The sequence below is a fragment of the Salvia splendens genome, chromosome 7 (genome assembly GCF_004379255.2).
Source record: "Salvia splendens isolate huo1 chromosome 7, SspV2, whole genome shotgun sequence".
NCBI lineage: Eukaryota > Viridiplantae > Streptophyta > Magnoliopsida > Lamiales > Lamiaceae > Salvia > Salvia splendens.
In genome coordinates, this window is record NC_056038.1 from 3,814,902 (window position 1) to 3,942,401 (window position 127,500).

The following is a 127,500-nucleotide window of genomic DNA, read 5'->3' on the forward strand; positions in this document are numbered from 1 at the left end:
TCTAGAGCATGCGTGACGGATTCTCTAGCTTGGATTCTAGTGTGGTTTGCATCATGAATTAAAGAGTAGACAATTCATTTCGAAAAAGAAAATCTTTTATCTTATCCACTTCATTTATTAATTATATTTTCCAAAATAAAAAGCTATTAACATGTAGTAGTAAGTAATAAATATATTTAAAATAATTTCAAGATAAAAGACTTGTCTATACTACTATTCCTATCATTTATCTCTTCTCTTACTCAATACTTCCATTGCATTTCTTCAATATTGTTATTTTACATATTTCATGCAAAATAATTTTCATTTGTTTTATACTAAGTTTGTATAAAGCATACAAAAAATTCCATCCGTGTTCCAATTTAAAACATTTCATTATATATGTGTGAACATCGTTAACTCTTTACCTACGTGATATACAAAACATGAAACAATGATGAATTTTATTTTGTACAATGAAACTAGCTTGTGAAATGAGATGTGACTTCAATATGTAATTTAATTGCTAGTGAAAGTTGTAGATATTTGGCATTTCATTCGAGTATAGTGAGAGAGTAGAGAGAGTCTTCATCATTATCTTCTCTTATAGTCTTATATCAAACATTTGTTTTGCAATTAACAACCTAAACCTCTTCCAAATAGTTGAGCTGATGGCCGAAGTGCTAAACTGCATCTACACCTGTGTACAGATCCAGAAATAAATCAAGATTTGTCCATGCCTTCAAACCTAAGATAAAAACATAATGAGTAACATAATTTACAGACAAAACACTACCTTTATGTTTCTTAGGTGACATTACCAAATTCAATACTACAAGCCAAGGTTCGTGTGTATTACCTGCTGAGGGTTTATGATGCTACGAGACCATGTCTATTTTAGGACTGTCGGCTACGGAATCAACGTGGTTATTTTCTGGTGGCTTTTGGGGCTTTTGGAACCATAGAAACAAGAGCCACAAGGTCCTCAAAATTGCTCCGTTTGCCATGTGAGGAATGAATATACGGCCCCAATATGGGTAATAAGGACCAGGAAACTTGAGCAGTGCAAAGGATGTTAGAAGAGCAATCAGATGCCATGGGACTTCTGCGTACTGCAGTCACAATAAAGAAGCGATACAAACATTTAGAAACACAAATGCATCATAAACACTTACTACATACTGCAATAGAATTTAGGCCAAAAGCAAAAGAAAGTGTTTTGTGTTCAGAGAGTGGTATCTCTGAGTAGAACACTGTAATAGTTCATTTTTAACCGTTGAGTTGTTCGCATAATACTATGGCATTTGATGTTTCTAGCTCCAGTCATAACCCATAAGTAATGAAGTACTTAATAGATGATTGTGCAAATGAATTGTATTGCTCACATTGTAAACATAAGCAAAATCAAAAGACGAGCAACTTTTCAACTTCCGAGGCCATGATATCACTATTTGGAGCGAATAAAGAGTTCTATTATTCTCTATAGAGCACGTTCCCTTTTGGCGTAGAAGGTACTATGCATTTCATAGGTAAACAATGGTGGAAATTCACCTTCTTAGGTCACAGTCCCATCAATATGTATCTGGTTTTCCTCACTCTCATACAAGCATTTTACAATGTAAAGCAATTACTACATAAGATGGGGGTAAAAGAATAACCTTGAGATACGAAGACGACTCCAAAGCAGCATTGTGTAGCACCCCAGCTACAGCGACACCAACTAGAAACGGAAGTGGGATAAGGTACAGCTTCCTTTCATGTGCACAATAAGACATTTCAGTGATTGATGTTGTACAAAACACAGGAATGGCTAGGAATCTGATAACTGCTAACACAAGGTCGACAACGAGTTGGATGAAGTGATTTAACGTCTTGTTCCAGGGAAAGGTCTTGAGCGGCCGAGGAGTAGTATTCCACAGACTTGTTGCCGTGTCCACAATATGACTGATACTCAATTTCTTAGGATCACATGGCTGGTTAGCAGCCATATCCATACTGCACGAAATTCTTCAAGCATTCGGATACAATCGATTAGGTTTGAAACTCCATAAGCAGCTCTGAGTTCTGTGGCGTAACTGAAGGCTCTGTATACACATTTGACACAGTAATGTAAAACTACTACTAATATAATGCTAACCAGCAAAAGAGAAGCTTGTTTCTACATTGATTCAAATGGTTTGCAGATTAGCACAAGAACAAGAGCACATAATTTATCAAAAAAACTAAAAACAGGCTATTGTCTAAGCAAGATAGATGAAACATTAATCACCCAATTATAACTGATGAAAAATTTGAAACCCTCGAAAATGAAATTAGCTCGCACAAACACCCAATCGCTCCAATACAAATTTTGACGAAATTCTGATTAAACAATGAAGCAATTCAAGAAGAATAAGAACCTGCAGTGAGTACACAGCCGAAGCATTGAGCTTCAGCGCCATGCCTTCTGGGGTGGATTGGATAGTTAGCTAAAAATCTCATATAACATTTTCAACAAAATTTAAGATGAAAATTCTTTTCGTTGCACAGTTTTTAATTTGCATTTCATTTCCGATTCAATTATATACGAAATACTTATATATTTTTTTAGTGTTGTTACGTGACTTAATAAAAAAAATAAAAAGAATAAGTAAGAGAAAAAATAAAAATAATATTTTAAGAGATATTATTTTGTGTGTTAAGTGATAAGAGAAAATATAATTTTATAATTGATGTGAAAGGAAATTTTTTCTAAAAGAAGAAATGTGACATCTTTTATGAGACAAATAAAAAAGGAAAGTGTGACATCTACCTTGGGACGGAAGAAGTAGAATGTCATTTTGATGGGACTATTGAGAAAAAAATTGTTTCAATTTTAGTAATATAAAAGGGAATACTATTGTCTTATCCTCATTTCTTTACTCATATATATGAAACAAAAAGTTTCATTATTGTCTCATCTTGATAAAGAATATTTAGTACAAAAAAAATTCAAATTTGATTGTTTAGTTTATTAATTTGTGATGGAGGGCCATTTAAAAAAGAAGAAGAAGAAGAAGGCCTTTCTCTTTCTTTAATTAATAATTGTGATTGCAAGGAACATATTATTTCCATTAATCAAAACAACATGAGACGCAGAAAACACCAATCCTTTGCAAGACAAGAGAGTCATATCTAATTCTGGAAGTCTAAGAAACCGGCGGATCAGCACATACACCCAGCTACATTACACCTTCACGATCTTCCCGTCTCGATATCAAATGCAAGCCACCTACAGAAACAGCTAATATTAGATTGTCAAACAAATTTGATCTTTGTTTGAGCTTCCGAGCCATTCTATGGAAACAGAGGTGGCGAAAGGAGTCCCGTATCCTCTGCAATTCCCATCATTAAGTTCAGATTCTGTAGAGCCTGCCCTGATGCTCCTTTGACAAGGTTATCAATCTGCATTGCATCACAGAGTTACACCAAAGTAAGCATATGTTACGTTCATCGTAATCTGCGAGAAAGAATTGATTTCAAACTTACAACAGAGATGATTATTGCTCTTCCTGGGATTCGGTCTGCAAATGCATTCATCAAGCAGTAGTTGGATCCTCTAACATGTCGAGTGTGAGGAACCTGGCCGTCTTCCAACAACACAACAAATTCTTCGTTCTGCAAATGTAGAGAGATGTATTACTTGTACGTAACAGATCAGCAGCTCAGTTCCTCTCCCACTTGTGCATTCATAATAAAAACATACCTAGCAAATTGGTTTTCTTTTCAAATCTAATGCGTCACTTTTGGCACCTTATTATTAAGCCGGCAGTCGAAATATAAAGTATAAACGTGAAACTAATAAAAACCTATGGTATCCGACCACCCAGAGGTTTATTAATGCAGTGCCAAAAACAAGCCATTTTACCTCATAAACATGTCGTAAATGTTGGCGTAAATCTTCAATAGATGCTCCAGAGGCCATTTCCACATAAATAGTTGATTGCATACCACGGCTCTGGGGAGATAATTGTGGATATAAATAATTTTCTATATGGTCAAATTCAATTATATTAATCCTAGAGCAGTCATACCATCGGCATCAAGTGTGGGGTGAAGCTGACAGTAACTTTCGATTTTGCAGCTTCAGATAGTCCTTGTTCAATTTCTGGAACTGGAGTGGAAGTCACCAAATGCAAACAAATTAATCCTCATAGCACATAAATGATCGTTGGAAAAAGGTTTTAGTTGAAGATACAAAATTTGGCATGAACCCTGATCAGTTCTTTCTATAACACACCAGCAAGAGAAGGCAGGTCGACCTCCCACAAAAAATATCACAACGAAAGTAAATTTCATTTCCCATTGTAATAAACATGCCACGAGATTTACCACAGGGCATACAAAAATTAGTCACTGACCATGACGGTGCCTGGTTACACCATAAGAATGCATTCCTTCTGCTATTTCTGTGTACAGATTGGCCTCCTTAGCTCCACGGCCTGTATTATAGGAGGTGCCAATTAATCTCACACTATTAGGCTGAAATAAATTCACTTTTACAGAAAAGAGATGTGCACAGTGGCTTAACCTGCTCCACTAACACCAGATTTGGCATCAATAATAATGTTTTCAACTCGAATGAGATTAGCCTGTGAACACATAAAGGTTATAGAAAAATCAGTAACTCAGTTGTGTAACTTGCCTGTCTTGGACTAGATAATACAAGCTCTCCCTACCATAAAAGGAACATGATCAAGGCATCTAGCTTAATCTCCTATGCTTTGAATTAACTTGTTAGCGTAGAAAAAATAAAGCACGGGCAAGGTATTAGTTTTTTATGATAATGACTCGGGCCAGTGAATTTCACACTTCTATCCCAGATAGTGAAAGTCCTTCTTGGGCTATTGCATTGCACCACAGAATATTTACATCCTTAATAAAACAGAAATTGAATATGCAAATGATCAATCATAGACCCAAGTATGTAAACCAACCTTTATCAATGGGACAAGTGGAAGCTGAATAGAAGTTGGATAGCAGCCAGGATTCGCAACTAGGCGTGCGCTTTCGATCTCAGGTCTAGATATCTCAGTCAGGCCATATACAGCTTCTTTCTGCATTTTCCAGCACAGGAAACTTATGAGGCACATAAAATTAATTAAGTAGTGTATGCCCTTTTCTTTTCTTTTTTAATTTATTTTTTCTCTTTTTCGTTTTTTGTTAATGTTTGAAAGGAGGTCACAGACAGGAAACAACCTCCTCTTGAGTTAAATGATGGAAGCATGCTTAAAACAGAACCCCGTGAACATTGAATATTTAGTCATTAATCAAGACACAAAAGAGAGATATTGACCTGCAGTTCCAGTGCCTTATGCGGCTGACCGTACCATTCCTCATATTCATTGGCATCACGAAGGCGAAAGTCCTGCATAACCATTAATATGACTGTATAATGACTACACGTGTAAGCCAAATTCCCCAAAATAAATTACATATGGTCATGGTGTGTAGTCTTACATACTAGTAGTATTCAAGAATATCACTGATAGATAGGATGAGAAAGACAGATCATATATCAAGAATCAGGAAGTACCGCAGAGAGATCGACTATCTTCAAGCTACTTGGTAGACTTTTGATGATTTCCTGAACAAAAAAGGTTGTATTACTTTTGTTGATGCATTACGATGACCATGAGGCAACAGCCCAAATGTATGAAACGTGTAACAAGAAAGCAAATGCAAACCAGAAATGAAAGCTGAATGTATCAATTTTGTCTGTAAAATTAGTAGGGCATAAGAAGATCAAAAGGAACCTGAGTTGTGCCATGAGGTAAACAACAGAACACAGCATCCACATTTGAAAAATCGGCATCCTTAACAGCAACCATATCTGGTAAATCCTATAGAATCACATTCTTTTCAGAATCTCATACTACTACATGACATCAGTAACATATAGTAGGAAAGTTAAGGTGCTTGTAAAGATGCAGCAATAGTAATGCTCAAATGACACGTTTAGGAGCATTATATACAAATTACAAAAGGAGGGTGAAAAGTTGATTAAGAAACTCAAGTCAGTAAACGTACTTGCTTGACCAAATGAGGAAACACCGATCCGATGGACTGGCCAGCTTTCCTATCAGCTGTCATCAACGTTATTTGATAGTTCGGATGATTTGCCAACAGCCTGATTATCTGCACCGAGAAGAAGAACCTTATATACTCTAGCCCTTCTCAATACATCAAACAACGCACACAAACATATCAAACTTTCCATCTCAAAGCAAGCACATACAATTGCACATCCTTTATAAGTACTATACTACTAACAACAGATTCTAATGAATAAGTAAAATATTTAGAAAGAAGGAAAAAAAAAGTAGGCAAACGGAAATGCCATACCTCAGAACCAGTGTAGCCACTCGCCCCAAGCACACCAATTCGGAACTTTTCCAATTTATTGCCTTTATTTTCTTCAACCTGTAAGTTGTGTGGCACTGAAGTAGCAACAGACGCTCTAACACAAAGCTTCTTAACTGCTGAATTCTTGACTTCATCCTAAAAAAACATTAACATATCATTACCCATTTTCAGAAAAAGAAAACCCAGAATCCAGAATGCTTAAAGATGCAAACTTGAACCGATTCCCTAAAATTAAAATGAATAAGCTGCAGAAAATGAGTATATACCTTGTATTTAATGAAGCAGCCGTGAGGGCTACTGATTGAATGCAGAAACGCCAGTGAACCCATCTAATTGCGATCCTCTTTTCTTCAAACTAACAAACGTGATAGATATAGGAAAAATGAAAGGTTTCAACTTGAGGAACTGCGGAAAGTGAAGCTAAACATTTCCGTTAAAATTTATACTCCGCTTCTTCGAGTTCAATCAATTAGTCGTGCTTTCAGCTATTAAAACTCGCATGACTGATTTCCCATTTTCAATTTATAGAAACGTTGTTGAATAAGTTGAAATGGGGTAGAATTGTAGGGAACGCACCGAAGGGATCTTTTCTGAAAAATTAAATACGTGGTGCGGGAGTGGTGTGGGAGTGATCAATTGCTAACTAATTAACAATTACATAAGACCAAATCTTAATCATTAGAGATTTAGTGGTTAAAATAAGATCACATGAATTATATTTTAAATTAAAAAATTATTAAATAAACTTAAAATGTATTAATGTCAATTTTCTCTTATCAAAATCATCTCACAACTTTAAATTTAAGTAACTCTCTCGATTTAAATTATTTTTTCGCAAAAAATATATCAAACTAAAGATCATTTTATAAGGATTACAACGAGATCTTAATTGCATATGTTCCAACGATGTTCTGGTGTTGAAATTTGATAAATTATATTTCAATTTTCGTATATGTTGATAAGCAGATTTTTATCAAAAATGAAAAAAAAAATCTCAATATAGTGTATGCAAAATCTCAATATAGTTTAGGTAAAATATCAATAAAACTGTGTTGATATTTTCTTGTATTTGTGTTGATATTCTCATATCATATTGTTAATATTTGTAATACACTATATTGATATAAAAAACACCCACGAAAATTATCATATTATAACATAATGACAATATTACTCTTTTGTTGATATTTTGTCTATTATTTATTGAAATTTGTGAGCTTTAATCTCATCCATTCATTCAAAATATAAGAAGGTAGATTTATTTTTAGTTTTGGATTATGATGTTATAAGTATTAGAAGAGGACCCCGTGCTCTACATCTGAAATCTGTAACCTTTATGTGTTTTCTCTTTTGTATATTCTCTTTTCCAATTATAATATTAAGGCCCAATATTAATGAATTTAGATAGCCCACAATTCATTTTCAATTAATTTTTTGAAACTAATTTTTATACTATATTTTTGTTCAATACTAATGCACATTTATCAATATTATCGTTATATAATGAAATTATGTTCTTCTCAACGTTGGGACAAAATAAGAAAATTAGTAATAAATAAACAAACAAAAGGAATTAAGAAAATTACTAGAAAATTACAACGTTGGCTCAAAAAGAGAGACAAAATAATCCAAATTGAGAACTATTCATATGAAGACACGTGCATATTTGATCTTCTCCACTTTCACAAGTGGTTCAGAGAGCTCTTTCTTCTTTTGTGCTAAGAAGTTAATGGAATTCCAAAATAATGAAGGAGAATAGATTCATTCTAATTGAGGGAGTGACGCATAATGTTTGTGCGTCGTTCAATATCGACGCACAATCCTTATGCGTCGTTAATTAATGACGCACAAGGATTATGCGTCGCTTAACAACGCATAAGGATTGTGCGTCGATATTGAACGACGCACAAGGGTTATGCGTCGCTATTGAACGACGCACAAACATTATGCGTCGTTAAATCGGCTTTTAACCCCCTCCAGGCACACGCAGATCACAGGACGAACATACACACACTTTCATTTCCTCTCTCGGCGATTTCCGGCGTTTTCAGGCGATTTCCGGCGATTTTTCCATAAGATCCGGTAATTTGTTAATCAATTTAGCTACATTCGACATTATTCATGTTTATTGTGCTTTCATTTGTTAGTTTGACCCAATTTATACAAATTAGGGCTTGTAGGAAAAATGTCCTTAATTGTCGTTGTGTTAAATGTCTTTGATGCAGAAATCATGCAAGTATTTGTGAGTTTGTATTGGGGTGGTAGAGTAGTTCAACTACCACATATGGGTATTGGTTATGAACCACCTCGTCCGAGGAGCTCCATCATATTAAATTCAGGTGTTTCCTATTCTGAATTGGTAGCAATGATCTGTGATGCGATGGGAATAGATATGAACCAACACACAATTGAATTATTATGGAGACAATGTATAGTCGTTGCTTCCGGTATGAGTTATACATGTTCTCTGATTTGCAATGATGACAGTGTGCCTCGACAAATGACCAGCACACCAAATATGTGTCGCACAAGTAGGATGCGGTCGGATCAATGCAGTAATCGGGCAGGATACAATCTGTATATGGTGTCCACAGAAACTACAAAAACATAATATCATTCACACAATTAATTTCATACTAGATTAATTCATTAGCTAAGCTAACAAAAATAAATTTCACCTGGCCCGGACGAATCAATGATAACTGATCACGATAATGAGCTACTGAATGTTGGGGCGCATTTCCAATTTCAGTAACTCCGTGCCACCTACACGGAATATTAATATCAAAAGTTACCCAAAAAAATACATAATTAAGTAAGTTACTTAAAAAAAATATTACTTGACTCCACACGGGGTATACGGCGTGTGCGTAGGCGATATCAAGAAGGCTGGCCTCAATGTAGGCATTCTTTCCCACGCCCACAGCTGCAAGAGAACCATAGGGCCACCCACATCTTCTCTGTCTGCCTACAGAAGCTTCACACAAATAATGATACATGTATGCTAAAGCAGCACTACCCCAACTGATATTAGCCACGTCTTCCGGATCGTCAAAGGCATTTAACCACATAAAGGGGACCTTGCACCCGGTAGTGTCCGGTAAAATAAGCCCCCCTAACAAGATTAGAGCATGTATACGTGCTCTTTGGACGTATGCATACTCATGCAGCCCATCACCCAACGGCATAGTCGCTTGGTTGATCAGAGACGTCATCAACAACCCACCGTGCTTCGTTTCTGTTTTTGCGTCAGGTATCCATCCCAACACATCTCTACACTTGCTGGGCCAATCTTCATATCCAATAGGGTAGTCACAGCCAGTGAAAACACGACCGTCTGCTCTCAAACCCCACAGGTTTTGCACATCCTGTAAGGTTACGGTTACCTCACCAACTGGAAGGTGGAAACAGTGGGTCTCAGGCCTCCATCGCTCGATCAATGCAGTTATTAGGTCATTGTCCATCCTTCTTGGCCTTCCACATTCAATCACACCTCTGAACCCCCAAACATCAAGCCAATGCATCACATCTTCATGTATTGGCAATGCCCAAACCTTACTCTCCGTCCTACGAACTCTGAACACATTTGTTGTGCCATTCGCCAACAATGAGGCTGAAATATGTTCGTTTTGATGAAACAGTACGGATGGATCCTCAGGTCCATAACATAACTGTTGTTCAGAACTTGCAGATATCATCTACTTCAAAACATTCACCCAACATATAATAGCATAAGATAACTAAAATTTTCACATTTTTGCACAAGAATATATATATTTTCTGCACTTTGGGTATATAATTTCAATTGAACCACTTACTTCTACAATTGACCCTAAATTCATGTGAAACACACAAATACGCAACAAAACAACACAAATAAGCAACACACTAACAGTAATCGTCCGTAAATTGAGCAATTTCATATAAACCCTAACTTTACTAAATTAGGGAAAACCTCCATAACTTCAGCAATTATTGATTTATGTAGCCAAATGGATGAATAATTACCGAAATATGTTTGGTATTTGGTTGAAATCTGTCGGAAAACGCCTCAAATCGCCGGAAATCGTCGCTGAAATCGCCCCTCCTTCGCTGCTCGCTGCGTCGTCTGTCAATTACGAGCATTCTGCCCTCTTAATCCCGATTTAACGACGCACAAATAATATACGTCTTTAACAAATGACGCATATATGTTATGCGTCATTAAATAACGACGCATAACATATATGCGTCGTTTATCGACGCATAATCTATATGCGTGTTTATTAAAGACGCATATTATTTGTGCGTCTTTCAGTAAAGACGCATAACATTTGTGCGTTTCATTAATAGCGACGCACAAATGTCATGCGTCACTCACTATGCGGGAATTAATCTATTGCTCTTCATTAAATTGGAAGTAAGTTGACATGCTTTCACAAAAGAAGAATTAGTCTGTGGTTCAGAGCACTTTCAAAATGATGGTCATACTTCCTAATTTAATTTCCCAATATTTTAAACACTCACTCACTTTGTGCATGATTAAAAGTCTAATAGTCAGTCGATTCAAATTTTGAAAAATTATTTGATTTTTTGAAGAAAAGTAGATAGTTAACTTTAATGTATCGTGGTTCCTACTTTTATATATTACTTTTATAATAAAAGTGTGAGTGTAATGAATTAAGGAAATGAATGTAAGGTCCATTTATCAAAAATAGTAAAACTGAAATAAAATATTTATTGGCCGACGAAAAAAAAGAAAAATGAGACATTTAAAAACATGGATTATTTTCTTTGTCCTATATGAGTGACCTCACAATTGTCTTCATGTCTTGTAATCCATCATACTATAAAATTTAGTAATTATATTCATATGAATGTTCTCAATCTAATTTATTACCGCTATAAGAGCATCCACATCCCTACTCTTGCCAACAAACATAGATGTAGGTCCGGACCCATTTTTACTCCCTACTCTTAGGCAAGAGCACAACACTCACATTCGTGCTCTTCCGCAAGGACATGCTCAAGGGTCCCACCATTCTATTATTCAATTTAAATAAAAACATTTCCACAATATTAAAATGCATTAAAAATAATCGAAATAATATTAAAAATTATAAAAAAAATAAAAATTACATAATTAAAATCCTAAACATTAAAATTTTCTTCATTAAAGTCTTAAAAATTAAAAATTACATAATTTAAATCATAAAAATTAAAAATTACATAATTAAATTCATAAAATTAAAAAAAACCCACTACTCGTGGCCGAATTTCGCCCAAATGGATGATGAATGTGTGTATTTATAGATGATTTTGGGATTAAATTTTTTTAAAAATATTTCAAAAAAAAATTCAAAAAAATGGTAATAAAATCTGTATATTTTTGGGAATCCAATATATATATATATATATATATATATTTAATTTTTGTATTATTTTCGATTTTTTTTAAAAAAAGAAAAAAAATGTCAACTGCCAATACAAACACGCCACGTCGCCCTGCTCGCTGGCACGAACGTGCTCTTAGCTAAGAGCAGCGTCGTGCCAGCTGCAAGAGCGCAGCGGCGGACAGCGGTACCGTGCCGCTGGCACGGACGGACGGACAACGGTGTGCTCTAAATCTAATTGGGCTAGGTTCGTTTTTAGCCTATCAAGAAAATTTCAATAGCTTTTACTACATCTTAATGGGCTCAAGGTACCTTGCCCACTTTGATCATGCAAACTACAAACTCAGAAACAATATTGTATTAATAGGGGATTCAATTTCTTCATACTTTCTCTCTCTGTTTATTGAAAAGAAAAAATCTTCTTTATTTTAGTTCGTTTCCTAAAAATAATAACTTTTCATTTTAAAAAATAAACTCCACAATCTACTAACATTAATTCAACTATTTTTCCCTTCATCTTTCTTACTTTAACCATTTTACATTAAAAATTTATGTCGTTTCTGAAGTTTTTATTTTTAGAAAACAGAGTGAGTATTATATTATCTAAACTAATCATTTAAAATTATTTTCTTGTGTTACGTTTTTACGAACTTGCTTTGATTTCTTTCTCGAGCTTGTCTCTCATGTGGACATGCGATGGTGTAGTGATCCAAATTAGGTTTTTAATCAAAATCTTAATGAAGACTCCTTAATCATCAATTTATTCATTAAAAATTAATCTTGATATTCTGTAACCGGCTTTAATGTTAATATCTAAAGTAATAAGAATAAACTCTTCTTAGATCCCCTTTTAAGTTTTAACAATGATACAGTACGTGACAACAATAGCTATAATAATTTGGTAAACGAAAAAAAAATGTCCGTACCATATATTTAAGAAAATTATCAAATAGTACTAGTGTGTAATTCAACTTTGAAATATGATGATTGGTTGCTTGTAATCATCCCTAACACCAAAGCATCGCTTACACGTATGTCAATGCAAAAGAAATAATTTCTTAAAACCTAACACTTGGAATATGAAGCCCCATTAGAAAATATAATAATCTGATAAAATCTTCTTGATTCTTGACCAATGAGGAATGTAGAATTAATAAACACCCATTTTGAAAATATAATAAGTAACAAATCTTTTATATTCCACCAATGAGATGGTACCAATTCGTATTTATTTGTTATAACCATACATGATTGGAATTAAATTTTATCATTTGAATAACATACACAATCAAGGCAAGATACATGGTAAAATGTGACACACAGAGAAATGCAGACCAAATTATAAAAAAACAGATGAGGCACTTGATTATTATAGACCCCATCTCAAGAGCAATGTCCCCATCATATTTGAAAATGTCTACAACATTTTCCAGTTAAAATAATTTCCACATGTCTGAATCTTATCCATCCCCAACGTTCATGGTTGTCATACCAACCCTCAATTATTGTGATGCTAGAAAATATCATCGGCCAATTCTTCGTGAATCATGTGGCAACTCGAAAGATGAGTTTAGCTTGAAAATTTTATGATTAGTGCCTCCTAAACAACTATTTTTGTAAATGTTTTTTTTAATAATTAGAGGCAAATTCAAAGTAAATTGTGCTCAAGGTGTATGTCTTGCAAAAGTATTAGTATGACCATACTACTTATATAAATATTCATATTTAAATCCAAGTCATAATTTTGAATTTGCCATTTAAATTATACCCCGATCCTAGTGTATCTTTTGATATTGGAATATAAAATCATAAATTTTCATTTTTTTGCAATTGTCTAATGATAGTCAAAATCGAAACTTATATGATACTCCTAGTATACCCTGATCCTTGTAATTGTCTAATGACAATAAAACCATGTAGTTTTAGATTTAAATGTAATGATATTGCTTTGCAGTCGTAATGATTTTGCCATAGTGGTTTCAGTAATATTTCAAAAGTTATGAAGCTGTTCATAAGTTAATGAAAAATCATGATTTAGATAACAATTATTCCCATAATTTTCAATGAATAATCAATTCAAATACGTGTCGGCTTGTGAATGGGAGGAGTTGAAAGAAGATTTATGATATGCATGTCACATGGGGGTCCCAAAATGCTCTCCCAAGGTAAAAATTATGATCCTCATATTGGTCCAATTTAGGGTACATGAATTTTGAGTCTAGAAAAATTGAAGAAGATTTTTCATAGTATATAAATGTGACAAATAATAATTTCGTTATCCTAAAATTATAAAACGCCTTTGTCTATTATCAATCTGGCTCTTGGGAGTTCAAAAGGTCAGATTTAGCTTCTTCCTATCGGAATTCATATGCATGTAATTGTTAGTATAAATACATATAAAATCTCCATTTATTCTCCAACCACAGACGCGGAAAATAGAAGAAAATTTTCCAATCAACAATAGGAAAAATTAAAGTATATAAAGATATAGAAATTTGAAGGAATGCAGAAGCTGGAAATGTGCATAGAAGCGTTGAAGCTCGCCATCGAGTTCTTGATCGTCTTCTTCGAAGCAGTCGGCTCGGTTATTCATCAAACAAGATCTGCAGATCATTCCAGTACTGCTCCTGTTCCAGCTTTCTATGCAGGCATTCTTCCTTAGTTTTCTTTTTTTTTTTCATTTTCATGGAGATAACATTCCATTATTATATATTTCATTATTCTATTTTGTCGCTTTGAATTCGATTATCGCGATGGCATAGTGATGATATATATACAATCCTTAATCGAATTAATCATGTTAACTGACTAGTAGCGATAAATGCAAGAATATGTACTTATATAATTTCATCAATCTTTTGCAAAAGTTTTTTACTTTGCAGTAACTCGAGATTTAATCACGTAGAGATGATAAATGCGTCGTGTGTAAATTCAATGAATGAATTACCTCTCGATGATCTTGAACCGGATCACTATCATGAATAACAATATCTGATCTATCAAATCAACCCGCCGTCAAGACTTGAATAGTAGTACAACACATGTATTTTTATTTTCGCATCCTCCTTTTTGTTTATTCGAGAAATTCAAAATAGCGAAATCAAATCTTGAGCTTTTTTTTTTGTTTTCAATTCTCTTTTTCATCGACAAGATCAAGAAGCTTGGTTGGTGGAGCAAGGACCATTCATGTTTGTTCACGTGATTCTCGTGTTGTATATTCACTTAATATTTTGAGTTATTTCTAATTAGAAATAGAATATTTTCATTAGATTATTGGGTAATTTTATATATATATATACCACGGCAAGCAATGTGTTTCTTTGCCAATGGGAACATAAAAGATTGTGGATAGAGGATCATTTACTCATTTCGAGGTTGATAGAGTACAAAAATTTGAAATACTCAAGATCATGAATTCATTGAATAAGGTAAAATATCCATCGTAAATGATTTCTAATTTATAGTCTAGTTCATAGAATAATATTATATGTATCAGTATAATACTCCCCCTATTTCGAACAACCCTGCACTCTTTCATTTTTAGTTAGTCCCACAAAATTATTCACTTTCTAATTTTGAAAAAAAAATTATCTAATGAGATAAGACTTATTCTCCACTGACAATAACTCAATTAGTTTTCCTTCTATCTCTCTTGTTTTACTTATATTGTCTTAAAACTTGTGACTAACCAAGAAGGAATTCACTGTCCATTAACAATGCCTCAGTTACTTTTTTCTTCTATCTCTCTTTTGCAATACTTTATAAATTATGCCTTAAAACTCGTGCCCTACCAAGAATATATAGTACTTTTATGGGACGAATGAAGTATATAAAGAAAAATATCTGAGCTATAGTATAATTAAGGAGTGATTAACAAATGGAAAAAATCGGGAATCATTATCTCATAGTAGTACTAGTATAATATTTTGACTGATTCGTATCATTGTATTATAATTTTATAGGTTGTTTCAGCGATATTTCCATGTTTATTTAATGTACTTATTTAATTGCATTGCCATGATCATTTCATTTGATTTATTACAGGAAATGAATCTAGAATAAATATGTACGGCAGATAAGGAGTATGACAAATTGTTTTTTTTTATAAATATGATAAATTGTATAAGTTGTGGATTTTTTTTTGTACTCACCTCAAATATAGGATTAGTATTAAATCAACGGACCCCTTGATTATTAATATTTCAAGAACGCATATAATCTTGGAATATTCCGTAAATCATTGAGCAAAATCCCTTTTATTCTATTCTATTCTATTCTATTCTATTCTATTCTATTCTATTCTATTCTATTCTATTCTATTCTATTCATAATCTTTTCCAACAATCTTTGAACAAGCACGACTAAGATGTAGCGCCAAACAAATCGATAAAAAAATATTAGAATTCCCAATCCAGTAACTTGTGGCCCTGTTGCATACGAAACACTTATAACCAATTCGCATATAAAGATAACACATACTTAATCATTTTACGATGAAGCTTCATTTATTCTATATGAATTTAAGACTCTTATAATTATTGCATATAACATCAATTTGATATTGTAACATCATATGTTTCACCAAAAGATTATATAAAATATATGTAAGTCTCAACGATGAACTCGGTATCAAAATATGGATACGCTGATGAATATACACAGTAAGCATTAACATTATTCATCAGTAAGCATTAACATTCTGTAAACGGCAAGCCAGTCCCGGCGTCATTCCCGGGCAGGGATGGCATCCCCAAATCGCGCCTTATATCATCGATGGCATCCTTCAGCATCAACTTATATAAGGGGTCAGTCGCTGCATGCCACTTTTCCATGGTGTCTAGTAGGCTCTGCTGCTGCTGCTGCATACGGGCGAGATGGTTGAGCTCGGGAGTGACCTGGGAAGGAGCTGCCGATTGGACATCGTGGACCGCGGGCGCTTCCCCTAGTCATCCGCATCGCGGTCTTTTGCCCAACCGGGCGACGGCGGCGGGAAGACGATTGAGGGGTCGGGAACTCTGCCTCGGCGTCAGGGAGGTCGTGGGAACCGGCACTGCTGTTGTACTCGCTGGAGGCGTTGATCTTCGTCTGCTTCAGCCAGCCAGCTTCAACACTCGCACTAAACTTGGCGGAAGTCTGAACCACAAGATAGACCTCCCAATATTTGAATTCGCCGAACTTCAAAGAACTGTCGGGGAACTGCTGCATGGACAGAACCTTCACATCCTCGGCAGACATGCCGCTGGTTGCCGTGTGGAGGTTGTTTGGGTAGATGTCGGCAAATCGGCTGAGTCGCCTCCTCTGCCGCTCCCACTGTTTCCGGCATTGTTCTCCATCGTGAGGCTTTCCACCTGGCGGTTTGAATTGGAGGTAGCTTTGGCTAATGCGCCACCATATTCTGTCGATATGCTGGTTAGCCCCGATGTAGGGATCCTCGACTACACCGACCCAGGCCTTCGCCAGCGTGACGCACTCCGGTATGCTCCAGATGGTCCTCTTTCTCTCGTCGGCCTCCTCCCCCCTCGGCCCCTGCCCCCTAGCCCTCGCACTCGAGGATGAGGTAGTGCCTTTGCCCTTCCCCTTTCCTTTGCCCTTCTTCTTCGACCTCCCTACCGCCGGTGGCATCTCAGTGGGAGACTCCCTGACCGGAGATAGCCCCAACTCCTCAAAAGAAAAAGTCTCAATGCCGATGAACTGAGTCTCCAGAGGGGTACCCTGGGGGGAATCGCTAGACAATAAATCCATATAGGGGCGATAGACATTGTCCCCAGGTGATTGGGCCCCCCAGCCTGCTACCCCCCGCAGCGGCAGGCGTGCCCTGCATCATACCGGGCATCATTCCCCCCATCCCCGCTACCATTCCGGGCATCATTCCCCCCGTCATCCCGGGCACCACGGACGTCATCCCTCCACTCACCCCAGGCATTTGGGGCATCATCCCACCCATCCCAGCACACCAAGGGGGTACATATTGTAGTACCCGGGAATCATCCCCGCCATTTGGGGTTGGGGCATCATCGGCGCCATTCCGGGCATCATCCCGGATATCCCTGCAGTTCCGCCGGCGTTTCCCCCACCTCTAATGGGAAACGTCAGCGTTTGTGACTCGCTCGTGGCGGGAGAATCACTATCGTGCTCCATTTATCTTCAAAAGAAATGAAAGTAGAGAGAGAGAAACTCGTTAAAACAAGTGGTGCGAATGAAATGAACTTCAACGAGCCGTATATATAGAGTTTTTTTTTAAAAATAAAATATAAAAAATCGGAACTTCCGTCGTGGCACCGCAATGGCGGACGTCACGACCGACGTCACCGAAAAGCCGCGGATCTGCAGCGTCCGCAGCAGACGTCCGCATCCGTCCCTCCCACGCCTAATGGCGGACGTCCCATGCGGACATCCAGCACGCCGGTCGGACGTCCGCCGAGAAAACCGCCATTGCAGATGCTCTTACTCTTTTGTTACATAAATTGGATGATATAAGCTATCATCACTAATTATTTTTATGATATTTCTTTCAAATATTTAATCATTAACAAAGTAATTGTATAATTTCCCAACCTCAATTTCACTAGATTTTTAGTTAACTACTCCAATTAGGTATGGTATTTTCAATAGAAGTATCCTTGGTAGAAACACATTTATAGAACTGGAAAAAATGTTTACATATGTATGTAGTTGTATCTCCATATACAGCAATAATCGAAACTGCAGTGCACCCAGCTTCAAGTCAAAAATCACAATAGAAAGATGGACATAGCAAAACTAAGTAAATCGTGCTATTTGAGTATTCTGGCCCTTCTACTTCATTGCAATGCATTATATGCAATTGAATCAGTTACCCTAAAATATGACTCTTTTAATAGCCTGGAATTAGTGGTGGCGGCGGAGATTGGTAGCTAGCACCAATTAAACTAGGGATTTTGGTAGGAGGCGGTTTGGCATGAGGTGGTGCTTGAACTGGTTCAGATGGCGGGGATGAGGCAGTTTTTGGTGGTGATTGAACAGGAGGCGGCGACGAGTGGACAGGTGGTGGTGATGAAACTTGTTTTTCTGGGGGAGGTGAGGAAGCTGGTGGTGGTTTTGTGCTTGCAGGTGGAGGAGATGAGTCTGATTTAGTTGGCGGAACAGAGTTCGTTGTCTTCTCAGGAGCAGGTGGTAGCTTTTGAGGCGGTGTCTCCTTTTTAGGTGGTGGAGCACCCGTGGTTGGCGTAGTATCTGATTTAGGAGGCGTTGGCTCAGACTTTGGAGAGGGGGTGGAGACCGTTGTTTCCTTTTTAGGAGGAGGAGGAGGAGATGTGTGTCTCTGTGTCGTCGACTTCTGAGGTGTTGGTTCAGCCTTTGGCGGAGGTGTGGGTTTATATGTCGTGGTGGTTTTAGGTGAGGGGGCAGAGGCTGGAGGAGGTGTGGATTTCTGTGCCGGTGACTTCTTCTCTGATTTAGGAGGTGTTGGCTCAGATTTTGGCGAAGGTGTGAGTTTCTGTGTCGGCGGTGATGATAGTGGTGAGGTTTTGGGTGAAGGGGCGGGGACCAAAGTCTCCTTTTTAGGAGGAGGTGCGAGTTTCTCTGATTTAGAAGGTGTTGGCTTAGATTTTGGCGAAGGTGTGAGTTTCTGTGTCGGCGGTAATGAAACTGGTGCGGTTTTGGGTGAAGGGGCAGAGACCGATGTCTCCTTTTTAGGAGGAGGTGTGAGTTTCTCTGATTTAGGAGGTGTTGGCTCAGATTTTGGCGAAGGTGTGAGTTTCTGTGTCGGCGGTGATGATAGTGGTGTGGTTTTGGATGAAGGGGCGGGGACCGGAGTCTCCTTTTTAGGAGGAGATGTGAGTTTCCCTGATTTAGGAGGTGTTGGCTCAGACTTTGGCGACGGTGTTGGTTTATGTGTTGGGGTTGACGACTTCGGGGTGGTTTTGGGTGAGGAGGCGGGGACCGGTGTCTTCTTTTTAGGAGGAGGTGTGAGTTTCTCTGATTTAGGAGGTGTTGGCTCAGACTTTGGCGAAGGTGTGGGTTTATGTGTTGGGGTTGACGACGTCGGTGTGGTTTTGGGTGAGGAGGTGGGGATCGGCGTCTCCTTTTTAGGAGAAGATGTGAGTTTCTTTGATTTAGGAGGTGTTGGCTCAGACTTTGGCGAAGGTGTGGGTTTATGTGTTGGGGTTGACGACGTCGGGGTGGTTTTGGGTGAGGAGGCGGGGACCGACGTCTCCTTTTTAGGAGGAGGTGTGAGTTTCTCTGATTTAGGAGGTGTTGGCTCAGACTTTGGCGAAGGTGTGGGTTTATGTGTCGAGGTGGATTTGGGTGGGGGAGCAGAGACCGATGTCTCCTTTTCAGGAGTCTCCTCTTCAGGAGTCTCATCTTCTTCATCATCTTCAGGAGTCTCCTTTCCAGGAGGAGGTGTTGGCTCAGATTTTGGCGAAGGTGTGAGTTTATGTGACGGCGGTGATGATAGTGGTGTGGTTTTGGGTGAAGGGGCAGGGACCGGAGTCTCCTTTTTAGGAGGAGGTGCGAATTTCTCTGATTTAGGAGATTTTGGCGAAGGTGTAAGTTTCTGTGTCGACGGTGATGAAACTGGTGTGGTTTTGGGTGAAGGGGCAGAGACCGGCGTCTCCTTTTTAGGAGGAGATGTGAGTTTCTCTGATTTAGGTGGTGTTGGCTCAGACTTTGGCGAAAGTGTAGGTTTATGTGTTGGGGTTGACAACGTCGGGGTGGTTTTGGGTGAGGAGGCGGGGACCGGCGTCTCCTTTTTAGGAGGAGGAGTGAGTTTCTCTGATTTAGGAGATGTTGGCTCAGATTTTGGCGAAGGTGTGGATTTATGTGTCGAGGTGGATTTGGGTGGGGGAGCAGAGACCGATGTCTCATTTTCAGGAGTCTCATCTTCTTCATCATCTTCTTCATCATCTTCAGGAGTCTCCTTTTCAGGAGGAGGTGTTGGCTCAGATTTTGGCGAAGGTGTGAGTTTCTGTGTCGGCGGTGATGGTAGTGATGTGGTTTTGGGTGAAGGGGCGGGGACCGGAGTCTCCTTTTTAGGAGGAGGTGCGAATATCTCTGATTTAGGAGATATTGACTCAGATTTTGGCGAAGGTGTAAGTTTCTGTGTCGGCGGTGATGAAACTGGTGTGGTTTTGGGTGAAGGGGCAGAGACCGGCGTCTCCTGTTTAGGAGGAGATGTGAGTGTCTCTGATTTAGGAGGTGTTGGCTCAGACTTTGGCGAAGGTGTGGGTTTATGTGCTGGGGTTGACGACGTCGGGGTGGTTTTGGGTGAGGAGGCGGGGACCGGCATCTCCTTTTTAGGATGAGGTGTGAGTTTCTCTGATTTAGGAGATGTTGGCTCAGATTTTGGCGAAGGTGTGGATTTATGTGTCGAGGTGGATTTGGGTGGGGGAGCAGAGACCGATGTCCCTTTTTCAGGAGTCTCCTCTTCTTCATCATCTTCAGGAGTCTCCTCTTCAGGAGTCTCCTTTTCAGGAGGAGGTGTTGGCTCAGATTTTGGCGAAGGTGTGAGTTTCTGTGTCGGCGGTGATGATAGTGGTGTGGTTTTGGGTGAAGGGGCGGGGACCGGAGTCTCCTTTTTAGGAGGAGGTGCGAATTTCTCTGATTTAGGAGATATTGACTCAGATTTTGGCGAAGGTGTAAGTTTCTGTGTCGGCGGTGATGAAACTGGTGTGGTTTTGTGTGAAGGGGCAGAGACCGGCGTCTCCGTTTTAGGAGGAGATGTGAGTTTCTCTGATTTAGGAGGTGTTGGCTCAGACTTTGGCGAAGGTGTGGGTTTATGTGTTGGGGTTGATGACGTCGGGGTGGTTTTGGGTGAGGAGGCGGGGACCGGCGTCTCCTTTTTAGGAGGAGGAGTGAGTTTCTCTGATTTAGGAGATGTTGGCTCAGATTTTGGCGAAGGTGTGGATTTATGTGTCGAGGTGGATTTGGGTGGGGGAGCAGAGACCGATGTCCCCTTTTCAGGAGTCTCCTCTTCTTCATCATCTTCAGGAGTCTCCTTTTCAGGAGGAGGTGTTGGCTCAGATTTTGGCGAAGGTGTGAGTTTCTGTATCGGCGGTGATGATAGTGGTGTGGTTTTGGGTGAAGGGGCGGGGACCGGAGTCTCCTTTTTAGGAGGAGGTGTGAATTTCTCTGATTTAGGAGATATTGACTCAGATCTTGGCGAAGGTGTAAGTTTCTGTGTCGGCGGTGATGAAACTGGTGTGGTTTTGGGTGAAGGGGCAGAGACCGGCGTCTCCTTTTTAGGAGGAGATGTGAGTTTCTCTGATTTAGGAGGTGTTGGCTCAGACTTTGGTGAAGGTGTGGGTTTATGTGTTGGGGTTGACGACGTCGGGGTGGTTTTGGGTGAGGAGGCGGGGACCGACGTCTCCTTTTTAGGAGGAGGTGTGAGTTTCTCTGATTTAGTAGATGTTGGCTCAGATTTTGGCGAAGGTGTGGATTTATGTGTCGAGGTGGATTTGGGTGGTGGAGCAGAGACCGATGTCCCCTTTTCAGAAGTCTCCTCTTCAGGAGTCTCCTCTTCTTCATCATCTTCAGGAGTCTCCTCTTCAGGAGTCTCATTTTCAGGAGGAGGTGTGGATTTCTGTTCTGGTGGCTCAGACTTTGACGAAGGGGTGGGTTTATGTGTTGGGGTTCGTGACAGTGGCGTTGATTTAGGTGAGGGTGCGGGGCCTGACGTTTCCTTTTTAGGACGAGATGTGTGTCTCTCTGATTTAGGTGCTGGACTGCTTATGGTCGATGACTTCTCTGGCTTAGGAGGTAGGGCGCTTGTAGTTGGCGGCTTCTCTTTGTTTGGAGGTGTAGACTCAGGCTCAGGCTCTGGTGGAGGTGTGTATTTATTTGTCGAGGTAGATTTGGGCGAGGGAGCGCTTGTGGTCGATGACTTTTCTGGTGAAGGTGATGCTGGTTGTGGTGGTGTAGGTTTATGTGTCGGGGTTGACGGCGTCTGCGTAGATTTGGGTGAAGGGGCGGATACTAGTGGCGGCGTAGGTGGTCGTTCTCTTATGATCGGTGCCACCTTTTGTTCATGAGGTTTTGTCTCAGACTTATGTGTCGGGGTTGATGGTGTCAAAGTAGGGTTGGGTAATGGTGCAGAAAATGACGTCTCCTCTTCCTCTTCAGAAGGTGTTGGCTCACGCACTGGAGACGCTGTGGTTGTTGACTTATATGTCTCTTGAGATGTTGGTCCAAGATCATCATTTGGCTCAAGATCTGGCTCCGGCTGTGGCGAAGGTGTAAGTTCACGTGTTGGGGTTGATGGCACCGGCATGGGTTTGGGTAAGGGGGTGGAGGATGGCGTCTCCTTTTTAGAAGGAGGTGTTAGCTGTAGTGGAACACTTGTGGTTGGTGGTTTACCTGTATTCGGAGTTGTTTGCTCAGACTCGTAATCTGGCTCAAACTCTGGTTCAAGCTCAGGCTCAGGCGAAAGTGTGAGTTTATGTGTCGGGGTTGATGGCGTCGACAGGGGTTCAGGTGAAAGGGCACTCTTGGTCGGAAACTTTGGTGTGGGAGGTGTTGGCTCAGACATTGGTGAAGGTGTGGATTTTTGTGTTGGGGTTGATGGCACCGACATGGGTATGGGTGTTTGTTTAGGAGCCGGAGCTGAAGGCGGATATCCTAAAGTTGAGGAACCACAACCAGCTTTGCAGTCAACCTTCTTGCTCAATGCTATGCGACACTCTTTCTCCGGCCTCTGATTGGGCTCCCGTGGCAAGCAATTTGTCTTGCTGTCGACGACAACCACAGACACACACTCAGGATCTTGGGCGTCAAAGAAGTTGTAAGAGCAAGTGAGGTTCTTGAGTTTTGGCAACGTGCAAACGGTTTTCGATATCTTGCTCCTCAACTTATTGTTCCCAATGCTGAGCACCTCTATACTCTGCATATGCTCCACCCCCTGCGGTAGGTCGCCCATAAACTTGTTGTATGAGATGTCAAATACCTTGGTTGTCTTCAACATCGTGATCTCCTCTGGCAGGCACCCCGACAGCTCGTTGCGCGAAACCACAAACTCGTCCAATTTTCCCGCCATCTTGCCTATGCTTGTCGGGATACACCCGTAGAGGCGGTTGTTGGCCATCACAATGACAGAGGCGGTGGAGTTCCCCAAATTCTCTGGGATGATTGAGTGGAACCTGTTGTTGTTCAAGAAAATTGCATCTAGGGCCTTGTCGAAGAGCCCTGCTGGTAGCTCCCCTTCGAACTCATTATATCGGAGGTCGAGGTATTTAAGTTGCGGCAGCTCTAGCACCACCTCAGGGAACGCTCCACAAAAGCGATTGTTGCTGAAATCCAACTCGTAGAGAAGCTTGAGGTTCTTGATCCCACGCGGAATGATCCCGCAGAACCTGTTGGAGTTGAGATGGAAGAGACTAATGTCAGTCAGGTACTCGATCTCCGGGGGGAGGTGGCCCGCGATATCAGCGTGGTTGAGGTCGACACCAGCCACCACTTGGACGCTAGCGTCGTCCAGTGCCTTGGCGCAAAAGATGCCTTTGTAGCTGCACACATCTGGGCCCTCCCAATTCTTTGTCCACCCATTTGGATCAGAAAAAATGGCACTCTTCAATGCTTGTAGGGCTTTGTAGGCCCCTTCTAGCCTCGGACTGGCGAGCTTGGGGATTGAACCGACCTTGACAGGTTCGCAAGTGTAGGCCGGCACTTTCACTATATTAGTCGATGTTGTCCCAGCGCCTGATTCTTGATTATCGTACGATTCAGGTGCCAGAGCCGTTGTTATCTCAGCATCCGATCCTTCATCACCGGCCTTTGCTTCTTCTTGATCGTTGGATTCGGGTGTCGTGGTTTGCTCTTTCCCGGTGTCCGATTCTTCATCGCCTTCTTGTTTGTTGTTGGGTTCGGGTGTAGCCGGTGTTTTTCCGGCGTCTGATCCTTCTTGATCGGCGTCCAGTCCTTCATGATCGTTGGCTATGACACCCATGGTCGGGTCACTATCCTCATCGTGTGTTTCGGAGACTTGGCCAAATTGACTATTAGCACCAACTCCACCTCCAACTCCAACTCCAACTCCAACTCCAGCTCCAACTCCAGCTCCAGCTCCAGCTCCAGCTCCAAATGATAGGTGAGAGAAAGAAGGGGTGGTGAGAAGGGCGAAGAAGAGGAGGACAAGAGAGCAACCCAAGGTTTTGATTTCCATGGCAATGACTTCCTTGGGAAAAATTGATCAATCCATTGTAGCATTATACCGTATATATGCGCAATAATATGAGCAACTTTCCCATGCATTCGTTTCCATTAAACTCAAGCCCAACCATCCATTTTTGAAGGTCAATGTTGCTTCTTGCGCTAAAATATAGAAGACGCGCACCTTGTATTTCGTATTTGCATTCCTTAAAATCTGCTAAATATGGCATATTATATTTTCTCTTACTGCATTCATTTGTGAGTGTATGCCCATCTTTAACTAAAATATTTAATTTAAATGTCATAGAGTAATTGTATAATACGTAAATTAATTTACGTTTTCTGTTCCTTTTTAATTGTCATTGATATTGTAAAACGATCAAGTTCACATGGGTTATTTTATTTAGCGCTAAGATCTCTTTTCTATTGCCAATTCATTCTTGATGATTGAGGTGATTGGAATTAGAGGTGCTATTAAAAGTAAAACTGTTCCTCAGAATGAAAATATAAATTAAATTAGCAAGATAACCTTGATTCATCTCGAGGGATCGTGTGATAGAGAAGATTAGATAAAAAAATACATTACAAATGAATAACATTACATATATATCTGTTGAAATACAAATGCGTTGACATTGACCTATGCTATTAACATAGTTAGCAATTAATAAATATTAGCAACTAAACATGTCAAACTTGAGACTTATATCTTGGTTGCAGCGTATATATAAAGTTTGGTCAAATTCGATTAATTTCATAACATTTGAAATTGAAACATTAAACTACAAAGTATCAATTTTTTTTCATTTATTCCCTTCGTTAATAAATTGACATTTTTTCGGTAATATTATTGTTTCAATAGATAAAGAAAAAAATAAGAACATAAAAGAAACTAAAAGAACAATATTTATTTTATTGAAATATGTAAGTTTGAATATCATCAAAATATGAAATCGTTGAGAAAAATTGAAAGTAAATGATTTAATATTTCAGTTTGACTAGAATTTATCCAAATTTCATGATTTAACCTATTTTTCATCCAAAAATAAAATTTCATAGCATAAAATTTTGTGAAAAAAGTCACGTATATATTTGTACGTTATAATAGCAGTATAACAGAAATGGAGTCGTGGCGCTTTCATTTCCCTCGTTTTCTCTTTCCCTTCCTCCCAAATAGCACGAAAATGCAGTTATTTCAAATGAAAGGAAAAGAAAGGAGAGGAAATGACTGAAATTTCTGACCTCGGGAAAAATCTGAATCCTTTCTCTTCTCTGGATTATCATAAGTGCGCGGATTTGTTGATTGAAATGTTTTATATTCTCATCGCCGGATCAATTTGACGTTCGATTGCATTTCTCGGTATAATAATTTTGTGTTATAGCGACGAAGAAACAAATCATGAAGACGATGGCGGATGGGATACAGGATCTAATCCGGGAAGCGAAGCTTCGGACGGTGTGGTGGATGCTCTGTATTTTCACTGTGACTTATTTCTTGACGCGTAAGCTATTCATCTTCTCATCTGAAATCATATATTCCTGTTTTTTTTTTTAAATTAAATTTATTAGTAGGTTTTTAGCGTGTATGCCGGTGTTTGTTTGACGGATAAATGCGATGTTCTAAGCTCATTAATTCTAGATTTCAGAAGATTTGCAGGTTCCGCTGATGTGAATTTTGTTTTAATTTCTGACATTTTTTTCGATTAGGTTAGCTTGAAATCAATTCATGATATTACAGTATAGTAAAATTTGTGGAATTTTTTCCTGTTTCGAATTATGGATTAAAGTTTGAACGATTATTTGAGGGAGAACAATATGCTGGTTTGTCAACATGCATGTCATAATAGGCAATAGCCGATTCGATTTTTGCTTGTTAATGCTTTTGTGTGTGTAATATAAGATTTCTGTTGGATAGTTGATTTAGCTGCATTATTTCGATCAGAACAATTCATTCCTTTTGAAAACTTGAACTGAAAGTACCCTATCATTATGTGTATTCATGGTAATTAATGTTTCAGTTGCTAAGCTCCTTGTTGCTGGAATCTAAATGCTCTTAATTTTGGTTATGAATCTAAATGCAGATACGAGTAAATCCATGGTAATGAATGTTCCGGTTGCTATCCTCCTTGTTGCTGGAATGAGGATACTATTTAATGAGGTGGATTTCCAGTGGAAGGTTCGAAATGTCCGAGCAACATCTTACTTGTCACTCTTAGAAAAGAAGCAGCTATCTGCAAATGACTCGCGGCTCTCTACCAAGCCGCCCTCGCCACAAGAGTGGAAGAGAAAGATAGACTCCCCTGTTGTTGAAGCTGCTCTTGAGGAATTCGTAAACAAGGCTCTGACTGAGTTTGTCATAGACTTGTGGTATTCAGATATCACACCTGACAAGGACGCGCCAGAGCTCATACATGCTATAATCATGGAAGTTTTTGGTGATATAGCTGGAAGACTCAAAGAAGTGAACCTTGTAGAGCTGCTAACAAGGTACTACTCTGTGGTATATGGTGTCCGTAAATGAATTCGGGTAAAATGGCAGTTAAAGCAGTTGATTTTGTGAAAGATTGAACATGGTCTCACTTTTTCAACAGGGATATAGTAGACCTGATTGGGGATCATATTGATCTCTTCAGAAGAAATCAGATTGTAATTGGAAGGGATGTCATGAACACATTATCTTCTGAGGAACGGGACGAGAAGTTGAAACGACATCTCATGGCCTCCAAAGAGCTTCACCCTGCTTTGATATCCTCAGAGTGTGAGTACAAGGTGTAGAAGTGTTCTCATTTGAAAGGCATCTTTTGCCCACTTTCAATTTTTTGTCTTTGTCTTGGTTAGTTATTTTGACACCTGATACTTGTTAAAGATAGGTAATTCAGCAGCTCATGGGTGGGCTTTTAGCTGTTGTGTTAAGGCCAACTGAAGCCCGATGCCCATTAATTCCATGTATTGCTCGTGAACTGTTAACTTGCTTGATAATACAACCTCTTGTGAATTTCGCCAATCCCGTGTGAGTTACTATTCTTCTAGCTCCTATATGTGTTTGTCTAATGATCAGCCTGAACATCTTTGTTCATAATTTCATAAGCTCTAGAAAGAAACTTTTCCTGTAGTAGCCTGACCTGGACATACATGCTTTAGATTTAATTTACTGCATACATTAAATAAACTCTAGAAATAAACTTATTACCAAAGTCTCGTGTTCTGATTTGTCTCCCTCCTTCCTATGAGAAACGTTTCAGCTATGCCAAAAGTGCTTCCATCTTCAAATTTTTTGTTTCATTGGGTCCTACAATTTTTTTGTTTCATCAGGTGATTCTACAAATTTTTTATTTATTAGGTCATTGAATCAATGAATCAGTAATAAGTCTAAAGATGATCTTTGAGTCCTAACAGACCACAGTTTGGTGATTTTTGCAGCTTTCAGGTTGTTGGTGATATCCTTGTGCACGTCAAATTTCTAATTCTAAGCATTTAAATGAATCTAAGCAATATGAGTAGTTGAGCTATATAATTAAAGGTGATATCTTGCTTTATTTAACATCAGGGACCTCACACAGAGATTTTCAATAGAAAACTTCTTGCTTAATCTAGCTATATGGAATTCTTAAAATGTTACTACTATATTTTTGTGTCACAATTTGTAGTCTAAGGTTCAATGTTTATTTGAGACTATTTGAACTTTCAAGCTTGCAAAATTTTCCATCTTCTTAGTTAGCAAACCAAATATTTATGTGTTTGTGAAATCTACTCAGGATCATACTTATCTCGTATTTTCTCCAGGTATATCAATGAGTTAATTGAATACATAATTGCACTGTGCACCGAGTGGGTCAAGAATCTTGCCAATGCTCGATCAACAAAAAAGGCAGGTCAGAACTCTGGCCAATCTGCCCCTGGAGAAAACGGTTCCAGCAACCAAGGGACTGGCATGCCTCCATCTCAGCTCAATGATAACAAGGAGCTAGAATTAGGGGCCTCTGGAAATACCCAACCTACAACAACGCAGGATGAGCATATTCATGCACGATCTGCGGAGTGGGCAAAAGTGTTTGAGGCTGCAACTCTGAGAAGAACAGAGGTTCTTGAGCCTGAAAATCTTGATTTCATGTGGACTATAGGAAGAAACTATAAAAAGGACTTTCAGAAAAAGGCTGCATCAGAAGTTCAAGCCCCTGAACTTACTAGTTCAGTCAGCGTCATATTTCCGATAAAAGAGTCGGTGCCTGATATCCAAACAGAAGATGAAGGTCACAAGGACAGTTTCCCAAGTGATCTCAGTTTTGCTGTCTCAAGCAGGCCACAGGATATCGACAAAAATGTGTTTAATCAGCTAGAGAATAATCCTAGTAATAGAAAGTTTAAAAGATCAAACAGCATCTCTCATTTGGAAGTTCGACCAAAACTGCAGCCTATAATTACTAGTAAGGACTGTACATCCATCACTTCTGAATTCTAAAATACAATGTCAATAATCTTATGCTACTCATGAAACCTACATTACAGATGTTAGAGATCTTACTCCAGATGGCCAGAGGGTTTCAGCTAAGGCATCATACAATGAATATGTTCCAAAACTCAGATGTAGGGTAAGACTCCAGTTTTCCTTTTCTATATAGTATTTTCTAAGTTAGCAGGACTTTAAGCCTTTTTTTCTTTACATTTTTCTTTGGTTGATTGTATCACTAGGATGCCTCAACAGGACATATTTGACCTTTTATAACATGCCAAAATCTTGTTTTTTTTGTTGGTCCCTTTGGCATAAAAGCAGTGTGCTAATTTTAAATCATAGAGTTAAAATCTTTACTGTGTCAGATGTGGTTAGAGATTGGAGTTCCATTATAGTCATTAGTCAGAATGTTTTTTCAATTAAGGAATGACTAACCCCTCTGAGCCATTTCTTTTTTCTACTATTTAAATTAAAGTTTTTGCTTCTTATCAAACTAAAAGAACAAAAAAGGTGCACCTAATAACCAAGACATGACAATATTTGTCCATGGAATAGTAGTTTACCAAATTATCTATTTCCTATGTCTAAGTGATGTACCCGTGAAATAATATCTTGGGAAGCTCTTTAGGGCATGAATTGCATTAATTTCTCCCTCCGTTCCTTGTTAATAGAGACATTTCTTTTCGGCACGGAGTTTATGAATAGTGTGTTAAATGGATGATGGAAAAAGGAAGAGAGAGTAAAGTAAGAGAGATGAAGAGAGAGTAAAGTAAGAGAGATGAATTACTTTTTGCTAAAAAAAGAAATGACTCAATTAACTTGGAACTTTTTAAAATAGAAAAATAACTCTATTACATTAGATGAACAGAATATCTACTGGCAAACATTTCTGTAATTGAGGCTTCAGTTAAGATAAACAATGAAAATTTGCTATCACCTTTGTAAGTGCTCTCTGACTATATTCAGCACTTTAACTGATTCGAGGTCCTTGATCTGTAGGTTATTGGAGCATACTTTGAGAAACTTGGATCAACTTCTTTTGCAGTTTACTCGATTGCTGTGACAGGTGCTAACAATATCACTTGGTTTGTGAAAAGAAGGTAATGGATTTTGAAGAGAAGTTAGAATTAAAAGAATTCCACTGTGCTTAAAATAATTTTCATGTTTTTTTGTACTTCTATTCTGTTTGTTTGGGTTTTCCAATATGAGAGTTTTTCAATTTGATCAGGAGATTTCATAATGTTCCAGGTCATTTCAGTTGATATTTACCTTCTGGTATTTTGTTTACAGATATCGAAATTTTGAGAGATTGCATAGGCATCTTAGGGACATTCCTAATTATACATTGCAATTGCCTCCAAAAAGGATATTCTCTTCTAGCACGGAAGATTCGTTTGTTCACCAGCGTTGTATCCAGCTTGACAAGTATCTCCAAGTATGGTTATTCCCACTATCAAGATGGTAGATGCATGTCCATGTTTGGCTTTCTTGATTCTTGAAATGTACATGTACTCTTTATCAGGATCTCTTGTCAATTCCCAATGTTTCAGAGCAACATGAAGTATGGGATTTTCTAAGTTCCTCATCTAAGGTTTGCACTTGTATTGTATACTTGTTGAAATCATATAGCACCCCTGGCTTCTGTGTTAACTTTTGTCTTTTACAATCAATGAAGAAATACTCATTCGGGAAATCGACTTCAGTGATAACAACGCTAGCAGGTATCTGGCTTCTCTTTGAGTGACCTTTTTTCGTTTATATTGAGCTTTCTGATTTTATTTCACTGGCACTTGCATCTCTTCTTGACTGACTGTGAGGTGAAGTATATGGTGGGCTCTACTCCATACCCTTTTAAATGCTCAATATACAGTATAACCAAAGCCTTTATTAAGTTTATTGAAGCAACTCACTATAAAAAATGTCAAAGGTTCCATACACCCGTCTGATCATCTTATCCCACAAGGCTGAGTTCTCCTCATTTCGGCAAAATCTTAGAAACTATACTTGCACTACACTTTAGGAAATGTTGAGATTAAATTGAAGTTTAGTCCTTTACTTTTTACATGCCTAGTTTCCTACCACGTTTCCATGTATTTCACATTAACATTTATCATGTCATAATACATTTGAGCTTTCCCAAAAGAAATATTAATATGCGGAAGTTTTCCTGAGAAATGATATCCCAGTTAACAACTTTAGTTAGTCCCTTTCCTGTGCAAAGAGTTTAACTTACTTTCTTGCTATAACGTCAGCTACTTCTGAACCGCCATCTTCATTTGCAACCAAAACTGTGGCCTGGCATTCTGATGATGTGAATAAGCTTTTTATGAAGCCAAATACTGATTCACATAACAGTTTTTCTGATAATGAGGAAGGTGATAAAGATATAATCCATGGGCAACACGAAGCAGAAAACTCTTCCCATGCGAATGGAGGGCAGTTCGACGGTGAACTGAAAGAGGATCCAACCGGGGTGCCTCCAGAGGTAATTTGGGTGGCTGACCTGTGCTTCTTGTCCCAGGGAGCTATGTTGCCTATTTCTTAACTGTTACATCTACATCAGTTAGGCATTTTCTGTAACTTGTGCATACCCTTAATTATACTAAATCTAGCTGATGTGTTTTTCCTTGCAGTGGACACCACCAAATTTAAGTGTTCCAGTTCTAAATTTAGTTGACAATGTCTTCCAGCTCAAAAGAAGAGGCTGGCTAAGGTGATAGTGTCGTTTTCAATCATTTACATGTTAAAATTTCATTTTGGTGGTACAATTAAATTATGAAATCAGGTGTCCATGAACATTTGCATTCCTTAAATATGCATTTCTCTGAGAGCCTTGGCCTTTAACACATCCACCTTCACACTTATCTGCTTGTCAGTGACAATTTCACATGCTTTCTCACTTTTCCAGACCACTCCGTTCTTCAATTCTTTTGGGTTACTTGGGACAAATTTTGTGTGTGTGAATTAACGATCTGATGCTTAGGAATGCAATTGAGACGATGAGAGTCGTTGATTTTAAAAGCATTTTTCATGTTTATATTTCACCCAAGAAACACACCAGCAAGGTCTGAAAGGTTTTCATCTGAAATAACATATTGAATGGGACAACAAGGGGCTTCACTCCTGCAGACTATTAAATGCAGATTTGATTTTCTTTAATTGTAGGAGGCAGGTTTTTTGGATATCAAAGCAAATATTGCAGTTGATCATGGAAGATGCCATTGATGACTGGCTTTTGAGACAAATCCAATGGCTCCGAAAAGAGGAGGTCATCTCACAAGGGATTCGGTTGCTCCAGGACGTAAGTAAATGATGGAATGCATTGAAAACTTACATAGCTGTGAATTTGCAGAAACATTATATCGTTTACATGTTAACTCATAACACAATCAGCATGTTGAGATGAACAAGTTCCATGAATTTGCGAGGGGGTTGAGAATTTCATCAGCTAAAGGAAGTTGCAAATTTATGTTTTATTCATGTACTCCTTTGTATTCTCTCATCAGCTTCTGTGGCCCGGTGGAAAATTCTTTCTGACGTTCCGCATTCAATCAAAACTTAACAATGACAATAAGGGATCACAAACTACAAGTCAGCAAGGTGGGAGGAATGTCGCTCAGCCTCCAACTTTCGAGCAACAGCTTGAGGCAGCTCGCAGAGCTAGTGATGTGAAGAAGATCATCTTCGGTGAGTAGTTGATCCATTCTCTTATGATTTGTGTAAGCTTATGGATGCTACTTAGTAACATTTCATCTTCATGACATAGATGGTGCTCCAGCTGCCTTGGTCAGCTTGATCGGGCATAAGCAGTACAAACGTTGTGCTCGTGATATATACTATTTCCTTCAGGTACGCGCTAAATATATTTTGAAAACAGCTATAGTTTTATGTAAAAAAATTTTGGTGTGGATTGCAGTCTACAATATGTTTGAAGCAACTTGGGTATGCAATTCTGGAGCTTGTTCTGACAACAATATTTCCAGAAATGTGTGAGCTGGTGAGAGATATCCATGAAAAGATGCATATGCAGCACTCACAGTTTTGAACTTTGTTATATGTCAAGAATTAGTGTAGTACTCGATTTAACTTCATTTTTTTTATAATTATCATTATTATTTATTCTTATTGGAATTTCTCCGTTCAAGTATTCATAGGATATGTAAACACGGCAGAATACGTAGGACTCTTTCTGATTACCACTTCTTATTTTTCTATTTAAAGACAAGAAACATTGTTCCTCACGCAATTTGTGACTTCTTATCTATAAATTGTTAGTGCGAAGTGCATGTGTTTCCATTACCCACACAAAAAGAAGGGCCATGGTGTGTGTGTGTGTGTGTGTGAGAGAGAGAATTAATGGAAACGAATATCAAGGGCTAAGCAACATCATTTGTAATTTGAGCATAAATTCATATGTATATGTATACATACTCCATTTTCCTTCGTATCATAGCCAAATCAGCGAAAATGATCACCTAATACATTTTATTTAGTGATACATCATCTTCTACAACACTGCTAGATGTTGCACTAGCATATAAAAATAAAAATACCACCATCCTAATGGATTGATGACTTGTTTTAGCTAAACATAAAACTCAGAGTTGAATCTGTTTGAGTCCAACAGTGACATGAGGGTCATGTGCGCCTGGACTCGAAAGCGCCTCATAATCAAGCGACTGCCTCCTCTGCGTTACCTTTCTGCCAAAAGCTACGCAGCTCCATGCTATAAATACCAAAATTGAAGAGAGAATCCAGCAGAACTGCAGGTTGGCCAACGCTCTCGCCCTGGACTCAGCCTCCTTCGTCTCACACACAACTGCTCCGTGCATCATGCCATCGCTATGAATCATCGCCTGTGTTGTACATCCTCGCACCACAAAATCAGGAACCCATAGCATGAACCCCATGTTTATGAACCAACATCCTTGGAAGACGACTGATGTCGAAAGAATTAGCGCTGCAGGAAAGCTGGACGGGGAAGCAGTTGCATACAAAGCTGCCAGAAACGAAACACAAACTATGAGCTGCATCAGCCAATGGTAATGGCCTTCAAGCCCAACGTGATCGGTGGAATGGTAATGAAGTAAGAAAAGCTCCTGCCCAAAAATCGAGGCGACTAGGATGCAGGAGACCCCTAACATAGTTTCCGATAAATGACTCAACTCAGCAAAAAGTGTGAAACTTGTGAACATAACTAGCTGGAAGAACATGGTGGCATGCTCAACGTTGTCAAGCTCGAAGAAGAAGTGAGGGTGTTGAATGTCTACTATCTGGATCAGAATTGCAAATAAAGAAAAAAGCAGGATAAGTATGAGCTCGAGGTGCTCTAGCATCCGAAGTGGACATCTCAATGGGTACCAAAGCCTTAACATGAACTGGCCAGAGCCTTTCAGAAAGTAAACCCTCAGGATGTTTGTAATGTGCCACAGACCAAGAGAAGCAAGGGCTAACCCAGGCAATAGATGACCAAGAAAAGTTCCCATTGGTATTTCTTGCGTAAATTCTGATAGAAGGATAGTATCCATAACACTCATATTGCAACTTAAATACTAATACAGATGAGGAAGATGATAAAGTTAGTTGATATCTTATCAGTTGTTGGTGCATGGTGCATGTGTTTCCACCAATAAAAATTACATTATTCGCAGTCGTTGTCTCTTATTACTGACTATGCATGCTTTGTTTACTGCTTAAAGAAAAGAGAGAATCAAACGCAAATACCCCTAGAGAGCTGCATGAGCCACTGACACTGAACTTTATACTAGGTTGTATGAAAAAGGAACAAAAGATGGAAAGAAAGAGACAGGTAGGAAAATGGACCACCCATTACTAAGAAAAAGCAGGTATATGTCCACGCTTGATTGGATTTGAAACCACCTTTTAAAAATAAATATGTTAGGCCAAAAAATGAATCAAGAAGATAAAAGACAAGAATTACAGATCTCCACGTATCAATATCACCAGCATGTAGTGACTAACTTTGACTCTAAAGTCACGTAAGTGTACAGGTCATCAACTACAGAGAAGAAGCATGAAATTTTTAAAAATTTATTAGCAGCATGAACATGAGATCCCAGGAATATTACCTTCCCCAAATGCTGTCATGCAAGTTCATAGTTTGAAGTACTCAACCACTATGACTGGAAATGTGTTTGCCCTGAAAAGAAAATGAAAACTCACTAAATGATTCTCGTAAAAGGTGAACTTGTTGCAATGATAGTCTAACCATACAAAATACTTGGTGTCACAGAAGAAGTGCAGAAAGTAGTTGATTAAGAGCAAGAGGAAATAACTTGGAAACTGTAGAGCCTCTAAACTAAGATACCAAAAGTTGAGATTGCTCAGAGTATGACATACTATGTGAGTACCTTATGTTGAATATCATCACAAAATACAGCATACCAACCGTTTTCCAGTGAATTCTGGAGATATATCCATGGACAGTGATGCTGGGGCAAGGAGTTCAAATTCAACCTCTAAGCTAAAAGGATTCTCAAATCAGGAATATTAGGAAATATCACGTCCTTGATAAAAAAAAACCCTCATGGGTGGCATTTTCTTGGCAAAAAGTTTATATCCTTGCAGTATCTTTGATCAGGAATGTTTTTCCTTCAGAAGCCCTTGTGCACCCTTTAATTAAAGAGATATAAGTACTATCATCAGGATTGATTCCTTTATAAACCATTTCTTTAAGGAATACCTCAGCATGATTTCCTGCTCCTTCCCCATGTTCGCAAAGGCCTTCTAGAACAGCATTGAAAGTGAGCAGGTTAAGGTCCAAACCTAAACTTAGCATCTCATCCCGAATTCTCATAATATCGTTCATATCACCCCTCTTGCTATATCCACAAATTAGAATGTTGTAACTGATGCAATCTGGTTTTATACCTCTTCTACTCATCACATCGAGAAGGCTATAAGCGTCTTCAACCTTACCAACCCTGCAGTAACTCTGCATCATAGTGTCGTAAGTCACTTTATCAGGGGCAATCTTCATTCTCTCCATCTCCTTTAAAAGTGAAACAGCACGTTCAGTGTTTGCATTTTCACAATGACCACCTATTAATGTATTGAACATGCCAAGATCAGGCAATACGCCTTTTGCTAATGCCTTTGCGAGTAAATTGTCTGCCTCTTCCACCCTTTTCCAATCTACCAACAAACGGATGAGTGAACTGTAAGTCGCCCGAGTAGGCTCAATCTGTTTACTTACCATTTCATCGTGCAGTTTGAGAGCTTTCCCCACATTCCCGGCCCTGCAACAACTACTAATCAATATACTATATGTGATTTCATTGGGGCAGATATTCTTGGCTTGCATTTCTTTTATCAAACCGTCAGCCTCTGTATCCCTACCCTTCTCCATCAACACCTGGATCAACATGTTATATGTTGACACTGTTGGAACTATTCCTCTCTTTTCCATCTGGTATCTGTAACTAAGAGCTTTTTCCACATCCCCACAACCACAAAATCCACTGATCAGGTTATTATAAACAACAGCATTTGGAACACACCCATTTACCTCCATTTTCCTGAGAAAGGCAGCCGCCTTACCAATATCCCCATACTTGCACATCCAGTTTATTAAGGAACCACAAGTATACGAGTCCGGATCGATACCTTTCGCCTTCATTCTCAAAAGAACCCTATCAACACCATCAATATCTCCCTTCAGAGCATGCCCATAAATCAGTGTATTGTATGTCACTATATTCGGACTAATCCCTAAACCCTCCATGTACCCAACCACCTCCTCAGCCTTCTTCAAATCCCCTTCCTTACTCAATCCATTGATCAATATATTCAACGTAAATACATTCGAACGGATCCCCAACCTGATCATCTCTCCAAACAAACCCCACACAACACCTACCCCATTCAACCTAATCAACACACTAAACATACAATTCCACGTCTCGACACTCGGCCAAACCCTAATCCCTTTCATCAACCCAAAGCACTCCATAACCCCATCACCCCTTCTCAACTCACAATACGCCCTTATCAACAAATCCAACACAATCGTGCTGGAAATGCTCAGCCTCTCACGGGCCCCCACTAATCCATCAAAAACCTCCCGAGATGACAAGGGGCGAGAGCGGATAAACTCCTTTAAGAGGTGCAATGCGTGTTTCGGGGAAGGGCAGCGAGCCGCAATAGCAACGGCAAGGAAGTAGCACTCGTCGGTGAGAGAATCAGGGTCGATATTTGCTACGAAATCGACGGTGGGTAGAGGGAAACCACGGAGATGGAGGAGGGTGGAGGTTACCAGAGAAGGGGTCAAGTTTGTGGAAAGGTGTTTGATTAAATGCCACTGAGAAGATTTGACTAGAGAAACGAGAATATCAGGTGTTATCGGAGGAAGTGGCGGTGGCACCGGCGGTGGGTGAGCGGGTGATGAAAAATGGTGGTGATGAAGGTGAAATGGAAGAAATTTATGGGTGCGGAATTTATACAGATGAAGAATTTTGTGCCATTTCATGGCGGCTGCAAGGCGGGAGGTTATCAATTGATGGAACCTGAATTTTAAACTTCACAGTGCTCAATAAAAATAAATTAATGAAAAAATGGGTTTATAGATTTGAACTAAATGTTTAAGGGTCCGTTTGTTTGTAATTTAAATTATGTACATTTTTCATTGTTTTCAGTTTTGTTTTTTAAAATTATCTATTTTAAATGTTAAATTGTGAAAAAATGGTAGTAGTACTTTGTATTTTTAGTTGTTTAGTAATTAAATATTGTTTTATATTTTTCATAAATATTCATTTTGATATGTAATATTGGTTTTACATACATATATTAGCTAAAAACAATAATCATGGAGCAATTAAATTTTAAAAATTACAAACTTAAAATTGAAAACGATACAAAGTTGAATTAAAAAATCAGATTTCAAATTCATTAAATTTATTTATATAACTTATTAAACTTGGTTATTGTTAACTCAATTTTTAAATTTAGATTTTAAAATGTAAAAATGAAAGACTCCATAATGGTTGGTAGACGTGTGCTTTTCCCTGCTTTGTTGAATTCTGCAAAAGGATGATCTAATAATGTATAGTACTATGTTATTAAGAAAGAGAAGAAATATGTAGAAATTGTCATGGGGGATGGAAGATGTACTGCATCACATGCAGTATAAGATGTACTGTTGGATTTGATCGACAACAATGAAAGCACAATTTTAAACGAACGAGGATAAAGAAAGCTTCGAGTGCTTCAAACTCCATATAAACTTGAGGCAAAGGGAGATAGAATTGTTGAAACGACAATGGCAAAGAAAGAGACAACGTTACGTTACTCACCTAGTGTACCCTTGCATTTCGATATTTTTTCTTCAAATATGTCATAATGATAATAAAGCCTAGTAGAAATCAAGTTACAAGCTGCCCATTCGATGCAGCCCACAGCTATCGGCCACACGACCAGTGTGCTTATGCACGAAGACGCGTGCTTTGGTTTTCCCCTTCATTAAGCAAGTTATGCTCTAAGCCTATAGTATTAGAAATCATATTAATAGCGTTTTCCATTTTAAAATTGTCTCTCCAACTCTTATGTAAAGAGACGATGAATCTTATGTGAAGGACGAAGCTGTTGAAATCTAGAAGCTTAATTAGAGCATCCACAATGGCGACGAGCGGACCGGCTAGCCGATTCCCGGCGCTGGCCGGTCCGCTGGCTGAACCATTGCAGCCGGCCAGCGCCAAATCGGCGAGCGCACGCCGATTCCCGAGCGCTGGCCGATGCGCTCACCGATCGGCTGGCCACCATTGCAGGCTCCTGATCGGCGAGCGATCGGCCAGCCGATTTTTTATTTTTTTTTATTTAATTTTCGAAACACTATATATACGCGATTTGCACGTCATTTTCATTCGCACCACTTGTTTTAACGAGTTTTATCTCTATCTTAATTTGTGTACAAGTGCAACAACGCGAAATGAGTAGCGCGGGTGGTAGTAGTGGTGGTAGTGGTGAGGAGTACGAACGATGAATGAACGAAGAGTTGGAGGCCTATACGTCCCGTGAGATAAACCGGCTGATACAAAGGGCCTTACAGCCGGCGGTACCTCGACCCGTTGTCCACCGCCGAGCAGTGATTGAGCGGGATCACGTAGCTGCACATCAGCGGTTATATGAAGACTACTTCGCACCGGAGCCGCGGTTCAACGCCAACCTTTTCAGGTGGCGTTTTAGGATGAGCAGGACCCTGTTTATGCGTATTGTTAACGCTTTGGAGCGTCGATATATGTGTTTCCGCTTCAAGCACGATGCGGCTGGCAGACCCGGCCACAAACCTATTCAAAAGTGCACTGCGGCAATCAGGCAGTTGGCCTACGGAAGCGCGGCAGATATGTGGGACGAGTACCTCCACATCGGTGAGACGACTGCCCTTGAATGTATGAAGTATTTTTGTCAGGGCGTGGTTGAAATATTCCGTGATCAGTACCTTCGAAGCCCTACCCCCGAAGACTGCCAGGAGCTGATGTAGATGCACGGGGAGAAGCATGGGTTCCCGGGTATGTTAGGTAGCATAGATTGTATGCATTGGGAGTGGAAGAACTGCCCCGCTGCCTGGAAAGGGTTCTACACGACCGGCTACAAGGGAAAGAATCTCACGATGATCCTCGAGGCCGTAGCCGATTATCGGCTGTGGATTTGACATGCATATTTTGGGGTAGCCGGGTCGAACAACGACCTCAACGTCCTCAACTCGTCGCCCCTTTTCAACGAGCAGTATCACGGCGTCGGTCCGACCATCAGTTTTATCGCCAACGGGAACCAGCATGATATGAGCTACTACTTGGCGGATGGGATATACCCTAGGTGGCCCGTCTTTGTAAAGACGATCTGGTGCGCTTAGGACGTGGAGCGCGCATTTGGTGTGCTCCAGTCGCGATGGGCGGCAATTAGGGGTCCAACGTGTTTGTGGCATGTCGACTGCATTGCTGATATAATGTACGCCTATATTATCATGCACAACATGATTGTCGAAGATGAAGGTGTACAACTAACTAGTAGGGCCAACGACGATAATGAAACCGATCCAAGCCACGGCGTGGCCGCCCCCAACGTATGAAGTGGGGTACCTCACGATGAAGTCGGACGCCTCCAAGCACATGCCGACATGCGCCAAGTGGATATGAGCTACTACTTGGCGGAACGACAGGAGTCGGCGCGCAAGGACGTGAAACGCGCATTTGGTGTGCTCCAGTCGCGATGGGCGGCAATTAGGGGTCCAACGTGTTTGTGGCATGTCGACTGCATTGCTGATATAATATACGCCTATATTATCAGGTGTACAACTAACTAGTAGGGCCAACGACGATAATGAAACCGATCCAAGCCACGGCGTGGCCGCCCCCAACGTATGAAGTGGGGTACCTCACGATGAAGTCGGACGCCTCCAAGCACATGCCGACATGCGCCAAGTGGAAGCTCATATTCGACTCCAAAAGAATTTAATTGAAGAGTTGTGGGCGCAGAGGATTGCACGGCATTAGTTTTTTTTTAATTATGTATTTTTTTAATGTACCTTTTTTTTATTTAAATAAAATTATTGCATTTTCTCGTATCTGTGTCGTAAATTGAATTCCGTATTTTGTGTGATTGTTATTTTTATAATTTTGTTTATTGTGGCTAGCCTATGGCTAGGCTGTTGCTTGTCAAGTTGGTTGTCCTGATGATGTGGCAGAAGAAGTTTTTAGTGCTGATGATGTGGCAGAAGAAGTTTGTGGCTAGGCTATGGCTGGGCTATTGCCATTGTGGATGCTCTTATACAGACAACTCTAAGAGGAAGTTCAGAAACCAAATTGATGGATCAAATTCTATCGACCAAGATGTTCTAAAACCAACACAAGCACATTAATTTTATTGTTCACAAAGAAATAAGAGGAACAATAAATCCATGCCAATACTGCGATTAAGCCAATCGACTACCAAAAACGTAAACAAGGAAGAATCAACCATCTCATATATCAAGGATAAGCAATTACTACTATGTCTCCCCAAAAATGGTACAAATTCAGCAACCAACCACACTTGAACACAATATTACAGAATACCTAATCTAACACGGATTAAATCAAACTCATCCACCATAAGCACATCGCTTACGGACTATGAATATAACCAAAAATTTAATGAGACCTGCGAATATTTCAAGCGACGGCGACGGGCTGCGGCTTGGGAGGCTCGGCTTTTTTGTTGGATTTTTCCTGAAAATCTTCCATGTTGTAGATTACGGTGAGGTAGAGGGAGCAGCTAGGGCAGCGGGCGATCTCCTCGCCGAGTCGGAGGTCTTCTTTGGTGATCTGGAATAGATCGCCGCATGGGCAAGGATAGGTGAAGGCCTGAAGCTCTTGGTTCCACTCCATGTCTTCGATCTCCACGTCGTCGTACGACATCGTTGCGAGGATTTAGGGTTTCCTTTCTTCGCGTTTGAGAAGACGAAGAAGCGTAAGGGGTATTTAATTTGGGGGAATTTGATATCTTAAGAAGGGATTTGGGCTTTTCTGAGTGGATGTTGGACTACAAGCCCAACTCTTCTTCAATTAAGATCGATATTAATCAAAGATCAATTATTGTGAAGATTAAGGTAAGGTGACACATTACTTTTTGTTCTCACAATTACTAATATTCATCTCATTTTTAAAATAAAATTGAAAATAATAAAAGCTTGTTTAATGACAAATTTTGTTTCGTTTATGATTTTAAGTCTATAATCAAGGGATATTGTGAATATAGGAACACATCATTTAGGAATGAAAATGACGAAAATATAATTATACAATAACTTCTGCTTAAATTCGTTAACGTAAATTTTCCGCCAAAAACATTTGTTTGTGGGAAGGGGACTTACTTCAAAATATACAGATAAGACATTGTTTTCGATCATTTAAATTATATGGAAATTAAATTGTAATATCTGCACTAAAATTCATACTTATCCCAAAGAAACATGAAAGTCGCTAATAATTGAATGTGGAGTACTATTAACATTATGTGACCGTTCATCACTACTAATAATGCTGAAAGTGTCCCTTCAAATAATGGTGCTAGAAGTGACAGGATAATAGTAGTAGTAGTAGAGTAGTAATTACTGATCCAACTTTTTGAAATTTTTTTGTTAATTATTAGTTTTAACACGAGCTAAATACGTACTTAACTTAATCATGTCATTCCCAAATCACCTGAGGAAATATATTGATAAATATCTCTTATTATGACTATTTCATATGCCACATATGAATTAATCTAGCTAACAGAGTAGTTATAATTAATAAGAATGGAAAATCTTACTGAAAATCAAGGAGGAATCCCCAATTAAAACGTGTTTTGCATAAGAGTGATGATAAACAACCAAATTTTGTACAACTAAAATAAGATTATATTAATAATTTAATATATTAATTATGTATTAAAATAATAAATATAGCAAGTGGACAAGTTAAAAAGACTTATTAGCCTTTAACCTCATTTTTATATTTTTATATTTGAATTTCCTTTCTATTGTTTTTAAAATTTGAATTAAAGTATGAACTAATTACATTTATGGCTCCAAAAAAGTAAAAAAATTTATTCACAAATCATAAATATATGACCATATTATTATGCACTTTCCATGTACTATATATATGCATCCATATATTTTAATTAAATGCATAAATAAACCTATTTTTTTCCAAATAAACTAGTTTTTGGTTGTACAAAATTTGTTCACACAGATTTGTTGTTACCCTTACCAAAAAATAAATGTGAAATAGTATTTTTTTTTATTACTACTATTTTCATCTCACTTACGATGTTTACTTTTCCTTTTTAGTTTGTCCCACTTTAAATGTCCACTTTCTATATTTGGAAATAAATATATCTCCTCATTAAAATATTCAACTATTTTTTTGTTTCTACTTACTACATCTAACAACTCCTCCTAAAATCGCGTATCACTCAAGAATGTGGACATTTTGAGGGAGACGGGAGTATTAAGTATATATAATCTTAATAAATATCCAATGACGATATTCAACATGTAATTATATACTCCATCTATCTCAACTAACTTGACTCATATTCCTTTTTGGGATATCCCAACTAAGTTGACTCATTTCTTTTTTTGACAAAAAATAAAACATCTAATCACTCTTGCTTTATTCAATCACATATTTTATTCTCTATTTATCTTTCTTACTTTATCAATTTTCAACATAGCCCAAAAGTTTAGGCTTTAACTTAGTTGAGATGGAGGGAGTATTTATAAATAATAATTTTTCTGAATTGGGTAGCTGACTAATTAAATTTTATTTTCAAGCACAAATTATTTGAACAATAATTGTAAATTAGAATTTAATAATTCTCTTAATATAAATAATTACACGATGAATTCCTAATTCAAATGAGTTAAATAGATGGAAAACATATTATAAGTAATATGGGTATAATAATCTGTCGATATTTAATGTTTGACGTTTATGGCTTTGGATCCGGATGCCCTTGATAGAATTAATATAAACAGTTGAAATGTAGTAACAAAATATGCACTATTTATATGAAACTGACTATTTCAATTATTGAAGCACCAGAAAAAATAGATTAAGATGACACGTCAATACAACATCATTACAACTTGGCACAATCCTCCTACTAGTATTATTCATATTCATAATCCATTAGGGGTGATTAAAATTGTTTATCTCAAATTATGATTGTATTAGATGAACAAAATAAGATTCGAAATGTTTTGTTCTCTAAATCTTAAAATTTTAATTTCATTCAAATTTTGATCAAATATAGTATAAGGGTATTCAATCGGTTTGTTCTCTAAGTCTTAAATTTTCTATATCATTCAAATTTTGATCAAATGGATAAGGATATTCAATCGGCGTTTTTATAGGTGAATATGATATTTTTCCATCGAAGTTCATAACGTGAATGCCATATTTTAACAGCATGTTTAAACATTCATTAGATCTTGATTTCAGAGTTAATCTCAATTATTTGATCTATAATGGATAACTTGGACAGTCATTTATGTCATCAATCATTCAATTAGATGATTATTTATCTTTTATTGCTTTTTCATTAATAATTTTCCCCATTTCTCCCTTTTCTTTCCCCACATTGAATTGTTGATGCATTCCAGACATTCAACGTGGATTGTGGTCCCTGCAAACGTACACAATCCAATTCATACAATTATATTATTAATATCCCCCAAAAGTATTTCATTTATGTATTTTCTTAATTTTATTTGGAAAAAAAATTGGCTTGTCAATATCCATGAATATCCCAAGAACCGAAAACGTGTCCATTTCAACCAATGGAGACGTGTTACGTGGGGACTTCTACTCTTTGATTTTTCTTCTTTTTTACACCACAGTTTCATCTCATTAATTCCTATATAAACATCACATTTCCTTTCACTTTGATACCTCATCAACACACAATTTATCAAAGAATTCAACAAGAGAGAGAAATCCAAGAAAAAAAAATGGCAGCTGCAGCAGATTTACGCGTGGGAGAGCTCACAAAGCTAAGAGAAAAAATCACAACAAAAAATCCATTCTTCCTAATTTCCAGAAAAATGGATGCTGAACCAAAACAACAGCCACCGCCGCCGCCGTCGACGGCCAGAAGAGAGGAGACAATGTCGGAAACCACCATGTTCTTGCTCATGGACCGCTTCTCACCGAGCTGAGCCCAAACCAATCTTCTTTTTATTCTGTAAATCTTCACAATTATGTACAAGAATGTCGCTTTCTCTACAACTTCGTGTGTAAATGTAATACTAGTATTCTCTATCATATCACAAATATACAACTCCTAATCTTGATTAATGTCTCCACATTCAAAACTCACAAACCAAATAATCAACTATACATTGAAGCGCTAGGATCCATCGTAATGCTCTCACAAGATGACTCATTCATGCTAACCGGTTGCATCTCATCGTTCCACTTGAGAATCTCCCGCCCGTACCGGAGAGCCCTGTCGACGCTCTCCGCCTCCAGCCCCGTCCCCGAGATAACGAACAGTTTCCGGTCCGTCAGCGAAGCGAACAGCCTCTTGAACTTGACCGCGACGAAATGGAAGGCGCGCTGCGCCAGAGACGGGTTGCCCTTGCTGTTGGCTCGGTGCGGCTGGATGCTGGTCACCGGGTTGAAGTCCTCGAGCCACGGGCATCGCTTTAGCGGGGCGTCTTCAATCTTCTCCTCGAGAAGGTCTAGCTTGTTCAGGATGAGGAGGAAGTTCTTGTCGCAGAGAGTAGGGTGCGTGACGATGCTCTCGAACATGTTCTTGCTCGCCACCATCTTGTTTGTACGGACGCCGTTTATGTCCTCGTGGTACTCGTCGTAGTCGGTTAAGGAGACGCACAGCACGACTAGGTCCACGTCTTCGAACATCTCCAACCACTTGCAGTTCTCTCCGAGGCTGCTTAGATGAACTCTGATGAGTTGATATCTGCATGAACGGGGAAGCGATGATCAGTAGCAATAAAAGCGATCGACCACATTTACCTTACGAGTGATTGATCGTACTGTTAAGAATATTAGTATTATGTCCCACATCCCACATCGATGATGTGACATAGCCTAGCTTAGTGTTTTGTACTATATATATGTGGCCTGTGTTTAGTAATAAGATACACCAAATACACCACTACTTTCTCTACTATGTCTATTTACTTTTCCGCTTATATCTATATTTTACTGTTCTACATGGTATCAGAGCGGATGCGAATCCGTCTCTAGAAAATTAGGGTTTCCAAAACAAAAAAAAAAGAACTAAATTAGGGTTTCTGCCGATGCCCGCTCTACTATCCCCACTCTGCTCTTCCGTCACTACTCTACTCTACCCGAAATTATGTTTTGTTCTGCTCTACTGCGCTATTATGCCCAAACTAGGGTTTGCGGTGTTGCTGCTCTACTCTGCCCAAATTTGGGTTTCTACCATTACTATATTGCACAACTGCTCTTCTCTGCCCAATATAGGGTTTCTGACGTTGCTGCATTCTGCACTATTATGGTTCTGCTATACCACTCTTTCCGAAATTCAGTTCTGCTATGCTCTACTCCGCTACTCTGCCCAAACTAGGGTTTTTACGTTGCTGCATTCTGCGCTATTATTTGCATGCTGTTCTACTCCTGCTCCGTTGCTCTACGCTATTATCTGTCTGCGCTCTTACTTGCTTTTTATCTACCTGCTCTCTTGTCAGCAGTTATTATTCTACTCCTACAGTTATCCTCCTGCTACAGTTGCTACTATGCTACAACTGTCACTACTACGCTGCATCTACTACTTCTGCTCTACAGTTGCTACTTTGCTGCAACTGTCAATGCCTGCATCTGCTACTTCTGCTACAGTTGCAACAACTGCCCTACAACTGCTACAACTATACTACTACCTGCATCTGCTACAGTTGCAACTACTGTCCAACTGCTACTCTGCTACAACTGACACTAACTACCATGCATCGTCTACTCTGCTATAGTTGCTACTACTGCCCTGCATCTGCTACTACTGCCCTATAGCTGCTACTCAGCTACAGCTACTACTACTCGGCCTTGCATTTCTACTTATGCAACAGCTGCAACTACTACTACCCTATAGTTTCGGCTACTACTATTGCTGCGGATGTTTGAGGAAAAACATTTTTGAGAACTTTGTACCAAGCTGGCCAATATAGATGTTCCAGCTTGAGGGGGAGTGTTAAGAATATTAGTATTCTGTCCCACATCGGTGATGTGACATAGCCTAGCTTAGTGTTTTGTACTATAAATATGTGGCATGTGTTGAGTAATAAGATACACCAAATACACTACTAATTTCTCTACTATGTCTATTTACTTTTCCGCTTATATCTATGTTTTACTGTTATACACGTACTAACCTCACTGCCGAATCATTCTGATCCGCTGAGTCCATGTACCAATCAAGAGATGATTTTGGGAAGGAGAACTCCATAGATGCAACCCCGTTGGACGAGGTTATCCCCTCCGCGTACAAGATGTCCATTTGAGTAGGCTCATAGTCGTTTTGTGTGATCTCAACAGCCTTTAAAAACACAAGGATGCTGCTAAATATTCCACCTATGAAACTGGTACTTCATAAGAGAGATAGATAGATAGATTATACAGCAAAACTTACGCGATCTAAGAAGTAGTTAGCAGCTTTTGGCAGCGAATGTAGTTCATTTCTCCGGCTGTAAGTTGCTTGAAAAGCTTTGTCCTTCCACAGCTCCGCAATTAAAGGCGAATACATTTGTGTGGCAGCTGGAAATATGAGCTCCATGTTGCCGGAATCCATGGTTTGAAGTAGCCAATCTGAGAATGACTTCAGCTTTCTGCTAAGTGAATATATATTGCTTTCGTCGACCGACCCAGAGTCTCCTATCACCAATAAAACCATTTCAGCAACAACAGATTGCTATGAAAAAACTATTTTTAACTGAATTTCTCCCAATAAAGCTTTAAGATTTAGTATTATAAAGTTGTAAATACAGGATCCTTGCATACTAAGCATGGTATCACAATATCCCACAACTAGAACGAGGCAGTTTTGTTTGCTTCAGTTTTATAGTACAATATATTAATCACGCTATTAAAAGATGTTGATGTGGAATTCGATATGCATACCTGAACTTGAAGGACCAGGTTCATCCGCTTGTTGTCTCCTCATCTCAACCATATAATCTTCTTCAAAACGAGCACGCCCCTCAAGCAGAAGACCGATATAGCTGTATACATTTCTTTGGATTACGAATTTGATGCTCTGTTTCTCATCTTCTGAGAATGGGACACCATATACAATCTTGGCCTGGAGTGAAAAGTTATTTGAATATGTTTCAATTTTTTAAGAACAAAGAAATTTCTGGTTTTTCATGTTTCAGTTTGATCAATTTGCCACATTCTAACTAGACTACATCTTAACATGCAAGTCCAAATAACAATTAGTAAGAACCAGAAATGTGGTCCAGAGCTCTACATGCAAAATCAAAGAAACAGGGGAACCATCAAAGAGCCTAACACATAACTTCGTAATCAAAATCCAACAAATAGAGTCGCAAATTATATGCAGCATACATTGTATATTGGCTGGTTATCACCTAATGAAATGATGCATTTTTGTGAAGCATACCGAGCTTTAAACAAAATTGTAACGGATAGAGCTTGCAAAGTGAAAAACAATGATTTCACAGAAACTTCAGCATATTGCACACTGAAAAGCAAGCAAAATGTTGTTCCAACAAAATTAGAAGAGTAGTTCTACTAGTAATGCTATACCTGTTTAAATATGGTGCTCGTACCAGACTGGTCACAACCAACTAGGAGAATTTTGTTCATCATTTTCTGATCCCTTGCAACAGCTGCAGCTTTGTCAACTTCTACACCGTCAGAGAATAGTGTATCGGAAGGATATGGCAGAGACAATGCAGCACATACTATCTTGACCCTTTTCTGTTACAATTTTCACCATATTCAGTCCCCGATTATAACATGCATCAAAGAAAAAACCATAATACCAAACGACTGTAGGAAAAGGAAATTCGTTATACCCTCGCCCACAGATGGCCCAAGGTATTATTCATTCCTTCATGCATACAGGATCCATCTGCTGTAAGCCAAAAGTGAATGTGTCCTTCACAGTTGATTCCAGCAGCCTGAAAATGTTGCACAATTAGCTGAGACTCATCCTCTGGGAAACATGAAGATACAAAAAATAATTTTAAGTGTGATAACCTGCAACATCCAGAGCTCTGCTTTAGTGATCCTCCGATTATTTATCAACACATTTGTGTCCCCATTGCTAGCATCCTCAGCAATTTGATAACCGATAGCCAGCTCGGCAGTGATTATCTGACTTGGTTTCTCTCCCTCCTGCACAATTAAGCGGAAACTATCACTTCAGAAAGTAGTTCGTGGTAATAGGAAAACATCATACAAAGAAGACAAAATAAGCACCTTTCCCCAGAATCCAGAAACCTTATCGTACCAGTACTTTCCAGGTTTTAGCTTCTTTGGAGGATTTGGGCTGCTTTGCAACTTAACCAACTCTCCAATAGACAGAGGCCTGCCATTTACGCATATTAGATGGGACGGTAGCTGATTAGCTTCACACGAAAGCTCAGAGCTCATAATTTTATTGATTGTATCACTGGCTAGCAGTTTCTTCAGCATTCCAGAACTCTTTCCAAGCGACCCCCTTCTTGATTCATCAATCGGGTATCCTATGCAGGTGATGCATTTTCTCCCTTCTGGCATATCACCCATTGCTCTGAGCAGGCAATTTTTACAATACTTTGCACCACAAACAAGGCAGATTTCCTTCTCTGCAAACCGATTCCCTTTATGACACTTATAGCATGAACCTTTCTTCCCATCATTCAATGCCACTGGCCTCTCTGGGAAATCTGCATTCTCATATTCATCACTCTCCTGATAGGCCGAGTCAACCGATGGTGAATCACGAAAAGTCACTGCAGGCATTCTATTGCCTGGACCAGAACTCTCATCGCATGATGAATTCTCGGAAGAAACCTCCATCGCCTTGGAATGGGGACTTCTATCATACGTTACAGCAGCAATACATCCCTCGTCAACGCCCTCAACACCCGAGCTTCCTAACAAGTGACTCGCATCATCAGGTAACCTACTGCCATCACTCGAACTTTGAGTACCACCCGATTCCTTGGACTCTCTAGCATATCTGTCTCTGGCTTCCGGTGCAACTTCCGCATCCGAAGCCTTCTCAGGTTTCCTTGAATAAACCCTCCCCCCGGACCTGGCAAGTTTACTAGAACGCTCAGCCGCTTCAGAACCCGAATTCGACTCCCCTAACACATTCTTCTTAGACTGATCACTTTTGGCTACAGGATGAATAACTGGTACGGAGAAATCCTTCAACACAACAGCCCTAGCCGCCACGGATGCGGTCGGAATCCGGCGAATATCAATGGGTACAACCTGCGGAATATCATGACTAACCGGCGGCCCACTATACTCCATCGCGAAGGAGTACTCAACACTAAAATCATCATCACCACCACCATCATCGAAATCCTCGTTCTTCGCGGAAGAACCAGGCAGAATACTTCTAAAAACACTCGTCATCTCAGCTAAACACCGCCAATTTATTCAAAAACTCACTTAGAAACACATACTTCCACAATTAGTCAATTCCTAATCCTCAGCCGCGAAAATACAGCAAAGGAGACATCTAATAGAAACCCTAATGAATTCCGGACAATTAAAACGCAAAAACCAGTGAATTTTCGACAGTCGGATCAACGGTGCGATTGAGATTGAATGGAATCGAAAATTGACGATTGCATCAAGTCTAGGGTTACCGAAATTGAAGAAATCTTGACTAGTTCAGGTCCTCGGAAAGACTTGAGAAGGTGAGGGAGTTGAAAATTGGAATCGTGAGTGTTTGACGGGTAACATGGTGGGAAACTGTTACGTATTTTTCGTGATTTTTGAACAATTCATAAACCAAACAACCTGCTCCTTCATGACTTTCCACTGCCACGTGGGGAACAATACCAACTCTATTGTATTAAATTATTTATTTTTACATTTTTTAATAGCTGTGGGAGACGAGGGGAGATCAAACCTAGTCCTTAAATTTAAGATGGGAAAATACCACTAGATTGCACGTATGGGGTAGTTTAATTTGGGGTGATTATTGGATTAAGTTATACGGTAATGTTTAAAATGTCATAAATATCCAATGGTATCAATAAAATAATCGAATATTGTTTAAAAAAATGTAGTCTTTATCACATCTCTTAATTTCAGTATCACTACTATTTCACGAATTAGTAAAAAATGTTCTTCAAATTATCACAACCTTGAATATTGCTCCCTCCTCCCAAAGAAAAAGAAATGATCTCTTCTTTGAGCGGTAGAGATAAATGTATTTCCAATTTTAGTAATGAATCATCTTGATTGCAATAAACCAAAATGAAAAGTGTGTCATCTTTAGTTGAACGGGGAGTACTACATGATAAAGCCAATATATTATTTAGGTCATACTATCATAGAGTATAATGGGCCGTAACATTGGAATTTTCAAGATTATTCTTGTCTCTCATTCGCTCTTGGAATTAGCATTTTAATAGTGCATATAGGGGTATTTGTTTAAGTATATCAACTAGTATAGTGGTAAGTATTTCCGCTTGTCACCCGGGTGACCTGGGTCGATCCCCGACAACGGCGTTTTAATATTTTAGTATATTTACGATTAACCATTTTTTCCTATAAAGATACAGTTTAATTTCCACCACTATTTTCAATGATTTAGCCTTTGAATATGTCATTTTCAGCTATTTTCTTTTAGTTTTCGTCAATTTATGGCAAAGAATTGAAACTTGTTTAATGGATGACTATTTTTTGGTTCCAAAATATAATGTAACATGTGCGATTTGGAATTTTATGTTTTCGTAGAAGAAAACTTAGAAAAGTTATTGATGTATTAATAAGATTATATTTTAGGCTCATGCACAAATTGGTATCTTGATATTTATATTTGGATAAATACTCGAACTGATAAACTGATTGGGTTTATTATCCATGAGGCCTGAGGGTCCATATCTTGATCTTTTCATCTTGATGAAATGCAAAGATCTTTTACTTATGCTTGTGAATCTGGCTCGATTAGCCTAACCTGGTAGACTCACGAACTGTGAGTCGACTCGAATAAGCTTGCACTCGAACATGTTCGTGACTCATGAGCCTTACCAGTGTTGCATCATATGGCATGAGGTCGGCTTGTGAAAGTGCTCGAGCTTTTAAGCTTTTCGAGTCAAGCTTCGAATAGCTAGCGATCAGCACCGTTCATTTACATCCTAACTACTTACTCTCTCCTTCCCGTCGCAAGTGATCAACTTCTTTTCGATACGGGATTTAAGAAAAATGATATTTATTGAGTTAAATGGAGAGAATAAAATCTGAGATAGAAAAAAAGTATGAAAGATAAAAAAAGAGAATAAATATATTGCTTTTTGCCGAAATATGAAATCAAACACTTTTAGTGGAATAATGCAAAATAAAAATTTATATGAAATCAATCACTTTTAGTGGAATAATTCAAAATAAAAATTTGATCACTTGCAGTGACGGAGGAGTATAGAATAACAAAATTGTTCATATAAGTAGGATTATTAATTTAAAAAATAGAGAAATAAATGTAATGGCCATTTCTGAATCTAGCCCAATATGTGGAGGCAAATGGACAGGCCCAAATAAATGCTACCAGCTAAAAATGACTCGCATTTCTTCTTCAGCAAGAATTTCATGTAAAACTGTTGAATAACCGTAAATTGCAGCGCCAAAACGACAGAGAATTTGCAGCAATGGAGTTATATCTCGAAGACGGAAAACAATTATCCCCTAAATCATCCACTCTAATTCTGGTTTGTTTTAGTTTTACAAAAAAAATTCACTCATATCTTCTGTTGCCCTAATTCATTCATTATCGTGTGATTTTTTAAAAATATCATGTTTGTTGTTTCATGATTCTCGTTTCAGCCGGCTCTGTCGATCGGAAATGTAGGACAGTTAGCTGTGGATCTGCTAATTTCGTCTCTAAAAGCGGAAAAGGTCGCCTGTTTAGACGATCCAAATGTGCTTCCTTGCGTTGGCAATGATGCTTATTCGGCGTCGCCTCTCGGAAAGCTAGCTCTTTCTCTTGAAGGTTATTTGCATATTATTTAAATTTCAAACTTTTAGAAATTTCAACACTTTGTTTTTTTTGTAGTATGTTGTTAATTTTGTGTATGCAAAATTTGGTGTTAAATATCTCAGCTTATGAAGCATCTTTCAGTGAGTTGACACTTGTGCAGCAGCGGTCTCCAGTTGTTAAGGTGCGATATTTTGGTTAGTTCAGTTTCGGAGATAGTTTTTATCTAGTTACTGTTATTGCATTTTATAGTGCAGTTGGATCATTTACTTAAACTGGATTGCAAAGTAGTAGTGGCAATTATCTATAGCTTGTTCTTCCAGTAAACTATCTAAGAATGCTTTTGAAACAGGGTATGATGATGGCATATGCTAAGAACATAGCAAATTTTGCAGCTGCTAACGGAAAGAAGCACATCGTCTTGCTTTCCAGCTTAGATTTTGGGCGATGGAGGAATATTGATATGTCAAGGTATTACTCTAGATAACCGTTTGTTTATCTAACTCTGTAGACATTTCCTGCTAGTGGAATAGGCAAGACACATGCAATTTTTAATTCCCTAGTTTCAATTTGTCGTCTTCTGATCATAGGCAGAAGTTGGTGATCCGTCCATGCATTTGTTGCTAAGATATAAAGTTCAACTCTGCAGTTAGATAAACCGATGGGATTATGTCACAAGCAAGAACAAATACTTGTTTAATTTTGTCTCCATATTTGCCTTATCTATATCAATATTCGCATGCATGCACCACATACATCTATACGATTTCCTCAGCCTTTTTCATATAAGTTCTTGTTGTATGTGTATAAAGTTAGGCAGGCAGTGAGAAATTTGAGGAATAAGTCTATTGGTTATGCAGTTATGCTGCCAATTGTTTTGTACTGATGAAGTTTGGTATACTTAACGAATTCAGTGGTGATATATACCAGTGGCTTGCAGATCTATTACTTATCTAGCTCCAATTTGGATGGAACTGATGCTGAATGTGAAAGCCTTGGGTGGAAAAAACTGCAAGATTATAATCCTGCCCTGAGAATGTGGAAGTATCTTGACACATTAGCTCAAGAAGTGTCTGTACCTGATGAAGATTCTCCTTTTGAGGAATTGGGTGATGAAGATTACTATCCAAGTTTACCTTTTGCTGCACTGTTTTCATGCTTTAAGGTAATGGTTTATAATTTTAAATCAATATGATGTTCTGAGATGATATTATATTTATTGCATGATCCAGCTTGCAGAACCTGCTTTTGGGATTTTTGGATGGGTAGGCTATGCAATACCATATGAATAACCTCTCCAGTCTCTTTCAAATGAACCTTTTGGCATTTGTAGAACATGGCCCGACATGCTGTAGCGGCACATATTTTATTCGTGTGGAACTTACTATATGTTTCACATGGTTTGTGAAAATCAATCAGAACACAAACCCTGGAAAGTTTTAGGAATAAACATTTGTAACCTAAATAATCGACGGGTATGATTTACGTATTACAATCATTGTTATTTGAAATTCCATGTGTTTTGATAGGCTAAAGGGTTGAAGGTGACTTGCTTGTTCTGTTACTGCTCGGAGGGAGACAATATACCCGAAGCTTTCTCAATGGCTGAGGCAGCAGGCAAACTTGTTGGATTGAATGACTTTCTGGGTGAGCTATACTCTTCTCCTGCTTACCTCATTCATCAGGCTCACATATTGTACATGTTCTTCCTTATTGTTCTTTTTCTGATTATTCCCATCAATACAAGTACCTAAATATATCATATGGTGAGCCTATAACCAAACACATGCATCTAAATACATCATATGGTGCACTATATTAAATTAATATCTCGAGCATTCTAGATAGGTATCCAGAAGTTATGTTTGCCTTGTAACTTCTCAACCTTTGATGTTCAAGTACTTAAGCTTTAAAGCAAGATATTCAACTCTTCTTGTTCAAGGTTCCTTCTCGGATATGGGTTGCAATCTGACTTCTTATGAATAATAATAAATTTCAGACAAGGACAATGGTGCTGGTAAATGGATCACACCGTTCTCATGGCAGAGCGTATACGGACCTCCAGCAGATATGACTCTGTTCTAGGCAGTGTCTCTATGTATTTACCTTCTACTATGTCTTATGTCTTTTTTACTGACAATGGATGTGCCAACTTATATCATTACTTGACGAATGAAATGACGGCCTCTGTTTCAGTTTTGAACATTTTATCTGAACAAACTCCTATGATGATATTCGATCTAAATTCAAAATTATTGATATAAGTCTACGGAACTAGACACGCAACAAGGCATCATAGTTGAATTGATCTTGGCAGTGGCATTTGAATTAGGACAGTTGGTTTTCATATTTCTGTGAGGTGCTGTCACGATTGAATGTGTAAACTGTTATGAAGCATGTAAATAAAGTAGAAAGTAGAAATGCAAGGATATGAACATTTCAATACACTTCATTCCATTATGCAATTTGCTAAAATGTTCAGGCTAATTTGTTTGGAAACTATTCACAATTGTTATATTCTGAATTTTGAAGGGAAATTTTCCTCGTAAAGGATGTTTCATCTTTAGAAATACTATTCTTCAGTTACAAGTTACAACTGAATTTCCAGATCGAGAAGAGTTCAATAAACGAACCTCTCTCTCTCTCCAAACAAAAACAACGGTTAGACATAGATTGTGAGGTAATATATCCCTCTCCAACCAGAAATTGAAAAGTGGCCAACATATTTGGTCCCATTTCCCACCAAATAGCAATGTGGGGTAATTTGCCACATCCCAACCACAACTCTTCACTCTTTAAGTCGTCAAATCAAAGCAACAACATTTTTCAAATAAAAAAAGCAACATTTTTCAAGTTCAAACACCACTAACATTTATTATATCACATGCCATTATCTCAATATTTCCACACTTAAAATCCAAATACATATAATTATACTCATTCACCATGTGAGTACTAGGCAATGTAGCCTGTCGGCAGAGCTCACACAGGATGCATGGTTCCCTAGTCCTCATCCATCAAATAGTATAATCACACAATTTGGCAAACTATTAAACACAATTGTAACCATTCAACAATATATAGTATATGAATCCATGTTGTTAAGAAAGAAATAGAGGCAATACAAAAGGTTATGCCATTATTTTCTCCCACCAACTTTCATTGTCTAAGTAGCACTCAAGCTCCTTGGAAACTTACTAAGAAATCACGAAAAATGTTGAAAAGCTGATTCCAGAAAATTCTAGCAATCACCAGTCAAGTGTGATCTCACCTTCAACACTTGCAATGATTGTTTTGGTGAAGATTTGTTGGTGGAGAAACCATGAGGAGCTGATATATAGAACGAGGAAATAATCAAACAGAAAATCACCAACGGAGTAGATCCTCTGCGATCATAGCATAAAGCAATGAAAAGTGTACCGGGTTCTTTAGGAACAGCAGCTAGCATTGCTTTAAGATTTGGCCAGGTCATATTCTCTTCATCGTCTATAGTCTTCATGTCTTTAGGAGTTGGATTCTACAGCTACACGGCCTTTTGGTAATTTCTTTCTCAACACTGTTGAATGCTTGCACTATAGTGCCTATACCTGTATCATAACAAACGATCAATAAGGCCATCTTTCATATTGCTGTGGCTATTGTGCAATAGGATGTTCTTATAGTATGTTCGTCTGCAAAACGCCCAAAGTTTCATCATGTATTTGCATATGTCAGCTAGTAATGTAAAGTTACAAGCTGTAACAAAAAGACAAGTGTACAAAAAATTCACAGTAAGCAGCTCCAGAAGGAGAAACCCCTCAATCACAAGAATAAATGATAACCTTAAACATGTTAATACAGGCACTCATTTATGAAAATAGGTAGGTGTGATAGTACTAGTAGCAGTCCAACTAATATGAATGGGAGAATGAAGTAATCACATATCTTAGTTTATTTTCAAGAATGCAGATAAAAGAGCTTTCAACTTTTCAGATATTTATATAGAAAGGGCAACTAGAATATACTTGTGCTTACGGCTTACTAAATGCTCTAAGAGTGACTAATATAGTAATTCAATTGACCACTTTATGGTTATCCTTGCAGCTTTTCAGTAACAATCATGGGCTTGGCTATTCCATGGAGTTTCACTTTGGCGATACTTGATGGATATTCCATCCTGACTAAGTTCCCCGTACATCAATCTGGCATTTTCATGGTTATCATAATAGGGGACTTGGTAATTTCTACTCTTTGGTCTATATGTCTAGATAAGATAAGTCATGGAATGACAAAGTTAATGTTTATAGGTCTTATCCTTTCTCACACTAGCAGCAGCGAGCTCAACTGCAAGTCTTGTTGATCTTCTGCTAAAAGCTGATGTGTCCTTTTGTCCCCCGAGACTCTGTAGTAGATATCAGATATCGGCAGCAATGGCTTTCTTGTCATGGTTCCTTTTGCTGGTATCATCTCTTTTCAATATTTGGCTACTTCCATGGTTAGACACTGATTGAGAATCTACCAAAGACAGAAATAGTGTAACACGAGTGAAGGCAATGCTATTGAATGCTATAAGCCTATAAGAAGGTTGTGGGCATGAGTCTTATGACTAACATCTTAGATTTCTAGCAAAGATAAAGGTCAATACAAGTCATAAGAAAAATTTGGATGCACGTGAAGGCAGCAGCATGGCAGTGAACAGAGACAGAATTCATTGAAAATCAGCAGAAGGCCTAAACTGTAGCCAATTTGAGATTGACGGTTCAGCTCTTTGAGAGGGTTTCCTGTTGGACCGACGCATGTCAAGATACTCTGTGACGAAAAGGTTCTCTCCCCAGAATTCCACATCAAAATTTGATATCAATACTCTATTTTGTACACATGTGTGTATGCTGAAGAACAACATGATGACACTTGAGTTCATGTAACTATCGCTTCTATGTTTAACTGAGAGCATGTGTTATCAAGTAGTAGTACTGAAGACTTAGGGTTGTACTTACTTTAATTGTATAAAACTACTTATTCGAAAAGAAGTGGACTAATAGCATGTGTGTGAGACGGCCTATATTAATTTATTTACAAAACCAGGAACAAGTATGCGAGATAAACAATACTCTATGCAAGGACCCTTCAATGCAAACAGCACACATTACGTTCATGAACACTTCAATATATTAGGCACAAAGTGCACTAATATATTATGCAACCAGAACAGCAATGCTAACAATTTTATACAGTAATCCGGTAAACTTCCATTATAATTCTAAAATATCTTTTAACAGAAAGGCTATGCAACAAGGTTTGAGCATTACCTTTGAAGTCCATATATACGAGGGGGCACAGGCAATAAGCATCTCTATGACCTCCTGATCTTATGGTATTATAAAAAGACTCCTCATATCTTCACTCAAACAAATCCAATAAGATCAAACTGTGAGAACTCACCGCTTAAGCACAGAATAGCGCATCACAGAGAACCACTGGGGTCAAGGTGCTCCATTCTTTGATCATACGGCCAACTTCTACTCGGACTATGTTTCATTATCAAGCATTTCTTTCCTCAGTTTACTCACCATGGCTTCATTTCCTAGTTATCATAACCATCAATAAATACACCATACATATCTGCGTTTGGTTGAAACCCCTTCACGGCCATCTCTGCCTGAATCTTCAGAGCCTCTTCCATCTTTCCCTCCCCACACAAACCTTTTACCAAGTTCTCATAATTCTCCCTTTCCAAAGCAGCATCATGCTTCTTTGAAGCCATCCACCAAAAGTCAGATGCTGCAGAAATTTCGTTCTTATCACAAAGCAACCTAATGATAGTATTAACAGTAGAACTACTTGGGCTAAATATTTTCCTACACATATCCTTATACAACATCATCGCGGAATCAACATCCCCGATTTCACAATACCCGTTTATGAGATGCTCAAAAGTAATACAACTACTATCCACACCTTGCATCACCATTTCTCGATATATCTCCTCTGCTCTCTCAACCTCTCCAGCTCTGCAAAGCCCTCCAATAATGGTGTTATATGCTACTGCATCGTGCGTCAAACCTTTATCCTCCATTTCCTCCCATACTCTCATCGCATCCTCCATTCGTCCGTTATCACAGTACGTAGCCATCAACACATTAAACCTATACACATTTGGCAAACACCCAACTCTCGCATACTCTTCCCACACCTCCTCCGCCTTATCCAACATCCCCTCCCTGTAGAAACCAACTATAACCACATTCAACGTGTTCGGGTTTGGAAGATTTAACCTAATTTCATCGCCATTAGAGCATCCACAATAGCGCCTAGCGCACCGCCTAGCCGAGGGCCGCGCTAGGCGGTCTATTGCAGCCGCCCAACGATTTTCGCGAAAAAAACCGCCTAGCGCTCGGCGGTTCCGTGGCGCTAGGCGATGCGCTAGGCGATCCGCTAGGCGCTATTGCAGCGTCCGGATCGCCTAGCGCACGGCCTAGCGCGAATTTTTAATTTTGTTTCCGAAACACTATATATACGCGACTTGCCCGTCATATGGGCGCGGAGGACTGCACGGCAGTAGTTTTTTTTGTTAATTATGTAATTTTTTTTAATTAATGTACTTTTTAAATTTTAATAATATTATTGAATTTTCTCGTATATGTATCGTAAATTAAATTGCGTATTTTGTGTGATTGTTAATTATTTGTTTTATATAATTTTGAGTGATGTGGCTATTGATGTGGCTGGGCTATTTTTGATGTGGCAGGAGGATTTTTAGTGTTGATGATGTGGCAGGAGGAGTTTGTGACTAGGCTATGACTGGGCTATTGCTAGCCTATTCCTATTGTGGATGGCCTTATCAACCTTTTGATGAAAGATTTCTTTATACAAATCATATCCGGCAAAACAACTTCTGGTCTTCGACACCAATTCAATTAAACAATTCAAAGTGCTAGTTTTCAACAGCACTCTCTTAGACTTCAAAACTGAATAAATCTCAAGCGCGGAATCGATCTTTTTTGACTCCGAACAAGCTTTTACTAACAAATCAAACACAAAGGGTGCTTCTAGAATCACAACAGCGCTTCCCGGCTGAGCATCGGAGAACGCAACCATGGCTGACTTAATCAGCTTGAGTGCGTGGAGCTTGAGCCTAGATCGAGAGAGAATGTGAATGGCGGTGGCGTAGGAGGAGGGGGGATGAGAGGTCAGAGAGTGGTGGACGGTGAAGTAGAAGAAGCTGATGGGGTAATTCTTTTGGGAGATTTATTTGTTTAGAAGACGCATGAGGATCATGCGTCACTTTTGCATAAATCAGCCTGCCATCAGCAGTAGCTCTTTTGGGGGCGGTAGGGGTGGCGGACGCGGGATAGGCGGGGTTGGGGCGAGCCCGCGGCTGGGGAGAATTAGCCGCGCCTACAGGCGCCGCGCCCATAGGGGGAGGACAACCGACACAGTGGATTCAATTTCGAATTTTTTTTTACCTATATAAATACCACTCCCCACCACCTATTTTTCACCATTTTCACAAAATCCATCCACTCACTATCTACATAACCACTCTCTAAAAATGCAATACAACGAATATTCTGCCATAATTAACTCGTTTTCTATTTATTTACACTGCGATTATTTTAATTACAAAATTTGTGGGCTATTGGAGGTGTCCACTATAGTGGCGGAAATAGAATTTTGGGGCTGTGGACAATAAAACTGAGGTTATGGACAAAAACTGGGGCGGGGCTATTGGGCGTGTCTGCCTTATAGTGGATACCCTTACGTGTGAAATACGAAGTGGATATTATGGGCAGATCATATCATGTTTAAAATCCTATTTTCAATATGATTTATATGTCTTAGAAAATCTTATTTCAAGCATAAAAAAGAATTTTAGGTTCAAAATAACTACAAAATTATATCTTAAGGCTCAAATGGATCGTCAGATGGTGGAGACATGTTTCGTCATTTTTTTCTTGATTCACAATAAAGTATTTTTTTACTATGATCTTCTTTTCGATTTTATTACATCAAGAATAATAAAGAATGAAAACGGTTTAACTAACTTAAAACTCTATTTATTCATCAAGAAAGTAGTGTTATCCCCGGACTATTCCATCTCTCCAGCCTCGCCTAAATACCAACCAAACTTAAATAGTGAATGGAACATTGTAAAATAGCCACTATCGAATTCCAGTGGCAGGACTGTGTTCCACTGCCACTCTACAAATTAAGACCACCCGCACCGCGTTACGCGGGTGGCACGAGTCCCGTTCCTCCATGACGAGACGGGCGCGGGACACGTTGCAGCGTCCCGTCCCGTCACCAGCCCTCCGGATCACCCGTCACGCCGAGACGCCGCGCGAGACGTCTCGCCACTCGCTCCCGCGCCACGTCGCTCGCCGGGGCCATGCGTGACGCCCACTCGCCGGCCCGCGAGGGGGTTTCGTCACGCTGATGCAATAATTCATTTTTTTAAAAATTCGAATTTAATAAAAAAAATTAAGAATTCGAATACGGTAATATTACCGTTTTCGACCGTTTTCCTTTTTTTTTATTTTTTTACTCTATAAATACTCCTATTTCATCCTCATTTCACACATCTAATCTTCTCAAATCATCTCTCTTTCCTCTCCAATTTTCATCTCAAATCATCTCTTTTATTCTTCCCCCAAATTTAATCGATCTAATGGATCCATATGAGCAAATGCGTCGAATAATGGAAGAATCACTTGAAGAAGATCGACGCCGGGAGGCGTAGGAAGCCGCGCCGCCCTAAAGACGCTCCCGGACTTACATCCATCGTAACCGGGAGGAAGCCGCCGCAAGGTTAGTCCGCGACTACTTCTGCAATAACCCGGTTTGGGGAGATACCTACTTCCGTCGCCGTTTCCGCATGCGGCGACCGCTATTTCTCCACATCGCAAATACATTGGCAGTCGGGGAAGAGTTCTTCCAAGAAAGGTTCGACGCAGTCAGCCGTCCCAGCCACACGATGCTGCAGAAATGTACTGCAGCAATCCGTCAGCTTGCGACTGGACAAACGGCGGATGTGTTCGACGAATACCTCCACATTGGAGAAAGCAATGGGAGAATGTGCTTGATCGAATTCTGCAAAGGCGTCCGGACAGCCTTCACCGACGAATTTCTCCGGAAGCCAAGCACGACAGATTGCCAGTTCCTGCTCGGCCTTCACGAAGAAGTGCACGGATTCCCCGGGATGCTTGGCAGCGTCAATTGCATGCACTAACAATGGATGAATTTCCCGGTGGCGTGGAGGGGGTCGTACACGAGCGGCCACAAAGGCACCCACCCCACCGTTATACTCGAGGCCGTTGCCGACTACCGGCTATGGATCTGGCATGCGTACTTCGGGGTCCCCGGCTCTAACAACGACATAAACGTGCTCCACCAATCCGACCTCTTTGCCGAAGTTTTGGATGGTAAAGAGTCGGCCATCAACTTCACCGCTAACAACCGATGCTATAAAATGGGGTACTATCTTACCGAGAACATCTACCCGAAGTGGCCAACCTTCGTGAAGACGTGCACCAGGCCTGTGAACCCAAAGCAGGCGCTTTTTGCGCAGAAGCAGGAGGCTGCTCGGAAGGATGTAGAGCGGGCGTTCGGGGTTCTCCAAGCGTGCTTCAACATTATCAAAGCCCCGGCTTGTACGTGGTTATGGAGAGCATGGTCGACATCATGTATACGTGCATAATCTTGCACAACATGATTGTCCAAGACGAAGGACCCGAGGCGGGAAATTGGTTCAACCCTGAAGCCCCCGGAAGCTCTACCGCAAGTAGTCCGCCACGCAGTGGAGGAGTGCATCCGTCTATACAAGAACAGTTGTCTATTCGGGCAAGGACACGCGACTCTTCCGCCCACGCCCAACTCCAAGATGATCTAATGGAGCACATTTGGGTAAAATTTGGCGGAGGAAATTATTAAATTATGTATTTTTAATTTTTTTAGGAAATTATTAAATTATGTTTTTTTTTACCAATTTTATGTTGTAAGTTTATTTTATTTAATGAAGTGTGTTTTTATTAATTGAATTTGGTTGTAAATAAAAATAAAAAATGAAATTGAATGAATAGTAATTTAAGGGGCAGATAAGAGATGGAGGGTTGCAGGTTCCGTCTCTTAGTTAAGAGATGGAGTAAAAAAGTACAGTGAGACCCATGAATAGTAATTTAAGGGACGGTTAATTGACGGATAATTGACAGCGTTGCGGATGGCCTAATAATGCTTAATAAAATCGTTATATCAAAATACTCACAACGACGTCGTAGCGGGAATTTTGCAAATCAAATGAGCCACAAACTCCTACTCAATTTTCCCTCCATTTTCTGCATCTCTCTCTCTCGAATTCAGCAGTAACAGAGAAACACACGCAACAACGACGCCATCCCGGTGGGGAGTCTTCACCCAATCACGTCATTCGACGTAGGCTATTCCCTCTAACAAACTGCTCTCCGTTTCTTCAGCTATATAAAAACCCTCCCATCTCAGTAACTGCCAATTTCACTGTCAGATTAGCTCTCCCCAAAATCCTCTCTCCATGGCGGTTTCTCTGCGCTTCCAGCTCCCACCGCTCCTCCTCCTCCTCCTCCTCCTCCTCCTAATCTCACTCTTCATCTCCGCCGCCTCCGACTTCGACGGCATCCCCTCCCCCTCCATCTCCCCCTCCCTCTCCCCTTCCTCCGCCGTATTCCACACTCCGACTCACACCTATCCCCCCGCTCTCTTCGCCACAATCCTCTCCACACTCGGTTTCCAGGAGCTCTCCTCCGCCTCCGTCACCGCAAACCTCTCCGCCACCACACCTCTCACCATCTTCGCCCCCTCCGACGCCTCTCTCCTCTCCTGCCCCTCCTGCTCCCTCCCTCTCCTCCTCCAGGAGCTTTCAATCCCCGGCCTCTATCCCCTCCACTTCCTCCTAACCCTAACTTTTGGTACCAAAATCGAGACGATCGCTCCGAATCGGTGCCTCACCGTCACCAGCAACGGCAAGGACAAGGTCTTCGTCAACGGCGTCGAGATCACCGGCCCTGACGTCTTCAACAACGGCCTCGTCGTCATCCACGGCCTCCAAGGCTTCGTCTCGCACCTCTCGCCTCTCTCCTGCAACGTCGAGCGGATGATGTCGCTGTCGTTCCCTTCGCCGTCGCTCACCTCCGCCGCGCCGCCGTCGCTCTTCATCATGCGCCTGATGCTCAAGGACGCAATAATCCGCCTCCGCGCCACCGGATACAGCGTCGTCTCCCTCGCGATGCGCGTCAAGTACGCCGAGCTCGCGGAGCTGAAGGCGATGACGATTTTCGCGATCGATGATACCGCGATCTTCTCCGGCGGAGGCAACGCCTACTTCTCGAACTTCCGGTTCCACGTGGTTCCGAACAGGCGGTTGACGGCGGCGGATTTGGTGACCTTACCGACGGCGACGTCGCTGCCAACACTCGACGCGGCAAACAATCTGGTGGTGACAGCCGGTGGAGGCGGCGGACCTTCTGCACCGATGAAGATCAATTACGTGAGGATTACCACCATAGATCTCCTGCACAACACCAAAATTGTGATCCATGGATTGTCATCGCCGTTTCCGCACATGATGCCTCATCAGGCGTTCAATGTAGAAGCTGGAATGCAGTCGGCGGTGGAGCTTCAAGATAACCGTGGACTCTGATTCATCAGATCTTACTGATTTTACTTTGTAAGTGATTCATCTGATCTACTGGTTTTACTTTGCAATTGATTCATCTGATCTGCTGATTTTACTCTAGAATTACAAATTTCACTTCAAACACTTGTACACACTTCCTCTGAATATCAATTCTCTTGAGCTCTACTTTTCTTTCCGATCGTGATCTTTTGTATCTCTGTTTTGTTTTCAATTCATATCATTTTGACATGAAGATAATACTGTTGATCATGAATTTGACGAATGATTAAGAACTAGGAAGAATCCAGTGATTTGATAAGAATTTGACGAATGATTAAGAACTAGTACGAAGAAACCAGTGAGTAAATAGTTTGATAAACATATTCTTCAAGATAGAAACAGAGAAACATGAATTGAATAATTCATCAATATCCAGAAAAGCTAAATCGGAAATGATGGTTGGATAATATCTACAGCTTAGATATTACTACTAAAGTATTTCAATCTCCGCCTCCACATGACCACATTGTACATGCTGCAGCATATGGACTCCTCTCCATCAGCAATATACACAGTTATTCACCAATGTCGAGAGCCCACACAACACCACACTAGCTATACATAGTTTAAATAATCTTCTCCTACCATCATAAATATAATCTTTGGAGATCAATAAAGTAACGAAATGATAATCCATGTCATATACTACGCTATTCCCGCTAGGGCCAGGACAAAAAATAAGTCTGAGGATCCACTTAATGAGCATCCGCGGGTAGGTTGAGATCAAACAGTTTGTCTGCAGAACTTTCTTTTCTGGGACGCTTCCGGGACTTTAAACTCTCATCGGATGTCCCAGATGTTGATGCCTGGTCTACTCCTGCTGGGTGTCCTACAAAATATGCACCAAAAGTGTCACAAGAGGGTCCAATAATTCGGCTAACATTCACCACCAACATGTTCTCAGTAAAACTATATCGTTATGTCTCAGCTATATTTAAGTTGCCATGCATCCATAACCAACCCGTATGAGTAAGATTATCATGTCGTCACTAGATAGTTGACGAATAAATACCCAGATTCAGTTGGAACTTACACAGTTGAATAAGGATTTGAAGGCTTCAGAAAGCACATCGAATGTAACCCTCTGCAAGAAAAAGTTTTTAAATACAAAGCTTCCTAACACTACAAATCAAACAACAAATGGAAAACTACATTTGCAGGAATTGCACTAGAAAATCTATCATTTGAATACGCACACCATACGAGACCATTTCACATAATTGTGTCCTACACTCTTAGTTCTAGCAGATATAGCACTTTAGCATCAAAGAAGGGAGCAATCAACATAGCTATTAATAAAACAAGTCATCTATGTGTTGCACATTTTAACAATTTGGATTAACTAGATTACAAAACGATGTATAGAAAGGAGTATTACGCCAGCAGAAGAAGCAATATTTACTTCATGTGGTTATCCTCTTTATACAAGGTAAATTGAACTTGTTTGTATAAATTTTGTAATATCCCACCACAACCCATTTTTTACAAACCTATAAGTTACTACATTAGATCTAAATTTTCAGACAAATATACAATTTCTGAAACATATAACCTATCCCGCAAATGTTGTACCCAAGACCTGAAAAAGGCATTACCCCCACCCACCATAGTTCTTCACAAGAAAATAAAAATAAAACCACTTTACCATTAGATCGGTCGGCTTCTTTCTGACATTTACTATTACCGCTGGCTTGAGTATTCCATCCGACAATCAGCTCTTCAGCCTTCTCAATGCCGTTTGAATGATAAGGCGCTATACTATGAATGCTAAATTCAAGTGAACCCAATAACTCATTCTCGATGCAATCATACCTGCAAAACTAGGATAAGTAAGCTTTAAATTCACTGTAAAGATAAAGCTTTGGTTGACAATTCAGCTTACATTTTTTTGCATAGGCTGTCAATGACAACACAGAGATTAATGACATGCATCCTTATCTGCATGACTTGCTCCTCAGGATACTCAGCAAATGGCTCCTCAAGAAATTTGGATAGTTTTTCAACGTTTGACTCCAGTTGCTGTTGTTGGTCCTCAAATAAATTCTGTTTGATTTCCCTTTGCTTTTCTGTCATCTCATCTTTAAACAAGTCATCTCCAAACATGTAGAAAGCAAATGGATATGAATAAGAAAGGCTTCGTCGTGATCTGAAGAGCCTATAAAGTCCATTAGTTACCCAACTAAATTCCCTTAACTTTAAATCTCGGGCTTCCAAATGCGACACCTTTTCCTTTACAGTCTCCCTCATCCGAGATTCCTGCTTAAAGGAATCAGTATGAGCTTTATACCGATTATGATAATGCATGTATCTATATAGGTCTCTCTTTGCACGCTCAGCTTTCCTCTTGCCGTCTTCTTTGTATCGACCACAGCTATGATTAGCAATACTGGACCAGGTATGGTCTCGTCCAGTAGCACCACCACACAACCAGCTACAGAAGAAAATATAATCAGAAAGACAGATGGTGCAACAGGTTCATCTTCAGCAGTCTTTATTAAGGTGAGTCTACAGAAATGAAAAGGTGGAAGGGCAAAGAACACTTACCAAAATGCCTGCCCGCATACACAGCTAACTAAATTGCAACCACCATTCTTCTCAACAGGTTTGTGACACTTGGGACAAGGCTTTGTATGTACAGTAATCCAGTTCACTGTCTCGGATTCATCCCGGCATTTTTTACTCCAAAGCTTCCACATCAAGCATGAACACGGGGAATGTGCCTCTGATACACAACTGAAACAAAACTGCATACCACAAGAACACTCAACTTCACATAATTCATCATTTTCAACTCTTATTGCATTCCCACAATGGGGTGTACTTGGACACCATTTGACCATTCGGTTGTCTTCAATGTACGACTCAAGAAGATAGCGGTCAAACTTCTCTGCAAGATCTGGATGTTGTGCACTAACTAACCTTCTAACAATAGCTTCATCACAAATAGCATTGCACTTATGAGCCATGCACCTCATCCGCTTGCTTTGACCCTCATTAATTTTCACAATGAAATGCCCTGTCCAACCTGGCAAACAAAATACCAAATACCTAATTCAGCACATCCTTTTTTACTGTTCCAAAGAAAAGCAAGATAAGCTATGTGTAAACATCTATGAAAGAGTGAGAACAAGTATCTAATGGAGACAGTGTAAAATGCTAAATGAACCTACAGAATGCCTTACTACAGCCTCATAATGCTACAGAGGGATAGAGCTAGATATAGTTAGTTATGCATGTCCCAATATAAGCCCAGAGCATAATACACATATAAGTAAAGGCTCTTACAATCGTTGCAAAAGCAATGGCTACAGTCCATTAGGGTAACATCTTTTGCAGGCACATCATCCATACATATATGGCACCTTACTGTAGATGTAGCCTCATCTGGGTCTAGGTCGACAAATTCGGCCAAGGTTACCCCTGCTTCAGCAAAAATACCAAATTTTCCCTTCTCAACGTAAACTGCAATCACTTTCTCAACATCCCATCGGAAATGAATGAGTAGGGTCCTGGCATGGTGTTCTCTCACTGAGAACAAGTCCATCACTCTCCCCAAATCTTCTTTCTGCACAAAATTTCAAAATCTCAGTCCATGTTTTGCCAAAAACCAAAAATCAAGAAAAGAAAGATTGAAGGGTGACATGCTGTTATTTTAGACCACCATAATCATTGATTAATTATCATTATTTGTACTTCCATCTGTTTCATTCACCATTATGGCATAGAAGATGGTAGAAAAAACTTTGGAGAGCTGGTCGATAAAAGGGGGAAATGGTGGGCTGGTCCGTGGTCGAGTAGGGATATTGATCGAAAGATATGGTGGGGAAATCACTAGACCAGTGATTAAAAGGAAGAAGTGCAATCCTTTAGTAAGGGTTTTATTGTTTCTCTAGCTAAAAAGTGGTCTTTTTTATATCCCCATATCGGAAGCTAAAATAACACATTCTAGATTCAAATTTTAGAAATTCTATTTCTTTTAATCATAATCAGATTTTTTATGAAGTAAAGAAATCAAAGTGAACACATGATCAAGCAAATCAAACATTAAAATAAAAACAACATACCTGTGCAGCCAAAAGAGACTCTCTTGTAATCACCTGAAAATCACAATAAAAATCCCATATCACTAAATTTAACCCATAAACTACCATCATTTTCAAAATTTCACTATAACATCAAATACATACATATCTTAAGAAAAAAAAAATAGTTATTGATGGTTTATTCATAGAAACAGTCAGATGAAACATATATAATGCTGTATGAAAAAAACTAACACTTTTTTAATAAACAACAAGAACGGATTTCTGCAAAGAATCCAACAACGGTTTTAACCTTCGAAGAAATGAAACAGCATCAATGCACTATAAATTTTCAGGAATAACAAACAATCGATCAAAAGCTGATAAATCATACGATCAGAACTATTCTTAATTAAGAAATCAAATGATTTTATTTGTAAAAATGTTCGATAACCATTCGATTCACACATAGACCTAAACTCGAATGCGTGTACCTTGCATGAAGGGGCTTTGGATGATATCCATTGAGCATCATCGCAATCGTTGTTCTCGAGTCCGTCGAGCGATTCCTCCTCTTTATCGGATGGATAAGATCCAACATCATCGTCGCTGTTGCCGCTCAAGTAATAATCGTCCTCCATTAAATAAAAAACAGTTATCCCCTAAAAAATACGTATGTATTCATAAAAGGAATGGTAAAAAATAGGCGCTGGATGCTTCCGATTATGGTGAGATCGGATCAGGAGAGGGAGGCGAGATCATTTTCCGGCGAAATTCTGCCGATGATTGAAAATGTGAGAGGAGAGAGGAAGCTGCAAGTTTGGGGAGAAAGAGGGTTTTGTGCTTGCGCCTTTACTAATACTATGCGACTGTGTGTAGTGAGTGTATCATAATTGGGCTTTTGGCCTAACGGCGTCGTTCCAATGAGTGGTTGTTGACCCCTGCCATAAAGTCAAACGGATTTCTTTTACAGAGTCTCAGTACAAATAAAAAATTGTGTGATTTAATTAGGGCATGTTTGAATCCATTTTCTGTGTTATTTCCATGTGATTGATACTATTGCCATTTTCATAGAGGCCGACGCGAGTTTTTGCGCGCACCCGATAAACGTTTCTATCGTTTGGAGGATACCTTTTCCGCCGAATTGAGTTGGATTAAAAGTTTGCATGGAATTTTATTCATGGAAAACAATATTTCCTTCCGAATTTGCCCTCGTACAAGTGTCAACCCCTCATCTACTGTCCTAGGGTTTCGGAAAGGCACTCGCCAGACATTAAGTCTTTACAGGTTTACTATTTTGGCTCTTCCGTGGATAATGGAATGTGTTTCCCACGAGGTGTTTTTATATTTTATGTGTTCGCTAGCAATTAAGTCTCTACCGGCATACTATTTTGGCTCTTCTGTGGATAACTGATCCATAGCATTAGACGATGACAAAATTACCTAATCTCAAATATTTCATTGTGGCTAGACGACAAACCCGAAAAACGTTTCTATCGTTCGGAGGATACCTTTTCCGCCTAATTGAATTGGATTAAAAATTTGCATCGAATTTTGTTCAAAGAAAACAGTATTTCCTTTTGAATTTTCCCTCGTACAGGTGTGAATCCCTTTTCTTCTCTCCTAGGGTTTCAGAAAGGCGCTCGCTAGGTATTAAGTCTCACCGACATACTATTTTGGCTCTTCCGTGAGGTGTGTTTCCCATAAGTCTCAATGGAATGTGTTGCCCATGAGGTGTTTTTATGCTTTGTGTGCTCGCTATACATTAAGTCTCTATCGACATACTGTTTTGGCTCTTCTGTGGACAACTGATCCATAGCATTAGACGATAACAAAATTACCTAATCTCATAGTACATTTATGTTGGTGTGGCCCATCTCCCTAGATGAAAACACATAGCGATTACATTCGTTTAGCATGGGTGAAACCTATTATATAAATCGCAAATTGTTTTCATATAATTCAAATTTTTTTCATCCTCTTTTTTTAGTGCATCGTCCTTCCCTTTTTTTTGCACTTATTTTAAAATGCAAAATATATAAAGGGTTAAAAAGCTTTTATTAAGATTTCAGAAAAAAAAGCTTTAAGTGTCAAAAGTAGTAGTTACTTAGAGAAATGTGAGTAAATTGTTTATATAGATATAAAAGTGGCTATGAATGATGACCTATTTCACTTCTATCTTTAAAATAACTATGTCGATTTGGGAACAATAAGAGCAAATTCTAAAAATAAGTGTTAAGATTATTGATAAATCACACACGTATGGAGGAATTATAGGCTCAAATATCAATTAGGTAAAAGCATGAAAGTTAAAAGCTCTTTTATCTGCATTTTTTACAGTAAACATACAATAGTATGAGTAAATTATATCATAAATCAATATTAAAGTCAAAGAATCAAATTTATTGTGCCAGCATATCGACACTTGTTTGATAGTCCATTTTATATATATTTGTCCAATCTACAATCAAGTTCTATATCTTTTTTAACAAAGTCTTTTGATTAGAGTATATTTATCTTTTTTCAAAATGCAATTTTAACATATCACCATATGTCAATAAAACATTGCTCACGAATATGATATCTTTCACCTCATTATTATTACGCTTGATTTTTTACATCCACATGTTCCAATAACTATTAGTAATCAGATAAAAACATGAAAGTTGAAAGCTCTTTCATCTGCATTTTTGACAATAAACTTATAATCTTAATACATGCAATTATGAATTGAAGATATCATAATTCAATATTAAAGTCAAAGAATCAAATTTGTTATGCCAACAAATCAACACTTGTTTGATATTACTATATATAGTTTTGTCCAATCTACAATCAAGTTTTCTGTCTTTTTCAACAAATTCTAGTTGGAAGTAATTATTTTTCTCGAAATGCAATTTTAACATCACCAAATGTCAATAAAACGTTGCACACGAGTATGATATCTTTCAAATTCATTATTATTACACATGATCTTATACATCCATATGTTTCAATAACTTTTTTCCCAGATGATAGTAAGTAGATCTAATGTCTTGTTGTATGCACAACCTTCACCTCCTATTGCATTGTTATCGTCTACTGAATATTTTCAGATCTTCGAAGATATATGCAACATTATCTACGCATATGATTTGTTCAATGAGACAGAATTCCATGTTAATTATTCTAGGGAAAAATAAACAATCTAAGCATGTTATTTATTTATTAATAAAATTGCAAGTTAGAATAAACGTGAAAGCTGGAATAGCTCAGTTGGTTAGAGCGTGTGGCTGTTAACCACAAGGTCGGAGGTTCAAGCCCTCCTTCTAGCGTTATATTTCATTTTCTTTTTAAATTTTTCACCTTTGTTTTGAAATATTAAAAATGGCCCAATAAAAGCCCATCATATAGCGAACAGTGAAATGGTCCAATATCACATGTGAGAATTGCATTTGATTACATATATGTCATAATTTAATTAATCAAATTTAGTATATTACTTCATGTAAAGAAAACTAATCAAGCAATAGAGTATTTATTTTGAATTTGGATAGCTTTAATACGATACTTTGCATTTGGATAGCTTTAATACGATACTTATGAGTTATGACTCATGAGCATGGCAATTATAAATGAAATATATCCTCTTAAAATATGCTTGCAACCGAAAAAGTGTATGGCAAATTCATCCATACACTTTTCTGTTCCAATATTTTTATGGATGCATACGTTATATTTTGTTTTGCACATGTGAATTCTCTAAAAGACATCTAAAATATTTTTGCTATTAATTGCGTATAGAAATTTTTATTAATTTTGTATAACCGTTTGATATTATGAATAAGAAATAACTTAAGACTATATTTTCATCTAAAATAAGATGACTTTAAAAGACCACATCAAAACTAGACTTTTGATCATCATTTGGCTTGTATCTTGAAAAAGTAGAGTTAACTCTCTATGTTATTCTCTCTCTTACTTTATCCTTTCTCAATTTTAACTATTTATTACGGAGTGTCGTTTTTACAAAACGAGTATACAAAAATAACTGAAAATGCTAAAGCGAGATAGAGGGAGTACTACTATAACCGAAATTATATCATTTTTAGATGACCAGCCAACTAGTTAATGGCCAAATCAACGTAGTGTTGCCAAAGATGCATATAATGAGACACTATACATAACTATTTCTGTAGATTTCTTTGTGAAGCCTGATTAGAAAGTGATGTGGTAAAAGACTTAGAGGAACATAATATTAAAGGAAAATATTAGTAATGGATAGATAGGAGATAGAAAATAAAATTATACGGAGTAGCATTTTATTTTTAATGAAGAATATCAATTGATGATTTTGTAGGAGATAGAAAATACTAACATTTTTATTTTAATGACATAAATCAATTATTGATGTTAGGATTAATTGACTGTAATATTTTTTTTTATCAAATTCTGATTTGTCTCACAACTTTCTAAATTTAAACAATAGTATCTTATAAAATTTTAAAAAATTTATTAATCTTTATAATTTGACATTCAAATTTAAAAGTTAAAAAACAAATCATAAATAACCAATTCTTAATGATTTTATAGGTAATTAACTTCGATTTTAATTCCAAAAATTTCACTTGGCATAGGTCATAGGACCGGTAGAGTTACGGTGATTGTTGTTATAGGCTAGCCACACCCACAAAGAATATCATTTGAATTTAACTACTAACTCAAACTCAAGTATATAAAGAAGTGCAATGAATTTAATTAGAACATCCCCATCCATGCTCTTAGGCAAGAGCATGGAAGTGGGTCCGGACCCACTTTTATTCATTTTTTACTTTTTGTTCTTCCCAAGAGCACAACACCCACATCCATGCTCATCCGCAAGGACATGCTTAAATAAAAATATTTTCACAATATTAGAATGCATTAAAAATACCCGGAATACTATTACAAATTACTAAAAAATTAAAAATCACATAATTCAAATCCTAAAAATAAAAAATTACATAATTAAAAAAATTTAAAAATTAAAAAAAAACGGTAATAAACGGCTATATTTTTTGGGAATCCGAATATATATATTTTTAATTTTTGGTATTATTTTCGATGTATAAAAAAAGAAAATTACAACGTCCAATCGCACGCTGCCACGTCACCTTGCTCAGCGGCACGGACGTGCTCTTATTATCGAGCAGGGCCGTGCCGTTGACGCGAGCACAGCGGCGGACGGGGCTGTGTCGCGCCGCTAGCACGGACGCCGTCCGCCCCGAAGAGTGGCGATGGGGATGCTCTTATGCTTAGACTCAATAATACCTAAGCCAACATCCCATTTTATTCAAAATTTAGTACACTACAATATAGTACTACTAACACTAATTAACACAGAAAAATTAATTCAATCCTTTAGTTCAACTATTTAATCAAACACCAACTTTCAATATGGTTGCTTATATATCTATTGACTATAAATTTTGACACTGACTAATTTTTTTTTATACGTAGGCAAACGAATATAAATTTAAAGATTATCAATCTGACGAATGCGGCGGTTTGATGATCCTCTGCAGTATAACCGTCCTCGCCTTCCTAATATGGCGGCTGCAGCCATCCGCCATCGCCCCCAACTCCTCCACCTTCCTCATGAACACCTCCACCTTCTTCCTAATCTCCCCGATCCCGACCCTCACCGCCTCCTCATCCCCCTCCGCCATCTCCGCGGCCCCCACCATCGCCTCCATCTCCACCTCAACCCGCTCGATCATCGCCCGAATGCTCTCCAAATCCTTGATCGTCACAAACGTCCCCACATTCATGCAATTCACCATCTCCTTCTGCCCCTTCACCGCCGCCTCGTACCCCTTCATCAGCGAGTCTATCCACTTCCCCATCGACCCCACCGGCACCGTCGTCGCCGCTGCCATCGCCGCCGCCACCGGTGGCGCCGCCATCGCCGCCGCCACCACCGAGCATATTAGCACCGCCGCGAACGTCGCCGCGAATATCACACTCGAGATTTTCCTCCATGACTTGATGCAATTGAGCTTCTTGTCGAGTTTCCGCTTCTTTTTCTGCAGCTTCCGAAGCATCTGCATCTGCTGCTGCTGTACGGATTGGAACATTTTGTAGAATTCGTCGGTGAACGGATCTCCCGCTTCTTTGAAGCTTTTTAGTTCCTCCAGTGTTTTGGAGTATTTATTTCCAAATACCGAACAGACAGAGTCGTTGTTTTTTTTGTCTTCTTCCTCGAACTGGTTGAGGGCTAGGAGGACAAGGAGCTGGCTGTCGCGGGCGCGCTTGAGGCATTTCTCGAGCGCGGCACAGAAGTCGAGGGTTCTGAGGCTGTTGTCGAAGAACTCCTCGACCAGGTCGAACAGCTCCTGGTTCTTCCAGATGTCCTTTTTGCAGTCGAGGATGACTTTCACGACCTCGTGATTCATGTCGAGGAGGCATTCCGTGACCTGTTTTTTTTTAATATATTAAAAAAAGTTCAAACCAAAAATACCGAGCAAGCAGTTTTAATAAAAACTAAAAAAAAATAACTACCCGTCCGGTCTCCATTAAATGTCTCATGCACTTATTTGACTCGTGTGAGTTTTAACAAATTGTTTTTTTATAAAGGAAACTACGAAATATGTAGGGACCGTCCAAAGAGACATGTAATGGGGACCGGAGGGAGAGTAAACAACAGCAAAAGCTACTCGACAAGCCATCAACAAAAGCTACGTGACCTGTTGGAGCGAGTCGAATGAGAGAGCTCGGACTTCCATCCCCGCAGCGAGGGAGCTGATCACGTTGCTCGTCCGAGCCTGCAGAGACGTGTCGAACGCCTGAATGTCTGCGTCGACTCTGCAGGCGGCTGAATACGAGTTCAGCTCCCTCGAAAAGACTGACGATGATGACGACGACGATGGATGAGTTTCTTGATCATGCTTCTTGCTAAGATGGCTTCCCATGATCTCCAATCTTGAACACTACAATCATCAAACATAAATAATTAAATAAAGGGCCTTGGAAATTTCAATTTTTTGGGCAAGCCATTGTTGCTTCGAAGCTACAGAAAAAAAAATATAGATACACATAGATTTGCAATCGTGAAACTCACCAAAAATAGAAATGTTCAAGATTTATGCCGAATAGTATAAGAAGGGAATGTATTATGTAGTGTTGTTTTCAAGAGATTTAGGGGAAAGTGATGGTGTATATATAAGACTAAGTATATGAGAAGAAGCTTAAAGAGAATGAAAGCCGTTAAGAGGAAAAAAAGAAATAGTGGTGGTGAAGAGGTGGGATGCGATTATCAAGAAATAGCTTGCACGCATTAATTTTTCTTTCACAAAAATCGCTTAAGAGTAAACGCGGGAAGCATCATATTGCATTTATAAAATAAATCTTTATCTACATTCATTATGCAGTATTAAATAAATTGGATTACCCCAAAAATAATTAAATGTTTATCTATAACAAAGGGAGATCAAGTAGTTTGTTTTTTAAGGCAAAGGCGGAATATAGTTAACTTAAATTATTTTACTTTTACCGAGTCAAAACTTTGGATCGAAGCAACTGTTTATTTTTGCTAAAATGAAATAAATAGGTAACAAGAGTGGGGAATGAAATCAATGTAACTATTTGGAAAAGAAAAAGAAAAAAAAACAATGGTATAAATTAAAGTAGTAATGTTAAGTTGTTTAAACAATAGAAATGTATTTGCAAATTTAACAATCCAGTCAATTCAAATACTACATTAATCATGCTATTAATAACATAACACTACTCCAACGTGTACATGTGACATTTGTGATCGCGTATTTGGTATAATGTGTTAGGTTTACATAGCATATGTACAACAAAACCAAACTAATTCCAACTGAAAATATTGGGATCAAAAGAAAAATAAATTTAATAGAGTTCGTGGTTCTTATTAAAACGGTAACAAAAATAATTTTATTTCCTATGTAGATCCGTTTATTATAATTTAAATGCCAACAGTTCAATGTCTATAATTTATGCATTGAAATTTGCTTTATTTTTTAAGAGGGGATGTACTATGCCTCATGACTATTCTTATGTAAGAAGGATTAGTTAGAGTCTTGTACAATTCATTTTGGACTATTAATCATGATATGATCTATTACAGATGACAGATCACAGATACAAAAAATATCAAGTATACTTTCATATACATAAAGAAGTATTATTGAACACATAAGAAATTAATATTATTGATAAATTGATTTTACCCGCGGATTTTTCCGTTGGTAATTTGCTTGTTTTTTAGGGAAATATTATTGATAAAAGAGTAATTTGCTAGATTTAGCATAAACATAAGAGTAATTTGTATAAACTATAAATCAAATGTTTTGTCATCTCATTAATTAGTATAAAGTTCTGTGAACAATTAATTTTATACCTCAATAACAGTCTGCATAAAATTATAAATGATTGTCCATTATTTCAAGGAAATTGTTATAAAGTTTAGTCAAGTTTTGGTCTATATTGTATATTTAAAAATCAGTTAGGAAAACTATCATAAAGTTTGAATTTATTCGCAATTATCATACAACTCATCTGATGAAACACCCACATATATATATGATTTTCTGTCTCTCATATCATATATAATTTCACCAATTTTCTTCGTTGAGGTATAACAACGAACAAATCCAAAAGTCATAGTTTTTCCAACTGATTTTGAAAGTTACGGGCAAACCTAAATATAACCAAACTTCATGACTGTTTTCTTTTAAATCGATTAATGCAAATATCTCTATATTGCACCGTATAATTGTATATGAATGTACGTAAAAAGAAACCTACAATATGAAACTAGCAAAACCTTGCAGTTTGATATGATCAATATTTGTGCAAATGACAGATTTTTATAGACTCATCGAAAAATATTACTCCTTGGTAGTCACGTAACGCTTTAATGCATGCAATATTAATTGGATAAGAAAAGAAATTATTTGCACGAAAAGGGGAAATCTATCTATGTTAAAGTAGACAATTAAGTCAAAGTAATTCATTGTTCAATCTTAATTAATCTACCTTTACCTGTTTATCGATTCACATTTTAAGAATGCAATGATTATATATGGAAAAGGTAAAAGTAAAGTAGCATTAAAAACCAACCATTAATTACATTGATATATAAGAATGCAATTTACTGTAAATTTTGATTTGTTTCTACGTGCATATATTACATGAATAATTGATTTGTAATTGATTTTATCATGACCAGATGTAATGATTAAGCACAATCAAATATTTCATTAATCACGTGTGTATTAATTAGTATACTCAGTTGAATGTATAAACTGTAAAGTAGATTAATTCGTCCTACTTGTTCTTTTTAAGATGTGATTATTAATTTCACGAAGCAATTCATTTCAATTTATGTAATAGTAAAATTTTAAGGAAAATATAAAAGTTAACTTTATCTAGTAAATGATTTTGAATTGAGATAATATGTAATCTTAGTATTGTGCTTGCGTACATAATACAATATGTGAGTTAATGTCCATTTTTAATGACAAACACTTATATCCACGTACATATCTTCCTCTCCCGCCACCTTTGAACTCGATCACCGTGCACGTGCGCGCACGAAAGACCTACTCTTTTCTAATTTATTACATATATTATCATCTATGACATACAATATAATGTAAAGATATTGCTTTATAATCGATTTAGTTTAAAATCGTAAATGAAAACCTTAAGTAAATTGGTCCCATTCATTAATATAATTATTTGTTGACAGATCAAATTAATACTTTTAAAACAATTATGATAATCACTAAACAATCAATGCACACATACAAAATTAAAATTTTTTTATATTCCCAATTATATTTATATCACCTAAAGCTTGTTTGTTACGCATTAATGTATTTTAAATGTAAACTTATATGTTAAGAAAAAAGGATTTTAAGTGAAAACTTAAATGCAGAACAAAAATTAGAATTGATAGCGTGCACCACCCCCACACCACTTAGGCTGTTCCTTCACCGGCCTCCTATTGACACGTCATATGTTTTATTACGTGTCACCTCATTAGTGGTTACCGCCTAAGCAGAATTCCACGTTACGTCAAGTCTAAATATGTGAATGGAATTTGGTACAGTAAATTGCTCCTTCGTACTTTGTATACGCTGGCTGTGCTATTAAACATTTATTTATAAAGTATATTGTTATTTTTATATAGCAATTTATCATATTATAAGTATATAAATAAGTCAATAATGAATTGTGAACGGCTTATTTAACGGTTTATAGAATATTTTACATTTAGAGAGTTGAATTTAATTTAGATAGAGAATTGTGAGTTAGTGAGAAAATCCTAGTTATATAGAGAAAATGGAGGTTAATTGATATTGAAAGGGTATATATTGGGAATAGAGAATCATAGTATCATTTATCTTGTAACCTAATTATTGTGGTCATGGACTCATAAACCAAAGATGGAATTGAATTGAAGTTTGTTTTGCAACTTGTAAAGAGCTTATGAGCTTCTGAGAATTATTTCTCAAATTATTTTTACAAATACTTCTACAAGCTAAGTGTATTTTAAGAATTTAAAAATCTCAGCTTAACTATTGAAACAGGTTTAATAAAAACGAAGCTGTTCAGTTGCTGCGTTTTTTCGTTCATAAAATTCAGAGAATATTTAAGAACTTGTCTGAAATTGTTGGAAATGATTAAGTGAGGAAAAAAAATTCAAACGCAATTAATTAATTTTCTAAAGAGGCTAATTATAGTTGTTCCCAAGAACACACTAATTACAACGTCGTACACGGTAGGAATAATGTTTACTTTCATAAATTCATTTAATAAAACCAACTTATACATTAAAATTTGAAATATTAGCATATTGCTTCAAAAGAACAAGGTTTTACATTAAGGATGTGTAAATTGCTCTCCACTTCTCATATATTTTCACTTGCAACTTGTGAATAGAGTTTTAACTTTGATACATAATCATGGAACCTGAGAGATGATCAGCCTCAGTGACGACTCTCTCTTTTTCTCGATAAGGTCTCAAACCAAAGAACGATGAGAAAAATTGTTTTGAACAGATTACTAATTAAATTATAATTGGCCACTTATTTTTTAAAAAAAAAAACAGTACTAAAAGGATTTCACATACTCCCTTCGTCCCTGAAAAACATGAACATTTGGTTTGACACTGATTTTAATATATAGTTGATAAAGTACGAAAGAGAGGAATAAATGGTCGTGTAAGTAGTGTTAATGGATAGTTGGTTCCACATCATTAGTAGTGTAGTGTGATGATATAAGTTGTAAATAAAATAATGTGTAGAGATAATGCGTTGTTTAATTATTCCATAATTAGAAAATTCATATGTTTCAGAGATGGACTATTAAAGAGAGAATTTATACTTTTTAGGAAGAGGGGGAGATTAACGTTTAGAGACACTCAAACTAACAAATAAAATAACGTTTAGACACTCAAACTAACAAATAAAATATAAAAAAACCTTGGAATCTAGATAAGCATAATCTAAACGATTGTTTGTAATGAGAGACAATCTTTGTATTGTAGTATGTGAATGATACACAAAAGGTAGTCCAAAATAACTAGCATTTGTAACAATAGTTAAAAAGAGTGGGAACCAATTAATCACACCCGTGATGAATAAGGCCAAGTATGCCAAACCATTCTTTTGTCACATCATTCACGAGCTCAACTTCCCAAACTTTCTATAATTATAATCGAGTGGCCATCACAGGTATCCAGTAAATTTCTATTTATTGGCAAAGAGAATCATTTAAAGTTCTCATAATTTGTGTTAGACTTTAGGTTAAGTTGGTCTAAAAGTTCTTAAGCCATTCTGAATTCCTGATCATAATGGAAACTATTAATTTCAACTTAAATAGAGTAAATAAAAATCACACTTCATCAATCCCATAAAAATATATGCATTTTCCATTTCCATCCCTCCCATAAAAATATATACGTTAACATTTACGGAAAGTTATACCCAACTCATTACACATTCAATTTATTTACAACTTATACCAGCATGACTACTCATCTCCCCTCCTCTCTTACTTAATCACATGAATACATATTTGCACAAATATTCATTTAGTGCCTCAAGAGCTTCTTATATAATGCAATCGATTTTAGGTTATTTAGGCTTGACCTGAACTTGGATCATCATAGGCCTACCTGAGGTGATACCACTTGTTACGGTCACCAACTGCACGTTCGAACTCAACATTAGTTTTAGGCATTTTGGCATTGAACCAAAAACACATCCATGTAGACTTGCCCTGAAGCACTCAATATTACTCCCTACATCCCACAATAGGAGTCATTTTTATTGGGCACGGGTTTTAAGAAATATAAAAAAATATTGGATTGGAAAAGCTAGTGTAATATCTAATATGAGACCCACTTTTTTATATTGGTTTTATAATAAAATGTGAATGAAGTGAGTTAGTAAAATGTGGGAGCTACATACCATTTATGGTAAAAATTAAGTGTGACTCTTATTGTGGGACATACCAAAATGACAAAATGTGACTCTTATTGTGGGACGGAAGGAGTACTAATTATGTAGAGTTTGGATGGATTAATTTTAATCACTTATTAATCATCATCTAATCCTTACAAAGTACTCTATTCACATGTTGCATTTAATATTTATTCCATAACAAAATTATGAGTACATAAAATGAAGATCGATCCCACCATCTCATCTCGTGACCACCAATCCCATGCACTGTTTTAGCAAAACCACCAGCCCCAACACTACACGTGGCACCAAATAACCTCCTATTTAAACTCCACACAAATCAAACAATGGATAAACCCTCACCACCAAAAAAACTAAAACAATCCGAATTTGTTGAAATGGAAGCCTCAAAAACACTCCTAATCCTAGCCCTAGTCATGGTAAGCGCAGCAGCCGTAACCGCGGCGAGGGCGAGGGCGGACGACGACGGCAGCATCTGCGGTGTCACCAGGAGCGAGCTGATGGAGTGCAAGCCGGCGGTGGCGACGGGCACGGCCACGCCGCCGAAGCCGACGGCCGCGTGCTGCGGGTCGCTGAAGCACGCGAACCTCACGTGCTTCTGCAGCTTCAAGAACAACGCGTATCTGCCGCTTTTCGGAATCAACGCGACGAGAGCGATGCAGCTGCCTACCACGTGCGATGCGACGCAAACTGCTTCGTGCGCTTGATTTGTCGGATTATCTGTGTGTTTAACTCTTCAGCCATTGCTGCTGCTACTACTACTACTACCTTTGCTTCGTTTCATCTATGTTTTGTGTTGTGTTTGGTTTTTATGGTGTTTGATTTGCTTTACTTTTTGGTATGTAGTGTTGTTGGTTGTCTTGTTTGTAACTTTAACTTATGTAACATCTTTCATGAATTATATTAGTGGATTGGGGCCTGTGGGCACAAACTTTGGTTGGAGATTGTACTAGTATAAAAATGGGATGCTATTAATCAACTTTTAAAAAGTTAAAAATAGAAACTATATATACTCCTTTAATTTTAGGGCAAATTTATCGAAAAAAAGTTTAGTCAAATTCTGCTATGTCTCGCAACTTTAAAAATGGCAGGAAGTATCATAAAATTTAGATTTACTCGCAATTGTGACTGAAATTGTAGCTGCTTTGACAGAAAAATATGCCAACGCCGATAGTTAAACGATGTACTCCCTCCGTTGCAACAAAATTGAGTCGTATTCTTTTTTGGGACGTCTCAACAAAGTTGAGTCATTTCCCCTTTTGATTAAAAAAAAATATTCAATCACTTCTACTTTATTTCATCATCTACTTTACCCTCTCTTTATCTCTCCTACTTTTTTCTCTTTCCTATTTTATTTTACTTTCATTTAATCTATTCAACACAATTTCTTAATATCCGTGCCCAAAAGTTTTATTCCAACTTAATCGGGACGGAGGGAGTACTATTTTATTTATAAAGAAAACGGTGTAGTTTAGTTAACATCAACAATATATTACATCTAGCTGATTGGATTTTTTCTCGTTGTGAGATAATTGCGAACAAATCCAAATATCATAGTTTTTTCCAATTGGCTTTTAAAGTTGCTAGGTGTACTAGAATATGACTAACTTCATTGTTTTTTCGGCGGTTTACCTTTGGTTTTACTATTAGTTCGGACGGGTGGATTATAGTTCGTGCTTTCCAAGAAGAAGAAGAAGATAACACTAGAGGAGATGCATTATTATTAGGGATGTCAATGTAACCCGAACCCGCGGGCCGGCCCGAATAACCCGATAAAAATACAGGGTTAGGGTTGTAATTTCGCAGCCCGAATTTAAAATCGGGCCATTCGGGCTGACCCGTTCGGGTTGTCGGGTTAGGCGGGCTGACCCGTTCGGGTTACGGGTTGGCCCGTCGGGTTGAAGGCTTCTGCACAGCGAGCAGTTTTTGTAACGGTCATAACTTTCTCTACAATGCTTCGATTGAGGCGTGCAATATATCCACGCGAAGCTCTTTCGAAGACGAAGAGAATGATGTGTATTAGAGGTTTATCAGACTTCAAAATCGCGAGAAACATTGACTCAAACAAGGTTGCTGCACATCCACATATTTTGTGTACATTTTCTAATCAATTTTCTATCATTTCTCAACAAACATGTAAACATACCAAAATATAGAAATATAATCAAAATCATCCAAGACCACCCTCTAAAACTATGCAAAATCCAAATACGTCAACCGACTGTATAAGATCACGAAAAAAATCACCATGTGGTTCATGGATTCATAAATACTCGTATATAAAAGCTTTCTTTTAGTATATTTCCAATATAATAGTGCAAAGTGTTTTGACGCCGCTTCGTCATTGAATTATGCGTACTTTGATGATTCTTAAAACAAAAATAAATTATTATTTGACTTATTTACAGCTGGAATAAATTTAATTTGACGAATCATAATTCAAGAAAACTTAGAGTTACTCCAATTAGCTAGTATCTTGATAATTCACTCTTTAACAATTCAAAATATTTTGTTACATCTACGATGCACCTCTCACGTTATGAAAATTTTATTTAATTTTCTACGAATTGATTTATGTTTGAATTTTGAAACAAAGTGTTGATTTATGTTTTAAATACATAAACATAAACATACTATTGATAGATATGTTGTAAATAATTATGTAATGAATAAGTTGTTTAAATTTAAATAACTTAATCTTTTTAAAAAATATTAACGAAAATTAAAAATATGTATTTCATTGTTGAATGATTAATTAAAAATATGTATATAATTAAAGAAAATTTAAAATACGTATTATTTTTTGAAAATATTAAAAGAATTAAAAATACGCATTGGCCCGAATAACCCGGTGGGTTAGCCCGAAACCCGAAGGGTTAGGGTTATGGTCGAACTTTTATAACCCGAAAAAATCATAACCCGAATAGCCCGTACCCGAATGGCCCGACAACCCGAACGGGTTGGCCCGAACCCGAACGGGTTGGCCCGATTGACATCCCTAATTATTATTATAATCATGATTCTACCATTATACATAAGTTCAGACCATATTCGGAATCAAAATAAACTATTAACATCTCAAAGCGAATTACACATGTACTTATTAATCGTCGCAATGCATTTTGAATTTAATTATGAAATTACAAAACACATTATATTAAAGAGAAATTGGGCCGTTGAGTAAGTAATGGGCTATGCTATATATAGCCCAATTTCGTATGATTGAATGGGCCCAACTCAGTGGTCTAGTGCAGTTACTTTGCAAACATGTTAAAAGAAGAGTTTATCAGGGTCAAACTGAAACGATTTTCAGACATCTGGCTCAAGAAAAAACGTATACTTCCATTACAAGAGCACAAATGAAGATGTACATATCAATGATTCAAGAAACAGACAACACTGACCACAGTTATCGATCCAACATGTCATAACTTTGACTCACAGTAGATAACTTTTGCTTCAGAGTAGATAGCACCCGCATCATCTGCCAAGAAGTAAAATAGAACCATTCAGTGCTCATCTTGTTTCATTTCTGGCTATGAATATCGATTATAAACTCAACCCCAAAATAAACGTTGCACAGAATGAAAATGAGGTACCTGCAATTCTGGCCAATTGATACTCCACGGGGACGGTGCTCTCTGTTTCAACAGCCCCTTTTGCCGCTGCCATCCCAACTGCTACGCTCTGCATTATATCTAAACCAGAGCAAACCGAAGCTAACGTACCACCAACTAAGCAATCACCAGCGCCAACAAGCGTAACTACAGAAGCAGGGAGTGCAGGAAAATGTACAGCTACGTAATAGTTTCCCTTCGACTTGGGACTACCTAAGATTCTATCTGGTGGGAAACTTACATTTACAGCTTCATATAGTTTTCTGCTGAAAAAAAAGGGACTGTTTTTAGAGGGGTCGTGTTTCTTTATGCCATCTACGGCTTTGAAGCATAAGAATACCCCATGTGGTCCAAGTGTGACCAATACTACTTTGATACCTTCCTCCAGCAAAACCCATATTGCGGGCTTTAGCCTTTCAAACAACGATTTAATGGAAGTCCTGGCGCTCTTGCCATCCTTTTGCACCGGTAAGAATTTATCACTAGAAGACAAAGCATTTGCCATAGCTATAAGCTCATCTTCATTGGGTGAGGTATAGGTGATCTGCAAAAGAAATTTGAAACAGTGATATTTAGTTGAATGTCATAAGCAGAAGAGTTTTATCACTCACGAGTTTCACACTGGAAGCAACTCTTTTGGATTTTGTTACTGAAACTGGCTCAAACCATACAGGAGTCCCACATTCTGCTGCAACTGAAGAGAATTTATTCAGACAATAAGTAGTTGAACAAAGTGGCAGTCACTGAATGATAATGAGGTTCATTAACATGTACGTAATATGCTTAATATTCCGGGATACAAATCTCAATTAGCTATGCCTAACAGCCTCAGAAGATAAGAAGCGACATATGGAAACTCGAAGGCATTTATCTGTGGGACAAGTGAATTATGAGAACAAAAGAAAGCTGGTTGTCATAGAAAGAATAAAAAGCATCTAGCAGGAGCTAACTTACTTTGGCAAGATGCCAAAAGAGCAGGAGGACTTAAATTTGCATCAACCATCATTACAGGGGCAGAACATATGTTGTTCTTGAAATTTGTAATCCACTCAGGAGTAACAAACTTTTCCTGATATCATGTTTTCAATCAGGGATTCAATGAGATTCAGATTGTCTAAGTCACAAATACAATTCTTCAGGAAGAAACTCACAATTGATTCAACGCTAGCGACAGCAGCAGCCAGTTCTCCCCTACCATCAAATACAATGCAGACTGTAGCTGTTTCAATATCCTTGCTTCTCCTGATGCCTAGTCAGGGATGAGTAGCAAATGAAAACGTTATATACTGGGAAAACCCCTTAATTAATAAATTTGATCGTATAGACCTGTATTGAAGGTGTGACCTACCTCAAACTTAGCATAATTCATTATATCAATATATTTTCTTATCCTCTAGGATCAATTATAGGAGCACAGTTACAAACATAGTCCCACATACATGATAAACAAGTATTGCCAGATGAGAACAGCTAAAACTTACTAGCGTAATTCCTTAATTCCAATTCTTATCCACTAAGATCAACTATAGAAGCAATGAAACACCCATAGAAGCACATCCAAGATATGCAAGTATGTCAGATATAGCAATGATCATTAAGAAAAAAAACAAACAATTATTTACCTTCTACAGATAATCCTGCAGCTCTCCAAGGTTCCAAGAGCATATTTCCTGCTCATAAAAAACATCACTTTCCCGAACTGCAGTAAGATTAAAAAATTACATGATGAGCATCTCACAAATGTTAAGAGTGTTGGTTGAGGAAAACTGGTTTTACATGAAGGATATATGAAATTGCTCTACACACAAGATATGCAATACGAAATGAGGAACTGGAAGAGCTTAGGAACCTCAACATCACAAATTTCTTTCACTTGCAAATCGTAAATAGAGTTTTTAACTCTGAAACACAATCATTTCACTTCTAATCCAATTCCATGGAACCTGAGTTATAGTAAAAACAATTACACCACCAGTAGAGTCAGGAGTGATAGTACCTGCTGTCTATCATGATTCATAATAGACTAAGAAATTACCTGCCAAGTCAAATCCCACAGCACTTATCATGTAAGGCTTTGCTCCAAGCTTTGACATGCACTCCGCAATATTTCTTGCTACACCACCTAATGCATAGCGAATCTGAAAAGGTGATTCCAGTATACTTATGCATAAGCCATCATAAAACTAAGTACATTCTTATCATCTTAACTACTCATAACATGATAACACATAGTACATCAAAACTTCCAGTTATAACTAAATGTTATTTGGACAGACAGAAAGTCGATTAGAAGCCAAGTTTTTGGATGCTAATCATAAGGTTCAGGCTTCGAGGCACTTAAATTCCACCTTGTTAATTTAAAACAGAAAAACTGACAGTCTACAAAAATAACAGAATTAGTGCAACAAACTAATGAAAATCCTTCACCAATCACCAGTATTATCTTCATGTGTACTTTCAAATTAAAACAACATGATCCAAACATATTCTTAAAGAGTGACCAGACTACAAAACATAAGAAATTCACAAGTTATCCAAACAAAATCAACATCCAAAAAGCCATAAAGATTACAATTTATTACTTCTCAACTACATACATAAAGTATACCTTTCCAGGAGCAGTGGTTCCTCGATTAGTAGCTGTGGAAGGGGTAGCATTAACGTCAAGCACCATTCCTCCTATCACTACTGCTTCTGCTCCGTTATCTAAGCCTCGATCCATTTCACTAACTGCACCAAATTCGAACAGAAAATGGAAAAAAGGATATCACACACCAATACACAATATCAACTATACATAAACCCCAGAAATGAAGAAAAAAAGTTACTGAAAATAAAAGAGATTCTCAATCATCAAGAGCAGAAATTTGAAGTTATTCCTTTTCCGAATCAATTGAAAACAATTCTATGGGAATCCTAACCTTGGCGGCGAGGTTTAATCCGGAGAGTGAAGTCTGTCCTTCGCCGGAAAGTTCAGTCCCTAGATCGGCGAAGGTAGCAACGGAAATTTTAATTTGCTAAATTATTTTACTCCCTATATTGGCGAGGTTTCATCAATTTTTGTTTTATTGATTGGCATAATATTTAAATTTGTAAAATTAGAGACCTGACTAACAACAACATAGTTAGACGTTTGGTCTACATTTTTCGTATGTGATATTTACATAATTTTCCAAATTTGAAATTATGAAATAATAAAAAAAGGCAAAATTATGCCATACGTCCTATAATAGAGCCATATTTGATGTGGACACGATTTTAATAAATGTAAAAAATAGTGAATTAGAACAGTTAGTGCAATATTAGACCCACTTTTATATATAATGTGAGTGAAGTGAGTTAGTGGAATTGCGTGATCTATTTACTATTTATGGTAGAAGTGAAATGTAACTTTTATCGTGGAACGGTACGAAATAACAAATTTGACTCTTATTGTGGGACATATTAAATATTTGTTTGTATTTTTTAATACTATAGAATTAACTAAAAACAGATCAAATTTGATTGTTTTATCAAAATTTAACCCTAAAATGCATATAAATTTCACATTAATTAAAGGATAAATTATAAAAAGAAATAGTCAAATTTGATCAATTTCACGCATCTATAAAAATTGACTAATTTTATCATAAGTTTGTCATTTTCTTGATTGTATCATGGCGAAAGACTCCAACTTATTTAAATTTATTCATGTGGCATGTACATAACTAGGGGTATAAAGAATGTCGCTTACTCGAACCTCTTGTTCATGCAATATTTTTTTGTCTGCAACATCAATAGTACTATATAATTCCTTCTGGATTAAAAGGTTATGAAACAATTGAAAAAAATGTCAAAATTATGATATGATAAGTTGTTTTAAAAAGTTGTGGGATTGGCTAAAAATCATCAAATTTGATGATATAGTAAGTCATTTTTGAAAAATATCATGATATAATCAAATCAGTTACTATGGAAAGTTGCATGACTAAAAATTAATTAATTAAATTTTATGATTTTAATGATAATTGATAGCCAATTTTCTCATCTGCGCCACCTGAAAATTTGAAAATTTTAATTCATGTTAAGTTTTAAAACATCATAAATTTGTGTATTATATATCTTGCCATGTCAAATTTATACAATTTTAAAAATTGAATAAAAATATTTATAATTAGAGGCCAATATTATGATTTTTCCCACTTTTATTTGCAATTGGGCAAAAGTAGTGGAGTTGGGATTTTCAAGTATCCCATATTAATTTTTTCATTCGAACGAGGAATGTTTTTCTTTTGGGCTCGAAGACTAAAGTTATTTGATCATAACTTCTTTTATTCATTTGAGTCTCACAAATATCATTATATATATATATATATATATATATATATATATAGGGTAGTGATCAAGATATAACTAATTTTAAGTGTATAACTAGAGAACAAATCTCAGCCACACATCTTAATGGAACAAATATTATTTATTTTAATAATATAAAATAGACCAGGGGTATTTCTGGAAATTACATTATGAAATTTAAAGGAGAAATTACGCGGTTTCCTTCTCCTTCCAAATCTCCATCGATATCTCCTTCCAAATTGAATTGTAGAATCAAAACGGAAAAATTGGGCGAGAATTTCGGAATAAAGTTGCGTTCAATTTCGGTAAAAACATAATCTCCCCTTCAATTTGTAGAGGGGGATGGGATGGAGCGGTGGAGGAGGTGGCGCTACAAATAGGGATTAGGATGAAAACGTGGCAGAGGAATATGTGTAGAGCGGACACGTCGGCAGCGTCCGACGTCGGGAATGAGATTTAGATGGGTGCCACCGATAATTCTCTTCGAATCCTTGTCATTCACTAACAAATTGTAATTATACCCACAACTTATACTATCGTGCATGTGATGTACTAACTGAGTAACATCTCAGTTCTAATAACATACTACTACAAGATATAACAAAATTATATTAATGATGTTGAATGCATCTACAAAACACATCACTCTTAGCATGATCTTAATTCACTGTTGTTTACAAAACACATCACTCTTAGCATGATTTTACTTCACTGTTGTTAACAAAATACATCACTCTTAGCATGATCTTACTTCACTTCACTGTTGTTTACAAAACACATCACTCTTATTCTGATTTCACTTCACTCTTGTTTACAAAACACATCACTCTTATTCTGATTTTACTTCACTCTTGTTTACAAAACACATCACTCTTATTGTGATTTTACTTCACTCTTGTACTTCACTCTTGTACTTCACTCTTGTTTACAATACACATCACTCTTATTCTGATTTTACTTCACTCTTGTTTACAAAACACATCACTCTTATTCTGATTTTACTTCACTCTTGTTTACAAAACACATCACTCTTTCACTTGTTTACAAAACACATCACTCTTGGCATAATTTTACTTCACTCTTGTTTACAAAACACATCACTCTTATTCTGATTTTACTTCACTCTTGTTTACAAAACACATCACTCTTATTATGATTTTACTTCACTCTTGTTTACAAAACACATCACTCTTAGCATGATTTTACTTCACTCTTGTTTACAAAACAGATCACTCTTACCATTATTTTACTTCACTGTTGTTAACAAAAGTATTGAATTCTGAATTTTAACTTACATATGGACTTTTATTAAATTTTGAAAGAAATGAAGGAATTGTTTTATTAAGCACAGTATCTAATTTGGTGAATGAAATTTCTTTCCAAGCGGTAGTTACACGCCATTATATTCGAAAATGGAAACAATCATTACACAAAAGTGATGATAATTTTTGGTAAAAAGCAAATAGAAGTAGTAAGTAAAATGGTGGGTAAATATTCAGGTGCGGGAGAAAGGGGAGGAGCTGGAGCTACAGATCATCGTGCAGTGAAAGCAGCAGAAAAGTGACGAATTTTGGATTGGGTGGAATCGGAGTGCGACGAATAGGAAGAAGGGGAAGAAGAATTGTTGATTATAGGTTGGTAGGGCTGAGGATTTTTGTTCGCCATGGTTGAACACCGTGAGCTCTTCTTCTTCTTCTTCTTCTTCTTCTTCTTCTTCTTCTTCTTCAATGACATAATTTGGCTGCAATGACAATTATACACCCGTCTTGTTATTGTGGAGTAAATTTTTGATTGAAGGAACTAATTTCTCCTTAAATTCGAAAATTAATAATAGCTCTTGATTTTCTTGATCTTGTGGCTGTGATTTGTTCTCTAGTTATTTGGTTAAGGGGTGTTTACCATAGATCACTACCCTATATATATATATATATATCTATATATAGGGGAGCGTTATTCTCCTTTTCACATCTTAGATCATTTTTCCTTCTTAATATTACGCGTTAGATCTAAGGCATCAACAGATCAGATTGATTCTATAAAACTGGTTCCGTGTTGCATTATAGAAGGTGGTTGTATGCATTACAGGGTTATTATTGACATTTGACGGAAAAGTAACTGCCACATTTTGGTATCTGCGAATAATGCACCACATGGTCACGAGTAATGCATATAATTGACTAAATAATGCACAATATGTGAACTGCAATGCATATGAATAAGATGTACCATGTTATGATGTTTGGACACACGTTTCTTGTTTCCCCTAAGGGTTTAATAAGCTTAGGGGCTAGGGTATAGTACGTAGACACGTATGTAATCTTCACATGGTAACGAGTAATGGATATAATTGACTATATAATGCACAATTTGTGAACTGCAATGCATACGAATAAGATGTGTTGTGTTATGATGTTTGACACACGTTTCTTGTTTCCCCTAAGGGTTTAATAAGTTAGGGGCTAGGGTATAGTACGTACGCATTAATAACAAATTATAAAACGATACGAATAATTCACCAAATTGTCACGAGTAATGGATGTTATTAACTATATAATGCACAATATGTGAACTGCAATGCATACGAATAAGATGTACCATGTTATGATGTTTGACACACGTTTCTTGTTTCCCCTAAGGGTTTAATAAGCTTAGGGGCTAGGGTATAGTACGTAGACATTACTAACAAATTGTTGTTATTGGAATATACGTATGTGCATTATTTGGTTTAGGTAGTGCATTATGTAGCTGTTAATTGTCATTATCTCAGTATATTATGCATTATTAGAGGTATTGTGTATATGGGTTAATCAACGGATTGAAGATTACATACGTGCATTTAGTAATGTCTACGTACTATACCCTAGCCCCTAAGCTTATTAAACCCTTAGGGGAAACAAGAAACGTGTGTCAAACATCATAACATGGTACATCTTATTCGTATGCATTGCAGTTCACATATTGTGCATTATATAGTTAATAACATCCATTACTCGTGACAATTTGGTGAATTATTCGTATCGTTTTATAATTTGTTATTGATGCGTACGTACTATACCCTAGCCCCTAAGCTTATTAAACCCTTAGGGGAAACAAGAAACGTGTGTCAAACATCATAACACAGCACATCTTGTTCGTATGCATTGCAGTTCACAAATTGTGCATTATATAGTCAATTATATCCATTACTCGTTACCATGTGAAGATTACATACATGTCTACGTACTATACCCTAGCCCCTAAGCTTATTAAATCCTTAGGGGAAACAAGAAACGTGTGTCAAACATCATAACACAGCACATCTTGTTCGTATGCATTGCAGTTCACATATTGTGCATTATATAGGCAATTATATGCATTACTCGTGACCATGTGGTGCATTATTCGTAGCGGTTTCCAGCCATTATTAGATTACTATCGTACCCTCATAATGCACAAAATAGGACTAATAATGCAACACGGGATTAATTACCCAATGTTGATCTTGACCGTCCATTTCTCTAATCTAATGGCTGATATTAAGAAGGAAAAAGGAGGAAATATAGGAAAAGGAAATGAATACATCTATATATATATATATATTCATTTTTTTCATTCGAACGAGGAATGTTTTTCATTGACAAAGTAATAATCCCCTGGTTATCTATTGTTGCATTTTCTTTTGGAGACAAAATAGCGTCGATCCGTGTCTTCTTCAAGTTCAAAGTTAATTTCGCTTTCACTGGTCCTTGAGTTATACATTAAGAAAATAGAGAATTTGTATTGTAATTTTATTAATAATTACTAAAATAAATGGAGTTGGGCAAAAGTAATCATCCCACGGTTCTCTTTTGGAGAAAAAAAGCGTCAATCTGTTTCTTCAAGTCAAAAGTTAGTTTCACTTTCGCTGATCCTTGAATTACACATTAAAATAATTTAAAAATAATAATAATTAATAGTTAATTCAGAAAGACATCCTTATGTATTTTTCAGATAATCTATTTACGTTTTCCCAATTAGTAATGTTAGTAGAAATATGTTCATCTCTTTCAGTCTCAGATATACCCGCATTCTATACACATTAGTAAAAATATACTCCCTCCGTCTCATAAAAATGTGGGCACTTGATATGTCACGAGAATTAAGATAAAATAGGTAAAAGTAAGAGTGAAGAGAAAAAAAAGTATAGTTAAAATAGTGTTAGTGGATAGTAGGACCCACATTATTAGTAATGTTTAATGGTGGTATAAGTTGTGAATAAGTTTATGTATAGAAGTAATAAATTGACATAACTTTTCAAAATTGGAATGCATATATTTTTGTGGGACGGACGAAAATTGAAAGTGTACATATTTTGATGGGACCGTAGAAAATAGAAAGTGCACATATTTGGTAAAACGTAAATAGATTATCGATCTGAAAATTACATACATGGATGTCTTTCTGTATTCACTATTAATTACTGTATTATTGTTATATTATTTTACTATTGATTCTTTGTAGTGTGAAGATACGGATGACGTAAAAATATACCTATGGAGGTGCTAGAAAAAAAAAAGATTGCGACAAGGATGATGTAAAAATATACCTATGGAGGTGCTAGAAAAAAAAAAGATTGCGACCAGAAGATATGCAATCAATTTTTGGGTAATCCCATATATCATTCGTATCTAATTAAACACTAATATAATTATTTGCATATATCTTATTTTAATCTCTTGGAAAACAAAGAGGATGCATATATCTTATTTGAGTTATTTCAATCTCTTAAAAAACACTTGAATCCTCTTTGTTCTTTGTTTACCGATATCATTTTTTTATCATTTCTTGAGATAACAAGGAAATATTTTATAGACCAATTTTTATTTTATTTTTGTTTTCCCTTTCTAAACAATAAACATGTTCTCACCGCAATTAACACACAATCGAAAAATCTCAACTTGATCAAAAGCCTCTTTCATGTTATATCACTTCTGTTAATCTGAACATACATTATTGTTTTGCATTCCAACATTTATGTGTACCAAATTGCTGCATTCCCATAAAAAAGTAGTAGTAATGTAGTAATATAAAAGATTCATTAATTAACTAAGAATGATTACAAACTCTACCACTCATTTCATAACTCAATGATAATTAAATGATTAGTTGATACCAATTCAATTATAACCGCGGTAGAATAAACAACGAAAACCAACGATTTCAGCAGCAGATTCATTAATATTATACTCGATAAAGGATTTAAAAAGCTAGAACGAAATAAATCTCAAAATAAAAAACCCTAAAACCATCCCCTCCTAAGAAAAGGGGGGCAAAAAAAGGAACCCTAAATCAGAGATTATTTTGCAGGACTAAATCATCAAACGACGTTGTATGGCCCGCTCGAATCCATCTGCTTGCACAAGCTCAGATACGTGAGGAACAACACCCGATCCTTTGCGCCGGTGCGATGATTCTCCGTGTGTTTGCAGAAATACTTGAGCTGCTCAAGCGAGCAGCACCCGAGCATCTTCCCCAGCAGCAGAAACATCCAATTGATGCTCCTCTTCTTCGCCGAGATCACCGGCTTCACGCATCCTTCCCGATTGCAGAAATCGCAACGATTGAGCTCCGGATTCATCCACTCCCTCGGCGCCCGGTGCCGCAACTGCACCTGATTCTCCACCACGAACGCCGAGATCTCGGCGAATCTCTCCTCCAGATCGAATTCAACCGAGAATTTCTCCTCGCACTTCTTGCACTCCACCTCGCCGCGGATCGCCGTGATGCCGCGCTCGCGGAGGTAATTCAAGCTCCGCACCTTTGCGCGAGAGGTCCCCGCCCACGGGTACGGCGGCGGAATCAAGGGCTCCTTCCTCTCCATCGGCGCCCTCGCTGGATTTCGCCTGATTCCGCTGCGGTGGTTTGTGGCAGCCGGAGGCTCCGTTGCGGGAAGGACGGCGGGCTGCGAAGGAGGAGGGGAAGGAGAGAGCGGAGGTAATAAGTTGGCGCTGGCTAAAGCCGAGGCGTCGGAGAGGCTGAGGGCTAAGAATTCGCCGTTTTCGATGTCCGTTTGCTTCGCTTTCTGCTGTTAGGATCATCCATGTTGAAAAATTTTGAGAGGGCGAGAAACACAGAGAGAGAGGGTATTTGAAGAAGTTTGAAAGTTTGTTAGGGAAATAAAACGGATATTTTTTTTTATAATTTAGTTTTTTTTTTCCTATAAAACGGGGCCAGGATTTTCCATGATTTTTATTCTTTTTAAGGATCTGTTTGGTTTTTATATAATAAGTAAATTTATCTATGAGCTAAAAAAAATTAATATCACAAATTGGAAGCTACTCCCTCTGTCCCTCATTAAACGTTTCATTTTTTTTATATTTTATCCGTCAGCCAATAAACATCACATTTTACTTTTACTATATTTGGAAAGTAAATCATATATTCCATTAACTTATTCACTCACCTTTTATTATAAAACCAAAACCAATATATAAAAGTAGGTCATAGATTCCCATTAACTTTTTCAACAATAATGTATGCAAAATGTTAAAATTTGTCCGTATTGAGTCACTAATCTCACGTGGCATGATAAAAATCCAATCCAAACAATTTGCTAGCATCTAGCACTAGTTAATTTGATGCCAGTACTCCTAAAGTTACGTTAGTATACAATAGTGATTAATTACTACAATTTTTGTATTAATTCACTATTAATTCTTTTTATGAAGATGCAAAGCCTGGCGTGAGGCTTAAAATAGTGTACGTCACCACGGATGATGTAAAAATATACCTATGGAGGTGCTAGAAAAAAATTGCGATATGCAATTAATATCTGGGCAATCCCTATGCTTCATTTCGTATCTAAAAATGATGTAATCAATTTTTGGGCAATTTTGAAGAGATGCAATTTTTGTGCAAAATATATAATTATATGCATATAGTAAATTAGTATCTCATTTCAATCTCTTAAATACATTTAAATCCTCTTTTTGTATCGATTTTATCATTCGACGAGAAAGGAAAGGAAGTATTTTGTCGCCCAATTTTTTTGTTCGTCAAATGAAGCTGACATATATTGTATTCAAACAACATCATTTCAACTCGGTATTTTTTTTCAATTTCTTTTCCCTTTATTTTTAATAGTGCTGTCTCCCTCTCCTCCCCACACCATAATCAGGGTTTCACTAATCCCTTAATTTTCTAATTAGCTGTGATTAGAATTTAATCAAACTTAATCAAAAGCCTTTTCATATTTTGACAGATTTGCTTTATCTTTATCACTAATGTTAATCTGTACACACATTATTGTGTTGCATTCCAACACTCATATGTATAGAAATGTACCAAAATTGCTGCATTTCAGATGTAGTGCGTACGCCCATATAAAGTAGTGTACCACAAAGGATACATTAATTAACATAGAATCACGACAAACTTCACCACTTATGTTCTTCAATGATAACAAAAGGATGAATTAGAACCAATTGATTAATAACTATGGTAGAATAACCAATAATTTCAGCAACAGATCCACCGATATTCTACCCGATTCAGGAATTAATTAGCTAGAACGAAATACTAAATCTCATAATAAAAAACCCTAAAACCATCCCCTCCTTACCCATGCAATACAAAAGGGGGGCAAAAAAAGGAACCCTAAATCAGAGATTACTTTTAATTTGCAGAACTAAATCATCACACAACGACGTCGTATGGCCCGCTCGGATCCATCTGCTTGCACAAGCTCAGATACGTGAGGAACAGCACCCGATCCTTTGCGCCGGTGCGATGATTCTTCGTGTGTTTGCAGAAATACTTGAGCTGCTCAAGCGTGCAGCACCCCAGCATCTTCCCCAGCAGCAAAAACAGCCAATTGATGCTCCTCTTCTTCTGCGATATCACCGGCTTCACGCTCCCTTCCTGATTGCAGAAATCACACCGAGGAAGCTCCGGATTCTTCCACTCATTCGGCGCGCGGTGCCGCATCAGCGCCTGATTCTCCGCCACGAACGTCGAGATCTCGGCGAATCTCTCCTCCAGACCGAACTCCATCGAGAATTTCTTCTCGCATTTTCTGCACTCAACATCGCCGCAGATCGCCTTGATTCCCTGCGCGCGGAGGTAGTTCAGGCTCCGCACCGTCGCGCGTCCCGTCCCCGCCCACGGATACGGCGGCGGAATCACCGGATTCTTCCCCTCCAGCGGTGCCCTAGACGGATTTCTCCTCAATCGGCGGTGGTGGTGCGTGGTTGCCGGCGGATCCGCTGCCGGCATGACGACGGAAGGCGGTGGAGGAGGAGGTGGTAAGTTGGCGCCGGAAAAGGCCATGGCCTTGGCTGAGGCGGCGGAGAGGCTGAGGGCTAGGAATTCGCCATTTTCGATGTCGGATTGCTTTCGCTTTCTGTTGCTGGTACAATCCATTTTTTGCAGAAATTTGAGTGAGAATTTTGAGAGAGAGACAGAGAGAGTGGTATTTGAAAGGAGTTGAAAGTTTGTTAGAAAAATAAAACAGATATTTTTTATGGAAATTGTTAATTTTTTCCCCTAAAAATGGGGCTAGGGTTTTTTGGTGATGTTTATTCATAAATGTAAAAAAAAATTTTACTTTTTCTTTGTAGTACTAATACATTGCATCCATTTCCGTAATTCCGCGTACTGAAAAATAGGTACATTTTATCTTTCCAGCTAATTTCTTGATTAACTTTTATTTTAGATACAAATAATGAGGTATTATCTTAAAAGCTGTAAAATAGTGGAAGGTTTGAATTCAAGGTAATATTCAGTAATGTTCTGATTAATTAATTAACACTCGGTCATATATTTCAATTATAAGTGGTGCATGCATAAGTTCATAAGTAATTCAACAAGATGTATTCAACGTATAATCATGGAAATGTGATTGTTCGTTGATAAAATACCTATAACTATAACACTACATTTGCGACTTATTAATGATCTTCATTTCGATAAAATATTTATGCACATATATACTTAGTCTTAGAGTATTTTTTTTCTTTCATAGTATTATATTCATACACGTCATTTATTACGACATTTATAATACATTACCATCACTAAAAATACACAAAGCGTAACGAGGTATGTAAAAAAGAAAGATTTAATTGTTGATTTGGTATAACTGCATAAAGATATGGCTTTATCTGCTATAGTGAAATACGGTGTTGTATAACTAATTATTTCTTTAAGACTTTGGCCAAATTAGACATGCATCGTTGGTAGTATTAAGCAAATGAAATAATTACATTTAAGATTTTATATTGAAAATTGATTTATAAATATTAATTGATATAAAATAAATTACAAACTAATCATGTTACAACAATTTAAAACAAAATTGAAATTTTAACTTAAATATTTGCATGTTTAAGATTTTTTTTTACTAAATATTGTATAATTAATTCAAATCAAGCTCGAAATCATATAACAATTTGGCATAAAGTTTCTATATCATTCTTTTCTTATTGCTACATTATAATAACAAAATTAAGGACATTATATACGTGTACAATTTGTGTACATTTATCTTTACTTTTCAAAATTCCACTATGCAGCACAATATTTATTTATTTTTCTTTGTTTTTTACATTGTTGTTTAGATAGTTTATCCAAAAGTGTACTTCACAGTTCACAGCACCATGACACTGTGATAGAAATGCTACTAGTGATTCAGTGATACCTTGAATATTAATCATGTAGTAATTATTAACAACAATAACTGCAGAAACCCAAAATATTAAATTTTTGAGAAATAAAATGAGAAGTAATGGACATCACACTGTTTCTTACACATATAGGGTGATTAATGAATTTAACACATTATTGAGTGTAATGTAGCTTATGGCCCCAACCCAAACATTGAAACTATTTTGTAAAAATGACATTAACTTTAAATATACAAAAAATAGGCAAACTTCAAGAAGGAAAATGGCTCGAACTTGAATTAATACAAAAAAATATTCGAAACATGCCTAAAAATGATAGGAACTTTGAAATACAAAAAATAGGCATATTTATTTTTTTTTTGAAAAATTGTAAACAAAGCATAAAGTTTAAACATGTATAGTATGTTGGCAGAAAATACGATATAGTATATATTGTGTTCCATCAAACTCCACCAACCAAGGCATGTATTATCTCATTCAGAACATGGTGTAATTCCAAAGTTGTTTCATTGTGAAAAAATTTAGATTAAAATATGCTTGTTATAAAATCAAGACGTATCAGGAATGAACAAGCCACAATTGCAAGAATGAATGAAGAACTTGATTTGTGATAAGTATGGAGTAACACACGATATTGAGAAAACAATGAAAAACTCTTATTGAATATTGATCTTGATACAATGGATTACTCTCTCTTCAAGTAGAAGTAGAGTATATGTAGCTGAGCTAGACTACTACAAAAAACCGCGCTCAACAGCTCACTAACTACACACTGCAGTTACAAACTAACTCTAACCGAAGATTAACTAATACTTCAACGGCTATGACTGAGCAACGGCTACTTCACAACGGCTACTTCGCCGATCTTGATTAAGCTCGGCTAATCACCGAACTCGATGAAGCTCGGCTAATCACCGAACTCGATTCAGTTCGGCTAACAACCGATATGTAATACCGAACTTGTCATGCAGCGCCGAGCTCGTGGATTCCATCTTCACAATTCTCCACCTGAATCCACAGCTCCTCCACTGCTCAAACTTATAAGATCCTTGCAATACTCAAACTTGTCTTTGCCAAGACATTTTGTTAGCATATCAGCCGGGTTGTCCAAAGTGCTTATCTTCAACACTTTCACTCTTCCTCTCTCAACCTCGTCTCTGATGAAGTGAAGACGAACGTCTATATGTTTGCTACGCTCATGGAAATACTGATGCCGAGCTAAGCAAATTGCAGAACTACTATCACAGAAAATTACCATAGTTCTTTGATTTATCCCAAAATCAGAGATCACACCTTGTATCCAAAAACTCTCTTGCACAGCTGATGTGAGTGCAATGTACTCTGCTTCGGTCGTGGATAAAGCCACAACACTTTGTAAGCCGGACTTCCAACTTATAACAGAACCATACAAAGTAAACAAATATCCAGACTGAGACTTGCGGTTGTCCAGATTAGTCGCATAATCAGAGTCGCAATACCCTTGAACAGCTTCCTCACCCTCCTTATGACTTCCCTTGAACAAGATCCCACAGCTCCTAGAACTCTTCAAGTACCTGAGAGTCCACTTGAGTGCATTCCAGTGCTCCTTTCCCGGATCAGCCATGTATCTACTTGTGACTGAGATGGCATGTGCAAGGTCTGGCCTTGTACAAATCATGGTATACATGACGCTTCCAACAATATTCGAGTAAGGAATTTGCTTCATCTCCAAAACTTCTTGCTCAGTTCTCGGAGACTGCTCCTTTGACAGTTTGAAGCTTTGTGACAGAGGAGTGGAGGCTGCCTTAGTATTTTCCATGTTAAACTTCTTCAAGATCTTCTCAATATACTCTGACTGAGATAGCAACAGTAACTTCTTGCTCCTATCTCTCAAGATATTCATCCCCAAAATCCTTCTAGCTTCACCCAAGTCTTTCATTTCAAAACTTTTCTGTAAATCAGCTTTGATCTTCTGGATTTCAGCCACAGATGGACCAGCTAGTAACATGTCATCTACGTAGAGCAAGAGGTATGCTACAGGAGTATCTCCAGCCTTCTTGATGTATATACAATCATCATACTCAGACCTGAGAAAACCATGAATAACCATCTGCTCATTGAACTTCTTGTTCCACTGCCTTGGGCTTTGTTTCAAGCCATATAAACTCTTCTTCAACAAGCGGACTTTGTTCTCCTCTCCCTTCTTTATAAATCCCTCAGGCTGACTCATGAAGACGGTTTCCTCAAGGTCCCCATTAAGGAATGCAGTCTTGACATCAAGCTGCTGCAATTCCCAGTTTCTGTGGTTCACAACAGCAAGTAAAATCCTTATTGAGGTGTGCTTTACCACTGGAGCAAATACTTCTGTGAAATCAATACCTTCTTCTTGTGTAAAGCCTCTAGCTACCAACCGAGCCTTAAACCTGATCCTACCTTTATCTGTTGTCTCCACCTTTTTCTTGAAGATCCACTTACAACTTATGAGTTTTCTATCCTTAGATTCTTGCTTCAAGCTGCTTTTATCCACAAGAACCCAAGTGTTATTCTTGAGTAAAGAGTTCATCTCCTCATTCATAGCCTCTATCCATCTCTCTCTGTCCTTGCTCACCATTGCTTCTTTGTAAGACTGAGGATCCGCATACTCCAGATTTTCAGCAGCACACAATGCATAGTATACCACATCTGCTTCAGCATACCGAGCTGGCTTCCTTATATTTTCTCTCCTTACTCTGTCTCTAGCAAGTTGGTAATTCCTTAGGTTGCCATCAGCAGGCTGCGGATTTACTCCACCTTGATCAGAAATGGAGTCTCCTTGTTGCTCATCACTGAGCTCATCACTCTCTGAATCACTGTCACGCGCAGATGGATTCAGGCTTAGCTTCCCTAGCTCCACCTCAAACATATCATAGGGAATTTGATCTTTCTGTTTTCCCTTGCTCAAGTAAGGCATCTGGTCTTCAATGAAAACCACATCCCTACTCAATACAACCTTCTGATTACCAGGCTCAACACTCCATAGCCTATAACCTTTCACCCCCTTCTGATACCCCAGCATCACACACTTTATTGCCCGAGGCTCAAGCTTACTCTTTCTGTCATGTGCATATGCTGCACATCCGAAAACCCTGAACTTTGAGTAGTCACCATGAGTCCCATACCACCTATAATCTGGTGTATCTGACTTTAGGCTAGAAGAGGGACATTTGTTGATAAGATATGCAACAGTACAAACTGCTTCTCCCCAGAATTTACTGCTCAGACCAGAAGCGAAAAGGAGACACCGAACTCTTTCCAAGATTGTTCGATTCATTCTTTCAACAACCCCATTTTGTTGGGGATTTGTGGGTACTGTCCTATGACGCTTGATCCCTTTCTCCTTACAAAACTCATCAAAATCTCTAGAAAGAAACTCCATTCCATTGTCTGTTCTAAGACACTTCACCTTGCTGTCTTTCTCAAGCTCTACCTCCAAGCACCAATTCTTGAACTTAGAGAAAGTGTCTGATTTTTCTTTTAGGATATAAACCCATAGCTTCCTTGAATAATCATCTACAATTGCCAGATAGTACTTCCCTCCACCAAGAGTGGTTACTGGAGCTGGCCCCCATAAGTCAGCATGGATATACTCTAAAGGAGATGTAGATAAATGCATACCAGATGGATATGGCTTCTTCTTTGATTTGCTCAAGATGCACTGTTCACAGGAACCAAGGTTGCTTGATGTGTTTCCAGAAATAAGACCTTTCTTGGCTAGTTCTTTGAGGCTTCCTTCAGCTGGATGTCCCATCCGTAGATGCCATAGATTCAAGTTTTCAGCAGCCACAGCATTTGAATCACCAATCACAACCTCTCCAATCAGATAGTACAGGCTGTTTCTCCTTTCTGCAGTCATAACCATCTGATCTCCTTTCTTGATCATCATCTTGCCTTCATGAGATGAGAATGAAAACCCCTTTACTTCCAACAAGCCTAATGATATGAGATTCCTCTTAATCTCAGGAATGTACCTCACATCACTGAGCAATTTCACAGATCCATCCATCATTTTGAATTTTATCTTTCCTATTCCTCTAACATTGCAGACTTGGTTGTTCCCTAAGAGCACCGTTCCAGTAGCAGGACTTAGATCTTGGAACCAATGTTCATGTGGGCACATATGAAAACTACACCCCGAATCCATTATCCAAGATCCGCTAACTCCACCATCCATTACATTCATGATTTCTGGAAGCTCTACTCGCTCAACACAATCCGCATTGTTCAGTTTCTTCCCCTCAGATGCTTGCTTCTTTTTCCAAGCAAAGCAATCGTTCTTGAGGTGTCCTGGTTTCTTACACCAGAAACAGGATCTTGACTCCTTTACTTCAGAGCTTGAAGGCTTAGAAATCTCAAATTTCTTCTTGAATTTTGGCTTCTTGAACTTCTTGATGTGTAGGCTCTCAGCTGCACTCTCTTGAGATCTTGAAGCACCTTTCTGCAATTCCTTTGCTCTCAATGCGGCCTTTACTTCAGATAAGGTGATGGTTTTCTCCCTCCCATACACCATCGCATCTCGAAGATGATCAAAATTCTTTGGCAACGCGTTGAGCAGCAGGATAGCTTGGTCTTCATCTCCTATAGTGACATCTATGTTTTCAAGATCATCAATCATCTTCGAAAACTCCTCCATTTGTTCACAAATGCCTTTATCTTCCTGGAATCTATAGGCGTATAACCTCTGCTTCATGCACAACCTGTTAGCAAGAGAGCGAGTCAAATAAAGACTCTCCAATTTTGCTATCACGCCTGCTGCAGTGGTTTCTTTTGCCACTTCTCGTAGCACCTTATCGCCTAAACAAAGGATCACAACACTGTGAGCCTTAGCTTGAATTTCTGCCAACTTGGCCGCAGCCTTCTCATCCAACTCGGCCTTCCCTTCATCACCTTCCTTTTTCTTTTCAAGGGCAGCAGACAACCCCTGCTGGATCAACATTGCACGAATCTTCATTCGCCAAAGTCCAAAGTCGTTGGAACCGGTGAATTTTTCAGCCTCTAGCCTTGCAGTAGCCATTCTTCAAACGGATGATGTGCAGTAGCAGAAATAACCTCAAAACAGCCAGGAAACAATTTCAATTGCTTAAGCTTTGTTCTTCGTTCCCACAGACGGCGCCACTTGTTATAAAATCAAGACGTATCAGGAATGAACAAGCCACAATTGCAAGAATGAATGAAGAACTTGATTTGTGATAAGTATGGAGTAACACACGATATTGAGAAAACAATGAAAAACTCTTATTGAATATTGATCTTGATACAATGGATTACTCTCTCTTCAAGTAGAAGTAGAGTATATGTAGCTGAGCTAGACTACTACAAAAAACCGCGCTCAACAGCTCACTAACTACACACTGCAGTTACAAACTAACTCTAACCGAAGATTAACTAATACTTCAACGGCTATGACTGAGCAACGGCTACTTCACAACGGCTACTTCGCCGATCTTGATTAAGCTCGGCTAATCACCGAACTCGATGAAGCTCGGCTAATCACCGAACTCGATTCAGTTCGGCTAACAACCGATATGTAATACCGAACTTGTCATGCAGCGCCGAGCTCGTGGATTCCATCTTCACAATGCTGTGCCATGCTTAATTGCTAAAATTGTATATGTACAAATAACTCATTTCTCAACTACAAATTACAATTAATAAGTGTAGCTAATGTGCCAAAAACATATATTATTAAAAATATGTAGATCATGGGCGAAAACGCAGTAGCATTTGAAAGGCCGAGCTCTATCAAAATAATGAGATGATGGCCCTTAATAACAATAGATTAGTAATAAAATTAGTACTACTACTATTATTTACTCTGGAATAACATATTCTTAGATACTAACAATTTATTTCCATTCAATATGCAAACCATGCTTAAATAATAAATTCAGTGAGTAGATATTGTTTTAAAGAAATAACAAAGGTGCTGATTAGTGTGGTACGTGTACGTATAATCGCATATAAATACCACTCTGCAGCTGCATACATCGATTGTACATTCTGCAGTTGTACCTCACCACTCTTTATTAGAAATTCATATATACTACTCCTAGTATGTAATAAAATGTCTGTGAGATCACATTTCAGTTATTAAGTCTCTATACATTTACAATTATTTCTTGATTTTATTAATGGCGCCTTTTGGGATTACCCAAAATATTCTATGAACTCAACTTCTAGTTTTCTGTATTAAATTAATAAGCCCACCTTATAAGCAAATCCACTGTATTAGCATATTATTTGTAGTATCAAACTAATTTAGTAAATACTATTACTAGTAGTAGTAAAATACATACTACTAAAAGTGGAAAAGCAAAAATAAAATTATAAACAGTAAAGTAGTCGTAACTGCCTCGTTGCAGTCTGGCACTCGACACATTGTACAGTGGTACCCAATGTCTTTGTAATAACAAATTCAGGATACATATACATGGCATATTATAAATAATTAAATATATATATAGTTGCTGTTTTTTCTATAATTCATCTGCACATATTTTCAATTCGTTTACGTTTTCCTTTTCAATGACCTCATTTTTTCCTAATACAAGTCAAATCCTTCACTAATAATTTAATGTTGATTGTAGTTTTTTGGTTTAAATTTTGAAGTCATATGTAAAGATGACATTCATTTTAAAATAGAATAAAAAAGGATAACTTTTACGAAAATTGTAAAATTAGCTTTAGCCTTTGGGCTTTTTGATGGGACACAAAAAATATAGACACAATAAGATAACAAAAATAAAATGCAATGTTGCATTTATTCCAAACAACTAAAGAGAAATTAAAATGCAAGGATATAGTATGAAATATTGAAGACATTGATGGTCATGGATAGGCTTCAATAACTGCTGGAATGGCCTTGATATGTTTGACTGTAAACCTACTGAAACCAGCTTCTTTCACTACATATTCCCACTCCTTCAAAGTCCTCTCTTTCCCAGATGTGTGAGCCAACATCACCATGTCCAGCGCTAGCCGCACATCGCTGTACTTGTCCCCGTCCTCTTCCTCCTCTTCCCCGATCACTGCCTCCACGATCATCACCTTCTCCTTAATCGCCTCCTTGCATTTTCTTAGTATCTCTATGCATTCCTCGTCGTTCCAATCGTGCAGTACCGACTAAATATACATAATACGCAAATATCAACATCTTTGATACATAGAAAAAGCTAAGAAAAGCCAGAAAAGTTACTATTTTTTTTAACTCGCTTTACTATTTTACTATTTTATCAGTTAAATATCAAGAGTGAACTATATTTTTAGTATCTAAATTTTGAAATTGTATCAAACACGATATTCAAACTTTAAAAATATTCCTACACATCCGTAGACTTTGATGTAATATTACTGGAGGGACTTTTGCATTTTTTGGACTTTTTTGGAACAATAATACCCTCCAGCCATTACGGGACTGAAATAAAAGAGAAATGACAATTTTCTAACGCACTCCAACTTTTCATGTTGCTTTTCCTATTCTATTTTTCGTAGATTAATTATACACAAATTTTATATTAATATTAATAGTAGATAATGGTGACGTCTCTTCAAATTCAGAAAAATAAATTGTTGACAGTTTCTTTCATCACAAATAGACTAAAATGCCCTTATAGACCGGAGGGTATGTCAAAAAAAAAAGTTTAAAAAGTGCAAAAGTTCCACCAACGATATTATATCAAAGTTTAGGGACGTGTGTGGATATTTTTAAAGTTAAAATACCACATTTAATACAAATTCAAAGTTTAGTTACTTAATTCAAATAGTAGTATCAAATACTAGTATTATATGTAGAGTTAGTGTGTATTAATATGTAATCCCTCAATCCACCATTTAAAGAGTCATTTTGACTCGGCATGGATTTTTAAAAATTGTTTAACTTTGTGAAGAAAATAAAGGGTGAAAGTGAGTGGAATATGAAACTCATTTAAAGTACTCCCTCCGTCTCATAGTAGATGTCACACTTTCCTTTTTAATTTGTCCCACAAAAGATATCACATTTCCTTTTTTGGAAAAAGTTCATTCTCACATTAATTATAAAATTATATTTTCTCTCACCACTTAACAAACAAAATAACATCTCCTAAAATCCCGTGTCATCTCCCAAGTGTGACATCTACTTTGGGACGGATGGGGTATTAGTTTTATATTGGATTGTGAGTGTAAAAAGTTGGTGGAATATGATACTAAAAGTAGTAGAATAAATAAATGGTTCTATAAATCGTGGACAAACTAAAATGGCAAAAGAGTTTTTTAAATCGTGGATGGAGGGAGTAATTAAGATGGAATAATTAATTTAGAAAGTAAGACCAGAGTGTTAAAACCATGAGAAAAGCCGCATCAGCTTTGGGAACAGCCACAAACATGTCTCCGGCGACACGCTCAACTCCGTCGCAAGGCGGCGCCACTCCAACCACATGAGACAGATCAAAGTTAATCCCACGGATCCAAGGAAAAGCCTTCACAAGAATCCGGAGGGCGGTCCCATCGCCGCCGCCAACATCCACCAGCGAGGAAATCCCATCAAACACCCCCGGGCACTGCTCCACCACTGCGGCCGAGGACGCGGCCGCGATGCAGCTCATTCCGTCATCGAACAGCTTACTATGCTCCGGGTTGGCATCGCCGTGGCCCCAGAGGTCGCGGCCGTGCTCGTCCTCGAACGGCGATCCGTCCGCCTGGTGAGCACGCAGACTGAGGCGCTGCCACGGCGCCAGCATTGTCGGTGTGCTCTCCAGGAGGACGAGTGCCGCCATGCTGTCGGCGGCGCCTCTCATCAGCAGACGCGAGAGGGGCGTCTGCGAGTAGGAGGAGGTGGAGGCAGTGTGGGTGAAGATGCGGCGGTGGACGAGGTACCGCATGATGCGGCGGAGGATCGGCGGGGAGCAGCCGAGGGCGGCGGAGAGGGAGGGGAGCGTCATGGAGCCGCCGTGGGACTCGATGACGTCGGCGATTTGGAGATCGATGGCGCATTTGACTAGGGCCATGGGAGTGAAGCCCAAGGCGTAGCTCCACATCTCTAATTTGGCGTCGGCGGCCATGGTTGCTTTTAGTTCTGCCATTTTTGGTTTTGGAGTGGTTTTGTTGAGGAAGATGAAGGGAAAGGGTTGTATTTAAGGACTCCATGAGCAGTGACGGAAGCATACACGTGGAGTCGATGACCCCAACATTTTAAATTCAATACTCTGTTCCAAAAGTCCAAAAGGAATTATGGATAAAAGAGTTTTCAAAATTAGAAAATAGTACTCCCGCTGTCCCAAGTTACTTGAGTCGTATTCCATTTTGGGTTGTCCCAAGTTACTTGAGTCATTTCTCTTTTTGGCTAAAAATAAAACATCTATTACAACTACTTTATTCTTTATTTTGCTTTACTTTCCCTCCTCTCTCTTACATTATTATCTTTTATACTTTATTTAACTCATTAAACACAATTTTACTAAAATCTGTGCTGAAAAGAAACGCCTCAAGTAACGTGAGACAAAGAGAGTATATATTCTTATGAAATATACTAAAAAGGAAAGAATGCATATTTTTGTGAGACGAATGAAGTATAGTACTAATAATTAAGATAAGAAATTGTTTATATCATTTATTATGATTTAAAAATATAAAGTTTAAGTCTCTAGTTTATACTCCATCATTAATAAAAAATAGTTTTATATAGTATTAATTTTATAAAATATGAGTATAATGTAGGGTTCATTACTAAAAGTAGTATTAGAAAGTAAGTGCGATTAGTATTGACGGACGAATTAAAAAGAAAATTAGTGGCAAGTAATAGTAGAGATATGAAATATGTTCATTTCAATATGTCCATCAAAATTGGTCTCATGTATTAAAAATTGAAAGATTCACCTAATTTGTTATTCACCTTTTATCCTTCTTCAAACTTAACCAATTTCATATTAAAACAAGTAATCATCCAATGGAATTATTTTTAATAAATAAAAGAAGCGTGTACTTTTACATAGTATTTTAATATTTAATTTTATTTCATTGTTTTTCATATGTATTGTATGAAATACTACTATAGTACTCTCTTTATTCACAAAACCTGATATATTTTGATATTTTAACATCTGTCATTTAAAAACATATTTATCTTTTTTCATTAATAGTAGGTAGACTGCACACACCACTACATTATTAATTCACATATTTTGTTGTAAAACTAAATATAAAAGTGGAACCCACGACAACAATTACTAATTCTTTTCACCTATTTATTTTATAAAGTTAAATAATTTCGTAAGACACGTGCTGAATTAAAACATGTCTTTAAACAGCGAACGAAAGAAGTATTTGGTATGGTCACATAAGTTATTAGATAATTCAGACGATATCGTATCATTCATAAAACAGTACTCCATAATTTTGTTATGTAAAATAGTAGTAGTACTCCTACTCATATTTACTTTTCTATTTTTTAAAATTACTTAAAATCAATGTAAAATAGTAGTAGTACTCCTACTCATATTTAAGGTTATTTATGTCTTGCCATTGTCATGAGTCATGATTATAACTAATAAGTGATGATGCTTGTGACTTGTGAGAACGTGTTTATTGTGCAAGTGGGATACCTATTGATATTGCATGTGGTATGTTTTTAATAGCTAACTAAACAAATCACTTTATATCGATGATCAAGAATTTGTTTTTTAGATGTTGAGTAATGGTGTGCCAAACATGAATGTACTTTAACTTCATGAATCATGAGTTAATAGTGCAATTATCAGTGTGTATTAAACAACATTAATAATCACGATTGAAATCTAGATAAATTGGATGAGATTGAAGAAATTGGATTTTTCTTTTTGTTGTTCGAATACGTAATTGACGATTTGCTAGAACGGACAAAAGAAGATTGCAACACATGATTTAACAACCTCCACTAAACTCACAATATAAGATACAAATAGAGTTAACTAGTCACAATATAGTACTCCATTTCGTTTCGTTCAAATTTTCTATTGCATTTTAATACGATATCTTATGTCAGATTTGTGAATAATTGAGTATAGAATAATTTTAATATATTAGAATCTAGATATCGGACCACATGTGACATGTCTCATCCAGAATTAGATAATAATATCATACAAATTGACTATAAATTATCTTAATTGTCATTCACTTAACAATCACATTATTCCAATCGCACAAATATGCAAATAAGATGCTATTAACTAACAATATTGTATTACCGTTTCGATAACATTATTATTTTGTAACCCCAATTATTTAATTGAGAGTGCATTCTATAAAAAAAATCTCCCTTAAATAATACACTGATCCACACTTATTTTAAACGGGTTGTGTTAGTGCGGTAACTAATTTACAGTAATAACTAATAACTTTCAATTCTGTGTATTAATATTATCAACACAAAGACATAATTATATCAATACAACACGTAAATTTAAATATCAGCACAAAGACATAAGTTTATCAACACAAGAATATTGATAAATTTATGTCTTTGTGTTGATATTTTTAACATACAAAATTGATATTAGTTATTACTGTAAATTAGTTAGTATTTGATCACACACCTAAACTCTAAATAGCTAAATCATTAACTGATTTCAACATTATTTCCTTCGTATATCAGATGTTGTTATGCATTTCATTTCACTTCGTTTATTAATCCATTTGAGGGAGTAATATATTTTCCAGAAATCTTGAATTAAAATTTTCTATATCAAGCTAACATACAAATCAGAATATGTCCTCTGGCTAACATAGAAAAGTGAAAATTCACTCAAGAACTTAACATTCACAAATCACATAGTATCAGTATGAAAAAGAAACAATATCTAGAAGACGAAGATCGCACATAGATTAACTCACAAAGAGATGGAGAGAATGAGAAAAACTCGAAAGAGATAAGAGATCAAAGTGTAAAAGGACTGAATGAATTGTTCATCAAGAGATGAAGTCCCTTTAGACTCTATTTTAATGCATGTGTATGAATATATTTTTTCTATTTTCTATTTTAGCTAGTTGCATTTTATTTTATTTTTAATTAACATTTTAATACTTTGGTATATATGATATCGGAAATTCAGTTAGCCCTCATATTTTTTTTAGATATTAGATAGTTTACACTAATTATTTCTTTTGTTCTGTGGTTATATTATAGTTAATTTTTTATGCGTAATAGTACAAATATTTGGTTTAATTGTGCTATAAAATGAGTGTTGTTTTGTGTTTTACTAATATAATTGACTTTAAAATTGAACCTAGTTTTAAGATGCTATTTTAAGTATTATTTTATTTTAATATGTTATGTAATTATTTATTATAAAAACGTACCCCCAATCCAAAAATTCTGGATCCGCTACTGTTTTAGAAGCTCCGCGATCCCGGGCCAAAAGGATAAAGATGCAGAACGTGTTCGGGTCGTAGCAACACATGGGGCCGACCAACCAGTTAATGGGCCATATTCTCCACCTTCGACCATGTTGGATACTGTAGTATTGATCACGTGATAGCTTTGTTCATTGTCAAAAATTTGGCCCATGACTCACAAGTCACAAGAGGTCAAGAATAGAGTCCAAAAATAGTATAATCACCAGCATCACAGATCAAAATAACCATAATTAATAATGAAATCGTTTAATGGGTATTCAATAGTGGGCTCGAGTTAGTTGGTCATCGACATGGGCCATAATATAGGAGTGATTAAGAAGAGTGACAAGAGAGACAGCTAACAAAACAAAAGAAAAAAAAATGTATTTTCGTCCAAAACAATGCAAAAATACTTGAAGCACATTATTTCAGAGACTCCATGTTAATTAAGTTCACTATAGTGATTGTGAATGTTAAAATTCAATTATTCAGCTACTATTTATATAATTCACTCTATATAATTATAGTAGAGGGAACATCTTTTTTGGTACACAAACTTTGTCAAAGTATTATTTTAAGTCCGTGAACTTTGAAAATATCATTTTAGGTCTGTCAACCATGAGTTAATATCATTCTAAGTACATTTTTACTATTTTTCAAGTTTTTCTGGACGAAAATACCCTCATTACCTTGAAGGGTGTATATTTTTAATAAACTTATCATATACTCATAATTTTTTATGAATATATGATACTATATATTTTTTTATGAATTTCTAAATATAATTTAACCTTCAATATTATCACTTAATTTTGTGACATGCAAGAAATGTTCCTTAAAATTAATGTCTCAGTCAATAGACGATACTTGAATACTGATATATTGATATTATTTTTAAATAATATATTAATATTCAAGTATCGTCTATTGACTGTGACATTAGTTTTACGAGTATACATATCTTAAAAATATTTTAAAATTCTTTAATTATAAAAAGTTGAATAAGGAACATTTCTTGCATGTCACAAAATTAAGTGATAATATTGAAGGCCAGATTATAAATAGAAAATTCGTTAAAAAATATGAGTATGTGATAAATTAATTAAAATATATATCCTTCAAGGTATTGAGGGTATTTTCGTCCATAAAAACTTCGAAATAGTAAAAAAGTACTTCGAATGATATTAACTCATAGTTGACGGATCTCAAATGATATTTTCAAAATTCACGGACCTAAAATGATACTTTGTCAAAGTTCGTGGACCAAACAAGATGTTCCCTCATTATAGTATTAGTATATAGAGTAAAGTACTTCGGCCAGATGTATAGGACCAAAGTACTCCATTCAGTTCTTCATATTTGAGGCGAAAATTTTCGGCACGGAGTTTTAGAAAGAAATGTTGGGTGTGTTAAATAAATAGATAAAAAAGTAAGCGAAAGAAAAATGTAGAGAGAATAAAGTATAAAGTTAATAAAATAGAGAGAATAAAGTAAGAGAGAGTAAAGTAAGAAAGAGAAAAAAGTTACCATACATGGAAATGACTCAACTATGAAGGAACTTCTCGAAATGGAAAAATGACTCAACTATTAAGGAACAGAGGGAGTAGTACTTTACTCTAGTGATGCAGTTATAGGAGACAAGATTTGGAGGCTAAGAAAATTATATTTTAGATTTTATTTATTTCCTAGTTAATCAAATTAGTAGATGGAAAAATATTAAGAGTAATTGTTTTTCCTTCTACAAATTAGGTTTTCCTATTTTGCTTACTTTCCTTTTAGTTATTTTCCTTCTAGTTTTATTTTCCATAAGTTTAGGATTTCCATTTGCCTATATATAAGTCTCATTGTTGAACTTAAAAGACAGACTTTTGATTATTAATTTTACTTTGAGTTTTATACTCTAAAGTTTTCAATAAGTTTGAGTTCTTTATCTACCAGTTCCGTTATTCTCTATACGTTTCTGCATCATTTGGTATAGGAGACAAGATTTGGAGGCTAAGAAAATTATATTTTAGGTTTTATTTATTTCATAGTTAATAGAATTAGTAGATGGAAAAATATTAAGAGTAATTGTTTTTGCTTCTACAAATTAGGTTTTCCTATTTTGCTTATTTTCCTTTTAGTTATTTTCCTTCTAGTTTATTTTTCGTAAGTTTAGGATTTCCCTTTGCCTATATGTAGGACTCATTATTGAACTTAAAAGAGAGACTTCTGAATAATAATTTTGATAATAATATTTTCGTTTTCTCAGAAACTAGGGTTTCTTTGATTACTTCTCCATTCAGTCTGTTTTCTTCGTACGCTTCTGTATCATTTGGTATCACGATCCAGGTTGATTATCAATGGATGAACGTAGACATGGCGGCAGACGTGGCGGGGGATGTGGAGATCTCCCAAACGAAGAGACTGCACGACAGCGTGATCTGCGCGACATTGAGAACGATGATCTGAGACAACAGGTTCGAGACCTCCAGCACGACATCTAGAACGGTGATCTGCGACAACAGGTTCGAGACCTACATCGACGATTGATGCGACTGGAGAAGCGTCAGGGGAAATCTAACCCGACGAGGTCTATTGCGCCGGAGCGTCGTTCGATGGACGATCCATTATTCAGCAACGTCCTTACATCATATGATGCAGATGAACCGTCAAAGAATAGTAATAGCACTATATTTTTGATGCCGGTGTATGATACGCCTGTATATGACGAGGATATATTCTATGAACTCCCCGAACCACCGAAGAATAGTAACAACAATATATTGTCGATGCCGGTGTATGATAAGCCCGTATGTGACGAGGATATATTGTCGATGCCGGTGTATGATAAGCCTGTATACGACGAGGATATATTTTATGAGCTCCCTGGATTGATGAGCAAATCTTCGCCTCCTTCCGTGAAATTTGACGATGCTGCTGAAGACGAGGGCGTTGCCGTCAATGACAATGAGGAGTTGGAGGAAATAGTCGTTATGCGCAGAGAGAGGTAATAGACATTGAGGTTTTTTATTTTTCCAAAGATGTGGATTTATTGAAAGGTAATTAGTGCACCAATGTTGGTTCTGATGCATTTAGGCAAGGTTCATCACGGGATTTGGGGATTCTATAGTCAAGAAAACGAGGATGGAATGGGCTGAGCCGCGTGAGTCTTGCTGACGTTTCTATAAAATCACAGAAAAAGGACTGGGAAAAATATTGGGTTTTAGAAAAGAAGAAAAAGGAGGAACCATGTGAGTTGGACCCATGTTTTATGCAGCTTACTGATACATTCATGGAGATTCAAGAGATCGCAGAGACTACTAAGCATAATGAGGTCAACTCGGCATTACATGGGTTAAGGAAATACCCGCCTCCTTTCGTGAAATTTGACGACGCTGCCAAAGACGAGGGTGTGTCCGTCGAGGTGTCCGTCGAGGACGATAAGGAGTATGACGAGGCTGAAGGGGGAAACCGCCTCCTGGGGTTCGTGTTTGGGTATAATGGCGGTGTTGGTGATCTTCAAGGAGAGAAAACAGAGTTGCTGGAGAAGAAACTCTACATCGGTGATGCTATGAGTGGAGATATTTTCTCCATTACCTTGATAAGAAAGCTGGTGTGGACACACATACTAAATCGGCGCATTCTACTCAAGCAAAACCAAAAGGTTCAACTGGTACTAAAGTGGAGTGGAGAAGGAGAGGAAACCAATTAACAATGGCTAACCGATTGGAAGCCGTTTCCATGGACCACATGCTCGCCGCATCGCGAGTTTCGAAAGTATATGGATGATAAGGAGCTCGAGCTCTATGCCATTTTTCAGGCCATCGACGTCGAGCACAACAGCTGCATTGTGACGGAGGAGTTGTGGGACGCGCTTGTTAAAGTTGGGATAGAACTTGATGCAAAAGAGCTTGCAAGTTTTGTGGAGCATGTAGATGAAGACAACAATGGAGTTAAAGAGTGGACGGATTTTCTGTTGCTTTACCCACATGAGGCCACAATTGAGAACATCTGGGAAAGAGTGTTGGTGAACATGCTATGATTCTTGAAGGTATAAGTACACATGCTAATGCACCCAAATTTCTAATCGCGGGAGGAGTTGCTAGAACTGCCACTGCACTTTTTGATCTACTAAAGGTTGTCTTTCAAGTTCAGACTAAACATGTTCCAATTGGTCTTTTAGATTTTTTTCAAGGTCATGGGCTGAATGTCATAAAGGTTGGACCAGAGAGTGCTATCAAGTTTTACAATTATGAAATGCTGAAAAATGTTATTGGAGAGATTTTGAATGGGTTAAAATGCTATTTCAATAACACAGACTCAAGGACGGAATCGGGGACGAGTCTTTTTCAAGAAGGGGAGTATGATGCAGTTATAGGAGACAAGATTTGGAGGCTAAGAAAATTATATTTTAGGTTTTATTTATTTCCTAGTTAATAGAATTAGTAGATGAAAAAATATTAAGAGTAATTGTTTTTTCCTTCTACAAATTAGGTTTTCCTATTTCCCTTTGCCTATATATAGGCCTCATTGTTGAACTTAAAAGAAAGACTTTTGATTATTAATTTTACATTGAGTTTTATACTCTGAAGTTCTCAATAAGTTTGACTTCTTTATCTACCAATTCAGTCATTCTCTATACGTTTCTGCATCATCATCTAGTATATAAATAAAAATAATGTTTTTAATTATTATCGTATGATTCTTTCTATATATCAGAATTATAAGTGTCTAGTATTATGCAAATTTTTTGAAATATTAATTTTTAACAGGTAGTATCATTAGTTTACATTGGCATGTCAATCACACACTGATGATGGATTCAAACTTAATTTAAAGGATGCTGGCAGTTTGATGTAAGTGGTGATGCGGATGACTGACTGACTTTAATAGATGATATGAACTTCAATTTATGATTTATGACTTTTATATTTGACTACTTTAGACTTGAAACTCACACTATTCGTTCATACTTCATATTATCAATCAAATGTTATACAATTGTCCATATTATCATTAATATAGAACTATATAAGTATGCCATTTAACTAATCCAAGCTTTTATTGCTTTAACTATATAAGTATGGACATGGCCAAGGGCACATTAACAGTCAGAAGATAAGATCTAAGTAATAAAAAATTATTGTTTTTGAATACCCGTCTCCTTCATGTAAATTTCGACTCCCCTGTCACAGCAGGTGTAGGGACATGGTTTTCTTGCATCAAAATTGACCAAATGTTTCTGGAGTTCTCCCCAGTAGAATTCGAGTGTGTTATCTCCTTGAATCGTCTTGATTGTTGTCATTTCGAGATCATAGATTTGGACTCGATCGGCCCTCACGCCGAAGGTTGTGACCAAGCTCTTCCACATGGCCTTGGCCGTCTGATGTTGCACAAACTGCATGACGAGTCGGGCTCCATGTTTTGGATGAGCCATGAGAAGACCGTGTAGTCGGCGGCCTGTCATTCTTTGAATTTTGGATCGTCGGACTTGGGAGGAATGGTGTCCCCCTCAAGATGGTCCAATTTGTCTCGGTTGTCGACAACAACGAGCATGAGTTTGGACCAAATAGGGAAAATTTTCCCATCGAGTTTGAATCCTATTGAAACCGATTCAATTGATCTGGCCATTTGAATTGGATCTCACTTGATTTTGGCTTTGGTTTGCAGGTTTGAGATAGGAAAAAAAAGGAGTTGTGTATTGCTGGATCTTGGCTGGAGGGCTGGAAGGGTATCGAACGATGATGAAGATAAATTCTGAGTTGAAAAAAAAGAGGTTGTTTTTCTGATTTTGGATTGAAAAAAAGAGGTGAGGATCGAAACATTGCTCGTGATACCATGTTGAATAATCGGATATTGAATATTGGAGAAGAATGTTTATTCAGTGAATTGTGTTTGTTTGATACATTGTACATTGGTATTTATAGGGCATGAGATATAAATGTACATAGGGACTATACTATTGGGACTCTACATTATAAATGCTATATTCTCTTTCCGATGGTTAGAACTTCATACTTTCTCTTCCCAACATTCTTGGATACTTCAAGTTGTCTTTCCAACAAGGAGAAGAACAAGAATCCCATTAAACTATATAATGGTTTCAATCATCTCTTTTTTTTTTAGAGTAGTGCTAAATGGCCACATTATGGCCAGCCATAATATTAAAAAATTATTAAAATTCTGTGTAATTAATGTACAGTTCATGAAATTTATGCATCTAGAGAGTAGCAATTTTTTGAAGACTAATATACCCTTAAATATTAAATACTACTTATGTAGAAGTAAAATAAATTGTAAGGACATTATATTTATAAATATTATTAAGTGACACAATATACTTCTACGACAAAATTGCAAGGAGTCTTTATGTTATAAACAAATACTCAAATTCAAATTCTCTTTTTTTTCAATTTACATTAACTGAATTAATCCCAAAATGATAATTACGAAAAATGGACAAAAATGACGTTTGACTTTTAAGCAACTTATTAAAGTAATGAGTCCTATAACTTTTACCAGGGAAGTTTTGATTGATCTCTTATTAAATCAATTTATTCTTAATTCAATTTTCTATGTGAAGATTAAATTGAGTTGATATTCAAATGTTGGATCGATACAGAGTTAAAATAGATGTTTTAATTAATTTTATATTGAATTGATAGTTTCAAATAACCTTAAATTCATTTGAAAAAAGTGTAAAAAAAATTTAAGCATATTACTACTATAGTATTAGATAACTTCATCATTATCTTATTGATTATATATTATGGAGTACAGTAATAACTAAATTAAAATAACTATTACTCCATTAAGATGATACAATTATAATAAAAATAAAAATAAAGTAGTAAAAAAGTTGAGTAACAAATTACTCTAAAAGAATGGAATAAATGAATTAAAAAGAAACTACAATTAAAGACTAAGACTAAGGGTAATATTGTCAATTGAATTAAGCATTAAATGAGACAATTAAATTATTAATATCCAAAAATACATATATTTACTTAAATGCCATTTATGGCCAGCCACATTATGGCCACATAGCTTTATCCTTTTTTTTATTGAGAATGAAATATGCTAAAAGCCAACAAAGAGCAGCGAGCAAGACAGTTTCGAAAGAAAAAAAAACGTACGACAACAACCAGCAAGCAACGCCCAAGAACTAAAAAGCATTTAACAAAGCTACAAGGCAACTACAACTCAACAACAAAACCAACAAGTAAGACACTATAACTATCTTTGCATCGATGTGAGAATTGTTTATTTTTATTTTCAGTTTCAAATGCAAACAGAATTACATTGACTATACAGTAGCATTTGCGATGACGGATAAGAGTGTGTAAATTAATGGACGATGGAGGGAGACAGAGTTGACAATGATGGTATGGGCATAAAATATTGGGTGGTTAGAGAAGAGTACAAAGAGCAATATAACACGTACATTAATCGTACTTATCTACTTCACCTTTTCGAGATAATATTAATGGACAATATTGTTTCTCACTTAGTCAACTCCACAATATCTCGATTTTTTCAGCCCAGCAATTATGACCTTTTGATTCCAACTTTTATTTATCATGTTATATATAGTCTGGAAATTACATAAAAATTAGTGATGTGGATTAATATTTAATAACTATCGAGGAGAGTGTGTTTATATTAGGGTATCCACAGTGGTGATAGCCCAGCAATAGCCCAGTCATAGTCCAGCCACAAGCTCCTCCTGCCACATCATCAATACTAAAAATCCTCCTGCCACATCAGAAATAGCCCAGCCATAGCCTAGTCATATCATAAATAGCTCAGCCACATCAATAGCCACATCACTAATAACACAATATACGGAATTTAATTTACGAGACATATACGGGAAACATTAATAATACTATTTTAATTTAAAAAAAAGTACAATAAATTAAAAAAGTACAATAAATTTTAAAAAGTACTAAAATTTTAAAAAAGTACATTAATAATAAAAATTACATTAAGAAAAAAGTACATTATAGAAATTAAGATAGGGAGAGTACTCGTTAATACAAGTGGTGCGAATGAAAATGAAGTGCAAATCGCGTATATATAGTGTCTCGAAAATTTAAAAAAAAAACAAAAAAACCGCTGGGCGATGCGCTGGGCGATCCCGACGCTGCAATGGCGCCGAGCGGATCACCCAGCGCCCGTCGACCGCCTAGCGCCGGCGCTCGGCTAGGCGGTGCGCTAGGCGCCATTGTGGATAGCCTTATATAGGTCCTTACTTAAGAATCATAGCTCCAAATCAATTACTACTATAATTAAGCTTTCAAGTTTCAGGTATATATCATCGGAGAATTAATCGATATTCATCAGATAATCTTTTTAATCACCAATTACTAATTGTCTTGATATAAATTTATTACTTGTACTATATGACTTTATTTTTTCTAATTACAAAAGAATATCTCCAAGCAACTTTTATGTATTAAAATAAATATATTTTCTTCGTTTACAAATAAGGTGTAATATTGAGAATAGTAAAACTTCTAATAAAATAGGATCGTGACTATAATTTTTTATAAATAGAAATATTACGAGGGTTAATTACAAATTAAAGAGGTGTGTTCAAATAAGAAAGTTGAACTCTCTTTGTTTTTATGAATGACTAATAAAATAATTATTGTAAATTCTTGATGGAGATGTCTTTAATTATTTGCATGCTTTGGAAAATATATGATTTGGGTCCTATGCAATAATGCAATTCAAATTTCTAAACATCTTCTCATAAAGAAGCATCTTGATTAACATATTTTTGTTTCCACACACTTACAAAAGTTGACTTCTTTTTCAAACCATTTTCCAACTTAATAAACAAAACTCAAAAACTCACATCCTCTTTTTTTTCAATTAGTTAGTTGCAATTGCAACTTTAAATTAAATGGATATATATATTTCTATATCAAGTTACACGCCGGGGACAACAACTTTACATCTAGATACATTGCATAATATATTAAAAATGGCAACCAATCTTTAAAAAAAAGGCACAAGCTTCTACAACTGTAAACTAGTTGACTATGGGTCATATTTTTTTTGCTTCACATAACACTGATTATTTTTCTAATAAGAAGTTAGAAAACAATTTAAGAAAAGATAATTGATCGAAAAAATTATTAACTATTGCTAAAATTTAATATTTCTCACAACCTTTAAAGTTGGTCGGATAAATCATGAATTTCAACAATTACCCTTTGAAAAATAAGGCCAGCTCACTTTGTTAATTTGTTTTTTGTTGCTGAGATCATAACAACTTCTTTTTAGGGTATTTGAGGCGTCATTTATACTACAAAATTATTAATAGTATTTGGCAAAGTACTTGAGTTTGAATTTGCGCGGAAACAAGTACTCCCATTTGATTTTATTTGATTTGATTTGATTTTTGAGTTTATTGAATTATACTATAGTTCTAGAGTTGTGACATCCACCAAACGCAATGAATAGTTTTGCATATGCTAACAATAGCTACCACTAACCTTTTTTTTGTCAATTATTAATCAAAGATCACAATCCCTCTACGTGGAGTGTTGACTTTGTAAAGATTATTTCCTTTGTCCTAAAATAAAATTATATTTATTGCAGATCAGTTTCTCTATAAATACGAAGTCAGAGGTTAGACAAGCAAAGCAATATCAACTTGATCGAGGATGGAAAAGAGCAAAGCTATCTCAGTCTCATTCCTTCTCTCTCTTCTTCTGGTAATCAATCATATTTCTCTCCCTAGCATCATGTTTACTTCAATTAGTTAACATAAAATTCATGTGTTGTTTCAGTTTGCCTTTGTCTGTGATGCAAGAAAAGATCCAGGAGAAGTGTGGAAGGTTGTGATGGATGAAGAGACTATGCCTAACGCAATCAAAGATCTTGTCGATGTTGGCTCGAATATGAAAATGGATCGTTTCGTTAGGGATTTCGATGTAAAGCCTAATGTTATCATATATCACAGCCGTGATCATGCTCATACTGAAGTCGAGGGTAATTAGGTTAGGTGTCGTATGCAATAGTGGTTATGAAATTTGTTACAATCCTATGTCTAGATAGTTTGGACCGTTTTCATATGGAAAAATAATTTGTTTGTTTTATATTTCTGTGTGTATACAGTTATATGCTTGCAAGGAGGAGTGGATGATAAATTGAAAAACCTGACCATTTAAATTAGATTCAAATTTTCCCTAAATGACAAAAAGAATTACCTTCAAACTTTTTCATGAATTTTTCTAATTTATGTATTGCATGTGCGTATACCTTAACCTTTAACCATGTCATATATCAGTCATAAAATGAGAAACTGCTTTATTATGATTCATGTTTTGTTAGTAAATTATGAATAGATTTGCTCAAATGGATAATCAGGATGGATGCAAAAGAGGAAAATATCAATAACTAAAAAGTGACTTAATAATATGACCACCGCATGGATGAGAAAACAAAGTGGAAAAGATCAAACCGCACAAATGAAATGTTCATAACAATTCATGAGTTCTTAATAATTATACCTTATGGCTTATCTTAGTATTTTAAATTTAGCGTATCATCGGTTAATTATCTATCTATTCCGTGGATAATTATTATCAAAAGGTTCAATGGAGAAAAGTTATACATCACCTTACAACAATGAATTGCATAATGAATTGAGTAAGACATAGACATCGTATAGTAAAACAAGTAACTAGACTTGTCAAGTGGGCCGGCTTATCCAACCCGGATGGTATCGACTGGCCCATCAGAAAAACGAAATGGGTTTGATCGGGCTCATTAAAGTCTAGACCCGTTCAAATAAGACTCAATACCACTAATCCTACATTTTAATTACTTTTACCCAAAATTGAGCTTCATTATAAAAAAAATTACCTTAATTACTTATTCTCATTTATATATCTTTCAAGATTCCCCCTAAACAATTCAATGACTAAGAGCATCTCCAACCATTTACACTAAACTCAAACCCAATTTAATATAAATGTCACATCAAATAGTGATTTTACTACAAGCATTTATATTAAACTCAAACTTAAAAAGAATATTATCTATATTATAATAGTACTACCTTTTTACTTACAAAATTTGAAAAAGTGTTTTGGGTTTGTTATAGTGTAAATTTAAAAACATGTAGTATTTTACTCACAAATCAAAAATGAGATTGGTTTTGCAGTACGATTGGAGCTAATTAATTACCTATTCCATTTTGGGTTTTAATGTACTCTAAGCTATTTGTGATAACATTATATTCGAAATGCTTAGGTCTAAGCTATTTGTGATAACATTTGAAAAGCTTTCATAAAACATTCGAACTAGTATAATAGTAGAAGTAAATTTTGTGGTGGACACACACACCAACCTTATTAGTTACTATTACAAACAACACACGTACATAAATTACATACTAGTATTTCATTACAGCGATTAAAGATGATACTCATATTTGTTGAGACATAATCGGGACCCAAACAAAGTTATCCGCCGGAAAGAAATGACAAACCGGAGTGGAACCGGGTTCAACCCCGAGCACCCGAAAGGCAACATGGTTAGGCCCCCAGTGCGAAGTATCCATGTGACAAACCGCAATAGCCTCAACTCCATCCCCATTCTCCCCCGCCAACGACACTCTGTAAACCCGGTTATCGCTCTTGTGGTAATGGCAGTAGAACACCGTGTACGCATACGGCATCGTATGGCACGACACCATCTTCGGCGACGGAATCTGCCGGATCCCCATCATCCTATAATTCTGCACAGCCACGTCATCGGATTCAGATCGTTTGATGTGGTAAGTGGAGACGGCCTTGGTTGGTGCGTCGGGGCCAAAGATGGATTCGATGAATTCGGACATGGATTGGGAGGATGTGGCGCAGAATTTCTGCTCTCCTGGGATCGGGTGGCGGTCGCATTCCTCCAGCGTGGCGGCCATGGCGGTGGCTTGAGGGGAGGAGGAGGGGAACGAGAAGAGGCGGAGGATTTGGGGGAGTTTTTGGGAGGAGAAAGGGAGGGTTTCGGCTTCTTGTTTGGAGAGGAGATGAGGGAGGGAGTCGGAGAGTTGTCTTTTTGGGAAGTAGATTTTCATTGTGTTTCCGGGTTTGAGATTCTCCGGGAAGAAGAAGATCGCTAGGGATGGGTCGGGATCGGTGGTGGTGGTGGTGTCGTGGTGGTGGTGGAGATGAGACGAATGGGTGTGGTGTATGTGATTGTTGTCGCCTTCGGATGAACCCTAATCATAAAAACTTCGAGTGAAAAAAATGCGAATTAATTAAAAAAATAAAGGTTTTAGAATGGAGATGGAGATCAGATTACCAGTAGAATAACGAGATGAAGCACGAGAGTGCTGAGAGTAAGTTTTGCATACATGGTGTGATTGAGTCTTTTTTTTTTGGTTGGGAATCTTTCGTGGAAATTACAAGTTCATTTGAAATATAGGTATCTTGTTTGAATGGTTTTGTTTTGAATGGTTCTCTAAATAAATGTTGATAGACAATTAATATGGTTGAATTCTGGTTTTTAGGGGTCTGGTCTGGAGGGAGTAGAATTTAATTTTAGGTTTCATATAGTATTATATGTATATTATATTAAAATGAAATTTGGTTTTTATTTTTTTAGATCCGAATCAAAAAATCAAAATTATTCAAAAGTTTAAACCGAACTGAACAAAATTTTAACTTTTTATTTGGTTTGGTTCAGTTTGAATATTCGGTTTTCAATTTTCGATTATTTTACTCTCCCCTAATATCTACAACCAGTTGCTCTCATTTCTTATTTAAAATTTTGTTGGGGGTTTTCAAAAATATATTATGAATTGAATAAGTATATGAGGGTGAATGAGGACAATATATCATGTACCACTTGTCAAATGTTGCTATTGTCCGGCTATATATATATTTCATGTATTATTAGAATAGTGATGTGACAGGTTCAAACCCCACCACATGTTGGGGAGATTTTCGGTCTTAATCCGCAAGCCAGATCGAATAGGATTAATTCGATTTCGCCTAAGACAGGTTAGGATAAAAACAAAAAAAAAAGTGATGTGAGAATCATATCATCACATTATAATGAGTGACTTGTTACCAATACCATTCATGACAAGGATGGATTGGGAGTACAATATATTAGTGATATTGTTTATGGTATAGTCATATCATCAGGTACTACCACAACTGGATTCATTACGTGTTGCCTGATATATGGAGTATTATATCAATTACATTTTGGATATTTGGGAAACTAATTTACTCCATAAAATTTAGGTTTTGTATTAGATTTCTTGACTTTTTAAATTTTAATTATGAATTATTTTGGCTGTTTAGAAATTAAACTGAAATTGAATCAATTTTAATTATAGAGAATTAAAAGTTTTTGGAACAAAGCTGGTCTTGAAAAATGTAGGGAACTTAAATAATTTGTGATGATTTAATTTGAATTATTAAAGGTTTCGACTAAAATTTAATTAGTAAAAAATAAATCAAATCGTAAATTATTTAATTTCGTGGATATGAGTAATGATCGAAATATATAAGTATTGTTTTGTAAGGAGATTGAATGGTGCCATTAATCAAAATGCATTAGTATTTTTAGTAGCTTAAAACATAAGTCAGACGTTTTAAAAAAGGAATATGTTTCCTAATATTATACCGACTTCTTACCCTCCATTTCTCCTTCTAGATTTTTAGTCTTTGACAGTTCTAGTTCCTAACCCATTAAAAAAATAATTCTTATCTTAAAGTAATAGAAAGATTTTAAAAAATATAATTAAAGTATTGTTAGTAGAGAATAATTCTTATCTTAATAAAGAAAAAATAATTTTTAAAATTAGAAAGTGCATATTTTAATTGGACAGTGTTAAAAAATGAAAGAGTGCATATTTTTATGGGACGAAAAGAATAATATAAAAGAAAGTTTTGAAACTATTTACAAAAATGCCATTTTGGATGGAAGTATCGCTACTGGTCAAAAATTAAAAAACAAAAATTATTGGACATCATCATAATCCAACAGTAAATGTAGAAAAGTTGGCAGTTTTAAACCGCTATAATTTATTCATATATTTAATTTAATGTGGGTTTTTTAATTGTTTATTTGGATATTGGCGTCTATTGATAAAATATTATAAAAAACTGGTAATTAGTATGGTTTGTTAACATCAATTTGTTTTAAATTTTATTTATAAAGTTTAAAAAGTAATAACAATAATATTTATAATATTATATAATACATTAAAAAAATTAATAAAAGCATGATCAAAATAGTAGTAATGATAAAAAAATGTTCTATATATACTGAATTAAAAATATTTTTTTGAAATCCTAAAATCTTAATTTACAATAAATAATTAAATTATGCATCATCTGTCTTAAAATAGTTGAGTCATTTTTATATTTGACTTAAAATCTTATTCTCATACGTACTTTACTTTCTCCTTCTCTCTCACTTTATTATAATATTTGGTAATCATTCATTAAAAATTAGTATGCAAAAAAACAATAATGAGAACAAATTAAATACTTATAATTTAAAGGTGTATTTTATTATTTTGCCCAGTTCATATTAAAGATTCATATTATTAACTGAATAAGTATTTGAGGTTGAATGAGGACAATATATCATGTACTGTCACTATTGAAATGTTGCTGGCGTTGGGCCATATATATCATGTATTATTACAATACTGAGGTGTGAGGTTCATATCAACACATATATTTTATGTGGATTGTTAATGACTCATGATGAGGATGAATTGGACTTGGGAGTACTATTGTCTATGGTATAGTCATATCATCAGCTATTATGATAGGGAGTTAGACTTTTATTTTATTCAGAAAGAGAGCTAATAATCTCTTCATATAATTATTTAGTTTATTTTATATTTTATTATTTAGTTTTTATGATTTGATTTACTTTCCCTAGTGATTATGATTTGATTTACTTTCCTAGTATATAGAAGATCTTTTTGTACCACACATTTTATGGGGTCTTTTATTATTATTAAGAAGAATGAATTAAATTAATATTTATCATTCTCTCAATCACGATTTCTCCCTTCGGGAGAAAACCAATTTCTCTCCCAATCTCTCTCAATCACGTTGATTTCTCTCCCAGTCTCTCGATAGGGAAATAAATCTTATTATTATTATTATTATTATTTTTGTTGTTGTTGTTATTGTTGTTGTTGTTGTTATTGTTAGTGTTATTATTATTATTATTGTTATTATTTTTTTTATTATTATTGTTATTGTTATTGTTATTATTATTATTGTTATTTTTATTATAATTATTATTACCGTTATTACTACTACTGCTGCTGCTGCTAGACTTTGATTTAGTATCGTTGGAGGAACTTTTGCACTTTTTAGGCTATTTTTTTGGTCCAGAATACCTTCTAGCCATTAAGGGGCATTTTCGTCTATTAATGAAAGAGAAATTCAAATAAATTTTTAAATTGAACATATTTTGAATTATTATCCTAATATTATAGGATTGATTTATTGTTCAAAATTTTTGTTCTCTCTCTCATCACAATAGACTAAAATGCCCTTAAAGGGCTGGAGGGTAATTTTGATAAAAAAAAATATACACAAAGTGCAAAGGTCCTTATAACGATATTAAAAGTTAGTATCGCATTTAATACCAATCTAAAGTTCAAATATCAAAAATATAATTCACTTTTTATATTAATGAATTATTAGAATTCCTTAGTCTATACTCCCGCCATCCGCGCTAATAGGAGTCTCATATTTTTTTTTATTTTTGTCCGTCTACGAATAGGAGTCCTGATTCATTATTACTATATGGTAAAGATGTTTCATATTCCACTAACTCATTCCACTCACATATCATTTAAAATTAATATATACAAGTGAGACTCATATTTCACTAACTTTCTTCCACCTACTTTTCTTAATATTTCTTAAAATTCGTGTAAAAAATGAGACTCTTATTAGATGACGGAGAGTGTACTAATTAGTTTTTTATCAGAGTCTAGACAGGCTAAGATGATCTACAACCTGTTGCTTATTTGTTACTCCATTTAAAAAGATTTTGGGGATTTTCAAAAAAGATATTATGAATTGAATAAGAATAAGACGATGAATGAGGACAATATATCGTGACTACCATCACTTGTGAAATGTTGCTGTCGTTGGGCCATATATCATGTATTATTAGTGCGGGGAGTGAGAATCATATCATTATCAATTATCATCATATATATATATATATATATATATATATATATATATGGTTTTGATCTATGCAAAACTGGATTTAAATACAGAAACGCAGAACAATATCATAATTAGGGCACTTTTAGGTCATAATTAGGTAATTTGTAGGTCATGCTAACAAAGCATGACCTAAAACGATCTTAGTATG

General features: G+C 37.0%; 20 protein-coding genes, 1 non-coding gene and 1 pseudogene across 35 annotated transcripts; 7 read left to right on the forward strand and 15 right to left on the reverse strand.

The window, feature by feature from the left end:
- Window positions 1-513: 513 nt before the first annotated feature.
- LOC121811504 lies at window positions 514-2,520 on the reverse strand. Of its 2 annotated transcripts, none has more exons than XM_042212380.1 (4): window positions 2,379-2,520; window positions 1,638-2,063; window positions 839-1,091; window positions 514-679 (listed from the first exon to the last, which is right to left on the reverse strand). In XM_042212380.1, exons 2-3 carry the CDS (start codon window positions 1,971-1,973, stop codon window positions 858-860), a joined length of 570 nt encoding a protein of 189 aa, XP_042068314.1. In that variant the 5' UTR covers window positions 1,974-2,063; window positions 2,379-2,520; the 3' UTR covers window positions 514-679; window positions 839-857. The 2 variants fall into 2 exon arrangements, with proteins under 2 accessions (XP_042068314.1, XP_042068315.1); XM_042212381.1 differs by having other exon boundaries at window positions 514-727.
- A 472-nt stretch (window positions 2,521-2,992) lies between these two features.
- LOC121742135 (probable N-acetyl-gamma-glutamyl-phosphate reductase, chloroplastic) lies at window positions 2,993-6,816 on the reverse strand. 2 transcript variants are annotated; one of them, XM_042135177.1, is made up of 14 exons: window positions 6,630-6,816; window positions 6,343-6,498; window positions 6,028-6,135; window positions 5,754-5,840; window positions 5,534-5,584; window positions 5,294-5,365; window positions 4,935-5,054; window positions 4,529-4,589; window positions 4,359-4,439; window positions 4,032-4,111; window positions 3,866-3,955; window positions 3,487-3,615; window positions 3,291-3,402; window positions 2,993-3,229 (listed from the first exon to the last, which is right to left on the reverse strand). In XM_042135177.1, the coding sequence occupies exons 1-13, from the start codon at window positions 6,690-6,692 to the stop codon at window positions 3,295-3,297; spliced, it is 1,206 nt and encodes a 401-aa protein (XP_041991111.1). In that variant the 5' UTR covers window positions 6,693-6,816; the 3' UTR covers window positions 2,993-3,229; window positions 3,291-3,294. The 2 variants fall into 2 exon arrangements, with proteins under 2 accessions (XP_041991111.1, XP_041991109.1); XM_042135175.1 differs by having other exon boundaries at window positions 2,993-3,402.
- An 11,528-nt stretch (window positions 6,817-18,344) lies between these two features.
- On the reverse strand, window positions 18,345-25,175 carry LOC121811024 (mucin-2-like). 4 transcript variants are annotated; one of them, XM_042211779.1, is made up of 2 exons: window positions 21,738-25,175; window positions 18,345-21,206 (listed from the first exon to the last, which is right to left on the reverse strand). In XM_042211779.1, exons 1-2 carry the CDS (start codon window positions 24,868-24,870, stop codon window positions 18,589-18,591), a joined length of 5,751 nt encoding a protein of 1,916 aa, XP_042067713.1. In that variant the 5' UTR covers window positions 24,871-25,175; the 3' UTR covers window positions 18,345-18,588. The 4 variants fall into 4 exon arrangements, with proteins under 4 accessions (XP_042067713.1, XP_042067710.1, XP_042067711.1 ...); XM_042211777.1 differs by having other exon boundaries at window positions 18,346-21,711; window positions 22,216-25,174; XM_042211778.1 differs by having other exon boundaries at window positions 18,346-21,679; window positions 22,211-25,174.
- Window positions 25,176-26,009: 834 nt separating this feature from the next.
- LOC121741488 lies at window positions 26,010-33,588 on the forward strand. Of its 2 annotated transcripts, XM_042134255.1 has the most exons (16): window positions 26,011-26,359; window positions 26,939-27,344; window positions 27,449-27,626; window positions 27,728-27,867; window positions 28,641-29,281; window positions 29,364-29,446; window positions 30,307-30,407; window positions 30,598-30,742; window positions 30,830-30,898; window positions 30,983-31,028; window positions 31,560-31,792; window positions 31,941-32,020; window positions 32,473-32,608; window positions 32,814-32,994; window positions 33,074-33,156; window positions 33,224-33,588. In XM_042134255.1, the coding sequence occupies exons 1-16, from the start codon at window positions 26,257-26,259 to the stop codon at window positions 33,350-33,352; spliced, it is 2,754 nt and encodes a 917-aa protein (XP_041990189.1). In that variant the 5' UTR covers window positions 26,011-26,256; the 3' UTR covers window positions 33,353-33,588. The 2 variants fall into 2 exon arrangements, with proteins under 2 accessions (XP_041990188.1, XP_041990189.1); XM_042134254.1 differs by having other exon boundaries at window positions 26,010-26,359; window positions 33,074-33,588.
- An 88-nt stretch (window positions 33,589-33,676) lies between these two features.
- Window positions 33,677-35,372, reverse strand: LOC121741490 (transmembrane protein 45A-like). Its single transcript, XM_042134258.1, has one exon. The coding sequence runs from the start codon at window positions 34,842-34,844 to the stop codon at window positions 33,906-33,908; it is 939 nt and encodes a 312-aa protein (XP_041990192.1). The 5' UTR covers window positions 34,845-35,372; the 3' UTR covers window positions 33,677-33,905.
- On the reverse strand, window positions 34,240-37,839 carry LOC121741489 (pentatricopeptide repeat-containing protein At2g15630, mitochondrial). 2 transcript variants are annotated; one of them, XM_042134256.1, is made up of 3 exons: window positions 35,679-37,839; window positions 35,397-35,467; window positions 34,240-34,306 (listed from the first exon to the last, which is right to left on the reverse strand). In XM_042134256.1, the coding sequence occupies exon 1, from the start codon at window positions 37,793-37,795 to the stop codon at window positions 35,882-35,884; it is 1,914 nt and encodes a 637-aa protein (XP_041990190.1). In that variant the 5' UTR covers window positions 37,796-37,839; the 3' UTR covers window positions 34,240-34,306; window positions 35,397-35,467; window positions 35,679-35,881. The 2 variants fall into 2 exon arrangements, with proteins under 2 accessions (XP_041990190.1, XP_041990191.1); XM_042134257.1 differs by having other exon boundaries at window positions 34,248-34,306; window positions 35,717-37,839.
- A 3,419-nt stretch (window positions 37,840-41,258) lies between these two features.
- Window positions 41,259-41,804, reverse strand: LOC121811479 (diphthamide biosynthesis protein 3-like). The gene has a single exon (XM_042212348.1). It carries the CDS (start codon window positions 41,715-41,717, stop codon window positions 41,472-41,474), a length of 246 nt encoding a protein of 81 aa, XP_042068282.1. The 5' UTR covers window positions 41,718-41,804; the 3' UTR covers window positions 41,259-41,471.
- Window positions 41,805-45,004: 3,200 nt separating this feature from the next.
- On the reverse strand, window positions 45,005-50,791 carry LOC121741780 (extra-large guanine nucleotide-binding protein 1-like). Of its 2 annotated transcripts, none has more exons than XM_042134682.1 (8): window positions 49,272-50,791; window positions 49,050-49,187; window positions 48,866-48,970; window positions 48,594-48,767; window positions 47,946-48,126; window positions 47,458-47,696; window positions 47,201-47,364; window positions 45,005-45,771 (listed from the first exon to the last, which is right to left on the reverse strand). In XM_042134682.1, the coding sequence occupies exons 1-8, from the start codon at window positions 50,418-50,420 to the stop codon at window positions 45,180-45,182; spliced, it is 2,742 nt and encodes a 913-aa protein (XP_041990616.1). In that variant the 5' UTR covers window positions 50,421-50,791; the 3' UTR covers window positions 45,005-45,179. The 2 variants fall into 2 exon arrangements, with proteins under 2 accessions (XP_041990616.1, XP_041990615.1); XM_042134681.1 differs by having other exon boundaries at window positions 47,458-47,699.
- Window positions 50,792-52,565: 1,774 nt separating this feature from the next.
- Window positions 52,566-55,194, forward strand: LOC121742172 (proteasome assembly chaperone 2-like). 2 transcript variants are annotated; one of them, XM_042135228.1, is made up of 7 exons: window positions 52,566-52,723; window positions 52,839-53,004; window positions 53,115-53,173; window positions 53,342-53,460; window positions 53,920-54,154; window positions 54,519-54,636; window positions 54,989-55,194. In XM_042135228.1, the coding sequence occupies exons 1-7, from the start codon at window positions 52,664-52,666 to the stop codon at window positions 55,072-55,074; spliced, it is 843 nt and encodes a 280-aa protein (XP_041991162.1). In that variant the 5' UTR covers window positions 52,566-52,663; the 3' UTR covers window positions 55,075-55,194. The 2 variants fall into 2 exon arrangements, with proteins under 2 accessions (XP_041991162.1, XP_041991163.1); XM_042135229.1 differs by lacking the exons at window positions 54,519-54,636; window positions 54,989-55,194 and adding an exon at window positions 54,222-54,509.
- Window positions 55,195-56,027: 833 nt separating this feature from the next.
- LOC121741711 lies at window positions 56,028-60,066 on the reverse strand (annotated as a pseudogene).
- On the forward strand, window positions 56,259-57,995 carry LOC121742173 (CASP-like protein 5C1). The gene is made up of 3 exons (XM_042135230.1): window positions 56,259-56,527; window positions 57,073-57,205; window positions 57,276-57,995. The coding sequence occupies exons 1-3, from the start codon at window positions 56,397-56,399 to the stop codon at window positions 57,477-57,479; spliced, it is 468 nt and encodes a 155-aa protein (XP_041991164.1). The 5' UTR covers window positions 56,259-56,396; the 3' UTR covers window positions 57,480-57,995.
- Window positions 60,067-63,473: 3,407 nt separating the features above from the next.
- Window positions 63,474-64,798, forward strand: LOC121740962 (fasciclin-like arabinogalactan protein 21). The gene has a single exon (XM_042133628.1). It carries the CDS (start codon window positions 63,512-63,514, stop codon window positions 64,634-64,636), a length of 1,125 nt encoding a protein of 374 aa, XP_041989562.1. The 5' UTR covers window positions 63,474-63,511; the 3' UTR covers window positions 64,637-64,798.
- Window positions 64,799-64,998: 200 nt separating this feature from the next.
- On the reverse strand, window positions 64,999-69,549 carry LOC121742469 (probable E3 ubiquitin-protein ligase ARI2). Of its 2 annotated transcripts, XM_042135607.1 has the most exons (8): window positions 69,189-69,549; window positions 68,737-68,769; window positions 67,958-68,237; window positions 67,217-67,697; window positions 66,555-67,103; window positions 66,318-66,484; window positions 65,706-65,756; window positions 65,360-65,501 (listed from the first exon to the last, which is right to left on the reverse strand). In XM_042135607.1, the coding sequence occupies exons 1-7, from the start codon at window positions 69,333-69,335 to the stop codon at window positions 65,731-65,733; spliced, it is 1,683 nt and encodes a 560-aa protein (XP_041991541.1). In that variant the 5' UTR covers window positions 69,336-69,549; the 3' UTR covers window positions 65,360-65,501; window positions 65,706-65,730. The 2 variants fall into 2 exon arrangements, with proteins under 2 accessions (XP_041991540.1, XP_041991541.1); XM_042135606.1 differs by lacking the exon at window positions 65,706-65,756 and having other exon boundaries at window positions 64,999-65,501.
- A 2,385-nt stretch (window positions 69,550-71,934) lies between these two features.
- On the forward strand, window positions 71,935-72,008 carry TRNAN-GUU. Its single transcript has one exon. It is a non-coding gene; the product is annotated as a tRNA-Asn (tRNA).
- A 2,116-nt stretch (window positions 72,009-74,124) lies between these two features.
- Window positions 74,125-75,940, reverse strand: LOC121741049 (UPF0496 protein At4g34320-like). The gene is made up of 3 exons (XM_042133737.1): window positions 75,773-75,940; window positions 75,399-75,641; window positions 74,125-75,128 (listed from the first exon to the last, which is right to left on the reverse strand). The coding sequence occupies exons 2-3, from the start codon at window positions 75,621-75,623 to the stop codon at window positions 74,199-74,201; spliced, it is 1,155 nt and encodes a 384-aa protein (XP_041989671.1). The 5' UTR covers window positions 75,624-75,641; window positions 75,773-75,940; the 3' UTR covers window positions 74,125-74,198.
- A 5,530-nt stretch (window positions 75,941-81,470) lies between these two features.
- LOC121740802 (putative lipid-transfer protein DIR1) lies at window positions 81,471-82,115 on the forward strand. The gene has a single exon (XM_042133429.1). The coding sequence runs from the start codon at window positions 81,500-81,502 to the stop codon at window positions 81,878-81,880; it is 381 nt and encodes a 126-aa protein (XP_041989363.1). The 5' UTR covers window positions 81,471-81,499; the 3' UTR covers window positions 81,881-82,115.
- Window positions 82,116-84,495: 2,380 nt separating this feature from the next.
- Window positions 84,496-87,844, reverse strand: LOC121810279. 5 transcript variants are annotated; one of them, XM_042211056.1, is made up of 9 exons: window positions 87,712-87,844; window positions 87,399-87,520; window positions 86,826-86,928; window positions 86,413-86,460; window positions 85,942-86,039; window positions 85,745-85,859; window positions 85,402-85,478; window positions 84,773-85,334; window positions 84,496-84,657 (listed from the first exon to the last, which is right to left on the reverse strand). In XM_042211056.1, exons 2-9 carry the CDS (start codon window positions 87,510-87,512, stop codon window positions 84,599-84,601), a joined length of 1,176 nt encoding a protein of 391 aa, XP_042066990.1. In that variant the 5' UTR covers window positions 87,513-87,520; window positions 87,712-87,844; the 3' UTR covers window positions 84,496-84,598. The 5 variants fall into 5 exon arrangements, with proteins under 5 accessions (XP_042066990.1, XP_042066988.1, XP_042066991.1 ...); XM_042211054.1 differs by having other exon boundaries at window positions 85,402-85,484; XM_042211057.1 differs by lacking the exon at window positions 87,712-87,844 and having other exon boundaries at window positions 85,402-85,484; window positions 86,826-86,912.
- Window positions 87,845-94,301: 6,457 nt separating this feature from the next.
- Window positions 94,302-95,327, reverse strand: LOC121741712. Its single transcript, XM_042134595.1, has 2 exons — window positions 95,310-95,327; window positions 94,302-95,168 (listed from the first exon to the last, which is right to left on the reverse strand). The coding sequence occupies exons 1-2, from the start codon at window positions 95,325-95,327 to the stop codon at window positions 94,461-94,463; spliced, it is 726 nt and encodes a 241-aa protein (XP_041990529.1). The 3' UTR covers window positions 94,302-94,460.
- A 1,239-nt stretch (window positions 95,328-96,566) lies between these two features.
- LOC121741246 lies at window positions 96,567-97,511 on the reverse strand. The gene has a single exon (XM_042133957.1). The coding sequence runs from the start codon at window positions 97,502-97,504 to the stop codon at window positions 96,779-96,781; it is 726 nt and encodes a 241-aa protein (XP_041989891.1). The 5' UTR covers window positions 97,505-97,511; the 3' UTR covers window positions 96,567-96,778.
- Window positions 97,512-105,514: 8,003 nt separating this feature from the next.
- Window positions 105,515-107,873, reverse strand: LOC121810894 (acetylserotonin O-methyltransferase-like). Its single transcript, XM_042211616.1, has 2 exons — window positions 107,103-107,873; window positions 105,515-105,903 (listed from the first exon to the last, which is right to left on the reverse strand). The coding sequence occupies exons 1-2, from the start codon at window positions 107,838-107,840 to the stop codon at window positions 105,610-105,612; spliced, it is 1,032 nt and encodes a 343-aa protein (XP_042067550.1). The 5' UTR covers window positions 107,841-107,873; the 3' UTR covers window positions 105,515-105,609.
- Window positions 107,874-120,761: 12,888 nt separating this feature from the next.
- Window positions 120,762-121,225, forward strand: LOC121741093 (organ-specific protein P4). Its single transcript, XM_042133790.1, has 2 exons — window positions 120,762-120,839; window positions 120,915-121,225. Exons 1-2 carry the CDS (start codon window positions 120,789-120,791, stop codon window positions 121,122-121,124), a joined length of 261 nt encoding a protein of 86 aa, XP_041989724.1. The 5' UTR covers window positions 120,762-120,788; the 3' UTR covers window positions 121,125-121,225.
- Window positions 121,226-122,414: 1,189 nt separating this feature from the next.
- On the reverse strand, window positions 122,415-123,653 carry LOC121742426 (BURP domain protein USPL1-like). The gene is made up of 2 exons (XM_042135561.1): window positions 123,430-123,653; window positions 122,415-123,346 (listed from the first exon to the last, which is right to left on the reverse strand). Exons 1-2 carry the CDS (start codon window positions 123,481-123,483, stop codon window positions 122,558-122,560), a joined length of 843 nt encoding a protein of 280 aa, XP_041991495.1. The 5' UTR covers window positions 123,484-123,653; the 3' UTR covers window positions 122,415-122,557.
- Between the last annotated feature and the right edge of the window lie 3,847 nt (window positions 123,654-127,500).

What these genes read in the sequence shown, in the direction of transcription:
- LOC121811504 (XM_042212380.1), bottom strand. Translation starts at nt 1,973, where the DNA reads ATGGATATGGCTGCTAACCAGCCATGTGATCCTAAGAAATTGAGTATC. An exon ending in AGTCGTCTTCGTATCTCAAG is followed by an intron (nt 1,092 to 1,637) that starts GTTATTCTTTTA and finishes TTGTGACTGCAG; the next exon opens with TACGCAGAAGTCCCATGGCA.
- LOC121742135 (XM_042135177.1), bottom strand. Translation starts at nt 6,692, where the DNA reads ATGGGTTCACTGGCGTTTCTGCATTCAATCAGTAGCCCTCACGGCTGC. An exon ending in ATTTACGACATGTTTATGAG is followed by an intron (nt 3,616 to 3,865) that starts GTAAAATGGCTT and finishes CTACATTTGCAG; the next exon opens with AACGAAGAATTTGTTGTGTT. An exon ending in GAGCAATAATCATCTCTGTT is followed by an intron (nt 3,403 to 3,486) that starts GTAAGTTTGAAA and finishes GATGCAATGCAG; the next exon opens with ATTGATAACCTTGTCAAAGG.
- LOC121811024 (XM_042211776.1), bottom strand. Translation starts at nt 24,870, where the DNA reads ATGGAAATCAAAACCTTGGGTTGCTCTCTTGTCCTCCTCTTCTTCGCC.
- LOC121741488 (XM_042134254.1), top strand. Translation starts at nt 26,257, where the DNA reads ATGAAGACGATGGCGGATGGGATACAGGATCTAATCCGGGAAGCGAAG. An exon ending in TGTGACTTATTTCTTGACGC is followed by an intron (nt 26,360 to 26,938) that starts GTAAGCTATTCA and finishes ATCTAAATGCAG; the next exon opens with ATACGAGTAAATCCATGGTA. An exon ending in TGTGAAGAAGATCATCTTCG is followed by an intron (nt 32,995 to 33,073) that starts GTGAGTAGTTGA and finishes TTCATGACATAG; the next exon opens with ATGGTGCTCCAGCTGCCTTG.
- LOC121741490 (XM_042134258.1), bottom strand. Translation starts at nt 34,844, where the DNA reads ATGAGTGTTATGGATACTATCCTTCTATCAGAATTTACGCAAGAAATA.
- LOC121741489 (XM_042134256.1), bottom strand. Translation starts at nt 37,795, where the DNA reads ATGAAATGGCACAAAATTCTTCATCTGTATAAATTCCGCACCCATAAA.
- LOC121811479 (XM_042212348.1), bottom strand. Translation starts at nt 41,717, where the DNA reads ATGTCGTACGACGACGTGGAGATCGAAGACATGGAGTGGAACCAAGAG.
- LOC121741780 (XM_042134681.1), bottom strand. Translation starts at nt 50,420, where the DNA reads ATGACGAGTGTTTTTAGAAGTATTCTGCCTGGTTCTTCCGCGAAGAAC. An exon ending in TTTCTGGATTCTGGGGAAAG is followed by an intron (nt 49,188 to 49,271) that starts GTGCTTATTTTG and finishes TTAATTGTGCAG; the next exon opens with GAGGGAGAGAAACCAAGTCA. An exon ending in CTAACTACTTCTTAGATCGC is followed by an intron (nt 47,365 to 47,457) that starts GTAAGTTTTGCT and finishes GTGTTTTTAAAG; the next exon opens with GCTGTTGAGATCACACAAAA.
- LOC121742172 (XM_042135228.1), top strand. Translation starts at nt 52,664, where the DNA reads ATGGAGTTATATCTCGAAGACGGAAAACAATTATCCCCTAAATCATCC. An exon ending in AATCATCCACTCTAATTCTG is followed by an intron (nt 52,724 to 52,838) that starts GTTTGTTTTAGT and finishes TTCTCGTTTCAG; the next exon opens with CCGGCTCTGTCGATCGGAAA. An exon ending in CACTGTTTTCATGCTTTAAG is followed by an intron (nt 54,155 to 54,518) that starts GTAATGGTTTAT and finishes GTGTTTTGATAG; the next exon opens with GCTAAAGGGTTGAAGGTGAC.
- LOC121742173 (XM_042135230.1), top strand. Translation starts at nt 56,397, where the DNA reads ATGAAAAGTGTACCGGGTTCTTTAGGAACAGCAGCTAGCATTGCTTTA. An exon ending in TACAGCTACACGGCCTTTTG is followed by an intron (nt 56,528 to 57,072) that starts GTAATTTCTTTC and finishes TTATCCTTGCAG; the next exon opens with CTTTTCAGTAACAATCATGG. An exon ending in TTATCATAATAGGGGACTTG is followed by an intron (nt 57,206 to 57,275) that starts GTAATTTCTACT and finishes TAATGTTTATAG; the next exon opens with GTCTTATCCTTTCTCACACT.
- LOC121740962 (XM_042133628.1), top strand. Translation starts at nt 63,512, where the DNA reads ATGGCGGTTTCTCTGCGCTTCCAGCTCCCACCGCTCCTCCTCCTCCTC.
- LOC121742469 (XM_042135606.1), bottom strand. Translation starts at nt 69,335, where the DNA reads ATGGAGGACGATTATTACTTGAGCGGCAACAGCGACGATGATGTTGGA. An exon ending in GTATGCGGGCAGGCATTTTG is followed by an intron (nt 67,104 to 67,216) that starts GTAAGTGTTCTT and finishes TTTCTTCTGTAG; the next exon opens with CTGGTTGTGTGGTGGTGCTA. An exon ending in AGAAGCCGACCGATCTAATG is followed by an intron (nt 65,502 to 66,317) that starts GTAAAGTGGTTT and finishes CATATTTTGTAG; the next exon opens with GACACCCAGCAGGAGTAGAC.
- LOC121741049 (XM_042133737.1), bottom strand. Translation starts at nt 75,623, where the DNA reads ATGGGAAGCCATCTTAGCAAGAAGCATGATCAAGAAACTCATCCATCG. An exon ending in CATTCGACTCGCTCCAACAG is followed by an intron (nt 75,129 to 75,398) that starts GTCACGTAGCTT and finishes AAAAAAAAACAG; the next exon opens with GTCACGGAATGCCTCCTCGA.
- LOC121740802 (XM_042133429.1), top strand. Translation starts at nt 81,500, where the DNA reads ATGGATAAACCCTCACCACCAAAAAAACTAAAACAATCCGAATTTGTT.
- LOC121810279 (XM_042211054.1), bottom strand. Translation starts at nt 87,512, where the DNA reads ATGGATCGAGGCTTAGATAACGGAGCAGAAGCAGTAGTGATAGGAGGA. An exon ending in GAACCACTGCTCCTGGAAAG is followed by an intron (nt 86,929 to 87,398) that starts GTATACTTTATG and finishes TCACCTTTTCAG; the next exon opens with ATTCGCTATGCATTAGGTGG. An exon ending in TCTTTTGGCATCTTGCCAAA is followed by an intron (nt 85,485 to 85,744) that starts GTAAGTTAGCTC and finishes AATTCTCTTCAG; the next exon opens with TTGCAGCAGAATGTGGGACT.
- LOC121741246 (XM_042133957.1), bottom strand. Translation starts at nt 97,504, where the DNA reads ATGGATTGTACCAGCAACAGAAAGCGAAAGCAATCCGACATCGAAAAT.
- LOC121810894 (XM_042211616.1), bottom strand. Translation starts at nt 107,840, where the DNA reads ATGGCAGAACTAAAAGCAACCATGGCCGCCGACGCCAAATTAGAGATG. An exon ending in CTGATGCGGCTTTTCTCATG is followed by an intron (nt 105,904 to 107,102) that starts GTTTTAACACTC and finishes ATGTATATTTAG; the next exon opens with TCGGTACTGCACGATTGGAA.
- LOC121741093 (XM_042133790.1), top strand. Translation starts at nt 120,789, where the DNA reads ATGGAAAAGAGCAAAGCTATCTCAGTCTCATTCCTTCTCTCTCTTCTT. An exon ending in TCCTTCTCTCTCTTCTTCTG is followed by an intron (nt 120,840 to 120,914) that starts GTAATCAATCAT and finishes GTGTTGTTTCAG; the next exon opens with TTTGCCTTTGTCTGTGATGC.
- LOC121742426 (XM_042135561.1), bottom strand. Translation starts at nt 123,483, where the DNA reads ATGTATGCAAAACTTACTCTCAGCACTCTCGTGCTTCATCTCGTTATT. An exon ending in TTCATCTCGTTATTCTACTG is followed by an intron (nt 123,347 to 123,429) that starts GTAATCTGATCT and finishes TTTTATGATTAG; the next exon opens with GGTTCATCCGAAGGCGACAA.